The sequence below is a fragment of the Dendrobates tinctorius genome, unplaced genomic scaffold, assembly GCF_039654945.1.
Source record: "Dendrobates tinctorius isolate UK_male_01 unplaced genomic scaffold, ASM3965494v1 ptg000091l, whole genome shotgun sequence".
Classification (NCBI taxonomy): Eukaryota; Metazoa; Chordata; class Amphibia; order Anura; family Dendrobatidae; genus Dendrobates; species Dendrobates tinctorius.
The window spans coordinates 1,441,906-1,586,084 of NW_027361759.1; the positions used below are offsets into that span (position 1 = coordinate 1,441,906).

Here is a 144,179-nt window from a genome sequence, read left to right on the forward strand (position 1 = left end):
CTTCCTCAGTTAAAACATTAGTTTTGTTCTTTCTAAATGATTATGAACTTGTTTTCTTAGCATTATTTGAGGTCTGCAAGCACTGCATTTTTTTGTTATTTTGACCAGTTCTCATTTTCTGAAAATAAATGCAAAATTTTGTGCTTGGAAATTATACACAGGTAGTGATGCCGTGCATCAAACCCAGGACCCTCCAGCCTGGCCCAAATGGGTTCTGGGCATCAGAATTGGCATCAAAGTGAGCAAACAGCCCATTTTCACGATTTGAATAAGTAACTGATGTTTTTAAGGGGTTAAATGACTTTGGACCACAGATCTCACACTAAAATTACACTTCTGTGTATTCTTAGGGTATGTGCACACGCTGCGGATTCAGCTACGGTTTTGGCCGCTGCGGACCCGCAGCTAAAACTGCTGCGGGTCCGCAGCGGCCAAAACCGCAGCTGAATCCGCAGCGTGTGCACATACCCTAAGAATACACAGAAGTGTAATTTTAGTGTGAGATCTGTGTACAGTACCATTCAAATGAATGGTAAACAAAAACCACTGTGTAGACGGTGCGGATAAATCCGCGCGGATTTCCTGCGGTTTTGAAACAGCAGAAAGAATTGACATGTCAATTCTTTCTGTGGATTGCGCAGTGGTTTCCTATCTCCACCATTGTGGAGCTGGTCAAACCGCAGGCTAAACCACAGATAATCCGCAGGTCTTTTGCCCTGCGGTTTTTGCAAAATCCGTGCGGATTCCGCAGCGTCTGAACACACCCTTAGTGTGAGATCAGTGGCTCAAAGTCATTTAAATCCTTAAAACCATCAGTTACTTATTCAAATCTGTGAAAATTGGCTGTTTGCCCACTTTAATGCCAACTCTGGTGCCCAGTACCCATTTCGGCCAGGCTGGAGGGTCCTTTGATGCAGGGCATCACTATCTATGTATTCTTAGTGTGTGATCAGTGGCCCAAAGTCATTTAACCCCTTCATAACATTTCAAATCTTTTTTGACTGTTTGCCCACTTTGATGTCAATTTTGATGCCCAAAACCCATTTAGGTCAGGCTGGAGGGACCTTGATTTGATGCAGGGCATCATTGTCTGTGTATCCTTTGTGTTTGATCAGTGGCCAAAATCATTTAACCTGTTAAAAACATCAGTTACTTATTCAAAGCTGTGAAAATGGGCTGTTTGCCCACTTTGATGCCAATTCTGATGCCCAGAACCCATTTCTTATCCACAGCATTACAGAATGCAGCTTATAGGCCAAAAATGAGGTGACAGATTCCCTTTAAGTGTATTAACATCAAGGCACCTTGCTACATTATGTTATTATTGTGATACTTATTTGTGTTGTTAAACCTGTAAAAAAACAGAAAAGAAGAAAATGCAGAAGAAACTGAACGAAGAAGAAACCATCTTCAGCCGCGTTGACCGTAGCCTTAATCCGTCTTTGCTGCAAGGTTGGGCTCTTGGACATTGATTCTTGGGCTGGGTGGAAGGTGGACCGCTGCTTGTGGTACACAAAGCCTCACTATAAACGGAGCAGGGAAGAGGGGCGTCATTACTACTGTGAGAGATTCCCGCCATCCAATGCTACACACTTCTGTCAGCCATACAGGGAAGATTCATCAAATGTCAACGTAGAAGACAGAAACATTCCCTCAGGAATAGTAGCCTTCACACTACAAGTGGGGAGGAGGCCACATACATGGCTGGTTCCTCACACACTGCTCCATGGCACTGCTGTCAGAAAGGCGGGAGATGGAGGAGGACGCCGGCCCTGCACCGGAGCCAAGCAGAAGGAGGCCGGCCTTACACGATAGCAGGCGGGAGATACAAGAAGAGGCCGGCCCTGCACCGGAGTAGGCGGGAGAATGAGCAGGAAGCCGCCGGCACTGCTAGAGAGCAGGCGGGAAAAGAGCAAGAGGAGGCCGGCCGTGCAGGCGGGAGAGGAGCAGGAGGCCGGCCCTGCACTGGAGCATGCTCCACCATCACTTCCTCTCGAGCTCCCCTCCCCCTGCTTCCACAGTAGCCACATGACACCACCGAGCCCTGCACCCTGGTAGCAGAAGGGGAGAGCGGACCCTCCGTGGCAGTGCGAGCCTCGCGTTCAGCCGCGTCCCTTCTGCTCTGGGCTCTGCATTCACCTTGCAGTGTCCCTGCACACCAGGACCATGCCGAATATCGTGCTGTTCAGCGGCAGCTCTCACCAGGATCTCTCCCAGAAAGTAGCAGACCGGCTGGGGCTGGAGCTGGGCAAGGTGGTCACCAAGAAGTTCAGCAACCAGGAGACCAGGTGAGCCGGGCTGGGAGGGCATGTCCACAGCCGTGATAGCCGGGGTAATGTGAGCATGGCCGTGCCGAGCCCGGGAGTCACATTGTCCGGCTCATTCATTGCACAGTCTGAGCCGGATCTGCTCCACAGGCGATCTCCTCACTACATGATCACCCTGATCTGCCGATCCATTGCCAGTCTGATCAGTTATCATTGGCCATCTGAGTGTTGGTTGTAAGGTGCATCCATGTGTATGATCGCACCATGCGTTCAATGTTTGGTTCCTGATAAGAGCTGGCTACTGCTGGAATTCGGTCACCACCCCCCAAGGGGATCTAGAGGAAAGAGGCTGCACTATTGAGTTACTGCTGGTCAACTCAGGCAACCTGTCCAGCCACAATTGTACACCTCATAATGTGTGTATGTATATATATATTTCTGTGCTGTATGCATTATAGACCAAATGGAGGGTGCCAGTCAGCTGGCAAAATCAGCACAAGTATGTAAGTAGAAGGAATTTTGGCACATCCATCTGTTGATAAAAAAAAAAAATCTTTTACTTTAGTGGTTGATCAAATTTGGAAGAAAAATTAAGCAGTGAACAGTTTTTGTCGATGAACCGCCCTCACTCATAGTCTAATGAGAATGGCAATAGCAGAATGTTTAAATAGAAACATAAGAGCAATCGAGAACATAATTACATAAAGTTCTTAACAACAAAGATCTGAGCCATCAAAAATATTGAATGTATACAAATCTCATGAACATGGAGTAGATCAACGGATAGATGTACCGAAATTCCTTGTACTTACCTATGAAGAGGGAGTTATTGCCTGCACTGTAAAATAACTTGTCACCCACACAGATATAGTGAAGCCCGTTAGTGTTTTTTCAATGTAATTCCTCTGAGTGTTATTTGCCTCTCTCTATACAGCATGATGCTCACTCGGTTCTCCCTTACACATACGGTGTGATGGTGGCATGGTGCCCTTACTGTGCACCCTCCCCCACTAGCCCCAGGCAAACTAAAAAAAAAAAAAAAAAAAAATCTAGCCCCTTTCCTTCTATGAGGGGAGCAGACATGATCTGTGCGGTGTCTGTTCCCGGTGAAGCGGGTGCAATATAGTCACATCAGCGCGGACCCTCAGACGGCGCAGGTGAATGGTGGAGTAGCGCTAATGTTCCCTGTTCTACCATTATATTCAATTGTATTGGCATCCTAAGGCCATGTGCACACATTGCGGATTGTCCTGCGGATTTGGATAAATCCGCAGGTCAAAAGACTCGGCATAAACTGCTGCGGATCCGCAGGGCCAAAAACATTGCGGATCTGCAGCAGATTCCGCAACGTGTGCGTATGGCCTTAGGGTGTGTGCATTTGTCAAAAACCACAGGTAAATCCACAGGTCAAAAGACCTGCAGTTTATCTGAGTTTTTCTGCGGTTTAGCCTGCGGTTTTCCCCTGCTGTTTGACACCTGCCATGGAGCAGGTGCCAAACCGCAGCGGAATCCGCACAAAGAATTGACATGCTGCAGTTTTGAAACCGCAGCAAATCCGCGCAGAAAAATCAGCACTGTATGCACAGTGGTTTTCATTTTGCATTAATTTTAATGGTACTGTACACCCCGCAGGACCAAAACCACTGCGGATCCGCAGCAGAATCTGCAGCGTGTTCACACACCCTTAGGCTATGTGCACACACTGCGGATTCACCAGCGGATTTTTCCGTGCAGATCTGCCGGTAAAACCGCAGGTAAATTGGCCTGTGGTTTGACACCTGGACAATGGAATAGGTGGCAAACCGCAGCGGAATCTGCAGAAAGAATTGACATGTCATTTCTTTCTGCGGATTTAAAACCGCAGCTTTTCCGCAGTGTAAAAACCGCAGCATGTGCACAGCGGATTGTAAATCCCATAGACTTACATTGTACTGTACACTGTCTGCAGAACTGCTGCGGATCCGCAGAGGCCAAATACACTGCTGATCTGCAGCAGAATCCGCAGCGTGTGCACATACCCTTAAGGTTGCCAACTCCGTATCCTTCACTGATATAACAAAACACTGTAGCACTTCAGGTAAAAAAAGTAGGAGTTTCTTCACCAATGCTAAGTACATGGAAAAGCCTTTACATTCAAGAAGCCCCCCTCCCGATAAAAATGTTATATTTCACAGCCCTTTCCTACTTCTTTTTCTTGGGTGATAATAGTAACCAGAGACATTGAAAGAAACCAGTGAAAACACAGGAGAACACAGACTCGTGGTTGATGTAGTCTTGAGTTGAATTAGAACATAGCAACCCCAGTGCTACACAACGTCGCTAACCCTCTGGCAGGCTATATATGGTATTTGTGGTTTAAATAAAATCTGTCATTTCGGTTATGTTGTACTGTCTGAGGCCAGCATGGAGTAGTGACGCACACCCTGACTTTAAATCTTTCATCAGTCATCAAAATCTGATTGTAGCAGTGATACCCCCTGCGATCAGTTGTTCTTTTCTCAGTGTCCATTCCTGTGTATTTTAATTTAATGCCCATTCACTTCCATGAGACTAGTCAGACAGTGTACAGATCTGTGCTGTTCAGCTCTGTGCACTATTTACATGTGGCCACCAGATTCAGTATAATTCCTTTGCAAGCCCTTTAAAGCGAACCTGTCACCTATTTTGGACACTATAAGATGCAGCCACTGCCATTCAGGGCTTATCTACAGCATTCTATAATGCTGTAGATAAGCCCCCAATCCGACCTGTAAGATGAGGAAAAAATAAGTTATTATACTCACCTGGGGGGTGGTCCGGTCCAATGAATGTTCCGGGTCCGGCGCCTCCCAATTTTGAGATGCCACCCTCCTGCTTGCATCGTCGCTCCCCGGCATCGTGCTCCTGCGCAGGCGTACTTCTCTTCCCTGTTGAGGGCAGAGCAAAGTCCTTCAGTGCGCAGGCGCTGGGAAAGGTCAGAGAGGCCCAGCACCTGCGCACTGCAGTACTTTACTCTGCCCTCAACAGGCAGATAAGTACGCCTTGCCAGGAGCGAGATGCCGGGGAGCCATGAAGCAAGCAGGAGGGTGGCATCGCAAGAAGATGGGAGGTACCGGACCTTTGACACCCATCGGATCGGACTGCCCCGTAGGTGACTATAATAAAACTAAGAATGTAGATAAACCCTGAAAGGGCAGTGGCCGCATCTTATAGTGGCAAAAAGAGGTGACAGGTTCCCTTTAATATTTGTGTGGCTATCAATGGAGACTGCAGTGAAGGCAGGTATTATATTCATGACCCCCCATGTCTTCCCTCTTGCTACAGCTGCTGATTTGCAGCTCTTTCTCTCCCTCCCTTTTTCTGTGCATAGTGTGAGCTGACAGGTTCTCTTTTAGGCTATGTGCCCACGTATGCAGAAAATTTCTGCTTCAAAACCGGACTCCTTCCCAGAAAATGTGTTTTATTTCCGCGCGTTTTTTTTTTTTTTTTGCTGCGCATCTTCTGACTCATAGGAAACGGCTAAAAATGCAGACTTTTCCACAAAATTAATGAATATGCTGCGTTTTTTACCGTGAAGCGTTTTTTCGCGGAAAAAAAGCCGCATCAATGTGCACAAAAAGTGCGGCTTTCATTTAAAATGAATGGGATTTTTCTTGTATGCGTTTTTAAAGCGTTTTGACCGGGACAAATGCTTCAAAAACGCGAAAAAAAACGCTTGCGTGGGCACAGAGCCTAAAGGTGAACCTGTCATTAGGATTGTGCACAGTAACCTACAGACAGTGTCTGGTCGGTGCCATTATACAGAATAAAATGATACTTTGGTTGATGAAATCCGTCTTGTGGTTGTTGTGTAATCTTTATTCTCAGTTTTCAGTTAATGATATGCCTGTGTCCGGGGCGGCCTGTGAGGGGTCTTCGTGTGGTGCTCTGTTATGATTGGGTCACCGAGGAGGATAGCAGGCCCAGGCTAAGCCACAGAAAACCAGAGAGGTTGGTAACTAAGTGGATTGCAGACCCCTGATCCTACCCACACAACTAGCAGTAGCCGTGGAGCGTACCTACAATAATCCTAGACGCCTCGACACAGCCGGAGAACTAAAGCCTAAAGCAAGAAAGGGGAAATCTAAACTGCCCCAGAGCAGACCCCAAAGGAATAGATAGCCCCCAAACGTATATTGTCGGTGAGACATGATGAAAACACAGATAGGAAAATAGACTGAGCAAACGATGGGGCCCACACTAACTAGACAGGACAGGAAAGGAAAGACTGTCTGCATTCACGCAAAAAACCTGCAAAAAATGCCCAAAACGTCTGATAGAAAAATACTGAAGTCACTAGACTTCGCCCACTATATCAGCACTCTGGTATATTCTGAAAGCAGAGCAAAAAAGAGTCCAATCTAATAAGGGACAAAAACAAACTGGCACAAGCAGTAACATAAGCATGGAAACTCAGCACAGTCCCAGCCGGAGCTTGCTGAACACACAAAACTGAAATAAACCAGATCAAATGTGAACAAAAGCAAAAGAACACTTAGCTGAGCATGCAGGGACTGAGCTGGAAACTAAGACTTCAGGAGGCAGGAAAAAATCACCAGCAGGGATAGAGGGAGTCAGCTGTCTTAAATCCAGTCAGAAACTCCAGATCTCCAGTCATCCTCCTCATTATCAGGTGGCAGGCCTCTGTTAATTAGATCTTCTCTCTTCTTCATTTTTTTTATATAGCGCTAACATATTCCGCAGTGCTTTACAGTTTTGCACACATTTCCATCACTGTCCCCGATGGGGCTCACAATCTAAATTCCCTATCAGTATGTCTTTGGAGTGTGGGAGGAAACCAGAGTGCCCGGAGGAAACCCATGCAAACACGGGGAGAACATACAAACTCCTTGCAGATGTTGTCCTTGGTGGGATTCGAACCCAGGACCCCAGCGCTGCAAGGCTGCAGCACTAACCACTGAGCCACCGTGCTGCCCTATCAGCTCCATTGCCTCCAGTAACCACCAGAGAGAGCCTGGAAAGAGAACTTGCAAACCCCTCTGTGAATATAACCAGCTCCACTAACTTCACTAGTAACCAGAGGTAGGCCAGAAAGCAAATTCACAACAGTGCTCCGATTAGATATTTGTTATGAATAAGTCACCGTAGGAGGCAAAAGCAGAAATACAAGCCAAATCCAGAAAACCAGAGAAGTTGGCAACTATCAGATTGCAGACCCTTGAACCTATCAACACAACTAGCAGTAGCCGTGGGGGGTTCCTATGATGCCCTAGACCCCTCGATCACAGCCGGAGAAATACATAGGCCTAAAGAAAGGGGAAATCTAAACTGCCCCAGAGCAGACCCCAAAGCAATAGGCAGCCCCCAACATATAATGACGGTGAAGCAAGATGAAAATACTAACACAGACAGAAAGATAGACTGAGCAAAGACGGGGCCCCAAAACTACCTAGATAGGGAACGGACAGGAAGGCTGCTGTCTGCAATCTGCCAAAACCCTATCAAAGACATAAGCCAACCAGCTGATATGAAAAAGGCCTTGAAGCAGCTAGGCTTCAAAAACTGAATCAGCACTCAGGTATTTTCAGAAGACTGAGCTAAATGAATTCAGCACACCCCAGCAGGGAATGGCAGAAATCCAGAAAAACAAAGCAAAAACAAAGTCAAAGCACAAAAGCAAAAGGCCGACCAGCAAACTTAGCTTTGGAGGAGCAGGAATTCAGACTGGTCTCAAAGGATCCCACAGAGAAATCACCCGCAGGGCAGAAGGGCGTCGGCAGCATTATATCCAGTCCGTAACTCCACTCAGCCAGTCATAATCATCAGCCTCAGGTGTTTGACAATCAGGCTCACTACCTTTCTTTACCAGAAGAGGGAGTTCCTCGGGCCTCAGTAATGAAGAGGAAAATGAACTCACAACAGATATTCATGTGTATGGCTTCTGACAAGTCACTGATCCCTCAGTGTCTTGAACCCTATTTTACATACTGCTTTTGCAACAGCCCTGGTATGGGGCCATTCCTTTCACTGTTATCCACCCCCATGCAGTGTCCACAGCTGATTGAATAATCGCAGACAACGGGGTAACAGCTGCTTTACTTTAGCAGAACGGGGAGAAAGATATAGCATGGAGTAATGGAAACAGTTCACGTGGGGGAATCCACGGCGAACACAGTTCAGGATTGGATTCTGACACAGAATTAAGGTTCTGGAGCTTTAAGAACCTTTGTTAGTTAGGAGCAGTACTTGCAGGTAATTATAAGAGAGTTCATTGTCTCTTGGTGGCATAAAGGCAGAAGAAGCAATATTTACAAGCCTGAAATCCCGTATTCATTTTCTCAGCTGGTCACGGTACGTGCAGAAATATACTTGAAGTAAAAAAACCGATAATTTGCGGTGAGGCGGGGAACCCTCAATTTCATCAACACGTGGAGCAATAGGTTCTTCTGTACACATTTAGTGCGACCTAATGCTGGAGAAGCACGCCTTAAACCGGACAGCGGGGACCCAGGGTTAAAAAAAAAAAAAAAAGGGGGTTAAAAGCCTTCAGCCATCTTGGCTGTAGAAGTCAGGGGAAGATCCAAGGCATTAGGCCTGGCTCTAAAGGCCCTGTCTCACCGATTTTGTGACGCAACAGCGATCTCGCCACGTGTGATACATAGCGGCAATCGGGCCCCTGCTGCGATGGTCGCTGATCGTGCTCGAATGTCCTGGGCCATTTTTTTTTATCGCTGGTGTCCAGCTGGCCAGCGCGCATCGCTGTTTGACAGGGACAACGACGAACGACCTCAATACTACAGGTCTGAGAGATAGGGTCCCAACGACCATCGTATCATTCCGTATCGTTGCTGTTGAAATCTGACTGTTTGACATCTCATCCGCGACCTCGTAGCGACGCACCAGCGATCCCTACCAGGTCGCATCGTTGTTGGGATCGCTGGTGCATCGCAAAGTGTGACGGTACCCTTAGTCTTGAAATGAAGAGAAAATGAGCTTGAAGCCTGGAGGGGGGTCAAGAGACCCCTCACATGAGGTCTGCTCTGTCATATCTTGAACCAGACTCCCCAGGGAACTTTCCAGAACCCTGTCTAGTCTAGACAGACACTGGAGGTAGCTCCTCTCATTGAACCTTGGTGACAGGGTCACTGACCAATAGGATAACTCTAAATTCTTGTGTCAGACTTCACATTGTGAGAATAACTTATAAATCATGCATTTCACCAGCATATAATGCTGGAACACACCAAATGACAAGTGCACTGAATAGAACACTGAAACACCTACCTGAGGAATATGTGAGATTAGTGAGTTTTTGATTCATTTAAACCAAATAACAGTAAGAGGATAACTTAGGAGTGAGTTGCAGTGTACAGAAACTACTCACGGTCCAAGGTTACTTAAAGGGACATACACAGTCTAGACCGGGTCACTAAACTTTGAATATTGTTTAAATAAAAAAACATATTCATCAGTCAGGTGCACGCATGATAAAATGTTTAATATGCAAGTATTCATTTTATTTAGATGTATAGTTATGTTGGAAAAATTATTTTTTCATCGTAGTCAAAATGGCAGCCGCTCCTGTGCAGTAGCATCTATCACGTTCTGATAGATGCTACTGCGCAGTCGTCTGTGCCATTTTGCTAGAGAAAAAAACATTTGGGCTCCATCAAGGTGGCGTGAGCGGTGCCTGAGCGGTAGCATCTATCAGAACGCGATAGATGCTACTGCGCAGGTGCCAGTGCCAGCGCCATCTTGATTAAGAAGAAAAAAATACGTATTATACATCGTATCGTGCTACAGTGCAGATGCCGGCGCCTGCCTGATAAAAGTGATTTTTTTTTTTTTTTTTTTAAACAATATTCAAAGCTGTATGTAAAATAGGGGGCAGATCACTGAGGGATCAGTTCAGTGACCTGTCAGAAGCCATACACATGAATACCTAAGCAGAGCGCCACATGAAGACCCCCCCCCCCCCCCCCACAGGCCGCCTCAAAGCACAAGGATCTCATTAACTGAAAACTGCCAATAAAGATTAAAGCACAACCACAAGATGGATTTCATCATCCAAGGTATCATGTTAATCAGTATAACTGCGCCAACCTGACACTCTGTAGGTTACTGTGCACAATCCTGCTGACAGGTTCACTTTAAGGCCAGCGTCACACTTAAGAGAAACTTGCACGAGTCTCGCATATCAATACCCGGCACAGCCGCCGGCACTCGGGTCCGGAGCGCTCAGCTGCATAGAAAGACATGCAGCTGAACGCTCCGATCCAGAGTGCCAGCGGCAGTGCCAAGTATTGACGTGTGAGAATTGTGCGAGTTTCGTACAAGTGTGAGGCTATGTGCACACATAGCGGAAGTTACAGCGAGAATTCCGGAATTCCATTCCGTGGGAAAATCTCATTTTAAATTCCCGCGATTTTCCCGCGGAAAAACTAGCGATTTGCAAGCACAATTAGCTTGCAGAATGCTAGCGTTTTCCAAGCGATCTGGAGCATCGCTTGGAGAACTGATTGACAGGTTGGTCACACTCGTCAAACATAGTGTTTGACGAGTGTGACCAACTTTTTACTACTGAGGCTACCTATGCAGCCTCAGTAGTAAAAGATAAAATGTAAAAAAAAAATAAAAAATATTGTTATTCTCACCTTCCGGCGTCCCGCGCAGCCTTCCCGCCTCTCTCCACGCTCCTGGTCCCAGTAATCCGTTGCGCGAATGACCGCGAGACGTCGCGCTCCCGCGAGATCTCGACGTCATCGCGGTCATTCTCGCAAAGGAATACTGGGACCAGGAGCGTGGAGAGAAGCTGGAAGGCTGCGTGGGACGCCAGAAGGTGAGAATAACAATATTTTTTATTTTAATTCTATTTTTTACAGGGATATGGTACCCAAAGCCCGGAGGACAGTCTCCTCTCCTCCGGACCGTGGGTACCATCCGCTTACTTCTCGCATGGTGGGCACAGCCACATGCGGGAAGTAAGCGAAACAATGCAATCCTATGGGTGCGGGATCGCCGCGATTCCGCTAAATTAATGAGCATGCTGCGTTTTTTACCGCGAAGCAATTCCGCCGCGGAAAAAAGCGCAGCATTAGCACAGCATTGCGGAATGCCATAGGATTGCATGGGATGCTTATTTTTCACGGCAAAATCGTGTGTTTAAAACCGCAGTGACAACGCGGAAAAAACGCGACGTGTGAACTCAGCCTGACTCCAGCTTAAGTCTGTCAAATAGTATATGGGAATAACAGATGGGGATGGAACTTTAATTGATGTAGATGCCATTCATACTGGGAAGTCAGAAAAACTATGCTCCAACACCTATAGTGCTGAAAAAATGCAGTTGGGGACCATCCAACTTAAAAAGGATGGATTCCATGTTATGGAGCATGAGAATTATGACTGTTCCTGGACATACTAGATGAGCTGTGGCGTCAAGCCTCCATTACCTCCAGCCACAACACTACCGATTTTTGGCAAAACCAAATTTTATAACTTTTCCATATTTTTATGCCAGTTTTCTGCCTTAAACTATGGTGCTGATTCATCAAAGCTTTTATCAGTCAATGCCAGATGCCCAGTACGACTGTACAGTACAATTTTCTGAAGAGCCATCGTAAAAAGTCAGCGATTGGAGGAAGTGCCTAGAACAGCTGCTGTTAAAGTCCTTTACTTTGTTACTAAGGGGTTTAGCCTACTAAGTTTTGTGCTTACGAACCTCTAGCCAGGGCTGTGGAGTCGGTAAGCCAAACCTCCGACTCAGACTCCTCAATTTCCCTTACACCGACTCCACGACTCCGACTCCGACTCCCACACATATTGCTTATATTTAAGTGAAAAATTTATTGTAGTACAATGTGAACCTCAGACATTTAATCATTTTTATGATCCAATAATCAAGATATTTAGAACAGAATATATATTGGTGTACTACCCGGTTTTCATTCTTTTTGGTACAGATACGATATGGATAGACAGATATGGATAAATGGATAGATGGAGCAGATTTCTAATCTGCTTTTGCTATTGAAAACATTATCTATGAGCTCAAAAACCTTTCAGGTGATGCAGTTTTTTAAAAAGATGATCAGCTTTTGCAGCTGAAAAACGTATCCTCAAAAAACACAGGAAAAACGTTGTGTGTGAATGTAGCCTTAGATCAGGAATATAACAGCCATTTATAGGACATTTCATAACTTTCCCAAACTCCTATGAAAAAATATTCAGCACATCCTGCATTGAATTACTGTACCCAATTTATTATATATTTTAGGAGTCGGAGTCGGTCCATTTTATTCCGACTCCGACTCCACGACTCCGACTCCACAGCCCTGCCTCTAGCATTATAATTTCTCTGGATTTGTACTATGTTACTGGTGGAGTAGAGGGTCCCAGAATTGAGCACAGTGCTATAGATGTCTACATAATGGTAAAATCTTTCTCATACTGGTGCGGTCTATACAGCAAATTCTACCAGTTGAGCAGCTCAGCTTCTTGGTTTATGAGGGGTCCTGACTGTGAGTTCCATGTGTCCATCAGGGTTGTTGTCTTTAGGAGACAATGCACTTCTAAAAGTTACTCTGATCTTAAACGTTTGGCATGCCGTATTATACGCCATAAATATGTCTGGTAGATGTGGGTCGCACCTCTGGGAACATTATCCTTGACTTCTGTCATGGACGGTGAGGTGGAGAGTGGCTTTTGCATCCAGGAGAAGAATAAATGGGAGAGGGCTGAAGAGTGCTCAACTGTTCCTTTGGTTCTGGTGGAAGTGAATGGGACAGATGTACCACCACATTTGTATTCTCTGCCTAGATGCAGCAGCCAGTGTTTGCCTCATCAGGCATGGTGGGTTCACTTTCTGGATCTCCACTGTGTATATATTGGAGGTCTCTTCTCTCAGAATAGCATTTTAAATGCTTTTGTGGTTTTTACATGAGATGTTTACTTTATTTTTATTTTTTCCAGTAGAAAGTCAATAAGTACTTCCTTGGGTTTGTCCTCTTTCAGCCATAGGCCACAAATCTGTGTTTATTGCAGTTGGAGGAAGTGGATGAAAACACATCCAAAACACCATTGTACATCTGTTCCTAGGAAATGAATTTTTTCCCCTCCAAATGTCTGAGGTCAGTTTTGTACATGATGTCCAGAATCTCAGCCGCGGCACCACAAGCATTGCTAATGCCATAGTAAACCATGTGACCAGAGTGATCTGATCTTTCCTAATTGATTCTCATGAGCCAAAGTAACTATGAATGGTAGATGTGTGACTAGAAGATGTCTGTCTGTAGCCTGATTTCAGTGATATCTGCTAGCTGACCGAGTCTCTTAATGCTTTTAATGTGGATTTGAAATCTACAGCATGTTCTGAAATCTGCGCATCATCTACAACTTCGCCAAATCTGAACATAAACTTATTTTTTACGGTATAGAGTTATCACTGTGATGATAATGCTGGAGAAAATATTGTAGCTTGAACCCTACAACTACATTTGCACATGTGACCATCATGATACATAAATAAAACATACATACTGAAGTAACGTTGTTCGAACCTGCTGATTCTGTTGGGACCTACCATCCTGTGCATGGGGTTCTCTTGACTCCATCCTTTGTTCACAAGGACATGGAATTGTACCAAGGGTATCTGGCAGGGGCTTATTCTCCTCTTCTCATTGAGAACACATTCATTATCGCTCAAAGCAGGTGTGAGGGGTCAACAAATGTTCAGCGGCAGCTAGAAACATTTCTTGTCATCCAATAGTTAATGAATAAAGCAATGTAAATGTCCCTATAACTGAAGTTAATCGCAGTTTATCTGTAAAGGTAAAGAAGCACTGCCATCAACATTTTTATCCTAATACATTTCAATCATCGTATTATATGACACCGTGCACTTACAATTGCTCATTTTACCTTTCTACCAAGCTAATTGTCTCTTCCATTAGGCTTATGACATCACATGGTTAAAAACTGACTAGCTGAAACCTTCTGAGTTCTATACACCATGTTCCAAATTATTATGCAAATTATATTTTTCTCTGATTTTCCTAAGTGGTCGGTACAAATGACAGTCAGTCTAATAAGTCATCACCCGTTAGAGTATGCATCGAATTTTATTGAATAAACCTCCCAATGATAACAGTATAATCTCCAAAATGAATAAAAACTCAAATTGCACTGTTCCAAATTATTAGGCACAGTAGAATTTCTAAACATTTGATATGTTTTAAAGAACTGAAAATGCTCATTTGTGGAATGTGCAGCATTAGAAGGTCACATTCACTGAACAAAAAAAGCTATTTAACTCCAAAACATCATAACAGGCCAAGTTACATGTTAACATAGGAACCCTTCTTTGATATCACCTTCACAATTCTTGCATCCATTGAACTTGTGAGTTTTTGGAGAGTTTCTGCTTGTATTTCTTTGCATGAAGTCAGAATAGCCTCCCAGAGCTGCTGTTTTGATGTGAACTGCCTCCCACCCTCATAGATCTTTTGCTTGATGATACTCCAAAGGTTCTCTATAGGGTTGAGGTCAGGGGAAGATGGTGGCCACACCATGAGTTTATCTCCTTTTATGACCATAGCAGCCAATGACTCAGAGGTATTCTTTGCAGCATATGATGGTGCATTGTCATGCATGAAGATGACTCTGCTCCTGAAGGCACGTTTCTGCTTTTTATACCATGGAAGAAAGTTGTCAGTCAGAAACTCTATATACTTTGCATAGGTCATTTTCACACCTTCAGGAACCTTAAAGGGCCCTACCAGCTGTTTCCCCATGATTCCAGACCAAAACATGACTCCACCGCCTTCCTGACGTCGCAGCCTTGTTGGGACATGGTGACCATCCACTACTCCATCCATCTGGACCGTCCAGGGTTGCTCAACACTCACCACTAAACAAGACTGAAAATTAGTCTTCAGGTATGTCTAGGCCCACTACAACCTTTTCTGCTTGTGAGCACTGTTTAGGGGTGGCCGAATAGTAGGTTTATGCACCACAGCAAGCCTTTGAGGCTATGTACCAACGTATGCAGAAAATTGCTGACTAAAAACCAGACTCCTTCCCAGGGCTGTGGAGTCGGTAAGCCAAACCTGCGACTCCGACTCCTCAATTTCCCTTACACCGAATCCGACTCCATGACTCAGACTCCGACTCCCGCACATATTGCTTATATTTAAGTGAAAAATTTATTGTAGTACAATGTGAACCTCAGACATTTAATCATTTTTATGATCCAATAATCAAGATATTTAGATAGAACAGAATATATATTGGTGTACTACCCGGTTTTCATTCTTTTTGGTACAGATACAATATGGATAGACAGATATGGATAAATGGATAGAGCAGATTTCTAATCTGCTTTTGCTATTGAGTAACATTATCTATGAGCTCAAAAACCTTTCAGGTGATGCAGTTTTTTAAAAAGATGATCAGCTTTTGCAGCTGAAAAACGTATCCTCAAAAAACACAGGAAAAACGCTGTGTGTGAATGTAGCCTTAGATCAGGAATATAACAGCCATTTATAGGACTTTTCATAACTTTCCCAAACTCCTATGAAAAAATATTCAGCACATCCTGCATTGAATTACTGTACCCAATTTATTATATATTTTAGGAGTCGGTCCATTTTATACCGACTCCAACTCCGACTCCACCAAAATGAGCACCGACTCCACGACTCCGACTCCACAGCCCTGCTCCTTCCCAGGAACTGCACGTTTTTTTTCTGCGTGTTTTTTTTTTTCTTCGATTTTAATGCGTTTTTCCGGAGCATCCCCAGTCTCATAGAATATAGTTATAAATGAGGATTTTTCCACGAAATTAATGAGCATGCTGCGTTTTTTACCGCGATGCGTTTTTTCCACGGGAAAAGAACGCATCAATATGCACAAAAAGTGCAGAATTCATTAAAATAAATGGGATGCTTCTTGTAAGCGTTTATGCCGGTAAAAACGCTTAAATGTGAAAAACCGCTTACGTGTGCACACACCCTGAAGGTGCCTACACCTTGAGGTTCGAGGGACTCCAGAGGCACCAGCAGCTTCAAATATCTGTTTGCTGGTTTGTAATGGCTTTTTAGCAGCTGCTCTCTTAATCCGATGAACTTGCCTGGCAGAAACCTTCCTCATTTTGCCTTTATCAGCACAAACATGTCTGTGCTCAGAATCGGCCACAAATCTCTTAACAGTACGATGATCATGCATAAGTTTTCAGGAAATATCTAATGTTTTCATCCCTTGACCAAGGCATTGCACTATTTGATGATTTTCGGCAGCAGAGAGATCCTTTTTCTTTCCCATGTTACTTGAAAACTCTGGCCTGCTTAATAGTGTGGAACATCCAGTTTTCCTTTTTATTGGGCTCACATGGCAAACTAATGATCACAGGTATCTGAGATTGATTTCAGTGATCCAAAGAACCTTGAGACACAATACCATCAATGGGTTTCATTGAAAAAAAAACAAAAAACGCTATGACACTTAAAATCAATTTGCATAATAATTTGGAACATGGTGTATAGGAAAAGGAAGTCCTTTTTCCCTGTATGAATAATAAGTCCTCGCAAAAGTCCCTGGCTCGTGCTAATGGAAAAGTATTAACTAGGTAGAAAAGAAAAATGAGCGATTGTAAGTATACAGTGCAATATAATATGATTGCAATATATTAAGAGGATGAAAACTTTGATGGGAAGAGTGTTTATTTCTCATCTAAGTTGTCCCATTATGGAGCTAGTTTCTAATCATTTTTCCGGCAATACTTTTCCCTGTCATATATTCGCTTTTTAAATTGTAAACCACAGCTATTCCAGAGCGTTATACATGCATCCTCTATTAGTATTAAAATTATTAGCAGGGGTATATACCAAAGATAGGATGTATATTTTGTAGCAGATTGGTACGAACCAGTTTTAAATAAAACTTAACTTTTAATGTAGCTTTAAAAACATATAACAACAAAAAGTGCCATACAAAGTGCTCGTGCTGAAGTGATTATAAAATGATTCAATGCCGCCTGAAATCACCCATATGGAACAATGGGGCACTCATTATATCATTATAAATTAGGAAGAGTGGTCTATGGCCCCACATATAAATTGTCCTTATATGGTTAATACTATTCTCTAGGCTCTATAACAGTCCATATAGGACATGAATATAAACAAAAAAGTGAGCCACTATACATACATCAGACACCCTCAGAGAGGAAATGTATAGAGTCTCCTTTAGATTACTGATCACAAATCACCTCTCTAGAGTGTGAATAGATCATAATGTACTTATCTCAGATAACGTTGTTTTCAATGACGGTACCCAAATACTGCTCACAGCTAGGGGGCTCCACATATCAGCGCATCGCTGGGAAGCTCGATTCCCTCTATATGTCTCCCAACGCGTTTCATCTACCACAAATTCATCAGGGGAGTAGTGGCATATAGTCCAGTGGCATTGCGCGCCATATCGCGCTCTCGTTATCTTTTAAATACTTGCAGAAGTCCCGCGGTCTATCCCCACTTCCGGACGCCGGGGTTGGCACTTCCGGTTTCCATCTTGTTTAGGCCCCTAGACTCCTCTCCTGCCCCACTTCCTGGGCATGTCTAAGGGACGAAACGTCACATCCGGTGATGCGTATTGACCAGATCATATGCCCCACTTCCTGGGTTCGTCTGGACGTCAATAGCGTCATATCCGGTAAAAACAGCGATGTAAACACATCGCGTTCATGTGACTCGCCCGTGCCCATAGCAACCAGCCGCTATTGTACATGTCTATCTAGCGTTAGGCATCTCCTTCTAGAGAGTAGGGCTCGGGCTAAAAAAGAAAATTATACAACTATTCCCATTTAGATAACACTAGTATCAATACATTAGAGACGTGTATAATAACAAGAGATCAGCAAAAACCATTTTTTATTTTTTGCTGATAACCCAAACAAGGGACATTTTCAGTGCATTCCTAAGTCCAAAAAACAATTTTTACACCATATTCAGGATACAAAACGTATGATTAAAATTTCAGAAAAAATAGTCAGTTGATCAATAGATGTTGCATGGTAAATACTGGACACCACGGAACTTTTTAGGGAAGGATAGAGAAGGGTGCTCACTAGAACTTACCCTATTATACCCTCTCTATATGTCACCTACCTAGCGCGGAGGTTGGCACCCTAATTCCTGCGCAAATGGCGCCCCCACTCGACGGCGGCTCTCCCTATACTTTGATGGCCCTATTAAAGTACTCCCTACAAGAAGGAAGAATAGGTAAGGAGTTCATTAAGTCCCTTGGGATGTACTGTTCGTAGTGAGAAAATCCAGAAGGTTTCTCTCTGGAGGATTCGCTTATCCCAATCACCTCCTCTTTGATTTTTTGGGACTTTTTCAATGCCTATGAAACTGACAGCCTTAACATCCCCATTGTGGGCCTGGTTGATGTGATTCGCCACTGGTGTATCTCGTTTGTTTATGATATCCCTATGATGCTCTCCCACTCTCACTCTGAACTCTCTCTTGGTTTTGCCAACGTATTCTAAACTACATCTACAGGTAATCTTGTACACAACTCCAACCGATCTACAATTAATAAACTGTTGTATGGGAAAAGTTCTTCTTGTGACACTACTGCGAAAATTAGTGTCCTGTGTGATTGATGCACAGTATTTGCAGTTGCCACACTTGAAACACCCTTTGGGTTGGGTACCCAGCCAAGTAGATCTAATGTTAGTGTTTAAGGAAAAATGGCTACGGACTAGTCTATCCTTGATAGAACGACCTTTTCTGAACGTAATTTGTGGGGTACCAGGTAAAATTCCTAGAAGGTCTTGATCCATGAGGAGAATTGGCCAATGCCGTTTCATAATTTCCCTCAAGTCTTTGGATCCATTAGAATATTTTGTTATAAATCTGATCGTTCCTTCATCTGTGTTTTTCTGTTTTGGAATTAATAGCTCTTTTAAGTCATCGGCTTGTTCTCTGAAATCTCTGTGATTAGAGCAGTTTCTTTTCATTCGTAGGTATTGTCCCTTTGGAATGCCTCTTCTAAGGGGGGCTGGGTGACTAGAATCCCATCTCAGCAGAGAATTTGAGGAGGTGGGTTTTCTGTAGGTTTTAGTTATCAACCGACCATTCTCTCCTCTTTCAATGCTGATGTCTAGGAATGATAGTTTATGTCTATCCGCCTCAAAGGTAAATTGAAGGCCCAGATCGTTCTTGTTCAAACTTTTTACAAAATTACCAAACCCCTCCTTATCTCCTTTCCAAATTATGAACACATCGTCGATGTAGCGGAGCCAGAGCACAATACTCTCCTCCGCCACATCCATGTGCTCTCCAAATACAATGTTTTCCTCCCACCAACCCAGGAGCAAATTTGCATACGATGGCGCACATGGGCTACCCATCGCAGTGCCCCTGAGCTGGTGGAAGTACTCTCCATTGAATAGGAAAAAATTCCTAGTGAGGCAAAATTCAAGGGCCTTAATGACAAACTGATTGTGTTCAGAGAACTGGATACCCCTGGTTTTTAGATAGTAGTCCGCAGCCATTAGACCTTTGATATGGGGGATGGATGTTTTTTGGACTTAGGAATGCACTGAAAATGTCCCTTGTTTGGGTTATCAGCAAAAAATAAAAAATGGTTTTTGCTGATCTCTTGTTATTATACACGTCTCTAATGTATTGATACTAGTGTTATCTAAATGGGAATAGTTGTATAATTTTCTTTTTTAGCCCGAGCCCTACTCTCTAGAAGGAGATGCCTAACGCTAGATAGACATGTACAATAGCGGCTGGTTGCTATGGGCACGGGCGAGTCACATGAACGCGATGTGTTTACATCGCTGTTTTTACCGGATATGACGCTATTGACGTCCAGAAGAACCCAGGAAGTGGGGCATATGATCTGGTCAATACGCATCACCGGATGTGACGTTTCGTCCCTTAGACATGCCCAGGAAGTGGGGCAGGAGAGGAGTCTAGGGGCCTGAACAAGATGGAAACCGGAAGTGCCAACCTCGGCGTCCGGAAGTGGGGATAGACCGCGGGACTTCTGCAAGTATTTAAAAGATAACGAGAGCGCGATATGGCGCGCAATGCCACTGGACTATATGCCACTACTCCCCTGATGAATTTGTGGTAGATGAAACGCGTTGGGAGACATATAGAGGGAATCGAGCTTCCCAGCGATGCGCTGATATGTGGAGCCCCCTAGCTGTGAGCAGTATTTGGGTACCGTCATTGAAAACAACGTTATCTGAGATAAGTACATTATGATCTATTCACACTCTAGAGAGGTGATTTGTGGTCAGTAATCTAAAGGAGACTCTATACATTTCCTCTCTGAGGGTGTCTGATGTATGTATAGTGGCTCACTTTTCTGTTTATATTCATGTCCTATATGGACTGTTATAGAGCCTAGAGAATAGTATTAACCATATAAGGACAATTTATATGTGGGGCCATAGACCACTCTTCCTAATTTATAATGATATAATGAGTGCCCCATTGTTCCATATGGGTGATTTCAGGCGGCATTGAATCATTTTATAATCACTTCAGCACGAGCACTTTGTATGGCACTTTTTGTTGTTATATGTTTTTAAAGCTACATTAAAAGTTAAGTTTTATTTAAAACTGGTTCGTACCAATCTGCTACAAAATATACATCCTCTATTAGTAGCATAGTTTCATAACTACTGATCTTTAGGGTCTGTGCACACATTGCAGATTTTTTTGCGGATCTGCACTGTTTGTACTGCGCGGAATTGCTCTAAGTCCACAAAGTATAGCTCAAGCAATGTTAATCAATGGGAATCCAGAATTGGTGTGCACATGCTGCGGAAAATTCCTCACTGATTTGCATTGTTTTATTTTCCGGAGCATGTCAATTCTGTTGCGAATCCTCAGCATTTCTGCACCCATTGACTTCCATTGAGTCAGTCAAATCTGCAGCAAAACCGCAGGTGTAAAAAAGGTTTGCGGATGTGCTTGCAAAAATGCTGCAGAAAAGGAAGTGATGTCAAAAGGAGGAAGTGTGGGCAGAGACTATATGTGAGCGGAGAATATGTATGTGTGTGGGTGTGAGCGGTTGTGTGTGGTAACGCTACCGCCGATACTGTCGGGCAAAGCGCTGCGGGATCATGCTGGCAGATGTCAGCATGATCCCGCAGCAGTGACTTGCGGTAAAAAAGCAGGCATGGACCGATGAGACTACTGCTCTCATCCGGCTATGTCTGCGGTCACTGATGGCACAGTAGTATCATCTGTTGGTGCCTGTGCCACTGTTTAAAAAAAACTGCATACATATTCACATATAAAAACAAAACATTATACTCTCCTCACACCAAATCCTCGACGCCCTCGTCTCCTAGAAATAATATAAAGTAATAAACCATGTCTACAATCCCCACCCCACAAACTTTCACACCCTCGCAGAAATCTTAAACACCTTGACCTACACTCATTCTCTGAATCCCTCCTCCCTCTCACAGATATAAGTTCCTTACACAATGCGGATGACGCTGCTGCTCTATATAACACCACAATAGCTGTAGCTTTGGAATCTGTTGCCCCACTTACACATACCAAAGCTCGCAAAATCAACATACAGCCCTGGCACACCAGCCTGACCAAAGAACTGAGGCGAGCTTCCAGGGCTGCTGAGCGCAGATGGAAAAGATCCCACTCCAACGAGCACTTCATCGCATTCAAACAGTCTCACTACTTTCAAGACCACACTCGCCACAGCTAAACAAACCTACTTCTCATCGCTCATATCCACCCTGTCTCACAACCCTAAACAGTTATTCAACACCTTCAATTCTCTCCTCCGTCCCCCAGCACCTCCTCCCTCCCCACTCATCTCAGCTGAAGACTTTGCCTCATTTTTCAAGCAGACGATTGATAACATCAGAGACAGTTTTGGTCATCAACCCCCAGAGCCCCTCCTCCCGACTTCCCAGCCCTCCACCTCCAAAACCAACTTCTCCACCATTACAGAAGATCGACTCTCCACTCTACTCTCAAGATCACATCTCACCACTTGTGCACTTGACCCGATCCCTTCCCACTTCATCCCAAACCTCACCACAGTCTTCATCCCAACCCTAACCCATCTCTTCAACCTATCACTAACTGGTGTTTTCCCCTCAAGCTTTAAACATGCCTCAATCACACCTATCCTCAAAAAGCCCTCTCTTGACCCATCCTCTGTATCTAGCTATCGCCCTATATCACTTCTCCCCTATGCCTCCAAGCTACTGGAACAACACGTCTACCTTGAACTGTCCTCCCATCTCTCTTCTTGCTCCCTCTTCGACCGCTTACAATCTGGCTTCCGGTCACACCACTCCACTGAAACTGCCCTAACTAAGGTCACCAATGACCTCTTAACCGCCAAGAGCAAGCGACACTACTCTGTCGTCCTCCTCCTGGACCTGTCGGCTGCCTTTGACACAGTGGACCATTCCCTACTATTACAGACCCTCTCATCCCTTGGCATCACAGACTTGGCCATGTCCTGGATCTCATCATACCTAACAGACTGGACATTCAGCATCTCCCACTCGCACACCACCTCCTCACCTCGCCCCCTATCTGTCAGAGTCCCACAAGGTTCAGTCCTAGGACCCCTGCTCTTCTCCATTTACACCTTTGGCCTGGGACAGCTTATAGAATCTCATGGCTTTCAGTATCATCTCTATGCTGATGACACACAGATCTACATCTCTGGGCCAGATATCACCTCCCTGCTAACCAGAATACCTCAATGTCTGTCCACTATTTCATCCTTCTCTACCAGATTTCTGAAACTTAACATGGACAAAACAGAATTCATCATCTTTCCCCCATCTCACGTGACCCCCCCCCCCCCCCCCCAACGAACCTATCCATTACAGTAAATGGCTGCCCACTCTCCCCAGTCCCCAAAGCTCGCTGCCTCGTGGTAATCCTTGATGCTGATCTCTCCTTCAAACCACATATCCAAGCCCTTTCCACTTCCTGCCGACTTCAACTCAAAAATATTTCACGAATCCGTTCATTCCTCAACCAAGAATCTGCAAAAACCCTAGTCCATGCCCTCATTATCTCTCGCCTTGACTACTGCAACCTCCTGCTCAGTGGCCTCCCCTCGAACACTCTCGCACCCCTCCAATCTATTCTAAACTCTGCTGCCCGACTAATACACCTGTCCCCCCGCTATTCCCCAGCTTCTCCCCTCTGTCAATCCCTTCACTGGCTCCCCATTTCCCAGAGACTCCAGTTCAAAACCCTAATCGTGACATACAAAGCCATCCACAACCTGTCTCCTTACATCTGTGACCTCGTCTCCCGGTACTTTCCTGCACGCAACCTCCGATCCTCACAAGATCTCCTTCTCTACTCCCATCTTATCTCCTCTTCCCACAATCGCATACAAGATTTCTCTCGCGCATCACCCCTACTCTGGAACTCTCTACCACAACATATCACACTCTCACCTACCATCGATACCTTCAAAAAGAGCCTGAAGACCCACCTCTTCCGACAAGCCTATAACTTGCAGTAACCACCGATAGACCAAACTGCTGCATGACCAGCTCTACCCTCGCATACTGTATTTTCACCCATCCCTTGTAGATTGTGAGCCTTCGCGGGCAGGGTCCTCTCTCCTCCTGTACCAGTTATGACTTGTATTGTTTAACATTATTGTACTTGTTTTTATGTATACCCCTCCCTACATGTAAAGCGCCATGGAATAAATGGCGCTATAACAATAAATAATAATAAAAAACCAACATATACTCCCTGTCTGCTGTTGTCCTGGTAATCCAGATTGTCCCACGGCGATCTCACGTGTAGAACAGTCACGTCGGGAGATGTAACTGCTCTAACCGGCCTCCGGCGATACACTGCAGGAGCGATTAGCTCTTGTCAATGTATCAGTTTATCAGCTCCGTGCTGACACTTATGGCACCGCTGCGTGGGAAAGTTCTCACACAGCGGTAGTGCCATAAGTGAAAGCGGAGTGATGAACTCATGACAGCGCAGTGATACTGACAGGAGGTAATATGTCCCGCAGTGTATCATCGGAGGCGGGGTAGAGCAGTCACCTCTTCCGATGTGACTGTTCTACACGTGAGAGTGTCGTGGGACACTTGGTAGATGGATTACGTTGGACAAGGAGTATTACATGTTGGTTTATTTTATTTTTTGTTGCAGAAGATGAGGGAGTCGGCGATTAGGTGTTCGGTAAGCATGGTTGTCTTATAGATTCTTCTCCTTTACAAAGCCGTGAGCTTGATGTCACAGGACAATGCAAAGGTGAAATCAACACCAAAAATATTACCACACTTGCCACCGCTACAGGGCAAGTTGAAAGAGCAAGGCTAAGTGCCAGAATTGGCGCATCTATAAGATGTGCTATTTCTGGGGTGGATGAGAGCTGATGTTTTTAGCCTGGGGGGTGCCAATATACATGGCTCCTTCCCAGGCTATTAACATGAGCCCGCAGCTGTCTGCCTAGCCTTTGCTGGTTCGATTTTATAGGGGGACCCCAATTTTTTTCTGGGGTTCCTATGTAAACTGGCCAGTAAAGGCTAAGCAAACATCTGTGAGCTGATATTAATAGCACGCAGATTTCATGTGTGTGTCTTTATTGAACTCTTTATGTACTGTTTTATTAATGAGGGTATTTGGCTGACACCTTTTCATTACTAAATCTTGGGCTTGGTGCAACAGCCCTGTTACAGGGCCATTCCGTTCACTGTTATCCACCCCCACGCAGTGTCCACAGCCTATTGAATAACCATAGACAACAGGTCTCGGGGATAACAGCTGCTTTGCTTCAGCAGAACGGGGAGAAATAACATGGAGTAATGGTAACACTTCACGTGGGGAATCCAAGGCCAATACAGTTCAGGATTGGATTCTGACACAGAATTGAGGTTCTGGAGCTTTAAGAACCTGTATTAGTTAGAAGCAGTACTTGCATTATAAGAGAGTTCAAAGTCTCTTGGTGGCATAAAGGCAGAAGAGGGAATATATGGCAATATTTACAGACCTGAAATCCCGTATTCATTTCCTCAGCTGATCACAGTACTTGCAGAAATATACTTGAAGTAAATAACGGATAATTTGCGGTGAGGCGGGAGACCCTCTATTTCCTCAACACGCAGAGCAATAGGTTCTTCTGTACACATTTAGTGCGACCTAATGCTGTAGAAACACACCTTAAATCGGACAGCGGGGATCCAGGGTTAAAAAAAAAATAAAGTTAAAAGTCTTCAGCCGTGTTGGCTGCAGAAGTCAGGGGAAGATCCAAGGCAATAGTCCTGGCTGTAAGTCTTGAGATGAAGAGAAAGATGAACCTCCAGGCTTGGAGCCTGGAGGGTGTCAGGAGACCCCTCAGATGAGGTCTACTCTGGGTCACATCTTGAACTAGACTCCTTGGGGAACTTTCCAGAACCCTGTCTTGTCTCAACTGAGACTGGAGGTAGCTCCTCCCATTGAGCATTGGTGACAGGTTCACAGACCAATAGGATAACTCTCAGTTCTTGTGTCAGACTTCACATTGTGAGATTAATATATAAATCATGAATATATGAGATTAGTGAGTAATGGATTCATTTAAACCATATAACAGTATAAGGATAACTTAGGGGTGAATTGAGGCGTACAAAAGCTACTACGGTCCAGGGTTACTTAAAGGGACATACCCAGTCTGGACCGGGTAACTACATAGGTAGGAGAGAGATATATAGATAGATCTACACATACATACATACATACATACATACATACACTGCTCAAAAAATAAAGGGAACACCAAAATACCACATCCTAGATGTCACTGAATGAAATATTCCAGTTTCAAATCTTTATGCATTACATAGTGGAATGCGTTGAGAACAATAAATCATAGAAATGATCAATGTAAATCCAAATTAATATCCCATGATGGTCTGGATTTGGAATGATACTCAAAATCAAAGTGGAAAATCAAATTACAGATTGATCCAACTTCAGTGGAAATGCCTCAAGACAAGGAAATTATGCTCAATAGTTTGTGTGTGGCCTCTACACGTGCCTTTATGACCTCCCTACAATGCCTGAGCATGCTCCGGATGAGGCAGCGGATGGTCTCCTGAGGGATCTCCTCCCAGACCTGGAATAAAGCATCCACCTGGACAGTCTGTGGTGCAACGTGATGTTGGTGGATGGAGCGAGACATGATGTCCCAGTTGTGCTCAGTCAGATTCAGATCTGGGGAATGGGCGGGCCAGTCCATAGCTTCAATGCCTTCATCATCCAGGAACTGCTGACACACTCCAGCCACATGAGGTCTGGCATTGTCCTGCATTAGGAGGAACCCACGGCCAACCGCACCAGCATATGATCTCACAAAGTGTGTGAGGCTCTCATCTTGGTACCTAATGGCAGTCAGGCTACCTTTGGTGAGCACATGGAGGGCTATGCGGCCCTCCAAAGAAATGCCACCCCACACCATGACTGACCCACTGACAAACCAGTCATGCTGAAGGATGTTGTAGGCAGCATATCGCCCTCCACGGCATCTCCAGACTCTCACGTCTGTCACATGTGCTCAGTGTGAACCTGTTTTCATCTGTGAAGAGCACAGGGCGCCAGTGGCGAATTTGCCAATCCTGGTGTTCTGTGGCAAATGCCAAGCATCCTGCACAGTGTTGGGCTGTGAGCCCAACCCCCCCATCTGTGGATCTCGGGCACTCAGACCATCCTCATGGAGTCGGTTTCTAATCGTTTGTGCAGACACATGCGCATTTGTGGCCTGCTGGAGGTTATTTTGCAGGGCTCTGGCCGTGCTCCTCCTGTTCCTCTTTGCACAAAGGCTGAGGTAGCGGTCCTGCTGCTGGGTTGTTGCCCTCCTATGGCCCCCTCCACATCTCCTGGTGTACTGGCCTGTCTCCTGGTATCCCCTCCAGCCTCTGGACACTACGCTGACAGACACAGCAAACCTTCTTGCCACAGCTCACATTGATGTGCTATCCTGGATGAGCTGCACTACCTGAGCCACTTGTGTGGGTTGTAGAGTCCGTCTCATGCTACCATGAATGTGAAAGCACAACCAACATTCAAAAGTGATCAAAACATCAGCCAGAAAGCATTGGTACTGAGATGTGGTCTGTGATCCCCCACCTGTAGAACCACTGATTGCCTATGATTTCCATCTATTGTCTGACAATTTCACATGCTGTTGTGCAAATGGAATAATCAGTGTTGCTTCCTAATTGAGCAGTTTGATTTCACAGAAGTTTGATTTACATATCAGTATGTGTGTGTGTGTGTGTGTGTATATATGTATGTATATGTGTGTGTATATATATATATATATATATATATATATATATATATATATATATATATATATATATATATTATACATACACACACACACACACCGTATATACTCGCGTATAAGTCGAACCCCCCCCCCCAATTTTGCCTCAAAAACCTGGGAAAACTTATTGACTCGAGTATAAGTCTAGGGTGGGAAATGCTCCATAGATTATTCCCCCATATGCTGCCCCCACAAGAAGCTCCATAGATTGTTCCCCCATATGCTGCCCCTATGCTGCTGCTGCATGTAAAAATAAAAAAAATGACATACTCACCTCTCCGTCGCTGGGTGTCAGATTCTCACCTGTCCTGCGTCCATGACTGCTCACCGCTCTCTGCCACGTCATCAGTCAGTGACGTTCAGACTGCAGGGGCCGCGGCGCGCTCTAACCACGTCACCGCACCCTCTGCTGTGTGAAGTCACTGACCGATGACAGACAGCAGCAAGCAGCCATGGACGCAAGACAGGTGAGTATCGCTATACTTACCCGTCCTGATGCTGTGTCTTGAGCCCCCAGCTTCTCCGCGCTCTCTTCCTGCCTTCAGCGGTCATGTGGTACCGCTCATTAAAACTCATGAAGAGAGAGCACGGGGAGAAGCTGGGGGCTCAAGACACAGCGTCAGGACGGGTAAGTATGACCTGACACATCCGCCCCCTCCGACTCCCTTTGTATATGACTCGAATATAAGACGAGAGGGGGACTTTCAGCCCAATTTTTTGGGCTGAAAATCTCGACTTATATTCGAGTATATACGGTATATATATTTTTATACATTTATATGGATACACCTAAATAAAATGGGATTGGTGAAAGTTTTCTTGCGTAGGGTGTCTTGCATTGAAATCTGCTGCAGTGACCTGGGTACTGCACTCACCTGACATCAACACGATTTCTATCCGCTCACGTGTTAACCTCTGCGACATGCCGACGGCAGTAAGCAAAGAGAAACTTGTAAATAACTCATGAAAGAATAAAATTAAGTTAACACCGAGCACACCATTGTTTTTCTTGTGAAATTCTCAAGTTTGTTTCACATGACCCTCTAACCATTGGAAAAACTAAAGTTGGATTCAAAATGGTCACCACCCATTTTGAAAAGTTTCCCCCTACCATATACTAATGTGCCACAAACAGGGAGTTGATATCACCGACCATTCCCATTTTATTTAGGTGTATCCATATAAATGGCCCACCTAGGTGTATCAATAAAAATGGCCCACCCAGTAGATACGCACTGTGCGCTGCAGGAATTCGTCGGTTTCTGACCCTGCAAGGAGGGTATGTATGCGTTTAACATACTCCAGGCCAGTGGGTGCGGCCTTGCTTCCATACAGTTGTACAGAGCGAGACCACGTCTACTGGTCAGCCGCGTCACTGGACTGGGCGTGGCCTCGCTCTATACAAGAGTGGAAGTGAGGCCGCGCCCACTGGCCTGGAGTATGTATAACACATACATACCCTCCGATCCTAGGTTATAAACCAGCGAAACTCCACAGTGCATGCATCGGGGGGCATTCAAGTCTGCAGTCAGACTTATCGATTTGGACCCGACAACCCCTTTTAATTTCTGCTTTGAAAAGCGCGTTTTCTCCAAGATTTTGAAGACATCTATTCTAATGAACTGATGATTTCAAAACAAAACTAAGTTTCCAGCGAAAACTTTTAAAAGTAGCGGCTGTAACCGTGCCCCGGCACTGACAGCCGGCTCATCATGAGAGTGGTGTGCCGGTGTCGTAACGCTATTGGCTTGAAGATTGACCGCATAGCTGTAGATTAATAGCGTTATTTTGCTTGGCAGGTTTCCTTTAAACTGTCAGCAGGGTTCTCTGATATAGCAGTTAAAGGCATGTGTCTGCTAAAACAGCTATGTTATGGCTTTTGGAAGGCGGGAAGATTAAAAACAAAAGCTTTCAATCATGTATTAAGTTAATTTCACAAATCCGTGTTTTGTAGTGTGTTCTTGGACTGCGATGCTCAAATTGGCCGCAGGTCTCTAGATATGCACTCAGTAGCCTCATACCGTCCTCGACGGTGTGGTCACAAAGCCAAGAAGTCATGGAATTATGGACATCACAGGATCAATAGACATGGTAATGATATGCAAATTATTTCTGTGAATGTTGCTCATACTTTATAATGAATCGAGAGCTTTTGAAAACCTTTTTTCCATTTTCTATTTTTTTTTTAATTTGCATATCACTAACATGTCTATCCATCCTGTGATTTTCATAATTCAATTGATTTTCCATTTTGATGCTGCATTTTCAATGCTGAGGAGTGTATATGCCCAAGAGGCTGTAGAGTTTGGGGTCAGGAGAACCTCGGCCGATCTGTGCTTTGTGGTATGGGCTTTGAAACAAAAGTCAAACGTGAACCCAACTGTACTCTGCTTTTCTAGTATACGGTTTGCAATCTTCTCGTTGTATTGTCATAACCGCTGAACAAGATGCACATTTTCTTAGTGTCAGCTCTATGGTATGGGCATAATACATGCTCATGTGTTTCCTAAAGATTGTCAAAGCCACCCAAATATAAAATAAGCTGCAAAGTTATACAGGGCTAAGCTACCGTATATTGCAGCCTTTCTTTGAAGCAAATGAATGGTATATGGGAACAAGCATGTTACACTATGAGGAAATGAATCTCTGTGGCCTCCACCACAAAAAATGCATTATGATGCAAGAAAAACGATGAAGCAAATCAGATACCGTGGAGAAAAAAAAAGTATTAAGGCTATGTACCCACGTATACAGAAAATTTCTGCTTCAGAAACGGACTCCTTCCCAGAAAACGCGCGTGTTTTCCACGCGTTTTTGCTCAAACGTGGGTTTTTGATGAGTTTTTTTCGCGTGTCTTCTGAACCATAGAAAATAGCTAAAAATGCGGACTTTGACGCAAAATTAATGAGCATGCTGCATTTTTAACCGCTAAGCGTTTCCTATGCGGAAAAAAACGCATCCATTGGCACAAAAAGGCCAAAATGCATATAAATGAATGGGATGCTTGTTTTAAGAGTTTTTGAAGTGGTATGACCCCGAAAAACGCTTCACAAACGCTTATGTGGGCACACCGCCTTAGTCAGCCACCAATTGTGCAAGTCCTCCCACTTAAAAAGATTAGAGAGCCCTGTAATTGACATCATAGGTCAACCACAACTAGTCAAAATGAGAAAACAAATCCAGAAAATCACCTTGTCTGATTTGGCAAGATTTATTTTTCAAATTATGGTGGAAAATAAATATTTGGTCACCTAAAAAACATGCTAGATTTCTGGCTCTCACAGACTTGTAACTTCAAGAGGCTCCTCTGTCCTCCACTCATTACCTGAAGTAATGGCACCTGTTTGAACTTGTTATCCTTATAAAAGCCACCAGTCCACAAGCTCCAACAGTCACACTCCAAACTCCACTATGGTGAAGACCAAAGAGCTGTCGAAGGACACCAGAAACAAAATTTAGCCCTGCACCAGGCTGGGAAGAATGAATATGTAATAGGTAAGCAGCTTGGTGTGATGAAATCAACTGTGGGAGCAATAATAAGAAAATGGAAGACATACAACACTGATAATCTCCCTTGATCTGGGGCTCCACTCAACATCTCACCCCGTGAGGTCAAAATGATCACAAGATCGGTGAGCAAAAATTCCAGAACCACAAGGGGGACCTAGTGAATGACTTGCATAGAGCTGGGACCACCATAACAAAGTCTACTAACAGTAGCACACTATGCTGCCAGGGACTCAGAACCTGCAGTGCTAGACGTGTCCCCTTGCTTAAGCCAGTACATGTTTGGGGCCATCTGAAGTTTGCTGGAGAGCATTTGGATTATCCAGAAGAATATTGGGAGAATGTCATGTGGTCTGATAAGCCAGAGTAGAACTGTTTGTTAGAAACAAAACTCATTGTGTTTGGAGGAGACAGAATGCTGAATTGCATCCAAAGAACACCTTACCTACTGTGAAGCATAGGGAGGCAACATCATGCTTTGAGGATGTTCTGCCCTCTGGCTATAGGGCAGTCTGTGTTATGTGCTCTGAATAAATCAATCTGTATTATTGCTGGGTTAATTATAGCACCATCTAGTGGTGGCTGAATTTATAGCTGCGTCTTAAACAGCATTCACAGCCTGTGCCTTTAACAGAAGCCATGCACTTTGGGATTGAAGCAATGCATTGTGGGAACTAAGCAGTGTATTCTGGGATGAGGGAGACTCCATCTTCTTTTTGTGTATCTCATAGGATGCACCTGTGATTTTTGTCGTCCTGTTTCTTTGTTTTCCTGTGACTTCTCTACTTGAGTCGTTATGTGGGTAAAGCATATCTGGTAAGAATCAGTGTTTTCTTACAATGCAGTGATTTACAGAGTTGTTGTTTACTGTCTAGTAGCTAGGAGATGTCATTAACTGTTTGTCTACCAGTTCACAGTGAATGTAATCAGGGACTCATGTATTCTCATGTAATGTTTGCATCACTATAAATGTATTAGCTGTGTTATCGTCTGGCGAGTACTTACCTATGTCATTTGTATTCTTTGTAGTTTTACCTCGCATGTTCTATATTGTTCACCAATAAAAAGTTAGACTACAGAGAACAGTCTGCTTATTTGGAACACAGAGCTGTGGTTTATGCTGGATGCTGAATTGCACACCGTGACAACGTGTATGAAGGCAGAACAGAGGATGTTTCTCTGCAAAGGGACCAGGACGACTGATCTATGTACATGAAAGAATGAATGGGGCCATGTATCGTGAGATTTTGAGTGCAAACCTCCTTCCATCAGCAAGGACATTGATGGTGAAACGTGGATGGGTCTTTCAGCATGATAATGATCCCAAGCACATCACCAGGGCAACGAAGGAGTGGCTTTGTAAGTAGGATATGTAGGTCCTGGAGTGGCCTAGCCAGTCTTCAGACTTCAACCTCATAGAAAACCTTTGGAGGGATTTGAAAATTCTGTGTTGCCCAGCGACAGGCCCAAAACATCACTGCTCTAGAGGAGATCTGCATGGAGGAATGGGCCAACATACCACTAACAGTGTGTGCCACCCTTATGAAGACTTACAGAAAACGTTTGACTTCGGTCATTGCCAACAAAGGATATATAACAAAATATTAAGATGAACTTTTGTTAATGACTAAATGCTTATTTTCCACCATAATTTGCAAAATAAATCTTGCCAAATCGGACAAAGTGATTTTATGGATTTGTTTTCCCATTTTGACTCTCATAGTTGTGGTCTACCTATGATGTCAATTACAGGCCTCTCTCATCTTTAAGTGGGAAAACTTGCACAATTGGTGGCTGACTAAATACTTTTTATCCCCACTGTATATTTTGACTGTTTTGGTATGTGCAGGTAATCCGAAACTGGCAGAGTTTTGGAAGCAGCACATTTTTGCTGCATCCAAAGTGGTGCTGTCTTTTGAACGCAGGTGATTCCCGCCATCTGTTCACTAAATCGTTCATATTAACAGCGTCCAATACATTCTATGGGTGAAATTTCTCTTGCGGCTTCATGTTTTGCTCTGCTTAGTCATTCATTCTGATGGCTTATGACAGGTCACTGATTACTCAGTGACCTGCCCCCAATTTTACATACTGAATATAATATGTACTTAAAAAAATAAATAAAAAAACACATTCAGCAGGCAGTCACCGGTGCCTGCGGCTTCAGCATGATCGCATGCATAATATGCATTTAATTATTTTACTGGCTGATATAAATTTATTCAGGAAAAAAATTCTCTCAAAATGGCGGCGTCTGCTCAGTTGCATTTATCGGCGAATCAATAGATGCTACTGCGCAGGCGCTGCCGGCTCCATCTTGCTAGAGAATAAAAGTCTCCACCAAGATGGCGGCGTCTGCTCAGTAGCATCTGTTGGATTAGTGATTTTCTTTAGCAAAGTGGCGTCTGACTTTCAACCTTTGTAGCGAAGAATGCTACAGTAATACCATGCTGTACTGAGCACTATATGGAGGCACAAAAAGTGCCCACCGCTCTGTAGTGAGGAGCTGCCGGGGACCGTGTGCCTTAGTACATGCGTCATGCACTCGTCTCGGCTCTCTTTCAATCTGTAAAATAATTGACGTACCCTCATCTTCAGTTTGGAGTCTGCACACTGATCACTTATTACATCTTTCAGCTACAACTACTCTGCAAATAATGATTTCGGCTAACTTGGGTTTAAAATCTTCATTCCGTTCTTTCACTGGTTATTTTTAGGGCATAAAACAGTGAGAAACTGCAGTTCTGGGCAAGTACACGCTTGCTCATCCAAAATTAAAATAAACCAAAATGAGTGCTTACAAATGCATTGGTAATGAAAGTGCGAAAGAATAATTAACATCACAAAAAGTGAAGTAATGTGCAATCCCTGATTATTGTGGGTCCAGCTGCTAGGTAATCCTACTGAGCTTGCAAATAAAAGGGCTTCAACTCTGTTCATTCCTTACTGGTTATTTTGCCCAGTTGTGCCCCTTGCTACCCACTGTGCAAGAAAATGCAGCATTGATTGTGTGCTACAGTGCAGGAGATTAAGGCTGGAGTCACACTAACCTGCGCAAAATGCGGTCAGTATTTTACATGCGTAATACGGATGACAGACCCCTAAACAGTGCTCCGTATGTCATCCGTAATCAAGGTGTGGTCGCGTATTTTGCGCATGTCAGCATCCGTATGTAATCCGTATGGCATCCGTATGGTGAGATTTTCTCGCAGGCTTGCAAACAAAATAGACATATAATGGAGCCCTATGACAGTTTTAATAAAGAAATGAAAGAATAGATATACACACATAGAATGCATATATATATGCATATATATACTGAATTGCCGGCTTTGCTAAAAGACACCTGGTGCGTATTTCTCGCAAGTCACACGTGTGGTCCGTGTGTAATCCGTATTTTTTGCGCACCCATAGACTTGCATTGGCGTATTACGGGCGTAGTACGCTGACAATCGCAGCATGCTGCGAGTGGCACGGAGCGTAGGATACTGAGGAGAAATATATGGCTGGTGCGAGTGACCCCATAGAAAATCATTGGTCCGTGTCTAATGCGGGCTTTTTGCGCCTCTCACTCTCCCGTATTCCTCGCCAGTGTGACCCCGGCCTAACTGGGGTTATAGCAGTAAACTGCTGTGGATTGGCGGAATCGGTCAGAGCAAGTATTGGGTGGAGTCGGAATAAATATGCTTTAAAAAATGAATTTATATGATGAGTTACTTATTCCTTTCTCGTATTTGGACATGTAAACTCCCGACGAAGACATTTATTCAGTTGCGCAGCCTTGCAGCGCTGGGGTCCTGGATTGATATCCCACATCTGCAGAGAGTTTGCATAGTCTCCCCTTGTTTGCATCATTTTTTTTCGGCTACTCCGGTCCTCCCCACCTCCATACTTTTTTTTTTTTTTTCTTTACAAAGACAGACTGAGAAGGAATTTTACATTGTAAGCCCTAATGGGACAATGAAGATGATATCTGTAAAATGTGGTGGAAATAATGTAGCCATATAAGCGGGTAAAATAAATTGGCTAGTATTTGTCTTCATAAGCCTTTGCTGGACATGAGCTCCGACCTTGGCTCATTTTGCCACATTTTGTGGAGCAAAGTGGATCGTGTCATTCAGATGTACAACTTGAAAAGAAAAAAAAAAAACATGCCCTCGTACATCTTTGCTGACGGAAGAATAAAACGACAATTGTGCCTTGCAAGAAGGCGAGCCATAAGAACGAATAATTCCTTAGTCATGAAACGAGTAATATTGTATAACTTAACAACGTTCATAGGAATTTTAAAAAGCTTCAAATATGAATGTATTATCATTTTTTTATATTGTTTAAAAAAAAGACCTCTAAAATGGGAATAAACTGAATATTCAAATGGTGATACAAAATCCGTTGTCACTTTTATATGTTTATTTTATTTACTTATATAGCACCATTAATTCCAAAGCACTTAACAGAAATCCCTTATATATTGAGTATCTACTCTAAGCTCCTTGGATCAAAATGTCTTGAAGTAACATTAGTTATTACTAATTGCTAGCCATTTATGAAGCAGTCGGTGTGGAAATATAACTCCACAATGCTGGAAGCAAAGCAGATCTATTGCCACTTTTATCGTTGAATTGTGGGAATCTTGATGAATGGAGCTTGAGTATCTTAAGTGTCTTGCAGCATCTTCAAGGGCATAGTCAGAAGGCCGATAAAATCAGACAGGAGTGCATGGAGTGGCTGGCGGCTCTTCCCGCCTGAGCGTAGTAGCTGCATAAAAGATATAAAGCTGTCACGCTCAGGTGAGGAAACCCACAGCCAGTCCATGCATTGTGGTCCGATTTATGACCATCTGCCTGCGCCCTAATCCTTGGTGAATGAGCTAAGTACGGTATCTACCATACAACTAGAACGTGATCTTTTTGATCTGTGTATTGGATTACTAGCTGTTCTTTCCTTAGTAACTGAATGCAAATGTTGGGTTGCTAAGTTTGGCATTATTTGTTTGCTGTCCTAATTTGAAAGTGAAATTGTATTCATCAAGGTGATCGTGTACCACTGCGCTGCAATCTACCTCCAGACGTTTGGCACTTTATATTGGAAACACAGACAGCATCAAGTCTGCTAGCAAATGAAAAACAAAGATGAAAAAAAAGCTGGCTATTAGTGATAAGCAAATGTGCTCGTGTAAGGTGTTATCAGAGCATGCTCATGAGCTATCCGAATGTCTTTGGCGTGCTCGAAACATATGTTCAAGTCCCCTGTTTGTTAGACAATCCTCATGTGTTGTGGCTGTCTAAAGCCACAAGACGTGCTGCCGTGGGGACTCGAACAGCACCCGAGCATGGTCGGATAACACCTTATGCCCGCATGTTCGCTCATCACTACTGGCCATACAAGTCTTCTAAACATATCTCACTCCATTTATGCCAATTTGCAATGGAGGGTGGAAAATAAGCCACCCGGCAATGAATTGTATCCCAGAGAAACAAAGGATTCTGCTGCCTTTGAACAGTCGTAAAGCCCCATGCATCTGCATTTTTACATTTTTAATAGTCTGCTGACTTAACCTCTACACAGTGGCTCATCTCTGAAATCAGACTTTCTACTGACAGATTCCCTTTAAAGAGCTTGTCCACTACTTGATCATTGATGTCCTATCCTTAGGATAGGTCATCAATGTCTGATCAGTAGTGGTCCGATACTCGGCACACTCCCTGATCAGCTGTGTCAGTGGCCACAAGTGCTCAATTGCGGAGCTGCCCCATATTCTGATAGTGGCTCCCACAGGGTACTACACATTTGCCTCCTTTTCAAATCAATAGGAGGCGGATGTGCATTACCCAGCCGTGGTCACTATCTGGATATGGAGCAGCTCCACATTTGGGTACTTGTGGCCGCTGACACAGCTGATCAGGGGGTATGCAGAGTATCTGACCACTACTGATCAGACATTGATGACCCATCGTAAGGACAGGTCATCAATGATATAGTAATGGACAACCTAATAAAACCCATGTATTTTAATAGGATTTTATGCGTCTTCATAACTGGTATGTTTGTGCAGACAGTTGTTCCTGATTCTCTCGAACAATGTACAAGCTCTTAACTGATGACCGTACATCAAGGTCGTACCAACTGCATCCAGAAAGTTGCTGGAGAAAGTCTAGACTCGTTTTACAACAAAGCAACCTGTGACTTTATTGCATTGTGAGTTTACAATAGCACTGCTTTATATAGTGGAAAGTTTATATTTGTGACTTTTCTATGCTTTGTAAATAAACTGTATTTCATGTGTTGTCTTCACATTTATGGTTTACTTTTTCCAATTGGTTTACTTAATGATTATATACTGTATATAAAAATAGAAAAAGCAATGTTACATTTGTAGTATTTTAATAGTGTGCTGTTTTGGTTAACAAGGAGCGGTCTTCTCTCCTTAGGCTGTGTTCACACACAGCATTTTTTTTAGCGGGTTTCCCTATAAAACCGCTAAAAATAAGCTTCCCATTCATTTCTATGCATTTTGCACTTTTTGTGCATATTGATGCGTTTTTTACCGCGAAAAAACACTTTGCGGTAAACGCAGCATGCTCATTAATTTTGCGGATTTTTCCGCGTTTCTGGCTTTCTGTGTCTTGAAAACGCGCGGAAAAAATGCATAACTGTGCATTTTTTGCGTAGAAAACGAGCAGAAAAAACGCGCGGTTTCTTGGAAGGGAGTCAGGTTTTCCAGCAGAAATTTTCTGCTACGTGTGCACTTAGCCTTATTATTTCGTGAAAACTTGTATTTCCTATGAAATCACGATGCTGAAGGATCTAAAATTAAATTTTGCAATGTGTAAAGACGGTGTCTGAAACGAGTCTCTGGTTTTTCTAGGTGTTGGATTACATTTTGTGTGGCTTGTCCATAAATACTATTTTGTAAGTATCCATTTTGCTGGATTATATTCCTTTTGCACTGTTGGACTTGGCATGCTACAAGGTCTCCATGCAATGTGGATCTTTTTGTCTTCTTGTGAGCTGAGTTTGTCTCATCACTACAAATAAATTATTCCTGTGAATGAATGATTAAATAACTATTGGGTGCTGCCTCTCCTTGTTGGAGGTATGTTCCTCCCTACACAATGTGAAAATTGGCAGCAATGATTACAATGTCTTTGTGAAGGGTTATTTCGCCATGGCTTCTTTTACACGTTGCAACCATCATGTAGCATTTTCCTGCTATTGTGGTATATCCACAACATTTGTGCAGCGATTTTGGTTAATTGCCACAATAAAAGATGTGGTTGCATTGCAATTTCAGCCATGACACGTGAATGAACACATAGGCTGGCCATACACATTTGATGGCTGTCTGCTGAATGATTCTTTGGCCGATTGTTCAGTCAACACCCATCTCAGCCATTGCCCCCATACACAGGAGTGCTGCTGTTAACTATTTAAGTGCTTTTGTCACTCTTCACATGGAATGGATGCACTGTGAATCTAAGCCATTGGCTGTGATGTAGGCTGTTGTCAGTAGGGAGAAAGTAATTGAAAAGGAATGCCTCCCTCACTAGTCAGATAGTATTCCAATCTACACGAAGATTTCATCCATTATAAGTTTATGCTTCGAACATACAACACTGCCCTTCACCTCTTCAAACAAACCTATTTCAACACCCTCATCACCTCACTGTCTAATAACCCGAAACGTCTCTTTGACACTTTTCATTCTCTACTCAACCCAAGAGTACAGGCCCCAACCACAGAGCTCCGAGCTGACGATCTGGCCAATTGCTTTAAAGAAAAAATTGACCAGATTCGTCAGGAAATTATCTCCCAATCACCTCATACCATGCACTGTACTCCCTCCCCCACTGCATCTAGCTCACGCTCTGATTTTGAACCAGTCACAGAAGAAGAAGTAAGCGGGCTCCTTGCATCTTCTCGCCCAACCACTTGCACCAGTGACCCATTTCGGTCACATCTCCTCCAGTCCCTTTCCCCTGCTGTCACCCCTCACCTAACTAAAATATTTAACCTCTCTCTCTCTTCTGGTATCTTTCCCTCCTCATTTAAGCATGCCATCATACATCCGCTACTTAAAAAACCATCCCTCGACCAAAACTGTACCGCTAACTATAGACCTGTCTCTAATCTTCCCTTCATCTCTAAACTCCTGGAACACCTGGTCCACTCCCGTCTTACCCGCTATCTCTTTGATAACTCTCTTCTCGACCCTCTCCAATCCGGTTTCCGCTCTTTACACTCTACTGAAACTTCTCTCACTAAAGTCTCTAATGATCTACTAACAGCTAAATCAAATGGTCATTACTCCATGCTAATTCTCTTGGATCTCTCTGCAGCATTCGACACTGGATCATCAGCTCCTCCTCACTATGCTCCGTTCCATTGGCCTCAAGGACACCGTTCTCCTGGTTCTCATCCTGTCTCTCTGACCGCTCCTTTACTGTATCTTTTGCTGTCTCCTCCTCCTCTCACCTTCCCCTTATTGTTGGGGTTCCTCAAGGATTAGTCCTAGGCCCCCTCCTCTTCTCCTTGTACACTGCCCCTATTGGTCAAACAATCAGTAGATTTGGTTTCCAGTACCATCTCTATGCTGATGACACCCAATTATACGCTTCTTCTCCTGACATCACGCCAGCCTTTCTAGAAAACACCGGCAATTGTCTAAACGCTGTGTCCAACATCATGTCCTCACTATATCTGATACTGAACCTGTCAAAGACTGAACTTTTGTTTTCTCCCTCTACAAATGTACCTATACCTGACATTGCCAGATCTGTGTGTGGTTCCACTATTACTCCCCAGCAACATGCCCACTGTCTTGGGGTCATACTTGACTCCGAGTTTTCCTTTGCCCCCCACATTCGATCACTGGCTCGCTCTTGTCATCTGCACCTCAAAAACATCTCTAGAATTCGACCTTTTCTTACTTTTGACTCTGCAAAAACTTACTGTTTATCTTATTCATTCTTGTCTCGACTATTGTAACTCTCTTCTAATCGGTCTCCCTCTTACCAAACTCTCCCCTCTCTAATCTGTCTTGAATGCTGCAGCCAGGATCATATTCCTCACCAATCGTTACACCGATGCCTCTACCTCGTGCCAGTCATTACACTGGCTATCCATCCGCTCCAGAATTCAGTATAAACTTATTACCCTCACCCACAAAGCCCTCCATGGCTCAGCACCACCCTACATCTCCTCCCTTGTTTCAGTATACCACCCTACCCACGCCATTCGCTCTGCTGATGACCTGAGGTTAGCATCCTCAATAATCAGAACCTCCCACTCCCGTCTCCAAGACTTTACACGTGCTGTGCCAATTCTTTGGAATGCACTTCCCAGGTCAATACGATTAGTCCCCAATCTCCACAATTTTAAGCGTGCCCCGAAAACGCATTTATTCAGACTGGCCTACCGCCTCAACACATTAACCTAATCTATCCCTGTGTAGCACAGCCAAAAGTTTTACCATAACCAGGTTCCCCGCATCATGTTCCCACATGCTTTATGCATCCATTAGCCCTCTGTGTCTGTACTGTTACACACTTAACATTATGGCTGGTCCATACAATCAGGGCAACTGTTACCACCCACCTTTCGTGTCTACCTCTTTCCTCATAGACTGTAAGCTTGCGAGCAGGACCCTCATTCCTCTTGGTATTTGTTATAATCTGTGATTATTGTTATGCTGTAATGTATATTGTCTGTACAAATCCCCTCTGAAATGTAAAGTGCTGCGGAATATGTCGGTGATATAGAAATAAAATTTATTATTATTTGCTTATGTGATTGAGGGCAATAGTAATTTCTGCCAAGTTGGGAAGAAGATGGTACATCAAGGGCATAATTGTATTGTAGGTTTATGGTTCTACCAATATGGGGGTAGCTTGGAGGCCTGAGCAATCTGACTGGTTCACTTTCATTATGAGTAAATCTTGGTTTGACTGATTCCTGTAGAATGCAAATTGTTTACTGCAGTGTTTAGTACTAGACAGACTTTGTCCAGCATTATTGCCTAACCTCACAAATGTCTTCTGGCCTGAGAAGCTGCAATTTCCCACATACTTGCTCAGAAAATCTTGTAGAAAGCAGTCCAAGAGGAGAGTTACAGCGTGGATTTGATACTGATGTTTTTGCAATTTCTCACCTATAAAGACTTACAGTCTAACTTTTATCGAAGGTACACTTCAACTGTAGTGACAGAATCTATAAAAAATAAAAATCCAGAAGATCACATTGTATGATTTTTTTTTTTTACATAATTTGCATTTTATTGCATGAAATAAGTATTTGATGAAATAGAAAAACAGAACTTAATATTTGGTACAGAAACCTTTGTTTTGCAATTAGAGGTACGTTTCCTGCAGTTCTTGACCAAGTTTGCACACACTGCAGCAGTGATTTTGGCCCACTCCTCCATACATAGTGTAGGGAAGTTGGACGGACTGACTGACAGATCTGCCTGTAGTGAGAGGCAGAGGGGTAGCACAGTGTAGGTGTGAAAGCGCTGAGATAAAGAGAAAGGGTGTTGTATTATAGTTTGACCATTAGAGGGCAGTAGAGCGTGTAAGAGTGGGACTGAATAACTGCCATTGGTCAGAGAAACTTGTCAGGTGATAGTGGGCGGAGCTACCAGGACTGGGAGTATAAAAGACTGAGGGAAGGTTCTGGAAGGTCCTGTCAGTGAGGGGAGCACACTAGAGAGGAAGTTCTTCTGCGGAAAGAGACAGTAGAAAGGCTCCAGAGAGGACTGACAGTTGAGGCGGTCACGGGGGGTGGCCCAGAGGACGGTAGCCGAAGACGAAGACTGTCTGTGGGTATTGAATGGACGGTGGACTCAGATTGGTGAAGCGCAGTGGTGGATGTGCCTAGGGCAGCCACAGTGAAAAGAGCCACAGAGGACACCACGATTATAGTGACAAAGGAAGTGAAGGTACCCAGGCCTGCACACAAGTGTGAAACTGCTATGATGAGCTGTGGTGGTCGTCAAAAGGACGGCCAATAAAAACGGACCTGTTGAATACAGTCTCAGTCTCGTGTCTGTCTGCGGCAAGAAGTGGGTCACTCCCCATCCCTGTTGGTTACACTCTCACCTATCCTACAATATCTTATCCAGATCTTTCAGGTTTCGGGGATGCGGCTAGGCAACATTGAGTTTCAGCTCCCTCCAAAGATTTTCTATTGGGTTCAGGTCTGGAGACTGGCTATGCCACTACAGGACCTTGAAATGCTTCTTTCGGAGCCACCCCTTAGGCTGTGTGCACACATTGCGGATTGTCCTGCGGGTTTGTCAAAAACCGCAGGTAAATCCGCAGGTCAAAAGACCTGCGGTTTATCTGCAGTTTTCCTGCGGTTTGACACTTGCCATGGAGCAGGTGTCAAACCGCAGCGTAATCCGCACAAAGAATTGACATGCTGTGGTTTTGAAACCGCAGCAATCCGCACGGAAAAATCCACACTGTCTGCACAGCGGTTTTCATTTTGCATTGATTTTAATGGTACCAAAACCGCTGCGGATCCGCAGCAGAATCCGCAGCGTGTGCACACACCCTTAGTTGCCCTGGCTGTGTGTTTTTGTTTGTCAAGCTGGAAAACTCAGCCACAACCCATCACCAATGCTGTTACTGATGGAAGGAGGTTGGTAGCCAAAATCTGGTGATACATTACCTCATTTATCCTCCCTTCAGTACGGCGCAGTGGTCTTGTCCCCTTTGCAGGAAAGCACCCCCAAAGTATGAGGTTTCCGCCACCATGCTTCACGGTTTTGACTGTGTTCTTGGGGTTTGACTAATGCTTCTTCCTCCAAATACAGTGAGTGGAGTTGATACCAAAAAAGTTCTATTTTGGTATCCTCTGACCACATAACCTTCTCTCTTGCCTCCTCTGGATCTTACAGACGGACATTGGCGAACTTCAGAACTGTCCTGGACATCTGCTGGCTTGAGCAATGGAATCTTGCATGCCCTGCAGGATTCTAATCCATGATGGCTAAGTGTGTTACGATTCGACTGGTAATTTTTGAGACTGTGGTCCCAGATCTCTTCAGGACATTGACCAGGTCCTCTCGTGTAGTTCTGGGCTGATTCCTGACCTTTCTCAGAATTATCCTTATCCCACGAGGCTGGATTCTGCATGAAGTCCCAGACCGAGAAAGATTGACAGTCATCTTGTGTTTCTTCCATGGTCTAATCATTGTGCCAACTAGTTCTTTCCTTCTCACGAAACTGCTTGGCTATTGTCCTGTAGCCCATGCCAGCCTTGTGCAGGTCTATAATTTTGTCCCTGGTGTCTTTAGACAGCTTTTTGGCCTTGGCCATGGTGGAGAGGTTGGAATGTGGATGAGTGTGTGGATGTCCTTTTTTACAGGTAACTACTTCAAACAGGTGCAATTAATACATGTAATGAGTGCAGAGTAGGATGCTTCTTAAAGGGAACCTGTCACCAAAATAACGCTGTTAATCTGCAGGTTATTAGCATTATTATGCTGTCCAGTTCCCTTTTAAAGCTAAACTAACAGGTCTGTGAGAGCCAGAAATGTTGCTGGTTGGTAGATGGTTAAATACGTTACTGATTTCATGCAATTTAATTATTCAAAAATCTTACAAACTGATTTTTCTGGATTTTTTTTATAAATTCTCTCTGACGTGTACCTTCCATAAAAAATTACAGACCTCTCCATCCTTTGTAGGTGGGAAAACTTGTAAAATCGTCAGTGTATCCAATGCTTCTTTTCCCCACTGCATGTTTTGTCCTGTGAAATTTGCATGCAGCCATTATAACTAGGCTCCGTGCTCCACGGACTTGTATTGCCTGTTTTGGTACTCCACATTATAAGATCTGTGTGTGTGAACAGATTTTGGGGTCTTTTGTAGAACCTGTTTGGCCATATTTTCGTCGGCATGAAACAGCAGCTTCTCTACAATAGGCTGTATGTAATGCTCTGTTAGTAAGATGGAATAGATAACGTGCTTTACTGCGTGAATGAGGGTAATTATTGTTAGCTTGCAATGTTCTTTACACGTATTTGTCCAGGCATAGTTCTGTAACATGGAGAGTCCATAAGATCAGACCTGGAACATATTGTACTGATGCAATTCAGAGCTGTTGTGCCAGGGCCTATTCTATAGTATCAGAAGGTTTTTCCCTTTGGCAAAATAGTACATCTGCAATTATTCTAAACTGCAAAAAATATCCCAAGCTAATAAAATAGATCCCTACCATTTCTCATAAGAGTGCTTTCTGTTATATCACCTGTTTATTCTCCATATTGGCAATCGCAACAATTGGACCTGAGATGAAAATGAAATGTGGGTCTGAGTGTAAGGGGATCACATAAGGACATCAGGCTGGACTGCAATGCAACATTTTCAATCAGGTTATAGTTAGCTTTCCTGATTGATTGCTTGTACTTTTTTCACAGGGAAAACTATTAAATTTCCTTCTGTTAACAAAAATATAACTTTTAGAATAGGTATACGGTATGTGTGTATTTGCAGCAAATGTTTCTTCACGAAAAACCCGGAGTTGGCCGGATAAATGCTCTGAATAATACATTGGGTAGGTGATAAATGTACATGGCAGGAATACTGAAATACCTGTAAATATTGACATATTTGTAAAGAAGTTGCAAGATATTTTATTTGGGGTATTATGATATCGTTATTACCAAAACCATTGTGGTCCAGTATTTCTTCTTTATTTTTCTGACAGTGAGCACTGGTTGGGGTGCCCACTGTGTATAATACTGGTGCTTTAATCCCGTTGGATCACCGCTCTTTCCCTAGTATAAACTAAAGACTAATCCACTTGGGCCAGTGAACAGTTTTAGAATGTTTTTTCACACATAAGCATTTCCTTTTGAAAAGGGAATTAGAACATCACAGTTGCACTGAATGGGTTGATGGAATGCTGGCTGCAGCTCATACATGAGTAACTTTTGCTGTGCCATCCCCAGGATGGGCTGTTTGCCTGGCAATGCATGCTGCTGGAAAGTAATGCAAGCTTAAATGGGAAGTATTTCTGACAAGCAGAATTCTGGCATTCCTTTCCCGTAACGGTGCTTTTCATCTGTTACTATACAAACGATGTTCCCTGCTGTGTTTATATTCCCTACTGCAGCACTTGTACTTTTATATGGCCTGTGTATGTTACACCTTCCAGTTGTTTGGTAATTATCTATTGTTTTGTGACTTTGCTTTTGGAGTACACCATACTCTTACCAATAAAGGTAGCTAAAATAAATTGGAGCAAATTGTAAGGCTTTGTCCCATCCAATATGTGTAGGTTGTTGCTTCACGTTAAAGGGATGAGTGCTTAAGAGGAAATAAATATATACTGTATAAATTTTTTTAATTTAATGTTCCAAATCCTTGCTTCAGAAAAAAACAACTTTGGGGGAACCAGATGCCAAGAATTGGGAATGGAACACTACATTCTTTATATAAAATTTTGGAGACGTAGTTAGTAATCTCGTCTTATGGAGGAACCAGCCAGTATGTACCAGAAGTTTACAATTGAGCAATCTGTTCAGTCTTTCATGTTTTAAACCTGTTGGGTTTGGATGTATCAGGTGTGTGCCATACAATGGCAAGTGACAGCCGTACAGTGGGTACGGAAAGTATTCAGACCACTTTTCACTCTGTTTCATTGCAGCCATTTTGGTAAATACAAAAAAAAGTTCATTTTTTCTTATTAATGTACACTCTGCACCCCATCTTGACTGAAGAAAACAGAAATGTAGAAATGTTTGTTATTAAAGAAAAACTTTAGTGTGATTGTGTTTTAGATTCATACATAAGTGTAAAAAAAATAAAATTATCTCTTCTAGTAAACATTTCAGTTCAAGCCAAGTGCCTTTACTGATGCATATTATTTTTTCTCAATTACCGTGAACTGCTAGACACATGGCAAGTACATTTTACTAGCAACTCTTAATAATCTTGTGATTTCATTTACACACACCCCTTGTAGCCATCACTTTGACCACACACACACCCGTCAATATTTCCTTAATAATAAATCTAAATGTGAGACAGCTGGTGTAAGACCTTTCCAATAGGATGTGAGCATTGTTATTGTACAATTAATCGTTGAGGCCAGATTATTTACTGTATACAACAGCTTGTTTTCTACACATCTCCTGCTGTCTCACTTAAGTAGAGGCATTTGTCCTAACCTAAAATAAGCTTGATCATGATTAAGATGTACAATTGTAGAGAATAAGGTTTGTTCACTCCTAGTTTTTCTCATAGGTTATGGTTTCTTTAGGGGTATGTTCACATCACATTTTTTGTGGATTTTTAAGCAGATTTTGCTAAAAAAAAAATCACTTAAAGCCACTTTAAATATTCTTTGAATAAGCTTCCTGTGTATGATTTGATTTCTATGGCACCAATATATTCCACAGCAACTTACAATTCAGAGGGGATATATGCAGACAATAAAGACATAACAGTGACCCATAATTCAACACCTACTAAGAGGAGTGAGCAGGGTGGATTTGATTTAAATCTAACTGATTTAAATCACGATTTAAATCACTAGTCAGTAAGGCTTGATTTAAATCAGTGATTTAAATCAAAGTTTCTACCTAAACTAGTTCTTGCTACTTTAACATGCAAGTAGATGAAGATTTTTAGAATCACTTTTTATATTACTTTTTTCTCCCCAGTTTAATGGGTTAATCATTTATATTTGGACACCACTGTTCTGTTGTACTTAGGATGGAGAAAAATAATCCTGACCTTAATAACAATTTAAATAGATTTATTCAACTGAAACAATAACATTACAGCGCAAGTTATTTGCTTAAACAAACATCCATGTTTGTTAACTAATTTGGCTTAACAAAATATATATATATATATATATATTTTAAGAAACTTAGACTGTCAGCCCAGCCGACAAATGAAAAACTTAAATACTACTGTCCCTGCTGTCCTCTGTAGCTCACTTGTCGTCATCTTCATCATCATCATCTTCTTCTTTGTTCCTATTCATAATCTGGAAAAGAAAAACAAGCTTTCCTGCTTTATTGGGTCCCAACCGATTTCTCAATTTAGAATGAATGAGTCCAAAGGAAGAGAATATTCTTTCAATGCCTGCAGAAGAAGCTACTGCTGTTAAAAGTGAAATCATTACTTGAACAGTCTCTAAATCCAAGCGCTTAAGTGACTTCCACCAGTTTAGTGGTGTGACCTTCCTTAAAATATCTTCAGCAAACATATATTTCTTGAATGGTTCCCCCTTAGCTCTGAAGTTTATTATAGTTGGCATTAAAGATGGATGATTGCTGGATACCCATGTCATAGCTAACTCCTCTTCCTCAGCACTTAGGTTTTGACCCTGATATTGGATATTGACAATATTTGCCAAAAAATGAGCTGGAGTCAGTGCTTGTCCCATTCGTTTGTTTACTGCTTGTAATTTAATTCTGTCCATGTGTAGTTCTGTTTTTAAGTGTTCACTCAGTTCCTTCCAAATTTCAACAGCATCCGCAATAAAACAGCTATTTTTCTGTATTTTGTTTAAAGCTTGAGAGATGGGTTTCAGGAAGCTCAGCATATGTTCAACATTTCTCTTAAGCCCAATGTTGAGGATTTTGGCCGTGACAGTGCCATCTATTTTATCTCGATTTTCTTCACAAAGTGTCATCAGAATAGGCCAGTTTTTGATATACTGCTCAAAACAGTCCACCACAGAGTTCCATCTAACATCTTGTGGGAGCGTTAGCTTGGTTCCACCCATCCTTTTCAGAGCTGCTGCAGCAAAATGATTATTACGGAAGTATTTAGCAATTTCAACAACATTAGCCTTTATTTCTGGAACACTTAAGTCTTTGGCTAAGAGGTGCAGCAAATGAGCACTGCAACCAAATGTTATTAGCAGCTTTGTATTCCCACCCTGCTCTTCTAAATCTCTTCTCATCTTGGATACGTTTGCAGCATTGTCAGTGACCAAACTGCGTACTAGACATTTGAATTTTTGTTCACATGTCGTTATAGCTTTTACTGCCACTTCTTGTAAGTATTCTGCTGTGTGTGCATTTCCTGACGTATCAGTTGTTTGTGCAAGGAAGACTTTACCTTCTTCTGTTGTTATACAAGCACATACAATAGGATCATTGTGGACATTACTCCACCCATCAATACTTAGGTTAACAATTTTACCCTCCAGAGCTGTTGCACATTGCTCCATTTCTCTGTCATACACTTGATCCAGCAGTTTCCCTGCAACATCAGCTCTGCTGGGTGGACTGTATCCTGGTCTCATTGACTGAACCATATTAATGAAATGTGGGTTCTCAGTCAGACGGAAAGAAGAGTTCGTTGCATAAATAAACTGGGCAATTTTTTCATCAATCAACTCTTTTTCTAATCTGCTAGTTCTTATTACATACCTATCTATGGTGGTTCCAGGAGGTAAAGGTTTTTTCTTCCTTTTGGGTGATGGTGATATGTGGCTGTGGGTGTCTGATGATGATGCTGCTGCTAATGAAGCACTATCCTTGATGGATAACTCTGAAACTGTAGAACAGGATGATGGTGATCTTGGAGGTGGATAGTTTCCAGAATCCATGAATTCCCCTAAACAAAAGTCAATGCTGTTATTTTATTGTTTATACAATTTCTGCTTATTGTACACAACACATCACTGCCCCTACCCCAAAAGGAATATTTGTTTTTCTTCATAACTGTACCAAATGACAGTAACATGCAGTAATAATAAGAAATATAATTTTTCTCACACATGACAGTTCAGTCTTTAGAAATAGGATTCAATAAAAATGTTTACCAACCTGAAGATCCTGCCTGTTCAGAAGTGTTTCTTTGGTCATCTTCATCACCGCACTTCTCATAATGTTGCCTCATTCGCGCCACCAGGCCTTGCATCTCTTTGTTGCATCGTTTCCATTTTGCACGCATGCCTGCCTTACCGATAGGCGAAGGAGCTTAATTAAAATATTCCCAAACTGGGTCTCTTTTACGGCCTGCTGCCATTATAAGGAAAGAATGTAATAAACCTCAGATCGTACACACAAACAGATCCAGACTTGTCTGTCTGTGGCTATGCTGCAGTATTGTGCTCAAAGTTTCACTTTCATTTTCTTGTCTGCTTGCCCTTCCTCCTCCTCACACTTAAGGTACTGTCACACTTAGCGATGTACCAGCGATCCCGACCAGCGATATGACGCGGTCAGGATCGCTGGTACATCGCTAAGTGGTCGCTAGTGAGCTGCCACACAGGCAGATCTCACCAGCGACATCGCTGGGGACGGGGGTCGCTACTTACCTGTCACACTAGGCGATCCTGCGTCCTCCCGCCTGGCTCCACGGGTCGCTCGTCCTCACAGCAGGAAGCGCCGCAGGAAGCTGACGACGAGAAACAGTCCAGCCTGTTCTCGCGCGATCAGCGATAACCAGCGGGGGAGCGTTCGTAGGTAAGTATCAGACACAGCGATATCGCTAGCAATATCGCTATAACGTCACTAGTTATAGCGATATTGCTAGCGATATCTCTTAGTGTGACAGGCCCTTTAGATTCACATTATTCTTGTGTTGTGCAGATCTATTCCACTCCAAACAATCAGAAACATATTGTCTAACTTCTTGGACTTGGCACTAAAGGGGTCGATTCTGTATTCATAGGTTTGTAGAACAATAGGATTAAGGTCTTTTTCTCAACTCTGTTCATGTTGTAACATTTTTGCCGTGAAGAAGAGGCTGGGACCTCTGCGGAGTCAAATTCAGTTTTGAGAACTGCGTAAGTAAAGCGAGCGTCTGTGATAATATAGGAGAGAAACTTCCCACTAATCCTACAGAAACCTCTGGAAGAGCATGGCATTGTGAATGTTACACATATACAGCCTTTATTCTACTGAGTTAAACAAATCAGCTTTATCTCATGATGGAAGAACCTTTGGATGGTAAAATATTTTCCTCAAAAAGCAGTTTATTGAAAAAAAATCCGATTTAAATCAAAAAAATCCGATTTAAATAAAAAAAACAAAACGATTTAAATAAAAAAAAATCCGATTTAAATAAAACCCGATTTAAATAAAAAAAATCCGATATATATATATATATATATATATATATATATATATATATATATTTTTTTTTTTTTTTTTTTTTTTTTTTTTTTTTTAAAAACATTGATTTTTATCCACCCAGGGAGTGAGGGCCCTGCTTGCAATTTGAGGAGTGGGGTGGGGCATACAATGTAGAAGTCAAGTGCTGATCATGTAAAGCTCATCTGTCAGTGTTTGTAAATGAAGGCATTCCAATAACGCATGAACCAATCACTGTGTGCATAGAAGAGAGAACAGGGGGTTGTTAGGTGAGGTCATAGGCCAGTCTAAAGAAATTTGTTTTTAAGGCACACCTGAAATTATGGATACTGGGTATTCACCAGGTTATCTGGGGTAATGCATTCCAGAAAACAGGGACAGCATAAAGTCCTGGAGATGAGGAGAGTGGGAGGGTTGGATTATATCTGAAACCCCCCCCCCCCCACTGTCGTCTTGGGTTATTAGTGGGAGGGAGGAACAGTAGGGTAGTAGATACAAATGAGGGAGGAAATGTAGGACATCGCAGAACTGTGGACAGCTTTGTGTAAGAGTGATAAGTCTTTACTTAGAGATGGACGGACACCTGGATGTTCGGGTCCGGCGTGTTTGGCCGAACAGTACCCGAACCCGGGTTGATGTTGCCCATGGCTTAGTAATGGAGAGGAGTCTATAAGGCACCCATCCATTACTAATCCTATAGTTGTATTGTAAATAAAGACACAAGCAGAATAAAGTCCTTTATTTCAAATAAGACTAAACACTGTCTTCCATTTTTATTTAACCCCTTTCTGCCATCCGACGTACTATCCCGTCCATGGGACCTGGGCCCCTATGCCCATGGACGGGATAGTACGTCTAGCGCGATCAGCGGCGCCCACGTGGTGAGCGCCGCTGATCGCGGCCGGGTGTCAGCTGATTATCACAGCTGACACCCGGGACTATGTGTCACGGACCGCCCCCGACACGTTTAACCCCTTGCACACCGCGATCAAACATGATCGCGGTGTACCGGGGGTTAAAGGGAAGCATCGGCAGGGAGGGGGCTCCCTCCGTGCTTCCCTGAGCCCCCCACGGCAGCGCAATGTGCAGCGCTGCTGCGGGGGGCTCCTTTCCTCCAGGCCCCCGAATCCAAGATGGCGACGGGGGCCTTCGGGGGCCTGAGGAAGCTGGCTTCCTCAGTGCCTGCAAAGCGCAGGCATGAGGAAGCCTTCTGCAGTGCCTGTGTCAGATCGCTGATCTGTCACAGTGATCTGTGATGTGACAGATCAGCGATCTGTCACAGGACAGTGATGTCCCACCTGGGACTATTTAATAAAGTAAAAAAAAAAAATAAAAAAAACTGTTAAAATTAAAAAAAAATCGCCAAATTAGAAAAAAAAAAAAAATTCCCCCAATAAATCCATTTTTTGGAAATAAAAAAAAAACAATAAAAGTACACATATTAGGTATCGCCGTGTCCGTAATGACCCGCCCTATAAAACTGTCCCATTAGTTAACCCCTTTAGCGAACCCCTTAAAAAATAAAAATAAAAAACGAAGCAAAAAATGATTTATCATACCGCCAAACAAAAAGTGTAATAACGCGCGATCAAAAAGACGCATATAAATATCCATGGTACCGCTGAAAACGTCATCTTTTCCCGCAAAAAACGAGCTGCCACACAGCATCATCAGCGAAAAAATAAAAAAGTTATAGCTCGCAGAATAAAGCGATGCAAAAATAATTATTTTTTATATAAAATAGTTTTCATTGCATAAAACCGACAAAAACATAAAAAAACGACCTAAATGAGGTATCGCTGTAACCGTACTGACCCGAAGAATAAAACCGCTTTATCAATTTTACCACACGCGGACCGGTGTAAACGCACCCCCCCAAAAGAAATTCATGAAACGCTGGTTTTTGTTCATTCTGCGTCCCAAAAATAGGAATAAAAAGCGATCAAAAAATGTCACGTGCCCGAAAATGGTACCAATAAAAACGTCAACTCGTCCCGCAAAAAATAAGACCTCACATGACTCGGTGGGTCAAAATACGGAAAAATTATAGCTCTCAATATGTGGTGATGCAAAAACTATTTTTACAATAAAAAGCGTCTTTTAGCGTGCGACAGCTGCCAAAAATAAAAACCGCCATAAATAGTAAATCAAACCCCCCGTTATCACCCCCTTAGTTAGGGAAAAATAATAAAATTAAAAAAAAGTATTTATCTCCATTTTCCCTTTTGGTTAGGGCTAGGGTTAGGGCTCAGATTAGGGTTAGGGGTGTGTTGGGGTTAGGGTTGGAGTTAGAATTGGGGGTTTCCACTGTTTGGGCACATCAGGGGCTCTCCAAATGCAACATGGCGTCTGATCTCAATTCCAGCCAATTCTGAGTTGAAAAAGTCAAATGGTGCTCCTTCCCTTCCAAGCTCTGCCATGCGCCCAAACAGTGTTTTACCCCCACATGTAGGGTATCAGCCTACTCAGGACAAATTGCAAAACAATTTTTGGGGTCCAATTTCTCCTGTTACCCTTAGGAAAATAAAAAATTGGGGTAAAAAATATCATTTTTGTGGAAAAAAATGATTTTTTTATTTTCACGTCCGAGTGTTATAAACTTCTGTGAAGCACTTGGGGGTTCAAAGTGCTCACCACACATCTAGATAAGTTCCGTGGGGGGTCTAGTGTCCAAAATGGGGTCACTTGTGGGGAGTTTAAATAGTTTACGTACATCAGGGGCTCTCCAAACGCACATGACACCCGCAGACCATTCCATCAAAGTCTGAATTCCAAAACGTCACTTCTTCCCTTCCGAGCCCCGACGTGTGCCCATACAGTAGTTTTCTCCCACATATGGGGTATCAGCATACTCCGGACAAATTGGACAACAACTTTTGGGGTCCAATTTCTCCTGGTACCCTTGGGAAAATAAAAAAATGGTGACTAAAAGATCATGTTTGTGGAAAAAATACGAATTTTTTATTTTCACGCCCGGGCGTTATAAACTTCTGTGAAGCACTGGGGGGTTCAAAGTGCTCACCACACATCTAGATAAGTTCCTTGGGGGGTCTAGTTTCCAAAATGGTGTCATTTGTGGGGGGTTTCCACTGTTTTGGTACATCAGGGGTTTTCCAAACGCGACATGGTGTCCGATCTCAATTCCAGCCAAAAACGTCAAATGGCGCTGCTTCCCTTCCGAGCTCTGCCATGCGCCCAAATAGTGGTTTACCCCCACATGTGGGGTATCAGCGTACTCAGGACAAATTGCACAATAACTTTTAGGGTCCTGTTACCCTTGGGAAAATAAAAATTGGGGTGAAAAGATCATTTTTGTGGAAAAAATATGATTTTTTAATTGTACCGCTGTACGTTATAAACGTCTGTAAAGCCCTTGTGGGTTCAAAGTTCTCACCACATATCTAGATAAGTTCCTTGGGGGGTCTAGTTTCCAAAATGGGGTCACTTGTAGGGGGTTTCCACTGTTTAGGTACATCAGGGACTCTCCAAACGTGACATGGCGTCCAATCTGAATTCCAGCCAATTTTGCATTGAAAAAGTCAAACGGCGCTCCTTCCATTCTGACCTCTGCCATGCACCGAAATAGTGGTTCCCCCCAACATATCAGGTATCTGCGTACTCAGGACAAATTACACAATAACTTTTGCAGTCCAATTTCTCCTGTTACCCTTGGTAAAATAAAAAAAATTGAACCTGAAGTGTTTTTTTTTTTATGAAAAAAAAGTTAGATGTTCATTTTTTTTTTTTAAATATTCAAAAAAATTCCTGTGACGCACCTAAAGGGTTAATAAACTTCTTGAATGTGGTTTTGAGCACTTTAAGGGGTGCAGTTTTTAGAATGGTGTCACTTTTGGGTATTTTCTATCATATAGACCCCTCAAAGTGGCTTCAAATGTGATGTGGTCCTAAAAATAAAATGGTGTTGTAAAAATGAGAAATCGCTAGTCAACTTTTAACCCTTAACTTCCTAACAAAAAAAAATTTTGGTTCCAAAATTGTGCTGATGTAAAGTAAACATGTGGGAAATGTTAGTTATCAAGTTTTTTGTGTGCCGTATCTCTGTGATTTAAGGGCATAAAAATTCAAAGTTGGAAAATTGCAAAATTTTCGCCAAATTTCCGTTTTTCACACAAATAAACGCAAGTTATTTGAATGAAATTTTACCACTAACATGAAGTACAATATGTCACGAGAAAACAATGTCAGAATCACCGGGATCCATGGAAGCGTTCCAGAGTTATGACCTCATAAAGGTACAGTGGTCAGAATTGTAAAAATTGGCCCGGTCATGAACGTGCAAACCACCCTTGGGGGTGAAGGGGTTAAACACCTAATCCCAGCGAAGCCATCAATCTCCTGTAATAAAAGTAAAGTACTCTTATCAGCTGGAGAATACTAGCCCCAGCTGTCTGATTTAGCAAGGTTGGTTGTCAATGAAATACTAATGAATACTCCCATACGCCGCTCCTGCTCTCGCTGTAATTGGCGGTAGCAGGTGTCAGATAATGGGAACTGTAGTCCCATCAGCTGACACCAGTGACCGAAGGTAAACTTTATACCTCCGATCATAGCTGAGCGCTCCTGCTGTCTTTTGACAGCATGGGAACCGTGGCTCTCTGACCGGTGATGATTTTCCCACCGATCAGAAGTGGTGTTTGCCGCATTGCCATGCACATTACAGCGCAGCAAACACTGGATGTTTGGGCAGCTGAACCAGAACAGAAACACAAACTTCCTGGGGAATTCCGTATTCAGTGTCCGTGCCGGTAGGTATCCGGTACGGACGCTGAACTTTACGGTTTGTATTCGCCCATCGCTATTTATATTTCATTGTATAGCAGATGAACAACCAGTGCAAAGACTGGCAAATGGCGGCATCAGTGTAGTGGTTGGACAAAAAAAAGAATTCTGGCTGGCTGCCGCATTCATGATAGATTGGAGAGGGGGAGAGTTTAATAAGATGGAGACCAATGAGTACAGTTTCAGTAGTCCAGGCGAGAATGAATCTGAGCAGCGGTATGTGTTTTTGCAGAGTCAAAGCTAAGAAATTCTAGAGTTTGAGGTGACCTGAACAAGCAAATGACCGGATATAGGGAGTGCAAGAAAGATTGGAGTCAAATACAACGCCAAGCAGAATGATAGAACCATATGCTAGAACCATACACGGAGATGACACTTTCTGCTTTAGGAAGGTTAATAGAGGGAAAATGGAAAAAATGAAGTTTTTGACAGTTTTTGTTTTAGATAAAGGAAGAACATGTTGGAGACAGTGGACAAAAAATTATTATTTTTTTATTTTTTATTTTTTTTAGTAATGTGGGAGTGATGTCTGGAGAAGTGTATTATTGGGGGTCATCAGCATAGAGTTTATACTGAAAACCAAATTTGCTAATAGTTTGTCCAATGGGGGGTAATGTATAGAGCGAGGAGGAAGGGTCCTAGGACTGACTCCTGATGAACTCCCACAGTAAGGGGAAGAAGATAGTGATGGAATGGTCAAAGAGGTAGGAAGAGAATTGGGTCCTTTAGGCCGATAGAGTTCAGAATGCTAAGGCCTGTTTCACACTTCAGTTTTGTGTCAGTTAAAATCCGCCAAAATGGCGGAAAGCGGATCCGTTGCAAAACTGATGTGAACGGATGCCACCGGACCGTTTTTTTTAACGGATCCAATGAATGAAGAATTTTAAAGGAAACGTAGCCCGGGGAGGGGGGGGAGAGAGAGAGAGAGAGAGAGAGATTTTTTTCTGTCCGCCAGAAATGATTTCAGGGTTAAATTTCCAGCTGACTTCATTCCTCCGGGCATGTGCACTATAAAATGCAGGAAAAACGGATCCAACAGATGGCCATCCGTCAAGATCCGCCGGTAATGCAAATCAATGGGGAAAACGGATCCGCCAAAAAAAATGGCGGATCCGTTTTTTTTTGCAAAACGGCGGATTTTGACTTATGGTCAAAAACGGAAGTGGGAAACAGGCCTAAGGAGCAGCTGGTGATCCAGAGTGTCAAATGCTGCGGAGAGATCCAGGATAATCACCAGGGATTAGTAACCTTTAGATTTAGCTTAGATCATCATTAGTGTAAGGAGCGGAAACTGGATTGTAAAGAGTCGGCAAGAGAGATAAAATAGGATTAGAAAAGTGGGTTAAAAGTTCTATAGGTTTAGGGAGAGGTCTCTAGTTGGCATTGAGGTTCTGGTGGAGGAATGGATGGGTTTATGACAGCCTGTTTCAGGGAGGAGGGAAAGAAAGGGTCATATATTTGTTAGGTATTTAGTGACTGGGTCAAGAGGACTGGTGGAGCTCAATTAAAAACACACTTTTAGTGCAGATACTGCAATATTTTTATTATTTTCCATTACATTCAATAAAGAGCTAATTGAAAGATTTTTTGATATGTTTTCGAGTGATGATTTTGAAGCAGAGTCTGTTTCAAAATCCACATTGAATAAACTGTGTATTTGTGCTTAGTGCAGTTTGACTATGTAATTATGCTCATATCTAAGTTATTAGGAGAGAAAAGGAATTTTGTTGCTTACATACCGTTGGGAAAATAAGTATTTGATACACTGCCAATTTTGCAAGTTTTCCCATCTACAAAGAATGGATAGGTCTTATTTTTATTGTAGATACACTTCAACTGTGAGAGACAGAACCTAAAAATAAAAATCAAAAAATCACATTGTATGATTCTCACATTTGCATTTTATTGCATGATATTAGTATTTGATTAAATAGAAAAACATAACTTAATATTTTGTACAGAAACCTTTGTTTTCAATTAGAGGTCAGCAGTTTCCTGTAGTTCTTTACAAAGTTTGCATACACGGCAGCAGGGATTTTGGCCCACTCCTCCATACAGCGTCTGACTGGAGTAGTCTGGACCCACCAGAGAAAATCATTCTTGGGACCCACCATGCCTATGGGGTACTAGCTGCAGAGTCTTACCTTAACTTCCATCTTGTCAAGCTGATAATAGGGAATTTTTTCCAACTATATTCCTGTCCAAACAATCACTTGACAAACCAGCAAAATATTCATTTGTTGGGTGCAATTATTTTTATGCTCGATCTAAAAACAAACTTATTGGCAGCAGATAATTTTGTGTAAACAAGTCAAGTACTGCCAAGAACAAATATTTTTTTTTTATAAGCACAGAAAGATTGTATTAATTAGACATGTGCCACATACACACCAAACACATGACACATACACACCAGTTACATGCTAGACACAGGACACATACATACCAGTACTAAGAAAATATAAAAGCTGCACTTTGGATTGTTTAGAATGGTAAATCTAGAAAATTGGAACTGCATTACTGCCATAGAAAATGGGTAAGTGCTAGATTATGTACATATGGAATTTTGAAAAATTGGAAAAGCAATATTGCTATAGGAAAATATACACACCAGTCACATGCTAGATACAGGACACATGCACACCAGTCACACGCTAGACACAGGATTAGAGAGGGGCAGACCTCTGAATATTCAAGTCCGGCCAATAGTTAAAAAAAAAAAAAAAAAAAAGCTTTGGTTCGGGTACCAGAACAGTATCTGGACTCTATTCACCTGAATGGGGTGCCCAAACATCCAGTGTTTGCCATGCTGTCATGTGCATGACAGCAAAGTGAACACTTCTTCTGATTGTCAGTAAAATCATTACCGCAGGTCAGACAGCCGCGATTCCCATACTGTCAAATGACAGCGTGAGCCCACAGCAGTGATCATAGGTATAAAATTTACCTCAAGTCACTGGTGTCGGTTGATGGGACTACTGCTTCTATCAGCTTACGCTTGCTGCTGCTAGTAACTGCGAGAGCAGGAGCGGCTGATGGGAGTATTCATCAACCTGCACTCTAAATAAACAATTAGAAAAAAATAAGACATGGGTTGCTCTGTATTTTTGATAACCAGCCTGGCAAAACTGACAGCTGGGGGCTGCAACCCTCAGCTGTCAGCATTAGCTAGGCTGGTTATCAAGAATAGAGGGGTCCCTACGCTGTTTTTTTCAAAATTATTTCTGGTTTGGCTTTTATCCTAAGTCATGTAACTAGGCTCGTTAAAGGGTCAACATTGACTTTTAGGATTGCTACCTCCAATAGGTGGCACTAGAGTTCTAGTCCTCTTCCTCTCTGAAGAGACAATTTGCATAATTTTCAGGTTATTGTCATGCTGGAAGACCCAGCTATGATCCTTCTCGGAGCAGTGACTGAACCAGCGGTACCCCCGCCTCCATGACTGAAACCAAATGCTGGCAGGGAGAATTAAGTTCACTTTCTCCCAACTGCATTCAACTGTATGCTGGCGCCAGACAGCAAAATAACGCTATTAACCACATATCTGCTGGTTATTTCTGGTGACTGGTTCCCTTAAACTAAAAAAACTAACACGTCCGTGAGAGCCAGACTTCTTGCTGATTGATCGGTGGTCAAATACTTGTTTCATGTAATAAAATGCAATTTAATTTAAAATTCATACAATCTGATTTCTCTGGATTTTTGTTTTTTCTAAGATTGTCTCTCATAGTTGAAGTGTACCTACGATAAAAAATTAGACCTATCCATTCTTTGTAGGCGGGAAACTTACAAATTTGGCAGGTATCAAATACTTATTTTCCCCACTGTACTTTGAGATTTGTCACTAAACATCTGTAAATTTGTGTTTCTAATGTTTTTTATTCTTGTAGTGTAGAGATCGGGGAGAGTGTGCGAGGCGAGGATGTCTATATCATACAGAGTGGCTGCGGTGAGATCAATGACAACCTTATGGAACTGCTCATCATGATTAATGCCTGCAAGATTGCATCTTCATCGCGAGTTACAGCTGTCATTCCATGTTTCCCATATGCTCGACAGGACAAAAAAGACAAGGTATTTGACTTTTTTTTTGTTTTTTTCCACATAGTCTCTGCTCCATACGCTTTAGACTAAAGTTGGTTTGATGTGTACGGAGGCCTCTCAACTGTCCCCCGACATGTCTGGAGAGAAGGCACTTTTCATACTCCTTGAAGATAAGCAGTTGTCAGAGGAGTTACCGTATGTCCGTATATACTCGAGTATAAGCCGAGGCACCTAATTTTTCCACGGAAAACTGGGTAAGGCTAGTTTCACACTAGCGTTTCCTGGAGCTGCGGAGGCATGCGCACGGCAGATGTGAAGCTCCGCCCACGGCCGCACCTCCTCTGGGCAGCTCCGCCTATGGCATTTGGTACGCAGGCCGTGCGCAGTTATGCGTTTGCTGGCGCATGCATCCTTTTGACAGTGCGCCGACCTGCGCCAAGTGCACCGTGTTGCATTTTGGTGCGATCGGCGCACCGTCAAAAGGACTCATGCGCCGGCAAACGCATACCAGCGCACGGCCTGTGTACCCAATGCTAAAGATGGGGTATGCAGGTCGCATGCAGCGTCATGCGCCCATAGGCGGAGCTGATCGGAGGAGGTGCGGCTGTGGGCGGAGCTTCACGGCAGCCGTGCGCATCCCTCCGCAGCTCCAGGAAACACTAGTGGGAAACTAGCCTTAGCTTGAGTATAAGCCGGGTATACATGGCTCCCCGTTCTTTCATTGTATGCATGGCTCCCAGTTCTCTGTCATTGTATGCATGGCTCCGCGATCCCTGTCATTGTTATGCATTGCTCCCCGATCCCTGTCATTGTGTGCATGGCTCCCCGATCTCTGTCGTTGCTCCCCTATCCCTGTCATTGTATGAATGGCTCCGCGATCCCTGTCCTGCTGTGCATGGCTCCCCCGGTCCCTGTCATTGTATGCATGGCTCCCCCATCCCGTCCTGGTATGCATGGCTCCTTATCCCCTATCCTACTCGCCCTCCAGCGTTTTCCTCATAGCATCTCCATGGTTCCGGCTTCCAGTAGCACTTTCGAGGCGATCACGTGGCGCTGTTCATTAAAGTGAATCTTGTCACCTCATTTTTGCCCTATGAGATGCGGCCACTGCCATCAGGGGCTTATCTGCAGCATTCTGTAATGCTGTAGATAAGCCCCCGATGTAGCCTGAAAGATAAGAATAACGAGTTAGATTTTACTCACCCGGGGGTCCGGTCTGGTCCGATGGGAGGCACCGGACCGCAACACCCATCTTCTAGCGATGACGTCGTCCTCCTTCTGCCGCGGCTCCTGCGCAGGTGTACTTTATCTTCCCTGTTGAGGGCAGGATAAAGTACTGCAATGCGCAGGCACCGGACCTCTCTGACCTTTCCCGGCATCTGCGCACTGCAGTACTCTGCTCTGCCCTCAACAGGGCAGATATAGTACGCCTGCACAGGAGCTGCAGCAGAAGTAAGGAGGAGGACGTCATCGTTAGAAGATGAGAGGCGCCGGACCGGACTCCCGGGTGAGTATAATTAACTCGTTTTTCATATCTTTCAGGTTACATCCGGGGCTTATCTACAGCATTACAGAATGCTGTAGATAAGCCCCTGAAGGCGGTGGCCGCAGCTTATAGGGCAAAAAAGAGGTGACAGATTCCCTTTAAGGTAATAAATATGCGCTCCACGCCTATGGGAGTGGAGACGCATGCATATTCATTACGTTAATGAGTGGTGCCACGTGATTGCGCCGGAAGTGCTACTGGAAGCCGGAACCATGGAGATGCTGCGAAGGCGCCGGGACCACCGAGATGCTACAAGGGCACGCTGGTGGGTGAGTAGGATGTCTACTGGAAGCCGGCGGCTGTCACTGTGCGCTGCTACAAGGCCGGGATCACACAAGCGAGAAACTCAGACGAGTCTTGCATCTTAATACCCAGCACTTGGGAGCGGAGCGGGCCGCTGCATAGTGCCAGCGGCAGTGTCGGGTATTAGTATGTGAGACTCGTCCCGAGTTTCTTGCATGTGTGATCCTGGCAATAGAGAGATTAATATTCATTTATCTTTAGCAGCGGGCACAGTTGCAGCCGCTGGCTCCTGCCTCCTGTGATCCGCTGCTCCGCCGCTCCCCATCCCCGACTCGTGTATAAGCCAAGGGGGTCGTTTTCAGCACGAAAAAAGTGCTGAAAAACTTAGCTTATACATGAGTATATATGGTATCTAATGTGTGTAGGGGCCCTCACTTATACACACGTGCCCTTAACTTAATATTTTGTTGCACAACTTTTTGAGGCAATCGCTGCAATCAAACGATTCCTGTAACTGTCAATGAGATTTCTGCACCTTTCGACAGGTATTTTGGCCCACTCCTCAAAAGCAAACTGCTCCAGTTGTCTCGTGTTTGAAGGTTGCCTTTTCCAGACGGCATCTTTCAGCTCTTTCCAAAGATGCTCAATCGGATTTAGATCAGGGCTCGTATAAGGCCACTTCAGAATAGTCCAATGTTTTCCTCTTAGCCATTCTTGGGTGTTTTTAGGTGTGTGTTTTGGGTCATTATCCTGTTGCAAGACCCATGACCTGTGACTGAGACGAAGCTTTCTGACACTGGGCATCACATTTCTGTCTGGAATCCCTTGATAGTCTTGAGATTTCATTGTACCCAGCACAGATTCTAGACACCCTGTGTCAGATGCAGCAAAGCAGCCCCAAAACATAACAGAGCCTCCTCCATGTTTCACAGTAGGGACAGTGTTCTTTTCTTGATGTGCTTCATTTTTCTTTCTGTGAACATAGAACTGATGTGCCTTGCCAAAAAGTTCAATTTTTGTCTCATCTGTCCATAGGACATTCTCCCAGAAGCTTTGGGGTTTGTCAACATGTAGTTTGGCAAATATCACTCTGCCTTTTTTATGATTTTTTTTTTTTTTTTTCCAATAGTGATCTCCTTGGTAGTCTCCCATGAAGTTCAGTTTGGCTCATACAAGGAAGGATGGTGCGATCTGACACTAATGTTCTTGAGCTTGAAATTGACCTTTAATTTGCCTAGAAGTTTTTCTGGGCTCTTTTTTTACAATTCGTATTTATCCCTCTCTTTGATTTGTCATCAATTTTCCTCCTGCGGCCACATCCAGGGAGGTTGGCTACAGTCCGATGGAGCTTAAATTTCTGAATAATAAGTGCAACTGTAGTCACAGGAACATCAAACTGCTTGGAGAGATGGTCTTATAACTTTTACCTTTTAACATGTTTGTCTATAATTTTCTTTCTAATCTCCTGAGACGCTTTACTTCGCTTCCTCTGGTCCATGTTGAGTGTGATACACACCATGTCACCAAACAGCACAGTGAGTGTCTGTAGCCCTCTATAAAGGCCCACTCACTGATTCCAAGATTGTAGACACCTGTGATGCTAATTGGTGGACACACCTTGATTTAACACGTCCCGTTTGTCACATTATTTTCAGGGGTAACCATCATTTCTGTCCAGGCCTATTTCACAAGTTTTTATTTTATTTTTTTTAAATTCTGTGGCAGCATGGTTGAAAAGCAATGTCTGACTTTCATTTGTTCATTTTCATAGATTTTTGATTTATTGCTTTTGTCAGATTCAAGTTATTTCTGTGACCATTGTGGGTTTTTCTGTCATTAAACGAGGGGTACCAACAATTTTGACCACGTATGTGTGTATATATTATGTTGGACATTATTCAACAAATGCATTGCAGAAAAACGGAAAGATTGTTGTTTTATTTTGATACTTTTTCTCCTGCATATTCATTTATGCTCTTTTGGAGAATGCTTCCATATGACTGCTTATTAGTGGTCCAGTCCAGCATGCTACATTAACCCCTTAACGACCGCCGATACGCCTTTTAACGGCGGTAATTAAGGGTACTTAAACCACAGCGCCGTTAATTCACGGCGCTGTGATTTAAGTGAATAGCGCCCCCCAGTGTCGGATTTTCTCCGGGGTCTCGGCTGCCAGGGGTAGCCGAGACCCCAGAGAACATGAATCGGTCGGTTTTTACCGACCCCCGCTTTTGCGATCGCCGTTATTAACCCTATAACAGCGACCGCAAAAAAAAAAGCCGCGATTTTACATTTAATTTCTCTTTCCTCTGATGTGATCGCACATCAGAGGATAGAGAAATAGGGTCCCCGATCCCCCCGGTCCCCTCCCGGTACCTCTCCCTTGTCCTCCGTCCCCTCCCGGTGGTCCCGCGCCCGCCGGCGTCATCCGATGGGCGCCGCCATCTTGAAAATGGCGGGCGCATGCGCAGTGCGCCCGCCGGGAATCTGCTGGCTCCGGCTGGCAGATTCCATTCATTATTTTGATCACTATGATAAACGATCATAGTGATCAAAATAATAAAAATAGTACATAACCCCCCCTTTTATCACCCCCTTATTCTGGCACACATAATGAAATAAAAAAAATATATTTTTTTTCAGTTTTCCATAAGGGTTAGGGTTAGGCTAGGGTTAGGGTTAGGCTAGGGTTAGGTTAGGGTTAGGCTAGGGTTAGGCTAGGGTTAGGGTTGGGTTAGGGTTGGGTTAGGCTAGGGTTAGGGTTTAGGCTAGGGTTAGGGTTTAGGTTAGGGTTTAGGCTAGGGATAGGGTTTAGGCTAGGGTTAGGGTTAGGCTAGGGTTAGGGGTTAGGGTTGGGCTAGGGTTAAGGGTTAGGGTTGGGCTAGGGTTAAGGGTTAGGGTTAGGGCGAACTAGGATTAGGGTTAGGATTAGGGTTGGGATTAGGGTTAGGGGTGTGTTGGGGTTAGGGTTGGAGCAAGAATTGAGGGGTTTCCACTATTTACCAACTTTGGGGGTCTAAAAATTGGGGTCTAAAAAAAATCACTTTTGTGGAAATAAAAGACTTTTTATTTTCAGGGCTCTGCGTTTATAAACTTCTGTGACGCGCTTGGGGGTTCAAAGTGCTCACCACACATCTAGATAAGTTCCTTAGGGGGTCTAATTTCCAAAATGGGGTCACTTGTGGGGGGTTTCCACTGTTTAGGCCCATCAGGGGCTCTGCAAACGCAACATGATGCCCGCAGACCATTCCATCAAAGTCTGCATTCCAAAATGGCACTCCTTCCCTTCCGAGCTCTCCCATGCGCCCAAACAGTGGTTCCCCCCCACATATGGGGTATCAGTGTACTCAGGACAAATTGCATAATAACTGTGGGGGTATGATTTCTCCTGTTACCCTTGTAAAAATAAAAATTTGGGCACGAAAAGATCATTTTTGTGGAAAAAAAATGGATTTCTTATTTTCACGGCTCTGCGTTTATAAACTTCTGTGAAGCACTTGAAGGTTCAAAGTGCTCACCACACATCTAGATAAGTTCCTTCATGGGTCTAGTTTCCAAAATGGAGTCACTTGTTGGGAGTTTCCACTGTTTAGGCCCATCAGGGGCTCTGCAAACGCAACATGATGCCCGCAGACCATTCCATCAAAGTCTGCATTCCAAAATGGCACTCCTTCCCTTCCAAGCTCTCCCATGCACCCAAACAGTGGTTCCCCCCCACATATGGGGTATCAGCGTACTCAGGACAAATCGCATAATAACTGTGGGGGTATGATTTCTCCTGTTACCCTTGTAAAAATAAAAATTTGGGGGTGAAAAGATCATTTTTGTGGAAAAAAAAATGGATTTCTTATTTTCACGGCTCTACGTTATAAACTTCTGTGAAGCACTTGAAGGTTGAAAGTGCTCACCACACATCTAGATACGTTCCTTAATGGGTCTAGTTTCCAAAATGGGGTCACTTGTTGGAGTTTTCCACTGTTTAGGCACATTAAGGGCTCTCCGAACGCAACATGGCATCCGATCTTAATTCCAGCCAATTCTGCGTTGAAAAAGTCAAACGGTGCTCCATCCCTTGCGAGCTCTGCCGTGTGCTGAAAAAGGGGTTTACCCCCACATTTGGGGTATCGGCGTATTCAGGAGAAATTGTACAACAAATTTTGTGGTTGATTTTCTCTTTTAACACTTGTGAAAATAAAAAAAATTGGTTCTGAAGTAATTTTTTTCCAAAAAAAAAGTTAAATGTTAATTTTTCCATCCACATTGCTTTCGTTCCTGTGAAGCACTTAAAGGGTTAATAAACTTCTTGAATGTGGTTTTGAGCACCTTGAGGGGTCTAGTTTTTAGAATGGTGCCACTTCTGGGTATTTTCTGTCATGTACACCCCTCAAAATGACTTTAAATATGATGTGGTCCCTAAAAAAAAAATGGCTTTGTAAATTTTGTTGTAAAAATGAGAAATCGCTCGTCAACTTTTAACCCTTATAACTTCCTAAGGCTGTGTGCACACGCTGCGGATTTTGCTGCGGTTCCGCAGCGGTTTTGGCCGCTGCGGACCCGCAGCAGTTTCTGCTGCGGTGTACAGTACCATGATTCCCTATGGGAATCAAAAACCGCAGTGCAGACGGTGCGGAATTTTCCGCGCGGATTATCTGCGGTTTTCAATCCGCAGAAAGAATTGACATGTCAATTCTTTCTGCGGATTCCCCTGCGGTTTGCCATCTCCTCTATTGAGGAGATGAAAAACCGCAGGGCAAAACCGCAGAGCAATCCGCAGGTAAAACCGCAGGTCTTTTGACCTGCGGTTTCACCTGCGGATTTTACAAAATCTGTGCGGATGAATCCGCACATAATCCGCAGCGTGTGCACACAGCCTAACCAAAAAAAATAAAATTTTGCATCCAAAATTGTGCTGATGTAAAGTAGACATGTGGGAAATGTTATTTATTAAGAAATTTATGTGACACATCTCTCTGATTTAAGGGCATAAAAATTTAAAGTTTTAAAATTGCAAAATTTTAAATTTTTTTTGCCATATTTCTGTTTTTTTCATAAATAAACACAAGACTTATCGAAGAAATTTTACCACTAACATGAAGTACAATATGTCACGAAAAGCAATCTCAGAATCAGCAGGATCCATTAAAGCGTTCCAGAGTTATAACCTCATAAAGGGACAGTGGTCAGAATTGTAAAAATTGGCCTGGTCATTAAGCTGCAAACTGGCTCTGTCGCTAAGGGGTTAAATCACAGATGTAGAATCTATCGTTGAAACATTGTATTGTGTAGAGTGCTATGTATTGCTTATTAATCTGTGTGCCAGGAGTGCTGTATATATGCGAATAAATGGTTAGCTCACCAATTTTCAATAACCCAGGGATGACCTCAAAGGTACCGGTAATCTGTCAGTATGATCAACTCTAATCAGTCTGCATGAGCATGCAGATCATAGGAAATAGAAAATAATGCCTTGTATCTTTGATCCAGTGTTTTATTCCAGAGAGAGCCATATTTTCTTATATGTAAATGAGCAGTTTAGGACTATGGGTCTGACATGGATTTCCCTGAGAATCCGCCTCCAAAGATTCTTTTACATGAAAGGGGAAGTTACCATTGTGATGTATAATGACTGTGCTTCTAATCTCACTGCAGAGCTGTGTGTGATTATACCCGACACATCTGCAGGTTCATCTCGGTGATTTAGCCTCCATCTCTCAGGCAGCGATGCAGTAAAGCAGAGCTTCAGCTGTTAACATGGTTGTAATGAGACAAACTACAGTACTGTGATCGTTACATGTTTGACACTATTAGTGCCCCCATTCATTTACAATAAGCTCTAAAGACAGATTTTCAGGGAGATCTATGTCTGGCCCATAGTCCTGAACAGTAAGAGGATAAAAGTTACAACAGTGTCTTATCTGGGTATTATGGGTAGATATTTAACTGAAATCTGCTCACCTGTGTGGGTTGTGTGACACAACCAATATCATAACCTAGTTGTCAGCCACTGCAACGTCCCTAAAGTTGTATATAATAGAGAGCCAGAATAAGTGTACTTTGTGTGCGCTGCTGATTCAGGAACGAATCCTATATAGTTTGCAGGTGATTTGTCAACATGTTTCAGAGTTTAATCCGACTCCTTCCATGGTTTATCCACATGTGAAAAGTCAGTGGGTGTCCTGAGGAAGGAGTCGGATTTAAGTCTGAAACACGTTGACAAATAAACCACTTTCAGCCATCGGCAGCTCACTTGAAGTCTACTTATTCTGGCTCTCTATTGTAGTCCTGAACAGCTCATTTACATATAAGAAAAATGTTGATTTCTCTGGAATAAGACACCTTGATATCTGCGATCTGATATAATTGTATTCAGCTTCCTATGACCTGTATGTCCATATAGCCGGATTAGGAGGGTTGATCCTACAGACAGATTCTCATCAAGTCCTTACCAACATATGTCGTACTGGATGTCAAGTGCCGACTCCTTAATTTTGATGCGGGCTCAGAAGTTTGCTGGCAGCTGATGGCTGTGATATTCAGCAGTCTGCTTTTTCTGCTTTTGACAGCTGCTTGTGGAACTGGGACTGCATCATTCTATGCACCCATCAGCACCCCTACAATGAAAACCTCTCTACCTGTCATGATGGTACTTCGGCCTGGCGTTCAAAATAATGATTTTTGCTTTTGTACTATTATTGCTGCATTGCTTTTTTTTTTAATTTATTTTACTCATTTAACACCAATAATTCCACAGCACTTTACACACATTATCGGCACTATCCCCGATGGGGCTCACAATCTAAATTTCCTATTAGTATGTCTTTGGAATTAGGAAGGAAACCGGAGAACCAGGAGGAAACCCACGCAAACAAGGGGAGAACGTACAAACTCCTTGCAGATGTTGTCCTTGGTGGGATTCTAACCCAGAACACAGCGATACAAAGCAACAGTGCAAACCACTGAGCCACCGTGCTGCCCTGGCACAAACGTTCTGTTGATCACAGGTTCTAGTTCCCCAAGGGTATGTGCACACGCTGCGGATTTGCTGCGGTTTCAAAACTGCAGCATGTCAATTCTTTGTGCAGAATCGGCAGTGGTTTCACACCTTCTCCATTGTAGAGGTGTGAAACCGCAAGGCTAAACCGCAGGCTAATCCGCAAACCAATCCGCAACGTGTGCACATAGCCTAAGGGAACTAACAAGTACTGGTAAAAAAAAATTGAAAGAGGTTTTTAAAAATATGAAAAAAATAAAAATTCATATCACCCTTCCATTTTGATAAAAAAAAATACACATGTGGTCTCGCTATAACCGTAAAAGTCCTATCAATGTGTAACAATAATAAATCTGGTCAGTAAACTGCGTAATGAAGAAAATCTGAACGCCGCTTCAACACTGTTTAACAATCTCTCTCTCATTGTGTGTGTGTATCACCAACCAATCACGATGCATCTTTCATTTCACCAGAGCTGTTCAAAAGAAGCTAAGCTGTGATTGGTTGCTATGACTAACAGTTTTCCTTGCAACCAATCACTAAGCATCTCATTCCACCAGAGCAGGTTAAAAATAGCTGAGCTGTGATTGGTTGCTATGCGCAAGTTTTCCCACTTGACAACACCTCAGCAGACACTGACATGGTGGGAGAAATCTAGCATCTCCAGGAACATAAGCTCCAGTGTTGTGAGTTCATTTTCCCCTTCACCGTTGAGGTCTGATGAACTCCCTCCTCTGGTGAAGGAAGGTAGTGAGGCTGATTACCAAACACCTGGGCAGCTAGATGATGACTGGGTGGCTGGAATTGAGGACTGGATATAAGGCAGCCGACGCCCTTCTGCCTTGCTGGTGATCCTGCTGGATTCTTGGAGACCAGTCTGATTCCTGCGTCTCAAAGCTAAGTTTTTCTGCTCTGCTTTGTACTCTTCAGTTTTGTTTTTGTTTTGCCTTGTTTTTTGGGAGTTCTGCCATCCCTGGCCGGGGGTGAGCTGAATTCCATTTTTGTCTCTGATCTGTTGATCAGAATATACCTGAGTGCTGATATAGTCTTTTGAAGCCTAGCGACTTCAGGGCCTGTTTTTCCTATCAGTCGGTTGGCACATTTTAGATAGGGTTTTTGCGGATGGCAGACAGCGGCTTTCCTATCCTGTCCTATTTAGTTAGCTTTGGCCCCATCATTTGCTCAACCTATCTTTCTATCTGTGTTAGTGTTTTCATCTTGCTTCACTGTCATTATATGTTGGGGGCTGCCTATTGCTTTGGGGTCTGCTCTGGGGCAGTTTAGTTTTTCCCCTTTCTGTCTTTAGGCTATGTAGTTCTCCGGCTGTGATCGAGGGGTCTAGGGCACCGTAGGAACCCCCCACGGCTACTGCTAGTTGTGGATAGGTTCAGGGGTCTGCAATTCGATAGCTGCCAACCTCTCTGGTTTTTCTGGACTTGGCTAGTATTTTGATTTTTCCTCCTTCGGTGACTTATCATAACACTCCAGCCATCCTCTGTCCCCCAGAAAAGAGCAGTGAGTGCATGACAGAAATGAATCCCCCCCCCCTCCCGTTTGGTATCAAGTGACACCCATGAATGTAGGAAAGTGCACATATTAAATGTCATGTGGATTTACAGTATTATTGTCTGACAGACACTTTTATGCATTATTGATGTGTTACTGTGCTCTGATGCTGTGAGTTTTTTTAAAGTGCTACTTTCCCCACAATTCACCGGAATATACCCATATAACACGTAATTCTTTTCCCATAACAACCCATTAAATATGATACTATACTGCATACAGATGCTGTACATCCATGACCAACTCAGCCCGACAAATTACAAGTTGACGATGCATGAAAATGTGTGTGACGGTTTCTCTACTGTACTAATGTATAAGGTTTGTGCCTGTCCATTGGTGAAAAGCATGACTGATATTTATGGTGGCAGATAAGTGAGAATATCAGCCTGATCAGTAGAAAACCTGGGATCTTGGTGAACCATGTTTCTGTGCAATTTCACTATTCTACTTTTACTGGCTCTGACGGGATGATGTGGGATATTAGGGGTAGTAGTCCTGTGGCTCTGGCTGACGGGATGATGTGGGATTTTAGGGGTAGTAGTCCGGTGGCTCTGGCTGACGGAATGATGTGGGATATTTATAGTGAATGTGGCTATGCGGAGTGGGCGGGGCTATACACTCAGAGATAGAGATAGATAGATATATATTTTTTCATTATAATTTTTTATAACTTACCGTAGTTAGTTACTATGCCCGGGTAGCGCCGGGCTTCAGTGTGTGTGTGTGTGTATATGTATATATATACACACACACACAGTAGTTTGGAATTTTCTTGCTCTCCCCGCCCGGATCCAGTACCACATCTCCGCTGTTGCACTGGTCTCTGTTAATCGGTTGCGAAATTACAGTGATGTTGATAGTCCTGTAGTTAAATCGCTGAGCAGTTTTGCCTATGTAGACAGTTAACACCTGAGAGCTCATTGGCTGCTTTGCTGTTGACATGGCTTAATGGTAGTAGCTGATCTGCAGAGACTGGGGCAGACTCAGTGCTGTGCCTTGGGACAGGTAGTAAAATCTCAGTTTGTTTTTTAACACACAGATAAGCCTTTGGTTAAGTTTGGGGACTGTCGTCAGTTTAAATTTGTAACATGTCGGACAATATGTATGTCTGGCAATCCCCGCGTGTTGTGGCGGTTTAACAAAACATGTGGGCGCGTGGGCGCAAACATGTCACTGGAGCACCCGTTATTCTCTGTGCATACCCGAGCACCATAGGCAAACTCGAGTAATAACTAACGAGCACTTGCATTCATCACGAATCGTGATTATTTCTGCTAATTGATGGCAAATTTACTGTGCTCTTTCCACTTAATGTTGAAAAGGGAAGTCCAAAATCGGCACCAAAAACCCCCTTGATTGCTCTCTTCTGTACCCTACAATGTGATATGTCTGAGTTCTCAACTTAAAGGGGTTATACTCTTTCAGACAATGTTCTGCAGCTGCTGCACTTCATTAAAATTCATCAAGTTATGCTACTCTCGCTGTGTTTTTTTTCTGTGTTTCAGTCTTTGGGTGGTGTGAACACTGTCATACCGACTTCACTTTTGTGCATGTCTCATGTGTTTTTAATCTATTACTTTCTTGCTTATGCAAGTTTTGGGAGATTCCTGCTCCTCTCTTGTGAGACATGCACATAAAAAGCCGTCTTGCACAGCGTGTCCACATCGGGCAGCACCTTACTGAATCCTGCTCATATAGGTACTGTTCACATGATCATATTTTAAATACGTTCGATAGGACTGCTCCGAGATGGCTATACCGTGACGTTGGTGGAGTGGCTTAGTATACATATAAATTTTTTGCAAAAAAACATATCAACTAAATACCCTGTTTTTGTTATCTTTTTATACTAGCACTTGCTGTTTACTGTTATATATATTTTTTACAACAGAGTATTTTTGCACGTTTGTTATACTGTGTTTGTTCCGTATTTCAGTCTTTGGGTGGTGTGAACACTGTCCTACCGACTTGTTCACTTTTGTGCATGTCTCATGTGTTTTTAATCCTGGGTGGTGGTAGGACATGGGCTAGAACGCCTTCCGCCTCTGTACCAGCCACCACTTAATTTACTCAGTGTGCAGTTAGCTTACTGGTCCATGTATTGGTGGTAATGTGGACCTTGCCACTGATGGTGTTGTGCAGTACACTCCTGATTTGATCCGCAAAGTGTGTGAAGGGCAGGGATGGCACACCTGGAAAAGAAATGGTGACTGGGAACAACACACTGCTGGACAGATGTGGCACCCCAGAGTCCAGTTGCCACAGTGACATTGCCTCCCTCTAAGGGGTGATGTCATGCCTGGAGGCAGGAGGGGGGTCCCCATGCCAGGTAACCCAGTGTGCAAGACGGTTCCTGCTGCAGGCCAGAAAGGGGAACTTCCTTATAAATTCTGGCCAGCAGGTGGGGTTAGTGAGTCAGTAAGAAGACAGCTGAGAGAGTAAACGAGAGTTGTCATGGAAACGAGAGCAGTTGGAGCTCATGACAAGACAGACAATGGGAGTTGGTCTGTGGAGCGGGCAGGGACAGAAGCAGAGACAAGGGGCTCTGGGGGAACTAAAATTGTGTATAGCTGACCCCAGAGCGAAGTGCTGATAAAAGGGGCGCCAGAGTCCTAGGCTGGGCAGTAGCTTACGCCCTGACAGCCGAATCTGGAGTGCAGGGGACTGCAAGTTCCTTGGCCACACTAAAAACCTGAAGGCACTGCAGCAAACCAAGAGCCCGGGGCTGACAGTGAAAAGGACAGTGCCTGTGATATAGGCTCACGATGTCAGACATACAGGTTAGCAATCATCACGCAGGAGAGGGCCGCAGCTTAGCTACAAGCAGCAGGGACCCGAAAACAGAGCGCAGAAGGAAGGTCCCCAACCCCACCTGGCAGGGTGGGTCCCCTGTATGCCTCCAGGCAAGCCGGACTCAATTCATCCGCCACCAGATTGCATTTATGTTCAAGTAAAAGGTAAAGAAAACCGCACCTCTCTGTGTCCTTCATTTTTCTTCTGCACCCCAACGTTCACCACCATCTGAGCAATCAAACATATTTGCCCTGGGGCCCCGTTCCACCCGTAGGGAGCTGTACCATCCTTGCTGCGCCACCCCTCAGCCCCAGTGGACCAAAACCGCAGCGTCGGCCACCCATTGCCGAACACCACGGGTGGTGTCACGACCAAACACCACATAATTATCCTCTATTTTAATTACTGGACGCCCAGGGCCACTGACCGGGTCACTGCCACCGGGACACATCCCCTTGAAAGAACCTGACCGGCCCGGTACCGAGTAACCGAAGGCCCTGTGGGGCGCTCCACAGACACCACGATCAGTTTTTTAAAACTGTCCCCACCAGCCAGATGGCAGCATTTCAAAGGCCTGGAATTTGGATATGATGTAATTTGGGGCCATGGCTTGTTAATGGATATGGGGGTATTTTTCCTTTTTTTTTCTAGGTTTTGGAGGATGGAGAGCTGAACACTTCAGTGTGACAGTGTGGAGATGCTCAGTGACACTGTCACATCCTCTTTGCAGGGAGACAGGTGGCCCCCATTGATCGTGAGTGCGAGGAAGCAGGTGGAGGCTTATATCTGTCATGCTTTTTAAGGTGTGCAGTCGACTGCACCTCGTGCTTGGAATTCAGATGCCTCGTCATGCAGGTGGTGCTCACGTTCAGATGACTTATGCCTCACTACAGGCTTTGACGGCACAATCGGTTGAGGTGGAAGTTGGATGGCCATGACCCTCAGGTGCTAACTCTGCGCTTTCTTTAGAGTGGAAGACAATGCAAAGTAACTGGTGACACTCTCGGCCATGCAATCCAACGCTGCCTCACCATTTGGCCAGCAGTACATGGGCTTCTGAAATGACAGCGAACATCTTGTTGACTGTGTGCACCTGAAGCAGGTGTTGCACTTGGACACATAACAGAAACAGAGCGACCATGTCCTCTTCCTGCAGCAGCTACAACATCACCAGCACCACAACCATATATCCTGTTTAATGCTCTCCTCAGATTTTGCCCCCTAAAATAACTTCACAGTAGAGAAGAGGCTGGATTAGGGCATGCTGCACCAGGAGGCTGTACCTTGTGCCAGTCATTGCACTAGTTTCACATTCACTACAGAATATAATACAAACTTCTTTCTCGTCCACAAAGATCTCCACAGTTCTCCACCACTTTAGATCTCCTCCCTCCTCTTTCTCTCCCTTTCTGTGCTTTCTGTTCTGCAACTGATTGAAGACCAACATCCTCATTAATCCAAACCTTGTACCTCTGTCTCCAAGACTTCTCCTGTGCGGTGTCGGACAATACGATTAATACCTACACCCCCACACCTCTTTAGACAGGCTTATCTCCCTTCACTATTCAAACTTTTTGCTGTGTCCTTTTTCTAAATCTTCCTCAGACTCTTGAACTTCCTACTCGTCTTTTTCCACATCCTTCATGCACCCAATAGCACTTAAGAGAACATGGACAGATACTGGCTGGTAATCGGCTCTTGCAGCTAATTTGAAATGCCCAATTTCTTCTAATGATGGCTGGAACCATACATGACCTGCACGTTCTACCTATTGTGTCCTTCCATCTTCCTTACAGATTGTAACCTTTGTAGCAGGGCCCTCATTCCTCCTGTAGCGTGTTGAACTGTGTTTGTATTGTTTGTACGTGTCCACGCGAAATAGTAAAGTGCTGCGGAATTTGTTGGCAGTATATAAATAAAAATTATTTATGATTATGGTGTTATTTCCTATCAAGGACAGCATCTGCGGTGAGGTTGTATGTCTTTTCTTGTTTGGGGGGTTTCCTATCACCCTCCAAAAACATACTTATAGGGAAATTTAGATTCTGAGCCCCAATAGGGGCAGTTCTGAAGATGTCTGTAAGGCGCTGTGGAAATTAATGTTGCCATATAAGCGGATAAGGGTACTAAAACGCAGTGTGAGACGACCTAAACTTACGGTAATCCTTTTATTTCAAGCCTGTTTAAAATTCTATATGGTCTTCATGCAGTGCTGACCTCAACAATTTATGTAATCTTTCTCACTTCATAATTTTGCATTAAAAAAATGCGTGAAATGAACAGCTGAATGTCGAATAAGCTTCAGCGAGTTAACGATTAATTTTGTTTCCTGCCAAATGACGAGAGCTTGTGTAGGGGGACCTTGACAGTAAATGCTCAAATTAAGAGCTATAACCGCTTTTCACTGCATAAATTGGCATGCTGTGCTGTGTCTGGGTACACAGTGTTTTGGTCATAAGTCAATGCATGATTATAATCCATTTCTTTTCTTTTAACCCCAGCTATTCAGTCTGTAGCATCAAGGACAAAGCAAAACTACTTGGTTGATTTTTACTAGTATTGCTATGGAGGGAGTAAATCAATAAAAGCAGATAAATACCTGGATAAATTAAAGGGAAGGTCATCAGAAAACTTCTTAAAGAAGGTGCTGCAGTTTTTATTTTTGTATAGATATGAATTATATAATCAGTTATTTTTAATATGAAATTAAATGTACTACTTTTTAATAGCTTTTTGTTTATTAATTCTTCAGCCACTAGGGGCTGCCATTTGCATTTGGGGGTGTGTAAGTGTCTGAATGCGACACCTCAAATACAGCAGCCCCTGGGCATAAGGGCCTGCGACCGCCCACCGACTGCATCTCTAGCCTTGATGCCACTTCTCCTGCCTCTAGCTGTGACCCTGGGCTGTCCAGTTCACAGCTATGGGAGTAGATCGCTGCCATTTTGTTGAAGCTCGCAGCGTATGCTGTGGGTTTCAATTTCCGCCTGTCATCGCACACACTGCTCAGTGTGATGACAGGAGTTGCTGGGGTGATTATCTGCAGCGGTGATCGCAGCCTGTCACTGGTATTGCAGTACAGGATGCGTATACCTCTGATCTGTTCAGAGCACAGCAGGGAAATCATCACGCTGCTGTGCCTGAACACAATGAATACAGTGCAGTGCTGCGTGTGACCAAAGGGAATGTGAGTACAAGTGTTGAATGGATGGGGGCCATGTACCAGAATGCACTATGCTATTATACTGTAAAGCACATTATACTGTAGGACACATTATATTATGGAGTACTATATGGGACAGTTTTTATGGCGTTTTTTACTCATGGAGTGCAGCGGTACCCAGAGTGGTTGCTGCTATAGCTTATGGAGGGAGCTTCATTCTCTCAACAAGGCTCCGTAGCCTTTGGACATCAGATTTGGGGCCATTGGGGGAACTACGTCGGACCTGCAGTGAACTTTTTATTTTTTAATGGAGAACGAGGGACAGTGTCTTGGCTTTATTTCTCTGTTTGTTTTTCACCTTTCCATTTGTGTGCTTTGGCGGATACCCTTTACTGCAGAGGACCTGCCTGTGGTTTTTTTTTTTGTTTTTTTTTGTCGGTTTGTTTTTTTTTAATAAAAAAATTGGTCATCCGGGGAAAGTGTCAGGGAGTATTTTTTTTTTTTTTCAAATCGAATAATGTTGTTTTTTTTTTTTTCCATTAGTTGAGTTCGTGATGGGGTATCTGATGGACATTACGAACACCAGGGCTTGTTGCCAGATATGATTTTTGACAATTTACAGCTGTCATTAACCCTGATTGCCACCACACCAGGTCAATTAGGAAGAGCCAGCCAAATCGCCAGAACTGGCGCATCTAATGTGATGTGCCAATTTGGGGGCACCTGTGGGCTGCTATTTTCAGTCTGGGAAGGGCTCAATAACCAAGGACCTTTCCAGCCTTATAATATAAGCCCCCAGCTGTCTGCTTTACCTTGGCTGTTTACCAAGAGTAGGGGGGGCACACAGATTTTTTTTTTTTCCATTTATGTATTAAACACCCTTTAGTGCCACAGGAAAGGCACTATAGGCTGCAAGTTTATTATATGTAGGGTGCTTGTTAAATTATATCTACAGGACATTTATCTGTTCTATTATTCCATTGCTCCAATAGAAGTGGACAGAGCAGAGTTACACATTTATAAGGGAGCTGTGGTGTAATCTGTGAACTGGCTCCGTCCACTTCTGTGGGAGTTGCAGTGTAATGTGTGACCCCACTCCGTCCACGTCTATGGGAGTAGTAATATAGTGGAATGTGCGAGGTTACATTACACTACTGCTCCCATAGAAATGGACGGTACAGTGTCGCGCATTACACCAGTGATCCCTTAGAATTGGACAGAGCGGTGTCACATTTCGCTACTACTCCCATAGAAGTCGTGAACAGAGCAGGGTCACATTTCTAAGGGAGCAGTGGTGTAATGTGTGATACAGCTTCATCCACTTCTATGTGAGCAGTAGTGCAATGCATGACCCTTATCTTATCCAGTTGCAAGTGATATTCAAGCCCTTTCAGTACAACCTCCTTATACTCAGAAGTATGATTATAGGCTGGATCAGGTCTTAACACAATTCTATCTCCTCAAGGTAGCAGTAAGGTTCTATAGAAGTCAGGAGATCATCCTACCTTCCTTTTTGTAATAACCCTATGAAGCCAAGAGAGGAAAACATTTCATGGTCTCTGTCAGAAGATCATTAATAGAATACATTCTGTAACCAGTCAGTGGAAAAAGAGACCGTCCTTGTTTGTAGCCTTTCATGGCAGCACGAAAGGGTGTAAGGTATCAGAATTTACCATAGCAAGGTGGATCAGGGAGGCTATTAGTTTAGCCTATTCTGCTAGTGAGGTGCCGGTTACAGAGAGCATCAAAGCTCATTCCACCAGAGCCATCGCATCCTCCTGGGCAGAAAAGGCGGAGGTATCTGTTGACCAAATTTGACTAGATCCATCTTCTGCGTACTAACCTTTCCTAGAAGGGTGCTGCAAGCGGTGATCCCTCCCGGTGTTGGTGGTGTTTACTATAGAGTTTGGCGAAATAATACTTTGCAGGTTGTGTACATAATTATTTGGAGTTCCTCTCATGCTCTTTAACGCAACTGATGTGGGGGAGAGGTACCACTCTTTTTTTTATTTCAGTAGGTTTCCTGTCCTTGATGGGCGAATACCTCTAAATTGTGCGGTCATGGGTTCTGGAAACATGGCTACCGGTAAATAACCTTGGTGCAGGATCCTCTCTTCCCCCAGCCTCCTGCAATGATCACTTACCGTATTTACCCGAGTATAAGCCGAGGCCCCTAATTTCGCCACGGACAACTGGGTATGCTTAATGACTCAAGTATAAGCCGGGTGTTCATTGTCCCCTCATTCCTGTCCTGCTCTGTGGCTCAACCCACACCCCCCCTCCCAGTACGCGTGGCTCAGCTCCCCCTTCTATGTATGACTCAGGGGCCCCGTACTCCTCCGTGCTGCCCCCGTCCTCCTCCATGCTTCCCCTGTACTGCCCCCGTCCTCCTTCATACTCACCCTGCTGTGCCGTCGCTGAACGTCCCCTGCATCCTCCGTTGTCCAGCGCTGACAGCTTCTTCCTGCCTTCAGCGGTCACATGGTACCGCTCATTTAGCAGTACCATGTGACCGCTGAAGGCAGGAAGAAGCGGTCAGCGCTGGGACAAGGAGGATGCAAGGGACGTTCAGTGAGTATGACTTCACTGGCACCGTCTCCTGCCGCCGCTCCCCCTCCTCCGCTGGTTTCTGCTGAATGACTCGTGTATAAGTCGAGGGGGCATTTTCAGCACAAAAAAATGTGCTGAAAATCTCGGCTTATACACGAGTATATATGCTACTTTAAATTCAAGAGTAAAATCAGTTTGAGGGATGATGAAGAGTGGTTATAAGTCTAGTGACCATTCATGTCACAGACTGCTAAAGTAGTTTGAGAAGGGGCAGCTAGATAGATGTAACAAGGGAACATTTGTGGATTGCTCTGCGCTGCTGAAGGAATGAAGAGAATGTGGTACTAAGAGCTGTCCTAATTCATTTTTTATTCTACACATTATAACACCCTTCTTCCTCAAGAACCAACCACATATGGACAGGTTGACACAAGCTTCTTGGTACCAGATTCTCTTCATTCCTTCAGCAGCGCGGAACAATCCACAAATTTTTTTCTTATTGCTAATTGGTCTGGTGACCCGTGGATCTGCTGCAGCTGACTGACAACTAAATGTATACTACATCAGGTATTGGCATATCCTGTATTTAAATTAATTATTGTTGGATAAGACCCTATTTTACACTATTTGCTCTAGAAAGAGAGGCTGACACTTCTACTGAGTGTTATCCTCTCCAGGATCCCATCATTGTGTGCGGTGTATTGTAGACATCACAATAGCCTGTCTTCATCTTCTCTAGAACTGACCCCTGTAAAGTATGGTACCCAGAGAGGGGAAAAGTGTGACAGAGACAAGTCATATGAAGGCCAGAGTGAAAGGGGTATTTTGGTAAAAGAACTTCTCTAACCACAGGCTAGGCGTTGCTGGTCTGACTGCTGAGATCTATGGTGTGCTCTTTCTGGCAGTCCTATAGACGATGAACAGAGCAGAGGTTGAGGGTGAACTGCTGCTCAATTCAGATGTGTCAAAATTACCCCATTATGGAGATCGGTACAGGAAGCTGTCTACTGCAGAGTGTTACTTCTTTCCTTTCTGTTAATCATTTAGCTTTTTTTTTTTTTTTCCTTACCAAAACAGTTGTTGGCGTACATATTTGTCCACAACTCACATTTTCTACCTTTGTGATGTAAAGTAAGGTACATTATTATCGTGAGGTATTTTTTAAACTATTTCAGTTCCTTGGCCAGTTAGTCATTCGTAAATGAGCTCTTGAGAAATGGATTCGACAAGCTTTCCATGACACTACTAACCTGTCGTTAAGGATTGCGTATTCCCATACCTCACTCTGGTTTCCACTGGGATCTATGACCATTTTCTGAAGTGAAATCTACTACTTGAATGCCTAGTCTATGTTGTCTCCTGGGTTGATATTGCGTCCAATGCTGCTGTTTTTGTTGAGGTTTTTTATGTTGAAAATTACGCACTGTCTTAAAGGGAATGTGTCCCCAGGTTTTGCTACCACATCAGGGAGCAGCGTAATACTCTGTCAGAGACAGACAGTGATGTACCACTTACTGGTTTTCACAGAAAGCTGTTAATTGTTGTTGGGTCAGGGTTATACGGAGATCATTAATATAGAGGGTTAAATGGCAGCAGGGTTACTAGTCCTATAGTGATGAAATCACTGTTTTATCAACGAGACGTCACCAAAACTACAGCTAGACACCGCTAGAATTGGGGTCTCTGCCCCTTCATTACACTGCTATCTGATTAATGGCAAATCCTGGTGGTAGATTCCCTTTAACACAGAGTTTTAGTAAATGGCAATGGAAACTATAAATTCACCTTCTAGTAAATCTGGAGTCTTTGAAAAAAAAACGCATAAGCCACTGGAAGAGATTTATCGATCCATGATTTCATAATATGGAGAAAAGGGTGCACCAATTGCTCCATAGTGGCGCATGCAGAGCGATAAATGTGGGGCAATTAGCTACACTTGTTAGTTTCTTCTTCCTTTTGTCATCCTTTTTACTAGCACATTTTAAATCAATACCGTATTTTGGTTAACCCCTTCACAATGTGGCCAATTTCCTTTTTTGTAGTTTTTCCTCTTCTTGCCAGAGCCATAACTTCTTATTTTTCGGTCCACATAGACATGAGGGGCTTGTTATACTTTTGAATGACACCATTCATATTAACTCACAGATACTGTAACTGGAAAACATGGGGAAAAAAATTCCAAGTGGGGTGAAATTGTGAAAGAAACACAATTCTGTTTTTACTGCGTACATTTTTTGGCAAAAATGACCTGGCAATGTGATTTTGTTGATCAGTATGATTATGACTCTACCAGATATGTCCCTTTTTTATTTTAGAGGTGGGGAAAAAAAATTATTAGTTTCAAAAAAATCAAAAACGTTGGTTTGTATTGCCATTTTGAGACCCTTAACTGTTCCCTTTTTCAGTCAATGGAACTGTGTGAGGGCTTCTTTTTTGCAGAGCGAAATATTGTTTTTATTGATAACATTTTGGAATAGATGTCACAATTTGATCTTATTGCAGCAACCAAATAAGCATAAGTGTGACGTTCTTGAATTTTTCTGTTTACAGTGTTTACTTATTGGGTTATTTTTATGTTTTGACCAGACTTTACTGTACGTGGCAATTTTTTACATTTTTTTTATTTTTAATGGGGTAAAAGGAAGTGAGATTTGAACATTTGCTTTGATATACGGTAAATATATAAACTAATAAGTACAATGAAAAGTAAAAATAAACACACGACTGATCGCTTGTGCTATATACTGCAGTGCCATCCTAATGCTGCATTTAGTAAAAATCTGTCTTTCGATGCACAGCCACAGTTGGGGTACGTGCACACGCTGCGGAATCTGCTGTGGATTCATCCGCGCGGATTTTGTAAAATCCGCGGGTCAAAAGACCTGCGGTTTATCTGTGGATTATCCTGCGGTCTGGCCCTGCGGTTTCACCGTCTCCACAATGGAGGAGATAGGAAACCGCTGCGGAATCCACAGAAAGAATTGACATATCAATTCTTTCTGCGGTTTAGAAACCGCAGGAAATCCGCGCGGAAAATTCCGCAGCGTCTGCACAGCGGTTTCCATTTCCCATAGGGAATAATGGTACTGTACACCGCAGCAGTGCTGCGGATCCGCAGCGGCCAAATCCGCTGCAGATCCGCAGCAAAATCCGCAGTGTGTGCACACACCCTCAGGGTTCGGAAGGAGCAGTGTATTAAAAAGCACCAAGGTAGATTGGTTCCGAGAAACCAGAGAGTTGAACCTATTGCTTTTATGATGCATTTTGGATGAATAAAAGGAACATTTCGGGCCAGCAAGAGACCTTTTTCAAGCATATAAGCAAAATGACAAAAAGCATCATGCATTTTTGCATGCGTTTGCATTTTTTATGTGCATTGGTTCTCTAGGTGTTAAACCAGTGTCTACACATGTTTACTCATAAAACACATGCGTACGCAGACGAACGCATGTCCATGCACACGCCCACGTTCCCATAGACTGTAATGCGTTGTTATGACGCATTCCGTGCGCAAGCGTCTTTTGACGCCTTTGGACGGACCCAAAAATGCAACATGTTGTGTCTGGCGCGTCTAGACGCACACCTTGAAAAAACGCATGCGCATGAAAACGCTGACGAACGCATGCAAACTCAAGACCATGTGTACGCTATGTTAAACATAGGGACGCATGCGCACGATGTGTTGCACAAAAAACCGCTAATGTGAAACCAGCCTAACAAAGTTAAATATAATACAATAATTAGAGCAAAATAATGATGACCATACTCGTAAGCTTAGTCTAAAATGAGATCAGGGAAAATTCAAAATACAGTGGCTTGTTTACAATGAGGGAATGGGGGATAAAGGCTGCATGAGGTAGCCACCAGCCATTATTTGTGATACTTTTGGGTGCGGTGGAGTTTGATGGAGTTATTTTCAGATAAATAATGAATAGGCTATATATAAAAAGACTTCGACTGGTGAACAAACGTGATGGGCAGCTCTATATAGTTGTGTTTTTAGGGAGTGCCTAAAGCTGTGTAAGTTGTAGTTAGTCCTAATTTCTTGGGGTAGAGCATTCCAGAGTATTGGCACAACTCGGGAGAAGTCTTGGAACTTGGAGTGGGAGGTACGGCTTAGTGCGGATGTTAGTCGAAAGTCTCTTGCGGAGCGTAATGAGCTGGTAGACCCATAAACAGAAATGAGGAAGGAGCTGTAGGGGGTGCTATACTGTGGAGAGCTTTGTGGGTGAGAACAAGCTGTTTAAATTGGGTCCTATAATGAAACGGCAGCCAGTGCAATGACTGGCACAGAGCGGAGGCTTCAGAGTACCGATTAGCCAGATGGACAATCCTGGCTGCTGCATTAAGGATAGACTGGAGAGGGGAACGTTGAGTGAGAGGGAGGCCAATTAATTGAGAATTAAAGTAGTCCAGGCGGGAGTGCAACAGTGAGGGTTTTTGTTTAATGGCGAGAAAGGGGTGGATTTTAGAGATGTTCTTTAAGTGAAAGCGGCAAGAGATTGTATATGGGAAGTGAAGGAAATGTTGGTTTCCAACATGACAGCCTTGCAGTGATGCCACACACTGAGAGGGAGATGTCTGAGTTAGGGAGGTCAGTAGATGGTGAGAGCAGAAGTAGTCCAGTTTTGGAAAGGTTGCGTTTCAGATATAGAGCTGATATGATGTTGGAAACTGCGGACAGTCACTGGTGTAGTACAGTTGAGGGTAAGGTCGGGATGACATGTATAGTTGTGTGTCATCAGCATAAAGATGGTACTGAAAGAAAAATCTGCTGATGGTCTGTCCATTTGGGGCCATGCAAAGAGAAGAGGGCAAGGACTGAGCCCTGAGGGACCTCAACAGTGAAAGGAAGAGAAGTGGAGCCAGCGAATGATAGAAGAGGCAGGTCCTGGCTTTAACACATAACCATGACCTGCCGGGTGTGAGGTGGGCTCACTACGTGAGCCTGCTTCATATACTTGCTTCTGATTTGCATTGAACATGAACAATGCATGCCGTGAACGGGTAAAAGTGGTGCGGTATATAATCAAATATAAGCCGACCCCCCCCCCACTTATTGACTCTAGTATAAGCCTAGGGTGGAAAATGCAGCAGCTACTGGTACATTTCAAAAATAAATACCAATAAAAGTAAAATTAATTGCGACATCAGTAGGATAAATGTTTTTGAATAGCCATATTTAATCAGGAGCCCCATATAATGCTCCATACAGTTCATGATGGCTCTATAAGATGCTCCATACAAAATACACGCTATATAATGCTGCACAAAGGTTAATAATGGTCCCATAAGATGCTCCCTAGAATAATATGCCCCATATAATGCTCCATAAAGGTTATGGCCCCATAAGATGCTCCATAGATTATGCCCCCATATGCTGCTCTATGGATTATGCCCCCATATGCTGCTCCATGGATTATGCCCCCATATGCTGCTCCATATATCATGCCCCCATATATTATGCCCCCATAAGATGTTCCATATATCATGCCCCCATATGCTGCTGCTGCAAATAAAAAAATGACATACTCACCTCTCAGTCGCTGGGTGTCAGGTGCCGTTGTCGCTGCTGGCTCAGGACCCAGCACCTGAGATATTCACCTGTCCTGCGTCCATCGCTGCTCACCGCTATCTACGATGTCATCTGTCCGTGACGTTCAGGCAGCAGAGGGCACCGCGCCCTCTGCTGTCTGAATGTCACTGACAGGACACATCAAACAGCAGCAAGCAGTGATGGAGCGGGGACTTGTGAATATAGCCTATACTTAACCCGTCCTGGCGTGATCTCTGCAGCTCCGTTCTCCCACTGTCTCCCTTTCTGCCTTCAGCGGTCACGTCGTACCGCTCATTAAACTCATGAATATGCGCATATTCATGAGTCTGAGCTGTACCATGTGACCGCTGAAGGAAGGAAGGGTGACCGTGGGACCAGCAGGGAGGCTGCAGAGACCGCGCCAGGAGGGGTAAGTATGACCTGACACCCCCGCTCCCCCTCCCTCTCTGACCCCTTGACGTATGACTCGAATATAAGCCGAGGGGGGGACTTTCATGAATTTAGCACATTGTGCGTTGACTTTGCTCGTCCTTTCTAAACCCTAGTTACACATTTTTATATGAGATGCAAAAAATAGACAAGTAAAACATGTAAATCCAGGGTACATTTGATACAATATTTTAAGATATCTTTAATGTCAGCTTTTTTTTTTTTTTGTTTCTGGCATGTTTACTGACAATAGTAGTATTTGCCCAAGTCTTTTACTGCTGGTTAAAGAAACCAGATAGTCATTTTCAAGGTCTTTGTTATAAAAAAAAAAAAAATATTGTTTCTATACTCTTATTCCAGAAATGTTTAAACAACCCTAAGCGTAGAGAAAACTGTCTACAGCTCACTTCTCAGGCTGCGGGATTGTTTTATAGCAGTCTGCAGCTGTAGAATTTCCAGGAAACTCGCCCGCTCCTCACACCATTGCCATTTTCACAGGTGTTTGCAGTGATGCAGGCATCTGTAGGAGACTTTGGTTCACATACAATGTGATAAAGCTGAAATTTGTGTAAACTTTCCCATGCATGTCAGTCAGGCTAGTTGTGTATTGTCAATAACTTCCTCCAATGGCAAGAATGTTTGTATGTGATAAATATCCGTAGGGAAATTCTTTCTGAAGCTGAATTTGATGTTCGAAATCAAAATATTAACACGTAATTATTGTGGCTTCTAATGTATTTGGTAATCTGATACTGGAACAAAAATATCATATTTTAAAGAGGATCAATCTTTTAGGCTGGTTTCACAATAGCGTCTTATCATGCGCGTCCATGCGCATGCGTCATGCGTACCTATGTTTAACATGGCATGCACATGGTCTTGCGTTTGCACACATTCGTATGCGTTTTCGTGCGCATGCGTTTTTTCAAGGTGTGCGCCTAGGCGCGCCAGATGCAACCTGTTGCATTTTTGGGTCCTTTGAAAGGCGTCAAAAAAGTATGCGCACGCTTGCGCACAGAATGCAACAAATAACGCATTACAGTCTATGGGAACGCAGGCGTGCACATGGACATGCGTTCTGCTGCGTTTTCGTGCACATACGTTTTTGGCTTAAAAATATGTAGACACTGGTTTTAACCCCTAGAGAACGAATGCTCATAAACGCAAAAATGCATGATGCGTTTCTATTGCGCACAATGCGTTGCGCAAAAAAAACGCTATTGTGAAATTAGCCTTATAAAATGGTTTGCCGTATGATTGCAGGGCTCTGGAGTCGGTAAGCCAAACCTCCAGCCCCACAGCGCCGCCTCACTACTGACATGTACATAAAGTGCAGCACAGATTCATCTCCGCTAATAGCCGGGATCCTTAGATCAGGAATAGGACAGACATTTATAGGACATCTCATAACTTTCCCAAATTCTTGTGAAAACATTTACAGCACATCTGCTATGTACTACTGTACCCAATTATATATTGTCCATTTTATACCGACCACCAAAATGGTCAGACTCCACAGCCCTGTATGATTGTAGGGTTTATGATGAGGCAAGAGCATTTCTCCTGCATATTTGGAGCCCTGGCCGCTCACCAGGTAGGGAAATGCTGCCCAGCTCCCCATTCACCATTTATAAAGAGTCCCTGGGATCTGTGCTGTCCAAGAAGGGGAGGAACCTTTTTAAGCTGATCCTTTTTAAGTGGTCCATTAATGCACGCCGTGAGCAGCCGATTGTGCTTTTCTTATTGTAACTAACGTCAGGATATTGCAGCCATTCCCTGCCATGTATAGCTGTATTCTGTAAGCGCCCTCTGATTGTGGATGCAGACAGTTGGAAGGTTATTAAATTTTGATTGTATTTTTTCATTTGCACGTGTAAGAACTTCACATTCCATCAGTGTTTTCAGTACAGCTATTGTAGAAAGAATAGCTGGCAAAAATTGGGATTCAATTACAAAATTGTGCACTGTTTGCCCAGCAGATGGCAGTGTATGACAACAAAACTGCTTATTTCATGTATGATAGAGTTGACACAATTAAAGGTGTAGCCCGGACAAAATAAAAATTTTACCACTAACTTAGTCTATTTAAAAAAAGAAGTGAAGTATCCCTTTTATCTGCATGTGTCTCTATCCAGCACAAGACAGCTGCAGCCTGCGATTGGTCGTGCCTGGTGAGACATGCCGATATAGTAACCGGACCGTGGCTGCCAATCACAATCCACAGTGGTCCTGCTGCTTTAGCCTGTGTTGTTTCCCTTCTGGTGTAAACCCTGACCACCTAGGTAGTGGCTTGCGCTGGATAATTATTTTTAAATATACCAAGCCACTGGTCAAATTTTTCTTTTGCCCAGACAAACCCTTTAATAAGTTAATTCCAGCTTTCTCCATGATGTTTAATGGTTGTGTGTGCGGCCATGTTACAGGACCTGTTGCACTACTTATGCTGTCGTTTCTTGAGCACGGATAATGTTGCACGTACAAATTTTTCCTGTTCTCATGTTACACTGCTGTATAGTTGTGACATCTGCTCTGTTTTTGTCCAGCGTGGTCCGGTTACCAGCATGTGCAACCCTCACTATAAGAATGTCCATTAACGTTTCGCTTTAGGCTAAGTTAACACCTCCACCCACCATCACATCACCACATGAGAAGAGATCTGCCATGAAGGACCGGAACCTACAGAATAAACTACTTCCACTTTAGTCTCAGTTGTAGAGGTCCAGATAGGAGAAAAGGCCTCTTCTGTAAGAGACACTTCAAAAACTGTGTTAGGGGATTCCTAAAGTATTGGCACAACAGTCGTTTTATGTATAGGGTTAATCGCATGTATTTTGTTTGTGTATAACTGTTAATTATGTTAACTGTTCCTGTGTATACTGTTAGTCGGTATTAGAGTAAAGCCCTCGTTACACACTGCGATATCGCTAGCAATATCGCTGTAAAGTCACCAATTTTGTGACGTTATAGCAATATTGCTAGCGATATCGCTGCATGTGATACTTACCTCCGACCCGCTCCCCCGCTGCTCATCGCTGGTCGCGCAAGAACTCCCTGGACCATTCCTTGTCAGCCACTTCCTGCTGGGCTTCCTGTGGAGCCGGGCGGGAGGACGCAGGATCGCCACGTCTGACAGGTAAGTAGCGACCCCCGACCCCTGCGATGTCGCTGGTGAGATCTGCTGTGTGGCAGCTCACTAGCGACCACTTAGGCCTCTTTCACACATCAGGTTTTCGCCGTCAGGCGCAATCCGGCGCTTTTGACAGAAACCGGATCCGGCGAAATGCAATGCCGGATCCGGTTTCCCCCCCATTGACTTGCATTTGCGCCGGATCGCGCCGGATGGCCATGCGTTTCATCCGGTTTTCGCCGGATCCGGCAATGTGTCGCGATCCGGCGTCTGGAAAAAACGGCTACTGTAACGTTTTTTGTCTCCGGCGAAAAAGCCGGACACGCCGGATCCGGCGCGTCCGGCTTTTTCACACAATGAAAGCCTATGAGCGCTGCAATGCGCCTGATCCGGCGAAAGCCGGATCCGGTTTTTTTGGTCTGAGCATGCTCAGTAGCTCTGCCCACAAGACATATATAAAAGCAAGACAGTGGGACCCACAGCCACACCCAACATGCCACCCAAGAAAGCAAACAAGCGCAGCAGGAGAAGGCAGGAGACCACTGCAGCACCATCAGCACCACCACCACCCCAAATGGAGCAGCAAATGGAACATGCTGAGGAGGGGAGTCCAGCAGCAGATGAGAGACGGTAATTATCAAATCCCCCATTCCTCCAAACTAGGGCCATGGAATATCAAGATATTCATTGGCCCTTTGTTTCTCTTTATTCAACAGCCGCCAAAGAGATGCAGCAGCAGCAGAAATGGCATCACTGGCAGCAGCAACAGCAGCAGCAATACCCACAGCCATGGAGTCTGGCCATCAACAGGATAGCACATCTTCTTCTGGGAGCCCTCCCTCGCATCGTCAGCGTTTGACGGTAAGTTTTTATTTCCAAAATCCATCATCTCTGTAATATATGTCTATTCATTGCCTTTTATTTCAAAACAGGAATCACAAGATGAAGAGGAGCTCCCAGAAGAAGAAGGAAGGGGTGGACAGACACCTGGAGTGGGCTCACAATTGGTAAGTTTTTTGCATCAAACGGAGAAACACAACATCACACTACACACAACACATAGAAAACAATGTTCTGCAGACCACACACAGCAAACAAATGCCTACATCCAAAGACATAACATTTTTTGTTTTCTTCTCTAGTCTTCCCAATCTGGTGCTCGGCCAAGAGGTCCTCGCAGTGCCTCCCAGGGTCGTCGGCGACAGCAACGCGGCGGTCACCAGCGTGTAAGTATAAATATTTTTGCTTTGTTTTTTTGCACTTTTTATTTCATTTCTTTTGTGGAGGCTAATTATGTTATTTTTGTCTTTTTCTTTAACAGCCTTCACAGCGTGCTCCCGACTCTGACGGTGAGGATGGAGGACTCGATGTGGACCACCTCATCGATCTCGTCAGAGAAAGGGAGCCGCTCTGGAATATGGCTGACCGCCGCCACGCTGACCTTATCGTTACCCGACGACTCTGGGAGGAAATCTGTTCACTCCTTGTGGGCCGCTGGGAGGACCTCGATGTTAGGGCCCAGATTAAAGAGCGTAAGTATATACAGTACCGGTTGCTTGATGTAAACCAGTGTTTCCCGAACTCCAGTCCTCGTGGTCCCCACGGATCATGTGTTCAGGATTTCTATTTACTATGGAAATCCTGAAAACATGACCCCTGGGGACCATGAGGACTGGAGTTTGTGAAACACTGATGTTGTATACTAACCACTCCTTTCTCGTTTCAGGGAACAGAATTGTGAATCGGTGGCGGTCTGTGAGGGATCGTTTCAAGAAGGAGTTCAATAAAGAGATGCGGGCCCGAGTGGATCTGGAGGACGCAGGAGCAAGTACAAGTACGCACAAGCCCTGTCGTTCCTCCGGGAGACAATGCTCACAAGAAGGTAAATATTACACACCACATGTGACAAAAAAATGTTTAGATGTAACTTTTTTTTTTTCAGCCAGGGCCATACCATGTCACTATTTTAATTGTTTTTTTTTCTCTTTATTCCACAGCACGGTGAGCAGCACTCGGGAGCCTGCACGATTGGACCCTTCTGAGGCGATCCCTGAGGAGACCGGCACCGAGGGACACTTCGACCGCCCCGGTACATCTGCACCTTCCCAGCCTTCCCACACATTCGACCCATCTGTCCCATCCACCAGCACAGGAGCATCGTGGCCGCCTACATTACATGAAGCTGCTGGTGAGGAGATCGCTTTCCCTTTACCCCACCCTTCTGCCCCTGCCACCTCAAATACACCTGCGGGTACTGGGCGACAGCGGCAGAGGGGTCAGGAAAAGAGTTATGCGCCAGAGTTCTTGCATCTGAATGCATCTTTCCAGAACTGTCTAAAAGTCTTGTCAGAGCAAATCTCCGCAGGCTTTCAGCAGATCAACTCCAGCATTCTGGAGGTGAAGACACTTCTGCAAACCATGCATTCAGAAGCAAGATCTTCGCCAAACCACACCTTTTTCAGGTCTGTTGTGGAGCGCATGGCAACACTATCTCCAACCCAGCAGATGCATGTAATGCATTCGAGCCACGGTGCTCTACAGCAGGTTACCTCCCAACCTCCACCTACCACCACTGTAGTTCCTCCACCTGCACCCCCTCCAGCCACTTTCCATCCTCCCCCTCCTATTACATCTGCACCCCCTCCAGCCACTTACCATCCTCCCCCTCCTATTACATCTGCACCCCCTCCAGCCACTTTCCATCCTCCCCCTCCTATTACATCTGCACCCCCTCCAGCCACTTTCCATCCTCCCCCTCCTATTACATACCAGCAACCTCCCCAGTAGCAGACATCTCCCCACTTCCAGCAACCTTCCCCCGTCCCAAACTCCTTCCCCCGTCCCAAACTCCTTCCCCCGTCCCAAACTCCTTCCCCCGTCCCAAACTCCTTCCCCCGTCCCAAACTCCTTCCCCCGTCCCAAACTCCTTCCCCCGTCCCAAACTCCTTCCCCCGTCCCAAACTCCTTCCCCCGTCCCAAACTCCTTCCCCCGTCCCAAACTCCTTCCCCCGTCCCAAACTCCTTCCCCCGTCCCAAACTCCTTCCCCCGTCCCAAACTCCTTCCCCCGTCCCAAACTCCTTCCCCCGTCCCAAACTCCTTCCCCCGTCCCAAACTCCTTCCCCCGTCCCAAACTCCTTCCCCCGTCCCAAACTCCTTCCCCCGTCCCAAACTCCTTCCCCCGTCCCAAACTCCTTCCCCCGTCCCAAACTCCTTCCCCCGTCCCAAACTCCTTCCCCCGTCCCAAACTCCTTCCCCCGTCCCAAACTCCTTCCCCCGTCCCGCCCCGTCCCAAACTCCTTCCCCCGTCCCGTCCCGTCCCAAACTCCTTCCCCCGTCCCGTCCCGTCCCAAACTCCTTTCCCCCCGTCCCGTCCCGTCCCAAACTCCTTTCCCCCCGTCCCGTCCCGTCCCAAACTCCTTTCCCCCCGTCCCGTCCCGTCCCAAACTCCTTTCCCCCCGTCCCGTCCCGTCCCAAACTCCTTTCCCCCCGTCCCGTCCCGTCCCAAACTCCTTTCCCCCCGTCCCGTCCCGTCCCACATGTCCACCCATTCTGTAGCTTTTTCCACACCTTCACCTCTAACTGTTCCTTCCCCACCACGATCACAGTCCTCTCTCCACACACCCAGTGTCGAAGTGTCCCGCAGCCCCTCCAGCAGTATTTCCACCACACACTACACAGATTTGTAATGTGTGTTTTTTAATAAAAATGCCCATTGGGTTTAAAACCTTTATTAAAAAAGTTTTTTGCACTTTAAAAACATTTTACAAAAAAAAAAAAATTTTAAATAAAAGTTAAATTATCGTTTCACAATGGTTGTCTGTCATTTCTTTCTGCGGCGAACTATGTTTAAAAAAAAAAGGTTAAATACAGGGTATTTCAAAGGTAAAAAGGTATTCAAAACCAGGTATATAACTGTGGGTAAATTTTAGCTTTTTGCCACAGTTGTGTTCCTGGTTGTGTTTGAAGCAAAGTATTTCACCTAAAAAGTTGTGTTTATTGTTGGTGATTTCCTAACAATGTACACAACTTTTGTTAAAAGGTGAAATACTTTGCATAAAACACAACCAGGTACACACCTGTGGCCTAAAGCTAAAAATAGTAAGACCATGACAAGATAGCCAACTTTGGTTGGCAAAGGTATATACTGTTGGTCCAGAAGGTACACAAGTTTGGTTAGGGCACAAATCTTTCACACTCTGTCATCCTGCCAGTGTACTCTGCCTTGAGGTGACATAAAGTATAGTGCAAAATTGTCCCTCAGTACTGAAACCGTCACAGAATTTCTAGTGGTAATGTCATGGTAATCTTGCAAGGTGGTTTCTTCAGAGGTGTCCTCAATGGAAATGGGTTCCTTGCAGATAACAAAATTGTGGAGTACCACGCACGCTTTGATCACCTCGTCCACAGTTTCTGTCTTGAGGTTGATCGCAGTCAATAGGACCCGCCATTTGTCTGTCAGAATACCAAAGGTACATTCAACCATTCTTCTTGCTCTTGTGAGGCGGTAATTAAAAATGCGTTTTGGTCTTGTCAATCCTCTGCTAGCGTACGGTTTCAAAAGGTGTTCTGACAGCTGGAAGGCTTCATCCCCTACACAGACAAATGCCATAGGTGGACCAGATGTTTGCGGCAGCGGTCTAGGTGGTGGGAACTGGAAGGTGTTTCCATACAGTTTACGCCCCATGGCAGACAGTTTGAAAACTTGAGAGTCATTGGAGCGGCCATAGGCCCCAATATCAACCGCAATAAATTTGTATTCTGCGTCAGCGATGGCCATGAGGACAATTGAAAAATATTTCTTGTAATTGAAATATTCCGATCCCGATCCAGCTGGCTTTACAATGCGGATATGTTTCCCGTCCACAGCGCCCAAGCAGTTTGGAAACTGACATATCTGTTGAAACTTGTCAGCAATTTCAATCCACCTCTCTGTTGTGGGCTCTGGTAAAAACTCTTCAGCTAAGGAGTCCCACAGTGCACGGCATGTGTACTTCACAATTCCAGATATGGTGGAAATCCCGAGTCTGTACTGGAAATGCAGTGACGAAAGGGATTCTCCAGTTGCAAGAAATCTGTGGGGAATTAAAAAACAATAAATTAGTTTTAAATCACAGCATTATATACCAAAACTGAGCTATAACACTTGGAGATACAAACTACCACCAACAAGATTGCAGTGAAAGTGTGCTCTGATGCGATCACATCCAATAAATGTGGCTTGCCTTAAAGTCACCATCAGACGCTCTGCGGTGAAACAGAGAAGCGGCAATAGGTGTCCGCTTTTCTTATGAGGTGTGCAATGCGCTCCACCAAGTAATCAAAATTCTCCATTTTCATCCGAACATATCCAAAAAATTTATCAGGGTTTCGTCGAAGGTCCATGCAGAGTGTAGAATAGACCCCACGCGTCATTCTCTTGGCTGTGATGGGGTGGATCCACAAACGTCGTCTACGATGCCTGATGCGCTGCTGTCTCGCTCTCTCCTTCTCCAGAACAATCACCCTCAAACGATTCGCCTCCGCTATAAAATCCGCCAAATTCTTCAAAATATTTCCAATGACAACATCCATCTTCACCAGTAACTTGCTCTTCTCTCCAACCTGCACTTTCTCCTCTACAACCTGTCAAAGAAGGGCTGTAGGAACATGCTATATATAGTTTTCCAGTAGCCAATCCCGTTCGGAAGGCCACAAGGGTCAATTTTAAAAACCGGATCCGGCGTAATCCATCGAAAAACGGATAGAAAAACGGATGTACCGGATGAGACGGATCCGGTTTTGTCTGTCAAGAAAAAGACGGATCCGGCAGAAAACCGGATCCGTCACATCTGGTTTTACGAAACATTTGCCGGATCCGGTGTTCCGGCACGACGCCGGATCGCGCCTGACGCCGAAAACCTGATGTGTGAAAGTAGCCTTAGCGATGCACCAGCGATCCATATCATTGTCGGAATCACTGGTGCATCGCTACGTGTAACTGTACCCTTACTGCTGTCTTCGTATTTTAATGATACACTGTTTACCTACCTTACTTTCCTTTTTGTTTTTATAAACTTGTTAGTAAATATTTGTATTTTATTATCTAATCTTTGTCCATGTTTGCTGCTGTACCTCTCGTTATTCCTTGTCCACATTACAAGCGACGCCACTCCTCTGGTAAGGCCTCTTTGACACATCAGTTTTTTGCCAACAGTCACAATTCGTCTTTTTAAAAAAAAAAAAAAAAACGGATCCAGTCAATGATGCCACTGGATCAGTTTTTGTTTTTTTTTCTCATAGACTTGTATAGGCGACGGATGGCCATCCGTTTCATCCGTCATTTGACGGGTCCGTCATAAATTCTTTGTCCGTCGGCCGGAGACAACGGACAAAGTAACTTTTTTTGTGTACAAAGTCAGACAGCGAAGGATCCAGCACCGTTCGTCGTTGGCTATAATGGAAGCCTATGGGCGCAGGATCCGTCGCTGTCCGTCAAAAGACAGAATCCAGCGACGGATTCCGTTTTTTAAAACTGAGCATTCCCGGAACAATTTCTCTTCCTTTAACCCCCACTGCTGCTTCTTTTTTTTTTTTTTTCTCTCTACCTTGAAAATCCCTACAGCTGCTGCTTCAACGGATCTGTCAAAAAAAGCGAATAAAGTATTTTTTACAATCTGCACTTGATCAGTGTTTTCCACACTTTGACCGATTTGTGACTGATTATAAAAAACTGATGTGTGAAAGAGGCCTTAGTCCTGTTTCACACTTCCGTTTTCAGGCATCAGTCACAATCCTTCCAAGTGTTAATAATAATAATAATAATCTTTATTTATATAGCGCCAACATATTCCGCAGCGCTTTACAGTTGAACAGTTTCAAACACAACAGTCATAAGTAACAACGTTAACAATACAAGTGTTGAAAAAACGGATCTGTTGCAGATTGCAAACAACTGATGCACCGGATCTGTTGAAGCAGTAGTTGGTGGAATTTTAAAGGTGCAGATGAGAGAGAGAGATTTTTGTGCCAGAACAGGTTTTGGGGTTAAATTTCATGAAAGGAAATTCTTCCGGGCATGCTCAGTTTAAAGAAACTGAATCCGTCAACTGATTCCGTCATGTGATGGACGGGGACGGATCCGTCGCCCATAGACGTCCATTCTACCAGACACCGATGGATCCGTCACGTCCCCCTTTTTGACGCAGACAAAAAAACGTCCTATGGACATTTTTTCCAGACGGAACCCAATTTTATGATGGATCCGCCGCACAACGGATGCAACGGAAGGCCATCCGTCACAATCCGTCGTTAATACAAGTCTATGGGGAAAAAAACGGATCCGCCAGGCAAATCCATCAGATCGTTTTTTTCACCAAACTGCGGATTGTGACTGACGCCTGCAAACGGAAGTGTGAAACAGGCCTTAGAGGAAGACTTTCCCTCTTTTTTTTTTCCTGTGCCCAGGCAAGAATTTCATCCAGTAGCTGGATATTAAGCATAGTAGAGTCCGATCTGAGGTTAGAATTTTGGGCTGTTCCACCGCAGACATTTGTAGTAACATCCTGGAAGGAACAGTTAGCCCTGGAAACATAAATTCTGGATCTGGTTCAGAAACAAGTTCTCATAGAAGTACCAGTGGAGGATGGAAAAAAAGGGGATTCTGTTCCCCTCTTGATAAAGAAGCCAGATGACACCTTCAAAGCCATCATCAATTTGAAGTATCTGAACAAATTCCTGGTATTTTGACCTTTCAGTAAGGAGTCAGTAAAATCTGCTATAAAACTTCTGTTTCCAAACTGTTGCATGAGTGTGCCACACCTGAAATTTGCCCACTACCATGTTTCTATCCACGCAAGAGACATGGCCTTATCCAAGTGGATGGGGAAGCACATAACTTCTGCCAGTGAAGGATTTTCTCTGATTTCTCCAAAGCCGTTATGTCTGTATCTTGTCAGACAATCGAACAATAGTGGTTTACATTAACCATGGGGGGCGGGGCAAGATCTTGCTCCCTGATGGTGGCAACAGAGGAAATTTTCCAGATGGCAGAAAAGCATCTCTTACAACTAATAGCACTGCACATAAAAGGGAAAGCGAACGACAGGGCAGACTTCCTAAGCCACAGCCGTCCATCATGCCCTTGTCTTGCATCTGGGCGCCGCCTCCAAGCCGTCCATCATGCCCCTGTCTTGCGTCTGGGCGCCACCTTCCAGCCCTCCATCATGCCCCTGTCTTGTGTCTGGGTGACGCCTCCCATCCGTCCATCATGCCCCTGTGTTAATACTTCATAACACACTGCGGGGCTGGGAATTGGGGGACTCTAAAACACTTAGGCTTGATGGCCTGATGTCAGTTCCTGGGCAGCGTGCATTGCGCATGCCCGAGAACTGTTGTCACATCGCAGGCACTGGCATACAACACAGGAGGAGGCGGGGGCTCACGGGCATGATGGACAGATGGGAGGCGGCGCCCAGACGCAAGACGGACATGATGGACGGATGGGAGGCGGCACCCAGATGCAAGACAGAGGCATGATGGACGGCTTGGAGGCTGATACAGGGGGGCACACCATACCTATGGGATGCATTACTACCTTCACAGAATGCAGCCTTAGTGCTGCTGAAGGTGGCTCTTTTACTTAAAAACGCCCTGGGGGGTGACTTTAAAACTGATGGAACAGGAAGGTAAAAAAGTTGTTAAATTCCAGGGAAGAGCCTGATTTAGTAGATGCCTTCCCAATTGCATGGGTATTTTACCCCTTAATGACCGCTGATGCGCCTTTTAATGGCGGCAGTTAAGGGTACTTATGCCTCAGCGCCGCTGTTTAATGGCGCTGAGAAATAAGTGTATAGTGTCCCCAAGCGCCGCCCCCCCCCCCCCCCCCCCCCCCGAGTCAGAATTGGTCTCGGCCATGGGGGTAGCTGAGAGAGACCCCAGAGAGCACGTCAGAGGAGAGGGAAATGTGGTGTCCCCCCAATTCTCCCCCCCCCCCCCCCCAGTAAATCCCGATGTCCCTGGATCCTCCTTCTGGGAAGAAAATGGCGGGTGCATGCACAGTGTGCTGTTGAGATCTGCAGACCGGCACCCGGCAACAATAGGAAATTTTTCCTACTGGTTTATTTTGATCACTGTGATAGACCCTATCACAGTGATCAAAATAAAAAAAAAATGGTAAATCAAACCCTCTTTTATCACCCCCTTAGTTGGGTAAAAATAAAATAAAAAAATGTATTTCCATTTCTCAATTAGGGTTATAGTTGGATAATGTCAATATCATCCAAACTGCAAACATCATATGGCAACACTAAAGTATCTCAACCATATATCAGTGAAAGAGAAATAAATATACTGTATATACTCGTGTATAAGCTGATATGTGTATAAGCCGACCCCCACCCTAAATTTGCCACAAAAAACTGTGAAAACTTATTGACTCGCGTATAGGCCTAAGGTGGAAAATGCAGCAGCTACTGGTAAATTTCAAAAGTAAAAATAGATACCAATAAAAGTAAAATTAATTGAGACATCAGTAGGTTAAATGTTTTTGAATATCCATATTGAATCAGGAGCCCCATATAATGCTTCATGCATTTCATGATGGCCCCATAAGATGCTCCATACAAAATACACCCCATATAATGCTGCACAAAGGTTAATGATGCTCCATACAAAATACACCCCATATAATGATGCAAAAAGGTTAATAATGGCCCCATAAGATGCTCCATAGAACAATATGCCCCATCTGCTGCCCCCATAAGATGCTCCATAGATTATGCCCCCATAAGATGCTGCATAGATGCTGCCCTCATAAGATGCTCCAATAGGTTATGCCCCCCCATATGCTGCTCCATAGATTATGCCCCCATATGCTGTCCCATATGCTGCTCCATAGATAATGCCCCGTATGCTGCTCCATATATTATGTCCATATATGCTGCTGCAAAAAAAAAAAATGGCATACCCACCTCTCGTCACTGGGGGCCAGGTGTCGCAGCTGGCTCAGGACCCGGCATCTGAGATATTCGCCTGTCCCGGGTCCATCGCTGCTCGCCGCTGTCTGCGCGTCCTGTCAGTGACGTTCAGGCAGCAGAGGGCACGGCGCACACGAACCACATCACCGCGCCCCCTGCTGGCTGAATGTAACAGACCGGATTCTACAGACAGCGGCAAGCAGCGATGGACCCTGGACAGGTGAATACAGCATATACTTACCCCCTCCTGGTGTGGTATCTGCAGCCCTGTTTTCCCACGGTCTCCGTTCCTTCCTTCTGCAGTCACGTGGTACCGCTCATTAAACTCATGAATATATGCATATTCATGAGTTTAATGAGCAGTACCACGTGACCGCTGAACGAAGGGAGACCGTGGGACAAACTGGTGGGCTGCAGAGGTGCGTTGGGGGGTGTCAGTATGATCTGACACCCCCACTCCCCCGCCGACCCCCTGGCTATGTCTCGCATATAAGCCGAGGGGGGTGGGGGGGGGGGGCGGCTTTGGCACTTTCAGCCCCCAAAAATGGGCTGAAAATCTAGGCTTATATGTGAATATATACAGTATGTATAAATAAATATGTATATACCCTATAAGAAAGTCCTGAGTATGAAAGCCAGAGTATCATAAAAAGGCAAAAGTTTGATAGTACAATATAAAGACCAAATGAAAAAAACACATGGAAAAAAGGATTTTAAAAGACAGTGGCACACGGTGTAAAAAAATTGCACAGATATGGGAATTGAAACCTCGTAAATGAGAAAAGGTGGTGAGTAATAGCATATACCCCTGATGACTAGCAAAGTAATATATACAATCATATGTTAAAGTTTGGGCACCCCTATTAATGTTAACCTTCTTTCTTTATAACAATGTTGGTTTTTGCAACAGCTATGGATCATACAGATGAACGGCACTCATATGTCCGGATTCTTTTCATGGACTTTAGCTCAGCGTTCAATACCATTGATCCGAATTTACTTCATAAGAAAATGGTAGCTCTTGGAGTCCCTCTCAACTTATGCTTGTGGATTTATAACTTCCTGACAGCCAGGATACAGAGTGTAAAAGTTGGACCATTCACTTCGGACACCTTGGTCACAAACATCGGGGCACCTCAGGGGTGTGTTTTGTCCCCGTTACTGTTTTCTCTCTATACGAATGATTGCATCTCTTCAGCAGACTCAGTAATAATCTTGAAATTTGCCGATGATATGACACTGATTGGTCTCATCAGGGGAAATGCTGAAGACTTGTATCGGAGTGAGGTGAAAAGAATATGTGACTGGTGTAAAGCCAATAATCTTGTACTCAACACTAAAAAAACTGCTGAGATGGTTGTGGATTTTAGGAAAGATCAACATGAGATACTTCCAATCTACATCCATGACGAAGTGGTTTTTAGGGTCACAGAGACCAAATTCCTTGGTGTTATCATCTCTCATGATCTTAAATGTGGGAAAAACGTGAATGCTGTTATAAGAAAAGCACAACAGAGGATGTTCTTCCTGCCTCAGCTGAAAATATATGGTTTGTCTAAGAATCTGCTGATCTTATTCTTTAATGCTGTCATCAGATCTGTGATTTGTTCCTCTCTGATAGTCTGGTATGGGGGAGCCACTGCGCATGACAAACTCCGCTTACAAAGGACTTTCAGAACAGCAGAGAGAATTATAGGTTCCCCCTGCCTAAAATCCAGGATCTTTATGATAAGAGTATTCGATCCCACGCATTGAAAATTTCATCCAATCCCTCTCACCCGGGACACTCCTCATTCCAACTACTCCCTTCAGGACGTCGCTTCAGAGTCCCCAAATGCACCACCAACCGCCATATGAACAGCTTCTATCCACTCTCTGTTCAACAATTAAATCGTCATGTGTAGACTATATACTGTATCTGTCTTGTTAGATGTTACTTGTTGTATCTGTTGTTATATATTATGTTGCCTCTTTGCCACAAAGAATTCCTTGTATATATGTAATATGTACTTGGCGATAATAAATTTGATTGATTGATATATCTAATAACTGATGGACTCAGTTATATTTCTGGATTCAAATGAGGTTTATTGTACTAACAAAATGTGCAATCTGCATTTAAACAAAATTTGACCGGTGCAAAAGTATGGGCACCCTTTTCATTTTCTTGATTTGAACACTCCTAACTACTTTTTACTGACTTCCTGAAGCACTAAATTGGTTTTGTAACCTCATAGAGCTTTGAACTTCATAGCCAGGTGTATCAAATCATGAGAAAAGGTATTTAAGGTGGCCACTTGCAAGTATGAAGAGTGGCATCATGGGCTCCTCAAAACAACTCTCAAATGATCTGAAAACAAAGATTATTCAACATAGCTTTTCAGGGGAGGATACAAAAAGTTGCCTCGGAGATTTAACCTGTCAGTTTCCACTGTGAGGAACATAGTAAGGAAATGGAAGAACACAGGTACAGTTCTTGTTAAGCCCAGAAGTGGCAGGCCAAGAAAAATATCAGAAAGGCAGAGAAGAAGAATGGTGAGAACAGTCATGGACAATCCACAGACCACCTCCAAAGACCTGCAGCATCATCTTGCTGCAGATGGTGTCACTGTGCATCGGTCAACAATACAGCGCACTTTGCACAAGGAGAAGCTGTATGGGAGAGTGAGGCGAAAGAAGCAGTTTCTGCAAGCACGCCACAAACAGTCGCCTGAGGTATGCAAAAGCACATTTGGACAAGCCAGTTACATTTTGGAAGAAGGTCCTGTGGACTGATGAAACAAAGATTGAGTTGTTTGGTCATACAAAAAGGCGTTATGCATGGAGGCTAAAAAACACAGCATTCCAAGAAAAACACTTGCTACCCACAGTAAAATTTGGTGGAGGTTCCATCTTGCTTTGGGGCTGTGTGGCCAATGCTGGCACCGGGAATCTTGTTAAAGTTGAGGGTCACATGGATTCAACTCAGTATCAGCAGATTCTTGACAATAATGTGCAAGAATCAGTGACGAAGTTGAAGTTACGCAGGGGATGGATATTTCAGCAAGACAATGATCCAAAACACTGCTCCAAATCTACTCAGACATTCATGCAGAGGAACAATTACAATGTTCTGGAATGGCCATCCCAGTCCCCAGACCTGAATATCATTGAACATCTGTGGGATGATTTGAAGCGGGCTGTCCATGCTCGGCGACCATCAAACTTATCTGAACTGGAATTGTTTTGTGAACAGGAATGGTCACAAATACCTTCATCCAGGATCCAGGAACTCATTAATAGCTACAGGAAGCGACTAGAGGCTGTTATTTTTGCAAAAGGAGGATCTACGAAATATTAATGTCACTTTTATGTTGAGGTGCCCATACTTTTGCACCGGTCAAATTTTGTTAAAATGCAGATTGCACATTTTCTGTTAGTACAATAAACCTCATTTGAATCCAGAAATATAACTGAGTCCATCAGTTATTAGATATATGAAACTGAAATAGCTGTTGCAAAAAACAAAATTGTTATAAAGAAAAAAGGTTAACATTAATAGGGGTGCCCAAACTTTAACATATGACTGTACTAGTAATATATATAAAATGTCAAAGTTATTTCCAGAGGGAAAATGCCACCTATAAAACAAAAATAATTCCTACATGATCATGTGTAGTTATACCAAGCGTAGTAAAAATAACTATAATAAACCTTTCAAGGTAAATCACATCCAAATGTATGTAATGTTAGAAGAAACAGTCCACATGGTGACAAAGTGAAAGTCTCACCCATAGTAGCCTGTATGTAAATGTGCAGTGCAACAGCCCCCATGTGTGTTTTGCGCCCCCCCCCCGAGGAAGCCCATGCAAAACCCACGTTGGGAGCTGTTGCGCTGCACATTTACATACAGGCTACTGTGTGTGAGACTTTCACTTTTTTTCTGTGACCATGTGGACTTTTGTTTTCTTTTTCATAAATGCAAGTTATAGCGAAAAAATGTTACCACTAACATGAAATACAATATGTCACGAATAAACAGTCTCAGAATCAGTGGGATACGTTAAAGCGTTCCAGAGCTATAACCTCGTAAAGTGACAGTGGTCAGAATTGTAAAACTTGGCTTGGTCATTAAGTACCAAATTGGCTCTGTCACTAAGGGGTTAATCTAGCCTGTGCCTTTCCACCAGTAATGCAGTTCCCAGCAGTACTAAGGATGATCGGGCGATAATAATCGTGATAGCCCCATTTTGGCCCAAAAGACCTTCATTTTCATGGATGAGGCTGATGTCCATCTTACCATAGATCCTGGATCTCTTCATCCAAGGTCCAGTCTGCCATCCACAAATAGCTGGGCTTAAATGGACAGCCTGGAATTTGAAGTGTCACTTAATTCAGAGAGGGTTTTCTCCAAGTTTAGTATCCACTCTACTTAACAGATATATGGTAGAACCACCTTGAAGACTGTTTTTGGTAGTGCTGTCTTAAACCAGCATAGTCCGTGATATCCAGGTCTTATCAGTTGGTACACCCTTTACACAGGTTGCGGAAGGTAGTTATTCAGAGACTAAATCCAGCCTACTTTCCATATGTAGCCATGACATCCCATAGGTGTCAGGAGATTATTCTTTCCTCCTTTTGCACTAATACTAGCAACCCGATAATTGTTTCCTTCCTTCACCCTAGGAAAGGCCTTGAAGTCTCTAGAGGTTCTCTAGCTATATGGTTTAGGGACGCCATTAAGTTAGCCTACTCCTTTAGTGGTAGTTCAGTCATTAAAAGCTTGTTCTGTCGCAACTTTCTTTGGCAGAGAAGGCAGAAGTGCCTATCAATCAGTCATGTAAGGCGGCAACATGGTCCTCTCCTTCAACTTTCTATAAACACTATTCGCTGATCTGACCTCTTCTGCTGTTCTATCTTTTGGGTGAAGGGTTCTGTAAGCGGTGGTCCTTCCCAAAGGTGGATTTGTTTTCTCTGTAAATCTCTTTTGTGGTGCTATCATGGGGTAAAAGGAAAAGACAAAATCAATGGCACCCTTATGTTCCACTCTCCCCCTCCCCCAGCACTGGTTTGGGTATGCACTAATCGAATTCTAGGTGTGTATTTCAGATGGTGTTTGCTTATGATCTGATAATGGTATGTGCATATAACTGTAAGAGGTCCTCTCATGCTCTGTAACCCAAGTGATGCAGGGTAATAGGGTCCACCCTTTTAGTTCAGTAGGTTCCTGTCCTTGATGGGTGGATCCACCTCTGTTGTGTGGTGCCGTCATGGGCTCTGGAAAATCCCATTACTGGTTACTATTTGCTTCTTAATGCAGCGGATAGCTATACCTGTGTAGTGAATGGGATTTGTAAGTATCTACTTTTTGTAGTGTCATGTGTTCATTTCTGTAAAGCTTTTTTTTTTTTTTTTTTTGGAAAAGGAAAAACGTTCAGTGTTCATCTAGCAGTTTTTCCTTAACTGAAAAGAACCTGCCACTTACCATAAATTGTCATTGTAAAGGGGTCTTCTGTGCTGTAATACCTCTTTACATTACCATCCCGTTTCTCAGGAGGTCCACTCTGCTTTTCCTCACTTCTGAATGAAGGGCGCTGGCTCGAAAGGCTTTGTAACATGGGAACATATAAAAGATCACGGCTTCACGTATTTCCAGTGTGACAACATTTTACTCATCGGTCTCAGAATATATATACATACAGAGGGCAGGACAATCAATATGTGTTGGACCAGTAGATAACGGGCTCCAATTAAGACGCCAGTCGTACATTACAATAGCCGTGGGATTTCCAAAGGTGGGGGGAGTTCAGAAGTGGGATATCTCGTTTACTTCTGCCTAGGGGTCGCAGCCGGTCGGTTGCTGCATTAAGGGCATACATCTCACATTACAACTATCATACATGCATCTCCTATTCGGGGTGCTGGGGGGTTCTGTAATACGGCTCCCCCTTTTCAGCGACCCGCTCGGCATACACAGTCTGATCCTTAACGGATCGGCTTGGGGATGACCGAAGTCTATGGGGTTGGTACAAGTTCCGTTTGTCGGCTTAGTCCATCAGCTTTACCATTTTGTTGCCGGGTCTGTAGTGGATGGTGAAGTCTAGAGGTTGTAGGGCTAAACTCCACCGCAGTAATCTGGCATTGTCTCCAGAGACTCGATTAAGCCACACTAGGGGATAATGGTCCGTTAGGAGGGAAAACTGTCGTCCAAACAAATATGGTTGAATGTAACTTCTTGAGTGCCCATACTACTGCCAGGCACTCCTTCTCGATGGCCGCATAGCTTACTTCGCGGGGCAGTAGTTTCCGACTCGGGTAAGCTATCGGGTGGTCTTGACCGTTCGGCCCGACTTGGCTCAGCACTGCCCCCAATCCAAACATAGAAGCGTCTGTGTGAACCAAGAAACGTTTAGTTGGATCAGGTGCGGCCAATACCGGGGTACTTGTGAGGGCGTCCTTTAGCTGGCGGGAGGCTTTCTCACACTCGGGGGTCCAGGTTACCTGGCGGGGGAGGTTCTTACAGGTCAGATCAGTGAGGGGCTTGGCTACGCTGCTGTAATTGGGGACAAATTTCCTAAAATACCCGGCTGTCCCTAGAAACGCCATGACCTGGATTTTAGTGCGTGGGGTGGGCCATTTGGCTATGGCCTCAATCTTGGCTGGTTCTGGTTGCTGTTTCCCACTTCCCACCCAATGTCCTAAATACTGAACCTCTGCTTTGCCCACGTGACACTTGTTGGGTTTCAAGGTGATTCCGGCCTTGTGGATCCTGTCCAATACTGTCTCTAGGTGATTTAGATGCTCATCCTATGTCGCGCTGTAGATGGCGATGTCATCCAGGTAGGCACAAGCATAGTCCTTAAGACCATCCAGAAGCCGGTCAGCCAGCCTCTGGAAGGTTGCAGGGGCATTCTTCATCCCGAATGGCATAACTCGAAACTGGAATAAGCTGAACGGGGTGACAAATGCAGACTTGGAAATAGCGTCAGGACTTAGGGGGATCTTCCAATAGCCTTTGCATAGATCGATGGTGGTCAAATACTTTGCCCCCGCCAGCCGGTCTAACAACTCATCAACACTCGGCATGGGATACGCATCCGTCACCGTTTTCTCATTTAGCTTGCGATAGTCTACACAAAACCGGGTAGTCCCATCCTTCTTGGGCACTAACACTACTGGGGATGCCCAGGGACTATCTGACTCTTCAATGACCCCCTAAACGCAGCATCTCTTGTATCTCCTATCGCATCCCTTCTCGTACAGACTCAGGGACGCGGAAGGGGGGTTGTCTCAGGGGGGTCTGATCCTGGGTCTCAACCTTGTGTTGTGCCAGGCGGGTGTACCCCGGTCTCTCTGAAAACCATCCTCCGTCGCTGCCTCAACGCCTCCGCATGCTGTCTCTCCCGGGGCCCTAGGTTTTCTCCCAAGTGTACCTGGTCCCATGTTTTAGACTGAGTCCTCTCCCCTTAAACATCAGGCAAGGGGAGTCCTGCTAAATCCTCTGCTTCGGGTGCACAGATGGCCACTACCTCTTCAGGGCGTTCCCGGCAGGGCTTCATCATGTTCACGTGGAACATGCGGATAACCCTGGGGTCGTCACAATCGGCGACATTGTAGGTGGTGTCGGCTATTTTCCCCACTACCTGGTAGGGCCCCTGCCATGCAGCTTAGAACCAACTAGGCAGAACAAGTTCAAACACCAGGACCTTCTGTCCTATCTCAAAGGTGCGTTCTCTGGCCCTCCGATCGTACCATACGCGCTGGCGCCGTTGGGCCGCCTTCATGTTCCCACGTACAGCCGGAGTCAGCTCCTGTAGGCGGTCCCGGAATTCCACCCCTTCCCAGTGTTCTCGCACTAAGTCTAGGGGTCCCCTTACCCGCCTCCTGTATAACAGTTTGAACGGGGAGAAGCCCGTGGATTCTTGGGGCACCTCCCGATAGGCAAACAAGAGGTGTGGCAAGAATTTTTCTCAGTCCCTGTAGGTCCTTGTAAAAGTCCCAATGAGTTGTTTTAATGTTCTGTTAAAACGTTCACATAACCCATTGGTTTGCGGGTGGTACAGGGTGCTTCTAATGGACTTTATGCCGCACAGCTTCCACAGTTGGTTGGTCACCTCTGCTGTATACTGGGTACCCTGGTCCGAGATAACCTCCTGGCGAAATCCAACCCGTGAGAAAACCTGGAGCAGGGCAGCCGCCACTGTCTCTGCCAGTATGTTAGGTAATGCAACCGCCTCTGGATACTGTGTGGCATAATCTACCACTGTCAATATATACTTTTTCCCTGACGGACTGGGTTTGGCTAACGGCGCTATCAGATCGACCGCTCCTCGGCTAAATGGCTCCTCCACAATGGGGAGGGTGTGTAGTTTGGCCTTGCAGTGATCTCCCCTCTTGCCAATGCGCTGGCAACTATCACAGGTCTGGCAGTACTGACGAACATCATAAGTTACCCCCGGTCAAAAGAAGTTTTGTGTCAGACGATGCCTGGTGCGACTGACGCCGAGGTGCCCGGCCAAGGGTATGTCATGAGAGATTCGCAGTAGCTCCTGCCTATATTTCTTGGGAACTACCATCTGTCGTTTTATAGTGGGTCTCGTCCCTGTGTGGCGCTGCTCTGTAACCCGGTAGAGGAGTCCCTGATGCCATACAAACTGTTCCCCTTCCAGTACTCTCCCCTCCTGTGCCTTCCCACAATACACCTGTAATGAGGGATCCTCAAGTACCTCCCTTTTAAACTCAGCTGGGGTGGCCCAAGAAATGTCTGGCTATGGGAATACGTGTAGGGCTGGGGTGTCTTACCTGGGCCTCCTCTAAGTGTGATTCCGCCTCCGCAGCTCGAGCTTGTCTCCGGGTGGTCACAGGATAGGTCTCAGCCAGAGGGGCAACCGAGAATGCAGACAACATGGGCCCCAAGTCATTTCCCAGCAAGACGTCTGCAGGCAAATCCTCCATCAGGCCGACCTCAACAAGGCCATCCCCAACTCCCCAGTTCAGGTGAATCCTGGCAGTGGGCAGTCTATGTATGGCTCCCCCTGCTATACAGACGACCACTGTCCGGTCCGTCTTCTCTTGGTCCCGGACGAAATGAGGCTTCACAAGGGTCAAAGTTGCTCTGGAATCTCTTAGTTCCTGCATACATTTCCCATTAACCCACACAGCCTGTCGATGCTGTTGTTTATTAACTGCCCGGGATGCCTGCACAGGGTCTACTTCATGCAGCACTTCCTCCATCTCTTTCATCCTCGGATTAGTCATAGCCCCCAATGCCGGGTCAGCTTCACCCTGGTAGTAGTGTACAGCGTCTTGGTTGACGGTAGCCATCTCCCCCCCCCCCCCCCCCTTTGGCCACTGGGTACGCTGAGTCCGGTTGGGACATTGTCTTTGCAGGTGGCCCAGCTGATGGCAGGTGTGGCATCGCACCCCAGGGGGACCCTGTTAAGCGGGGTCTTAGCTGGTCCCCCAACAATCTTCTGTGGATTAGGGGCCTCCAGACCCATAGGAGGGCCCCTAGTGACAGTCTTTGATCCTGACAACTGAGACCTCCTGGCATCATGATGTTCATCGGCCAGACGAGCGACCTCCTCAAGAGTCATTGGCCTTCTGTCCCGAAGCCATTCTTGTGTCTCGGGGTTTAGTCCAGTAAAGAATTGTTCTAACAAGAAGAGCTGGAGGACGTCCTCCTTAGTTGTTTCTTGGCTCCCTTGAACCCATTGTAGCAGTGACCGCTGTAGTTTACAGGCCAATTCAGCATGGGTATCTGTTACCTGTTTTATAAGTCCGCGGAACTTTTGGTGGTATGCCTCTGATGTCAGCGCATACCAGGCCAAGATCACTTCTTTGACCCGCTCATAGTCCATGCAGTTCTCATCAGGTAGCATGCGATAGGCGTCCGCTGCCCGGCCTGTCAGCTTGCTGGCCAGAACCTGAACCCAATTCTCCGGCTTCACTTGATGAAGGGCACACTGCCACTCAAAGTCCTGCAGAAAGCCATCAATGTCTTCCTCTGCCTCCCCCAACTGTTGGAAGGCATTATACTGGATTTTTTGTGGCTTACTGCTGATGGTACCTGGGCGGAGGCCAGAGCTCCCCCTGCTCGCTGACTCTCCTCTCTCCGCTCTGCCTTCTCCATCTTGGCTAGCTCTATCCAGGTCCGCTCTGCCATCTTTTCCTTCAGATCAGTACGCACATCAGCCATCAACTCTCGTACGATCTCTACTGCAGGGTTTGGGCCATAGAACGCCAGACTGCTCTTTACCTCCATCTGGAATTCAGTCTCTTCCACGTTCACATTGGGAGGCGCTGCACTGTCGTGTTCCATGATGGCTGCTATCAAATCCGCTTTTATTTTGTTGCTGGCGATTAACCCTCGAGCTTCCACCAGGTCTTTTAATGTATTCCTCTTTAACTTCTGGTAGTTTTCCATTCAGTCCTTTACTCCTATAGACGGGGTATCATATCCCGCTGCTGCCACCAGTGTAACGGGGTCTTCTGTGCTGTAATACCGCTTTACATTACCACCCCGTTTCTCAGGAGGTCCACTCTGCTTTTTCTCACTTCTGAATGAAGGGCGCTTGCTCGAAAGGCTTTGTAACATGGGAACATATAAAAGATAACTGCTTCTCCACATATTTCCAGTGTGACAACATTTTACTCATCGGTCTCAGAATATATATACATACAGAGGGCAGGACAATCAATATGTGTCAGGCCAGTAGATAACAGGCTCCAATTAACCCTGCTGTTATGTTCAGTCAAAAACGACCGATTTTGAACTTTAATATTTTTCACAATATTCAAGATGCGGTTCTGAAACTTGTGGTTGATTGACTTTTCCTCATTTGAGGGGTTCTTACTATGGGTACTTTTTTTTTTTTTCTTTGTGCTGCACAATTTTTTATACACTTGTACTGTTCGGTCAAAAATGACCGATAGCCTTTTATAGTGATCTCCAGCCATTTTATGAGTAAAATAAGGGAGACATAATCTCATTTTGGACTATATATTACATCTACTACTATTTATCAATTTATTTAGGTCCTTTTGGTCCATGCAGATTTACACATACATACATTTTCTCATTACAATACTGCTGATGGATTACCTTCCAGTATAGTTATGTGCCAAATATTTTTATCCTGCTGTTCATGTAAAATAGTTCAATTCAGTTCTCAACATTTCATATTGTAAATGAACATATTCTCTTTTTTTACTTGTGTTCCCTGATCTAATTTCTGTGAAATGCTGACCTGAAAGAGTACTAATAAATTCTGTCTGAAAAGTGTTTGCGCTTTACTCTGAGCTCTTATCCTAAAGGGTGGGGGGTGTTTTATTTTATCTTATCAGTAGACAATTGCCATAGTAGTCTATCCAGTTTCATTTTCAGTCCAGCTGGAGAGAGCAGAGAGGACATATACAGACAACAGAGTTCTGAAGGATCATCGTTAAATATGCAATATGCATAAATATTCCAATAAAGCCATGTTAAATGTGTTGACACAAAAAAAATAAAAAGTAGTTTTTTTTCCCATTTTTCATTTGTTTATAAACAACCAGGTCCACATACAATATAATGCTGCAAAAATTATTCAATTAAAACACTTAGCTAAAAATCAAGACTTTATTAGGTCCGGTCAAAAATGACCGGAACATAAGGCTGGTTTCACACTTGCGTTTTTTTGCGCTGTATTTTAGCGCTAAAAAACGCATGCGCTTTTTTTTCCTATTTTTTGCATGGGGTGCGCTTATGTGCGCATACACATGCTTTTGTATGCGTTGTTACGCGCATGCGTTTTTTTGTGGTGTGCGCTCGGGCGCACAAAATGCATCCTGTTGCATTTTTTGGGCGTCCGACTTGCCTCAAAAAAAACGCATGCGTGCAATGTGTTTTTTTACAGCAAGACACCCATTATAAGTCTATGGGTGTGCATATGTGCGCATTGGCATGCTCATGTATGCTTTTTTTGCGCATGCGTTTTTTTTGTTGACCATTGGTTAGACAATGGAAATTAGGGGTTTGGGTTAGAGTTAGTGTTAGTTAAGGGGGGTTAGGGTTGGTATGGTTTGGTTAAGGGTTAGGGTTTAGGGTTAGTTAGGGTTTGGGTTAGTAGAGTTTGGTTAAGGGTTAGGGTTAGGTTTAGTATGGTTTGGTTAAGGGTTAGGGTTAGTATGGTTTGGTTAAGGGTTAGGGTATGGTTTGGTTAAGGGTTAGTAAAGTCATGGTTTGGGTTAGTGTGAGGGGCCAACTAATGTTGGGAAAAACGCAAATGCGGTAAAAACGCATAAAAACGCTGTTTTTTTTCATGCATGCGCATAAAAATGCTTGAAAAAAACGCAGCATTTGTATGCATTTTTTGCGTGAAAAACGCGCTGCAAAAAAAGCAAGTGTGAAAGTAGCCCAACAAGTGTATAGTGGTAACGAACAGAATAGCAGGGTTAAGACGCCAGACGTACATTACAATAGCCGTGGGATTTACAAAGGTGGGGGGAGGTCAAAAGTGGGATATCTCGTTTACTTCTGCCTAGAGGTCGCAGCCAGTCGGTTGCTGCATTAAGGGCATACATCTCACATTACAACTATCATACATGCATCTCCTATTCAGGGTGCTGGGGGGGTTCTGTAACAGTCATTTTTTCTTAGCTAGTGTAACTACGCCATCTGTCCTTTTTCTTCAGTTCACGTGGGATTCAGTAACTCTTCTCCACAGAAGTAATCTGAAAGTTTTTGCATAGTCTGATAATAAGACTAAATTTACATGCAGAAGAGAGGTGGCCATATCTCAGAAATGGCGAGGTGCATGAACAAAAAAATTGTCATATTCAGTAGAGCATCAGCTTTTACATCAGGAAAAGACACATTTATGGCAAGTGATGGGTCCTGGTTAAGTCAGGAGTCCATTTATGTAGCACTGTGGCACCCTTTACCATATGAAGGTTTTCATACTGCGGATTGAACATTGCATTTTCAGTATCCATGTAGATTAGAATGGCTATCTAAAGCCACGATGGCATGGGCACCCTGATGTAAGTATTAGTTATTTTGTCGCATTGTTCATCACCTATATTTTTATTCCTACAGAGCCGTGCACCTATATCTGCCAAGCTGGTGGCAAACATGCTTTCTGTTGCTGGAGCGGATCACATCATCACCATGGATCTCCATGCCTCTCAGATACAGGTATATAATATAGAATAAAGGTAGCAGTTCCACTACTTCTTGCTCCAGATCTGTGAGCAGTGTAATAAGGGCCTGTAAGTTTCAGTTGCTGCTGCATTGATTATTTGAACCTAAAAGAAAATGTACAGTAGTTGGTCAACTATTGGAAACCTAAATCGTGTGCCGTCCCCACCATGTGTGGTTCCCTGAGATGGCAGATGGTGTGATGTGTATCTAAATGAAGACACTTCCTGCTTGTGCCCACCAGAGCAAGCAGAAGTGGCAGGGACATGTGACGAGTCATAGATATAAAACCTCTTATGTAAGGCAAGTTGTAAAGCCCCCTTTCTAGCTCCCTTATGCCTGCATGTCACACTATGTAGTAATGCCTAAATGTAGAATCTTCACATTTCATTCATTTTAAAGCCAGCTTTTACATTATCTGTTCAGGTGAAATGAGCTCACATATGAGAATTTTCTCATAATGAGCGGAAGCTGTTTGGACATCACAAGTTTCTTAGCTTCGCAGCGCACATCTCCCAGTATAAATTGGGAAAAAGTCTCCAATTTCCATTATGGTGGAGGAGAATTTTTCAGTCTTAAGTCTTTTTTAGATCTTTGCTTTGAACAAGATGACATCCATATTATCTACAGTAAAAACTTCACTTGAATTGCTCTGTAAAGCACTGCATAACTCTCCTTATACTATCCTAGCAAAGGGTGTGTACACACATCAGATTTCACATGAATTTTGGTAAAGATTTAGTTCCTAAATCCAGAGGTCATATGCTGCAGTCTTTTCACTGGGTGTAGTAATATATAGATTATGAGATCACAGCAAGTACGACATGCATCAGTTATGTTGTATAGTGCAGCGGTGTTCACACCGTGCAGTAATGAGGCAGTGACCCAGGAAAGTTCAAAGCAAACGTATTTAATGTCCAAAAACTCACAAAATGAAAAGCGCACTGTATCCTCCGGATCGCAGCCGAGGCGTCAAAACAGTCTGTATCTGAGACCTGTTGCTGTGGGCGACTGCACCACCATGTCATGCTGAGGGGTGCCAGGCATTTGCTTCTTTTGGCTCTGTGTTACCTCACACAAGCCGGCTGCTGCAGAGCCACCTGCTCTGCCGGTTACAAACAAACACCGACACACCCAACCCTTTTCTGCGGGGTTTTTAAATGGAAACTGTGGCCATGGGCCACTTGTAAGACCCGGGCTGGAGGGAGCAAACTGCCCCACTACCATCCTGTAGTTCGCTCCAAAAATAAAAGCCCATGCCGGTTTTTCTTAAATCTGCCTTGGGCAAATAGCTTGTCCAAGTTCACACTTTTATTCTGCATTGCAACCACAGCTATATCTGTGACTGCAATGCACTCCAGTGGCCTTAATACGCTTCTATGCACATCTTGGGGGATACATAGCGTCCCTCGCATATAACACCCGTCACTGCCTCACGGTGTTGAGAGGTCAGGACACTAAAGGAGCTGTGTTTAATTTTAGTTTGGACTTCCACTACAGATGATGAGGCCCATTCATTATTACCTTCTACTGCCTTGGCTCCAATCCCTGATGTAAAGTATTTTTTTTTAAATCAGATTATTTTTATTAAACCGTTTTAACTTCCAAAATTGAGACAAGGCACACACAGTTTTAACATACAGATTTGAGACATACCTCTTATACACAACCCAACTCTCCCCCCCCCCCCCCCAATTATTAAATTATAACTAATATAACCATGGGTCCCTTAGAATGTGACCTATAAATGTATAGTAGAAAAAGGAGAAATACACAAAAAAAACACCTATTTTTTAAGGGGGACATTATGAAACAAGATAAGACTTGTACAGCATAGAACTATGAACAGTCAGGCACATAGTAGAAAATGAGCAATAGACATATTCATGAAACCTATTCATAAAGCAAGAGATCATATGGAACCAAGAGGGAGTAAGGGGTACCATAATTAACGAAACATAGGGAACAGATTCTCCAGCAGAAAAATTTGGGATGGCAAACCCGAGGTGTTAAGCCAGGGGCTCCAGATTTTATCAAGTTTTCCGATAGCTTTTCTTTTAATATACACTCCTTTTTCCAGCCTTATTGAACTATTGACTCTATTAATAAACTCCTCCACCGTCGGGGGTGCAGATTGCTTCCAGTTCAAGGCAATAGTTTTCCATGCTATATATAGAATTCTAGCCATACCAATCGCCAGCGGGTCTTCCACAGGAACATCCGGTATAATACCCAGCACACAGACCTTTGGATCAGGGAGAAATCTTGTACCATAAACTCTTGCCAACGTATTCAGAACATTATTCCGGAACCGTCCAAGCTGAGGACACTCCCAGAACATATGCATAAGGTGTGCATCAGGTGGGTTACATCGGGGGCAGCACGATTCACTCCTTATCGTGATTTTGTGCAAGAACGCAGGCGTTTTATATTTCCTATGTATTAGATACACCTGCGATAATCTCTGGGCCTCCGATAGCGAAAGACAGGGCACTGTCCCACATTCCCATTGATCATCTGAGAGCTGGCCAACAACCTCCTCCCATCTAGCTTTGGTGCAAAGGGGGTACTTATCGTGGAATGCATTGAGAAGTATTCTGTAGATGGAGGAAATCAGTCCTCTTCTGGAGCCCAAGCCTCCCCACCAACATTATCAAGGGATTAGGGTCTATACTAAGAGTACTGTCACACTTAGCGATGTACCAGCGATCCCGACCAGTGATATGACGCGGTCAGGATCGCTGGTGCATCGCTAAGTGGTCGCTAGTGAGCTGCCACACAGGCAGATCTCACTAGCGACATCGCTGGGGACGGGGGTCGCTACTTACCTGTCACACCAGGCGATCCTGCGTCCTCCCGCCTGGCTCCACGCGTCGCTCGTCGTCACAGCAGGAAGCGCCGCAGGAAGCAGACGACGAGAAACGGTCCAGGACGTTCTTGCGCGATCAGCGATAACCAGCGGGGGAGCGGGTCGGAGGTAAGTATCAGACACAGCGATATCGCTAGCAATATCGCTATAACGTCACTAGTTATAGCGATATTGCTAGCGATATCTCTTAGTGTCACATGCCCTTTAGATCTCTCTAGTTTTGATTTGAGCTGCATACGCATGCAGGAGCTGTAAAAATCTGTAGAAAAACCTATGGGGAATGTTAAATTCAGTGCGCAGTTGTTCAAACTGTTTTAATGTATTAGACTGAATGTGTGCCACTGTCATCACCCCCTTCGCCTCCCAATCAGAGTACCCTTCTAAAGTTTGAAATTCCAGAAGACTAGGATTATGCCACAATGGTGTAAACAAAGAGCCACCCAACAGCTGCTTTCCTCTATCCCAAACCTTACAGATCATGGCCAGAGTTGGAGCTTGAGATAATTTGTTTCCCTCTCCCCGGGCATCTACCATATACATTGGTACTCTCCATGGACTATTCTGAATTGCCAGTCGCCTATTTTTCTCCAGTGCACCACACTGATCCCAACCCTTCAGTTGCTGAATCTGAGTCGCCAGGTAGTAGATCCAAGCATTCGGGATAGCCAGCCCCCCATTTGCTTTTTCTCTTTGTAGGTACTCCAGACGGATTCGAGCCTGCTTTTTTTTTCCAAAATAATTGTCTGAATAACCTATGAGCCCTCTGAAAGCACCATGCCGGGATCAACACCGGGGAGTTGTGAAGTATATAGAGCAGTTGGGGCATTAAAACCATTTTGATGAGATTTCCTCTCAACTGATAGGGGAAGTCTACACCATGCATCAATTTTAGTTACAAATCTAACAGGGGTGTCAGATTAAGAGACACATAGTCAACAGGTTTAGCTGTAACATTGATCCCCAGATACTTAAATTCTGTTACCAGTTTAATATTGGTTTCCTCTAACCTATGTATGACTACACACGGGTCTATAGGCATAAGTACCGATTTGTTCCAGTTTATAAGGAGGCCCGACCACTTACCAAATTCCTCAAGGATAGCCATAACTGGTCTAATAGAGGAAGAGGCATCGCCCAGATACAGAAGCATGTCATCCGCATAGAGCGAGATGCGTTCCTCCAGGTCCCCCACCCTAAATCCCCACACTTCCTTAGAGGCCCTAATAATACATGCTAAGGGTTCAATAGCGATGGCAAATAGGAGGGGCGACAGAGGACATCTGTCTTGTTCCCCTCCCCATCGCCACCACCCCAGACAACTCACCATTAACCCTAATCCTAGCTGCCGGACTATTATAGAGTAGCTTAATGAGGGCCCAGAACTTAGGGCCAAACCCCATTCTTTCTAAAATCTTCCAAAGATAACTCCACTCAACCGTATCAAAGGCTTTAGCTGCGTCGAGCGATAGCACTGCCCTGGCCCCCGCCTCAGGAGAACTTAACTGCATATTGAGGAACAACCGACACAAATTAATGGCAGTCGACTTCCCCGGCACAAACCCCCGACTGATCCTGAATGAGCCCAGCAATAACCTTAGCCAGTCTGACCGAGAGAACTTTGGCAAGAATTTTAACATCCGTCTGGAGTAGAGAAATGGGCCTGTAAGATTCAGGATGGAGGGGACCTTACCAGGGCTGTGGAGTCGGAATAAAATAGACCGACTCCGACTTCTAAAATATATAATAAATTGGGTACAATAGTTCAATGCACAATGTGCTGAATAATTTTTCATAGGAATTTGGGAAAGTTATGAAATGTCCTATAAATGGCTGTTCTATTCCTGATCTAAGGGTACATTCACACAAGAACAGGTTCTTGCTATTGTAACGGACAATGCTTCAAACATCATAAGTACAATTAAACTGATGAATGAGAGTAATGAACAACAGCTAGAAGAAAATGTAGGATTCAGTATGTTTAAGATGGAAGGCCACAGTGCTGTTCATGTAACTGAGGAACAAACAGATATTACAACAAAAGAACAGCAAAATTATACTGTAGAAATAGATGATCTTGTTGAAGGTGCTTCAAAACACTTTCATATTCATCACATGCGCTGTGTTGTGCACACTCTGCAGCTGGCAATAAGAGAGTCTGCAAGTGGGACATGCTGGAAATCTGATTGGAAAAGTGAGGAAATTGGTTATTGCCGCCAGAACCCCTAAAATTGATTCCATCTTGAAGAGACGTGCTGGGAAAGGGGCAATTGTCGATCAAGCCACTCGGTGGGGCAGCACTTATTTAATGATTGAGCGATTGCTTGAACGAAAACCGTTCCTTATAGATATGACGAACACTCAGGTCATCCTAAATGAAGGTCAATGGACACAGGTGGCTGAATTGAAGGAATTGCTTAATCACCCATTTACAGTGACTAAAAAAATTACAAGCTGAGGATTTAACTCCTGGCATTTTCATAAGGGAGTGGAAGAACTTGCTATTTTGCCTGTCCCAAAGAGGAGGTTTAATCGCAGATGGTATTTCTGCTTCAATGAAACGGAGAGAGACAGCTATTGGAAAATAAAAAATTTTCTGGCAGCTGTTTATGTGGACCCAAGTCATCGTATACTGCTTGAAGATCAACCGCTTACTAAAGGAAAAGAAGCTCTGACTGAGGTAGCAGTTAGGATGAGTGGCCTACAGGAGGACTGCCAGACGCAAGAGGACTTGGATCCTGACAGTGATACTGCTGCCATATCTTCATCCCCATCAGATGAGGTGTTTGACTGACAAGTATTTGGATGACATGGAGTAGGCAAAGCGTTGCCGCAAGGAAAAAGATTTCACTCCGTCTCCTATAGCAAGCAGATTGACCATATTTCAACAAAATGTTTCACTTGCTCTCAAAGAAATAGAAAAATTCAACCGTTCATCAAAACTGTCTGTGCATGGGCAAATAATTTTTACCTGGAAATTGTTAGAGATGTTGCCCATGTGGTTACGGCTTTGCCTCCAACCCAAGTTAGTGTAGAGAGGTTGTTCCCTGGCCTTTAAAATTATTAGGTCAGATTTGAGGTCATCTATGAAGGAGGATCTGATGGAGGCAATTCTATTTCTTAGAACAAATCCATAGACTGCACAAATGTTATTTAGTATGTTTTTGTTGAAAACTGTGTTTTGCCACTTACATAGTATATTACAATTTGTGTGTGTATATGTGTGTGTGTGTGTGTGTGTGTGTGTGTATACACACACACACACACACACACACACACACACACAGTATATGTAAACGTTATTACATATTTACAATTTATTAGTTTTGTTTTCTAAAGTTGTATTCCAATAAATTTATATTATGTTCTATCTAAATACCTTGATTATTGTATCATAAAAATGGTTAAATGTCTGATGTTCACATCGTTCTACAATAAATTTTTCACTTAAATATAAGCAATATATGTGAGTCGTGGAGTCTGAGTCGGTGTAAGGGAAATTGAGGAGTCGGAGTCGCAGGTTTGACTTACCGACTCCACAGCCCTGATCCCTGCTTAGGGATGACCACTATAATAGCCTCTAGCATGGACGGAGGGAGCTGTCCCGTATCACTTGCAGATTGAAAGACTTTTAGCAGCAGAGGCAGTAAAACACTACTGAAGCGTTTGTAAAATTCACCAGGGATATCGTCCGACCCTGGGGACTTCTCATTTGGAAACCCTGAAAGCGCATACTCCAGCTCCTCAATCATCAGGGGCCTATCCAACTCCTCAACTGCCTGCTTAGAAAGTTTAGGAAGTTTTAGACAGATATGTGACCATTTCTCTCTCGCAAGGCGGGGCCCCTAGAAGCATACAGTTCCGAATAGTACTTTTTAAACTCTAAGATGTCCTTATTATCTGTGATAGTTACCCCCACTGTATTATGTAAACTCGATATATGGGCCAAGCCCTCCTGTGCCTTAATAATAGCCAATATAAGCCAATAGGTGTCCCGTACTTTCTCCCGCCTCAAAGAACTTCTGCTTATAGAAAAAACGTTTATGCTCAGTTTTGTCAAGAAAATGGTCCGAGTATACTTCCTGAGCCTCCTCCCACTGCCTCCTACCTGATGTAAAGTATTTACGGTATGCTGTAACTTGGGACTAGCGCATCATGGTCTAAAACATGCCTGCGCCCCTTACCAGAGCAGATGAGTGTAGGCAAAGTCAGAATGGCCAACGTGGACATGAAAACACAAGCCATGTATCATTAATTTTACAATGCTGACTGTGGACATTGTTTGCAAAGAGGACAAAATTCTAAAGGGATTATAGTTTGGTGTGTTTTTTTTTTAATTGGAGCAAAAGAACCCAAAGAACCTTCTTTGACTGCAAAGTATGAAACACACTGATCACTTTATGCCATTTCAACCCCAATTTATTAAGACCAGCGTTTAGGCCAGACACTCTTGATTCATGAAAAGTTGCAGTGGTGGAATATTGCGATTTTTTTTTTTTTTATACAAAGCAGGTGGAATTGTGCATCATAATGCGCTGTCCAAGGTGTTCGCTCTTACTCTTGTTATCTAGTCTAAAATAGGTTCTCTTCTATTGATGGATGATTGTGTAAGGGGGGGGGGTTTCTTTTTTGTCTAGTTTTTCTAGTGTGTTTTTTTTTTTGTGTGTGGCAGAATGTGAACTAAATATGTTCTCTATTGTAGTAACATTATCCAGCTTCATCAGATTTGAAAAGAAATGTCCCAGATTGAGTTCTATGGTGACAATAACCTAGGAAGGAATTCTGGCGAAATGTTTTATTTTCCAATATATGCTTTTCTAATTTGGTATTTATTTTTTAGGGTTTCTTTGACATTCCTGTAGATAACCTGTACGCTGAACCTGCAGTACTCCAGTGGGTTAGAGAGAATATCCCTGAATGGAAGAATAGTATTATTGTGTCCCCTGACGCTGGGGGTGCCAAGAGGTAAGTACTGTGATTAAAGCATTTACTAGTATGTTGTAAGGTAAAACACATGGTTGATGAACCTTATAACAAGCACAGATCTTAGTGCAAGATCATTTGTTTCCTATATTTTACGCAGATTATGCATTTATTGCTGTGCAGGGTAACTTCAATTGCTGACCGACTTAATGTTGAATTTGCACTAATCCACAAAGAGCGGAAGAAAGCCAATGAGGTAGACAGGATGGTGTTGGTTGGAGATGTAAAAGACCGGATTGCTATTCTAGTGGATGATATGGCGGACACATGTGGCACGATATGCCATGCTGCTGACAAGTGAGTCTTGGTATATTTATAAAGGAAACCATGTTTTAATCCAGAATGTAAGAGAAGCTTGCCCAATTCACTATGTAATATTACTCTTGGTGCCAGCCATTTAGAAGTAGCAAGTGTGTTGTTAACCTAGAGTTTATCAAGAATAATGCAAGTAATGAACAAAATTGACAAATAAATACAGTATTTCATCTTGTTAACACAATGGATGTTGCATGTCAGGTATGGTTAATTTTTATATTCTTAAAGGGAATCTTTCACCCCTTTTTTTGAGATATCATATATCATCATTCAATTGTGTGTCACATAAGGATTCTCTTCGTACTTTTGCTTCCCCCTGACCCCGCACCTTTCATGCATAAATACCTTTTTTATATCGGTTCAGATGTATGTAAACTGCCGCTGTCCGGTCCGATGGGCGGGGCTTATTCAACTGCTCCCCCCCCATCTTGCTGTACACAAGAAGAAATGCATAGCGCAAGACAGGGAGGGGGGAGCAGGTGAATAAGCCCCGCCCAGCGGACCTGACAGCGGCAGTTTACATACATCTGAACCGATATAAAAAGGTATTGATGCATGAAAGGTGCGGGGTCGGGGAAGCAAAAGTACGAAGAGAATCCTTATGTGACACACAATTGAATGATCTCATTATATGATATCTCAAAAAAGGGGTTACAGATTCCCTTTAAATACCCTATGTTTCTGACAACAAAGGTAGGAGACAACATATATATTCGTATGTAATATTTTTTTCCCCCTCACTTCCTGGACCTACATCATTTTCCTTGAAAAGCGCAGCTTCATCCAATGTGTAGTGGCTACTGAAGAGCGACTCCAGTTTAATGCAACTAGTATTAAAACAAATGCGTGCTAGTCTGCAGTACCTGGGCACTACATAGTGATTGGAGCTGTGCTTTGCAGATCAATTTAAAGGGTATATATGGAGTTTTATGGAATTTGAGCCTCTTAACAGTTTTGCTATTCGGATGTGAAATTTATATTGATTTTATTTATTGTGAAATAGCTTGTAACAGGTGATAAGCGAATGTGCTAGGTGTCGGCCACCTCCAAACCAATATGGGATAAGGCATGGATATAGTGTGACCGGTCAACCCCTTTAAAACACTGTAAATGAATTGCACATATAGTAGCACTTTAGTTTCTGTACCCTGTTCTGACAGTGCAGCCATGGCAGGGACATTGAGGTTGTGCTAGATCAGCGGTGGTTCTTGGAGACCTCCTCTTCCACAACTTTAATTTCAGCCGTTTAATGTAATTGACCAAGACACTAAATAAACTTATAACTTAAAGGTTTGTTGATTTATTGTGATACATTTATAAAAAAAAAAAAATAATCATTTTCTTTTAAACCCAACCCCTTCTAAGCTGCAGTAATTTTTTCAGCCACCTCTCTTTTCATGAGAACATGTGTAATATATTTAGTAACTTAGCTGTGTTCTTTCCCTTGTAAAAGGTTACTTTCTGCCGGTGCCACAAAAGTTTATGCAATTTTAACGCACGGCATATTCTCTGGACCTGCAATTTCTCGGATCAATAACGCAGCGTTTGAAGCTGTAGTCGTAACCAACACAATCCCACAAGAAGATAAAATGAAGCACTGCTCAAAGATCCAGGTACTGAAACCATCCTTATCCTTTCATTAAAAAGTTTGAATGGAGGAATTTTCTTTTTTCATTATACCACCCGGGTAGTGTGTTATATTTACATAGAAGTGTCCAGGCAGCATGAGTGAGCAAGGTCATTTGTACTGTAGTAATTCAAGTCCTATAGTCTCCACAACCCAATGTTGCAGAGCTACACTAAGAGCGCGGGGGGATCTATATTACATTGTGACCACTTCCCTAATGAAACGACCAAAATGTCTCTGCCAGTAAAAGTCTGAAATGTTAAAAGGAAGTTTATTAACTTTATTTTTTTCCTCTCATTCCTTAGGTTATCGACATATCCATGATTTTAGCAGAGGCGATTAGAAGGACTCATAATGGTGAATCGGTGTCGTACCTCTTCAGCCATGTCCCATTATAAAAGATTTGTTCGTTGCATGCAACAATCCTCCTCTAAAAAAAAATAAAAAAAATTTAAAGCATATTTAACCAAAAGCCAGATAAAATGCCTCTTAGCATTTTAAGCAAACTGTACCCTTCTGCCCCCCCATACTGGGAAGTGTGCAGCTTAGCAAACAGATAGTATTTTGGCCACTTTCTCCATGTGTGCTGAAAGCAGCCCCCGGGTTCTAACTGGTCATCCCTTTTTTTGTTTTCTATTTAATAAAACCTTTTGTGGATGTTTTGGATACATTTATGGCGGTGTACTTGCAGGAGCTGATTTTTGGCGAATATTGCCGACTAGTTTTGACATTTTGAATGTTGACTTTTCCAGTGAACAGCTTTGAGGAATTAGGGTTGTTTGGAAACAGTAGGGAAATATTATAGGGCAATAAATCCCATTTTGTACATTATGCAGTTGTTAATATTAGGAGATATCTAGTTCCAGGATTTGCCTCTGCAAGACTGTGGGGCTTTTTATAGTATTCATGTAAACTTTTAAGTGCTAAGTCCTTTTCATACTAATTAAAAAGAAAAAAAAAGTTGGGGAAATAGAAGCAATTTCTTATAATATTACTTATTCTCAAAATCTTTACGGAAGACAGTTTGGGTAGGCCTGTAGAAACCCATGGCTCCACTGCAAAGATTTTAATGTTTTCTTATGCAGAAAGAAATTGTAAAAAAGCGGTCAAGAAATCTGACTATATTGAAATAAAAATCACCGCAAAAATTGTAGTGGAGCCCAGTCTGACAGCATACACTGGTGGTACCCAACCTGTGGCCCCTAGTTCTCTTTGGCACATATTTAATGACACCTTTCTGTTTAACACTCCAGAGAGAAAGTGATGAGATGGCTAGATAACAATGCAGCTCTCTGTTGTCTTTTAGAAGAAAGTGTATTATAGAAATGCCTTGCTGACCTTGGGATAATCTTACAATGGTGGCACTCAGACCAAAAAAGGGGTTTGTTCCACTAATGTAACTCTTCCCTATTACGCAAATGGCAGCTTATTAAAAATATGCTGCAAAGTTCTTTGTGGGCATCTGAGCCGAAGATCCCAATTGGTGGACCTGTGTACTGTGGTGTTCTTTCACTTTAACCTACACGACAAGGGAAGGATCAGAAAGAAGCTTCCTGTCATCCATCTACATTTTAGGCTGTGTGCCCACGTTGCTTTTTTTAAGCGTTTCCGCTGCGTTTTTACAGCTGTGGAAATGCTTAAAAGCTAACAAAACGCAGTCCCATGTGCCAATGCTGCCGATTTTTCCGCTGCAAAATCGCATAGCGGTAAAATCCGCAGCATCTCCATTAATTCTGTGTTATTGCGGCGATTCCGCCTCCATAGGATTGCATTGAAACGCTTGCTTTACGCATGTGGCTATGGCCCACCATGTGTAAAGTGAGCGCTTCATGTGCGGATGGTACCCAGGGTCTGGAGGAGAAGAGACTCTCCTCCATGCCCTGGGTACCATATTCCTGTAAAAAGTAGAATTAAAATAAAAAATAGGGATATACTTACCCTCTGTCTGCCCCCAGAGTCCTCCCGGCCCTGCCAGCAACTTCCGTTCCCAGGGATGCATTGCGCGAATGACCTCTGATGACGTAGCGGTCTCGCGTGTTGCTGCGTCACCAGAAGTAATTCGCACAATGCATCCCTGAGAACCGAAGTTGCTGGCAGTGCCGCTGAGGTCTGTGAGGACTCTGGGGGCCGACAGAGGGCAAGTACATCATTCTATCTTTTACTATTGATGCTGCATAAGCAGCATCAATAGTAAAAAGTTGGTCACACCTGTCAAGCACTATGCTTGACAAGTGTGACCAACCTGTCAATCACTTTTCCAAGTGATGCTTCAGATCGCTTGGAAGAGCGCTAGCATTCTGCAAGCTAAAAACGCATAAGAATTCCGCATGCGTTTTACCCGCGGCAGAGAGAGAGAATGAGAATTTTTACGCCGCTCCAAGAACGCTATTGAAGGTTAAAATGCTTGTCCAAGCAAATCTGCCGGGCATGCGCACTCGCAAATAGCAGTCCACCGCTACAATTCTAACAGATCCATCCAACAACGGATGCAACAGACGACCGTCAGTCAAAATCCGCCGCTAATGCAAGTCTATGGGGGGGGGGGGGGGGGGACGGATCCACCAAAAAAGGGCGGATCCATTTTTTCTAAAACTGGCGGATTTTGACTGACAAAAAACGGAAGTGTGAAAAATGCCTAAGGAAAACACTTTAGGCCATGTGCACACGTTGCGGATTTTGCTGTGGATCCGGAGCGTTTCAGGCTCTGCGAGAATTTACCTGCGGATTTTTCCAAATCCATGCGGAAAAATCCGCGGGACCTAAAACTACATATGCACATAGCCTTACCTGACACTGCTTGGGTCTAGATGTCTTTGCTTCAGCATTGATGTCATATGACCAGTGCACATTGCCGCTGTAGGCAATCACTATGCTCCAGAGGCTTGTTCATTAGTAGCTACAGTGGTGTTGCGTTCTGTCGATATGACTTTGCCTCTGCAGCCAAAACAGGTGTTCTACAGTGTTGGGGTTTACTTCCGTGAAAGTGGAAAACCCTTTAAACCCTCTCAATTTAATCTAATATTTTAGTTTTTTTTTTTTTGTTTTTTTTTTTTAGGTTTATATATTTATTTATTTTTTTGTATTGACCTTCAAGTCACCTCACTGTACCATAAGACGCACCTCAAATTTTCAGGAGGAAAATGAGGGGAAAAAGTATAATGCGTCAAATGAGTGGAAAGGTGGGTACATCTTGAAATTCCAAATTCAGCTTACCAGCAGGGGAGTTGGGTCACAGGAGGTATTTGGAGGTACTACGCTGCGAGGCCCCATCCTAGGCTAATAAAGAGGCTGTTCAGCAGCATTCGCCATTGTGGGGACTTCTCCAACACTTTGTGAAAGCCTGGAACGCCTGCACTTCCATGATTTCATTGTGGTGGACTCCGGGTAAATGGCCACCGGAGGCAGCACATGTGTAGACTTCAAGCTCTGTGCCGAGATCTCAATCTGTACATTGCTGCCTCCGGCGGCTATTTTCCCTGAGTCCACCGCATTGAAACCATGGGAGTGCAGAGGCTCTGAGCTTTAAAAAAAATGTTGACGGCGGAACCCCTGCACCAACGAGCATCAGCCTGGGACTTACAGCGTCGCACCTCCAATCACCCCCAGTTCAGTGTCCTCCGTGTCGCCCGACTCCTGCTGCCACCTTGGTAAGCTACATTTGGAATGAAAGACGCAACCCCATTTTAGCCAAAACTTTTTTGGGAAAAAAATGCGTTTTATAGTCTGAAAAATACGGTACATACCAGTTAAACGATCTTATTTTCTCAGTGCCGTTGTGATTTTCATGGTCAGTAGTCACACCCAATCTATAGAAGATGGAATCGCCACGTTTTACATGCAATATATTCCTGTGTTCATAATGGTAGTGCAAGTTCCCACAAGGGTCACTGAAAATTACCACAGTGACAAAAAAGGCAGAAATAATTATCTCTACACTGCCTGCAGGAGAAAGGTTTGTTTGGTGTGTAATATTGCAGGAAAGCAGCAGATAATTGTCCTGTGCTGCCTTTGTTCTAGTATATATAACTGCTGTCTACCGCTTGGCTACCGTGTTTTTGAAACACTGACAATAAAATGTTTTCCTTATTGAATCTTCTGCTGCTGAATTTTGCTCATTTATGAAAAGCAATATTTTCCTTAAATAATATGCATTTCTCATCTAAAAGTGACAATTTGATCATATTTCTGTGTATTGACAATGTATTTTATGAGATGGCAAAATCCTTCTGGAGATGAGCTGTAATCTTTTAATTGCTCATTTAGTTGATTAGAACATGTATTGTACCAAAGCGGTATCAAGTCAGAGCTGCACAATGCATTACCTCTGTTTCTTGTGTTTGTAATCCTGTTTTTCTTTTTTTTTTTTTTTTTTCCCAGTTCATTTCAGAATAATATTTTGCTTAAAGATCAATAAATTGTAGGTTTTATGTCAACCAATTTTATCGTTGTACTTTTTTTTTTTTTTTTTTTTTACATTTACCGGTAATTGTGATTTTACTTTTGCATCTTTCTGGGTTTAGTTAATGGCTTATATAGTGTTCAAACGTTTGCAAGAGATTTAAAGGGAATCTGTCGCCCCTTTTTTCGAATATGAACTGCCGTCACAGCCATCAGGGGCTCTGTAATGCTGTAGATAAGCCCCCGATGTAACCTGAAAGAGAAGAAAAAAAGAGATTATATTCACCCCGGCGTTCGGTCCGGTCCGGCTCCTCCCATCTTCATACGATGCCATCCTCTTCTTTCCTTCTTGTCGTGGCTCCTGCGCAGGTGCACTGCTCTGCCCTGATGAGGGCAGAGCAGAGTCCTGCAGTGCACAGGCTTCGGGAGAGGTCCGGCGCCTCAACAGGGCAGAGCAGTGCGCCGGAGCCACGACAGGAAGGAAAGAAGACTGCATCGTATGAAGATGGGAGGTGCCGGACCTGACTGTGACACCCATCGGACCGGACTGAACGCCAGGGTGAGTATAATCTAAGGGTCCCGTTTCACATAGCGACGCACCAGCGATCCCGACAACGATACGACCTGGTAAGAATCGCTGGTGCGTCGCTAGTAATCTGCCAAACAGGCAGATCTCTTCAGCGACGCAGCAGCGATCCATATAACGACCTTGGCGGTCATTGGTACCTTGTCACACATTAGCTATTCTGAACGATTCCAGCCTGCGTCCCTGAGTTCTGCGTCGCCAACGTGGTCGCTCTTCGACGTCAAACACAGCGATGCATGCTGGCCAGCGGGATGCCGACTATGAAAAAATGGCCCAGGACATTCCAGCACGATCAGCAATATCCAGCGGGGGGGGCCGGTCGCCGCTACATGTCACATGTAGCGAGATCGCTGTTGCGTCACAAAATCGGTGACGCTTTAGTGATCTCTCTAGTGATCTCGCTATGTGAGACGGGGGCTTAACTCCTTTTTTTTTTTTTTTTTTTCTCTTCCCTTTCAGGTTACATCGGGGGCTTATCTCCAGCATTAGAGAATGCTGGAGATAAGCCCCTGATGTCAGTGCCGGCAGCTCATATTTGAAAAAAGGGGTGACAGATTCCCTTTAAGCTGCTGTTCATTGCTGAGACAGTAGTTCCATGGAGGTGGGGTTAGGCCTCTTTCACACTTCAGTTTTTTGCATCAGTCAAAATCCGCCAAAAGGACGGATGGCGGATCCGTTTTAGTACTGATGACAACGGATGGCACCCGTCCGGTTTTTTGACGGATCCGACAAATGAAGAATTTTAAAGGAATCGCAGCCGAGAGAGAGAGAATTTTTTTTTTTTTTTTGTCAATGGGGATAAAAACGGATCCTCAAAAGAAAATTGCGGATCCGTTTTTTTTTTCAAAACCTGGCGGATTGTGACTGATTGTAAAAAACTGAAGTGTGAAAGAGGCCTTATGGAAACAGTGGAGAGTGGCCGACTTTAGCTGATTTTGAAGCTCCCTATTAATTTCTATAGACGTTTCAAAAACTGCACTCTTTCTGCTGTTTTCGTTGTCCCATTTCCATTGGTCTCTGCCTGGATGGAGTTGACCTCTAAGCCATGAAAGACACAGCTAGAAATAACCCTTTAATACACCTGGAAGACTATAATGCACTACCACACTTCATACATAAATTTCACCTGCATTATCACTAATATTGTTTTGGAGACTACCTCTAATTGGGGAAATTAGGAAATTCAAATACATCTGAATGCTGTTTTATTAGAACACACAGATTTCTGCAAACGCTGTCCAGGTGCATAGGACAGCTGCAGATTTCTTGTAGAAATGTTTGCGTCATGTGAGGATACCTTATAATTTGACCAACCTTTAGCAGCACAGACACGCACCCCCTTGCTCAAAGTATGAAAATAATACATTGACATAGTGCCCCAAATAATGTCACCAGTGTCCAAAAAACACACATGTATGTATACACACACTGCCCCAAATAATGTCACTAGTGCCCAAAGTACATGTGCACACATGCAAAATGTATTCACATTTGCTATACACATGAATGCACAGATTAATTCATTTTTGGGAATACTATGTTAATTGCAAGCTTAGAAAAGTTGTATAGAGGTACACTTTAATATGTAAATGTACGCAATAGTGATGAACGAACATGCTCGGTGATACTGACTGATATCACTTGAGTATCTGGGTGCTCTGATATGCTCGGCACTCGTCAAGCATTGCCTGGTGCACATTTTACACAACCATTAAACATGCGAGGATTGCCTGCGAGTCACTGAAAGGCCATACCCATGTTAGTAGTGGCATTACTGTGATTGGCTGGCCACATTACCTCATCAGAGGTTATAAAAGGACCCGGCGCTGCCACACTCGGCACACTGACTCCATTGTATAGCTCAGGGACAGTCCTGTTAGGGAGAGTGTAGTTGTCCAGGCCGGTGTGCAGTTTTAGGAATCGGAGTCCTCTAGTGGTGATAGTTTGCTGAACCATCATACTAAAACTTCTTTAAAACAAAGCACAAGATTATCCCTACAGTGGGGGAAATAAGTATTTGATCCCTTGCTGATTTTGTAAGTTTGCACTCTAACAAAGACGTGAACAGTCTATAATTTTAAGGGTAGGTTAATTTTAACATTGAGAGAATATCAGAAATAAAATCCAGAAAATCTCATTGTATAAATTATACAAATTGGCATTTTTGCATTGTCACCTTTTATAAATGAGTCTGTGTACAGGAGTCTATCAGTCAGACTCTGACCTCTGCAGCATGGGCAAGACCAAAGAGCTTTCTAAGGATGTCAGGGACAAGATCATAGACCTGCACAAAACTGAAATGGACTACAAAACCATAAGATACTGTGTAAGAAGGAGACAACTGTATGTCAATCGACCAATCTGCGGTACAATGCAAAATCTTACCGCATGGGGTATCTTTGATCATGAGGAAGGTGAGAGATCTGCCTAAAACTACATGGGGGAACTTTTTAATGATCTCTAGGCAGCTGGAACCACAGTCACCAAGAAAACCATTGGTCACACATTATACTGTAAAGGTTTAATATCCTGCAGTGCCCGCAAAGTCGCCCTGCTGAAGACCCCCCCCCCTTTTTTTTTTTTTAAGACCCTCCCCGTGTGAGACTGTAGGGAGATGGACCAGGCTGGAACCATCAGGGCTGTCGCCATTGTTGCAGAAGTACTTTCTGACTGGAGCAGACCTTTCACCTGACTGGAAGGGGTAGGTTGGGGATAAAAGGGGCTGAGCGCCCGAAATGGAAACTTCTGGCGGGAAGACAGTGCTCGCAAGGAGAAAGTTGACTGAGTCTCCCCTGTTCCATGGCAATTAACAGGCCGACGCCGCAGCTTACCTGCTTCTACACCCCACAACTTGCATCCAGACAAAGCCTAGCTCCCGACAGACTTCCACACCTGAGAGCATTGATTGGACAGCACCCTTCACAGTGCAGTGCCTGACAGTCAAACGGACCACGCGCAACACACAGACTACGAGGTCCCCTCTTCAGCCTCTCCAGAACTTTGTGGCCCATATATTTTTCCATCTTCTACACCCCGTGCAATCCCATGTACTGGGACCGGAACCCCGCATCAGGAAAAGCCAGGAATCGCCGTTTCATTCAAGAGACACTGCTTTCATGTCATCTGGGATTGCTTCCGAGACTTCTGTCAGCTGCGTCGACACCGTGGAATCGTGTAACCCTGACCAACCGGGAGCTACAAACTGATAAGTGTTGATCCATTCCTTTACTGATCATTGTTAGCTTTAGATCTACACTGTTCATCTTTCCTGTATTTGTATTGTGATTTTCCATCCTCCCTGCGTGGAGTACTGACTGTCCATTAACCCCTTTCTGACATCTGACGTACTATCCCGTCCATGGGACCCAGGCCCCTATGCCCATGGATGGGATAGTATGTCTTAGCGATCAGCGGCGCTCACAGGGTGAGCGCCGCTGATCGCGGCCGGGTGTCAGCTGATTATCACAGCTGACAGCCGGCACTGTGTCAGGGGCGGACACGGACCGCCCGCAACACGTTAACCCTTGGCACACTGCGATCAAACGATCGCAGTGTACCGGTGGTTTAGGGAAGCATCGGCAGGGAGGGGTGTTATGATTGAGTCACCGTAGGAGGCAGACACAAAAATAGAAGCTACGTCCAGAAAACCAGAGAAGTTGGCAACGATCAGATTGCAGACTCCTGAACCTATCAACACAACTAGCAGTAGCCGTGGGGGGTTCCTACGATGCCCTAGACCCCTCGATCACAGCCGGAGCGCTAAATAGCCTAAAGACAGAAAAGGAAATCTAAACTGCCCCAGAGCAGACCCCAAAGTAAAAGACAGCCCCCAACATATAATGACGGTGAAGCAAGATGAAAAACACTCACACAGGTAGAAAGATAGCTTGGGCCCCATCATTTGCTCAGCCTAACTAAACAGAACAGGAAAGGAAGGTTGCTGTCTGCAATCTGCCAAAACCCTATCAAAGACATAAGCTAACAAGCTGATATGGAAAAAGACCCTGAAGCAGCTAGGCTTCAAAAACTAAATCAGCACTCAGGTATTTTCAGAGGACAGAGCTAAAGGAATTCAGCACACCCCAGCAGAGAATGGCAGAAATCCAGAAAAGCAAAGCAAAGTCAAAGCACAAATGCAAAAAGCCGATCAGAAAACTTAGCTTTAGAAGAGCAGGAATTCAGACTGGTCTCCAAGGATCCCACAGAGAAATCACCCGCAGGGCAGAAGGGCATCGGCAGCCTTATATCCAGTCAGTAACTCCACTCAGCCAGTCATCATAATCAGGCTCAGGTGTTTGATAATCAGGCTCACTACCTTTCTTTACCAGAAGAGGGAGTTCCTCGGGCCTCAGTAGTGAAGGGGAAAATGAACTCACAACAGTACCTCTCCCTTGAGGAGGGGTCACCGAACCCTCAACCACGCCACCAGGGCGATCAGGGTGAGCCCGATGAAAGGCACGCACCAATCTTTTGGCATGAATATCAGAGGCAGAGACCCAGGAATTATCCTCCTGATCATAACCCTTCCACTTAACCAAATACTGGAGTCTCCGTCTAGCCAGACAGGAATCCAGTACTTTCTCTACCTCATATTCCATGTTACCTTCAACCAATACAGGGTCTGGAGGTGCCACCCCCGGAACAACAGGTTCAACAAACCTCTTCAACAAAGATTTATGGAACACATTATGGATTTTAAATGTGACAGGAAGAGCCAAACGAAAAGAGACCGGATTAATAATCTCAAAAATCTTGTAAGGTCCAATAAATCTAGGCTTAAACTTAGGAGAAGCCACCTTCATAGCGATATTTTTTGATAACCACACCATATCACCAACCTTAAACTGGGGACCAATGGTCCTATGTCGGTTGGAAAACCGCTGGGCCTTTTCCTGGGAGAGAGAGAACTTATCCAGCACTTTGTCCCAGATCTGGTGCATTCTCTCCACCACAGTGTCAACAACTGGGCAGGCAGAAGGCTCCACCTGCCCTGAAGAAAATGGAGGATGAAACCCAAAGTTACAAAAAAGAGGTGACATCAAAGTGGCAGAACTAGCTCTATTTAAAGCAAATTCGGCCAAGGGCAAAAATGAAACCCAATCATCCTGATCAGCAGAAATAAAACATCTCAAATATGACTCTAAGGTCTGGTTTGTTCTCTCTGTCTGCCCATTGGTCTGAGGGTGAAAAGCAGAGGAGAAGGACAACTGAATTCCCAGCTTGGAACAGAAAGTTCTCCAAAATCTAGACACAAACTGGACTCCTCTGTCAGATACAATGTTCTCAGGAATCCCGTGCAAGCGAACCACCTGTTGTAAAAACAGGGGCACCAACTCAGAGGAAGACGGCAACTTAGGGAGTGGTACAAGATGAACCATCTTAGAGAACCTATCACAAATCACCCAAATAACAGTCATCCTTTGAGAGACAGGCATATCGGAGATGAAATCCATTGAAATATGGGTCCATGGCCTCTTGGCGACAGGCAAAGGCATCAACAACCCACTAGAGCGAGAACACGATTTAGACCGGGAGCATGTCCCACAGGACTGCACAAAATTCCTGACATCACCAGACAAGGAGGGCCACCAAAAAGACCGACTCACCAGATCTCTAGTACCAAAAATACCTGGATAACCAGCCAAAGCAGAGCAATGAACTTCAGACATCACTCTCTTCCACTTGTCAGGAACATACAACTTTCCACTGGGACAACGCTCAGGTTTGTCCTCCTGGAACTCTTCCAGAGCACGTCTCAAATCGGGCGAGATGGTAGAAAACTACCCCTTCACCTAAGATGGTAGCAGGCTTGGTCACCACAGGAGAATCAGCAAGAAAGCTCCTAGAGAGGGCATCTGCCTTGACATTCTTAGTTCCAGGAAGAAAAGAAACCACAAAATCAAAACGTGTAAAAAACAAGGCCCACCTAGCCTGTCTAGGGTTCAAGCGCTTAGCCGACTCTAGGTAAATAAAATTATTGTGGTCAGTGAGGACCACGACTTGATGCTTAGCTCCCTCCAACCAATGTGTCCACTCCTCAAATGCCCATTTCATGGCCAACAGTTCCCGATTCCCCACATCATAGTTACGTTCAGATGGAGAGAACTTTCGGGAAAAGAAAGCACAGGGATTCATTTTAGATGTTACAGGATCCTTTTGGGACAAAACAGCTCCTGCACCAATCTCAGAAGCATCCACCTCTACCTGGAACGGAAGTGAGACATCAGGTTGCCGCAAAACCGGGGCGGAGGTGAATCTTCGCTTCAGCTCCTGAAAGGAAGAAACAGCCTCCGGAGACCAATTTAACACATCAGCACCCTTCTTAGTCAAATCAGTCAATGGCTTGGCAATACTAGAAAATTTTGCTATAAATTTCCGATAAAAATTAGCAAAACCCAAAACTTCTGGAGGGCCTTCAAAGAAGTGGGCTGAACCCAATCGTAAATGGCCTGTACCTTGGCCGGGTCCATTTCAATAGTTGACGGGGACAAAATAAATCCCAAAAAAGAAATCCTCTGCACTCCAAAAAGGCATTTAGATCCTTTGACATACAGGGAATTCTCCTTCAAGATCCGGAACACAGTCCGAATATGTTCCACATGAGAATCCCAATCCTTGGAGAAGATCAAAATATCATCCAGATAGATAATCAAAAATTTATCGACTAAATCTCGGAAAATATCGTTCATGAAGCACTGGAAGACAGAAGGGGCATTAGTGAGCCCAAAAGGCATCACCAGGTACTCAAAATGTCCCTCCGGAGTATTAAACGCCGTCTTCCATTCATCCCCATGCTTAATGCGAATAAGATTATATGCCCCCCTGAGGTCAAGCTTGGTAAACCAGCAAGCACCTTTAACTCTGGAGAATAGATCAGAAATCAGGGGTAACGGATACTGATATTTAACAGTTATTTTGTTGAGGGCACGATACTCAATACAAGGTCTTAATGATCCATCCTTTTTGGCTACAAAAAAAACCCGGCACCTAAGGGTGACGAGGATGGTCTAATATGACCCTTCTCCAACGCCTCCTTAATATAGGATCGCATAGCCTCGTGCTCGGGTACAGATAAATTGAAGAGCCGACCCTTGGGAAATTTACACCCCGGGCTCAGTTCAATAGCACAGTCATAACTCCTATGAGGAGGCAGAGACGCAGACTCATTCTCACTAAATACATCATAAAAGTCCGCCAAATAATCAGGAACATCATGCGACTGAGGAGAGGTGGAAAACACCGGAGCCTCACTAAAGGCACACCGACAACCCCAACTCACCACAGACACAGATTTCCAATCCAAAACTGGATTATGAATTTGTAACCAGGGAAACCCCAGAACAATAGTATCATGCAGATTATGTAACACCAAAAATCTGCAATTCTCTTGATGGTCTGGGGCGACCCGCATTACCACCTGGGTCCAAAACTGAGGTTTATTTTTAGCCAAAGGAGTAGCATCAATCCCCCTCAAAGGGATAGGCGTCTGCAGAGGTGTCATTGGAAATCCACAACGTTTAGCAAAATCCAAGTCCATTAGGTTTAGGGCTGCTCCCGAATCCACAAAAGCCTTGGCGGAAAATGTGGACATGGAGCAGATCAGAGTAATAGCCAGAAGAAACTTAGGTTGAACACCACCAACAGAAAACGTGTGTGCAAAGCGTTTCTCTCGTTTAGGACAGACAGAAATAATATGCGAGGCATCTCCACAGAAAAAACACAACTTATTACGCCTTCTGAACTCCTGACGCTGCTCTCTGGAAAAAACTCTATCACATTGCATAGGTTCAGACATTTGTTCAATAGGTGGCAACACCTCTCGTGCAGCTTTGCGCTCGCGCAAACGCCGATCAACCTGAATGGCTAATGACATAGAATCGTCAAGACCAGAGGGAACAGGAAATCCCACCATAGTATCTTTTACGGCTTCTGACAACTCCTTCCGAAAGAGAGCAGCCAAGGCATTATCATTCCAGGTAGTAAGTACTGCCCACTTTCGGAATTTTTGACAGTACAATTCTTCAGAATCTCGACCCTGGTTCAATGCCAGCAGGGTCTTTTCAGCCTGATCAATGGCATTAGGTTCGTCATACAACAACCCCAAGGCCTGAAAAAATGCGTTCACATTAGTCAGAATAGGATCATCTGGTTTCAAAGAAAACGCCCAATCCTGGGGATCGCCACGCAGCAAAGAGATGACAATTTTAACCTGCTGCGCGGAGTTCCCTGACGAGTTAGACTTCAAGGCAAAAAATAATTTGCAATTATTTTTGAAATTCAAAAATTTAGACCGATCCCCAAAAAATACATCAGGTGTAGGAATCTTTGGTTCAGCAGCATGTGAATGAGCAAGGTAGGCGGAAATTCCCCGCACTTCCGCAGCGAGCTGCTCCACACGATCAGACAATTGCTTTATCTCCATTGAGAGAAAAAAAAATTCCCCCTACGGCCTCAGATATAGAGGAAAAAATATACACTTTTTTTTTTTTTTTTACAATTCTTTCCTGCTATTGAGTACCCTAGGATCTGCGGTATGGCGGGTGATTCTGTTATGATTGAGTCACCGTTGGAGGCAGACACAAAAATAGAAGCTACGTCCAGAAAACCAGAGAAGTTGGCAACTATCAGATTGCAGACCCCTGAACCTATCAACACAACTAGCAGTAGCCGTGGGGGGTTCCTACGATGCCCTAGACCCCTCGATCACAGCCGGAGCACTAAATAGCCTAAAGACAGAAAAGGAAATCTAAACTGCCCCAGAGCAGACCCCAAAGTAAAAGACAGCCCCCAACATATAATGACGGTGAAGCAAGATGAAAAACACTCACACAGATAGAAAGATAGGCTGAGCAAACGATGGGGCCCAAGCTAACTAAACAGAACAGGAAAGGAAGGTTGCTGTCTGCAATCTGCCAAAACCCTATCAAAGACATAAGCCAACAAGCTGATATGGAAAAAGACCCTGAAGCAGCTAGGCATCAAAAACTAAATCAGCACTCAGGTATTTTCAGAAGACAGAGCTAAAGGAATTCAGCACACCCAAGCAGGGAATGGCAGAAATCCAGAAAAACAAAGCAAAACAAAGTCAAAGCACAAATGCAAAAAGCCGATCAGAAAACTTAGCTTTAGAAGAGCAGGAATTCAGACTGGTCTCCAAGGATCCCACAGAGAAATCACCCGCAGGGCAGAAGGGCGTCGGCAGCCTTATATCCAGTCAGTAACTCCACTCAGCCAGTCATCATAATCAGGCTCAGGTGTTTGATAATCAGGCTCACTACCTTTCTTTACCAGAAGAGGGAGTTCCTCGGGCCTCAGTAGTGAAGGGGAAAATGAACTCACAACAGAGGGGGCTCCCTCCGTGCTTCCCTGAGCCCCCCGGTGCAGTGTGATGTGCTGCGCTGCTCCGGGGACCTCCTTCCCTGCTGATCCCCGGATCCAAAATGGCGGCGGGGACCTTCGGGGGCCTGCAGGGAGCCGGCTTCCACATGCCTGCAAAGCGCTGGCATCAGGAAGCCTCCAGCACTGCCTGTGACAGATCGCTGATCTGTGATGTGACTGATCACAGCGATCTGTGATGTGACTGATCAGCGGTCTGTCACATGACAGTTATGTCCCCCCTGGGACAGTATAATAAAGTAAAAAAAAAAAAAAAAAAAGTAAAAATAATTTTAAAATCGCTAAATAAAAAAAAAAATTCCCTAATAAATTCATTTTTTGGAAATTAAAAACCCCCAAACAATAAAAGAACACACATTTAGCATCGTCGCCTCCGTAACGACCCGTCCTGTAAAACTGTCCCATTAGTTAACCCCTTTAGCGAACCCCTTAAAAATAAAAAACAAAGCAAAAAATAATGCTTTATCATACCGACAACAAATAGACCAAATGAGTTCCACAAAGCCCAAAACGTTAATAATACATTGCTACAAAGTTAAACACACAAAGACATTGTCTTGTGCAAAAAATTAACATTTTATTTGAAAATAACATCATAAAATATCAGTAGACACAAAATATGAGTCACATATGGTGGAGAATGCTAAGGCCAGGACGCCCGACAACATGAAATAAAATGACCGAATGGAAAAGGTGGCATTCAGGCAAAATAAGGGGATGAGCGAGATAAATGCCTAAATCCAGCCAAGATACTTATTGGGTTAAATTACCCATTCAACATAAGTGTTGTAACTAGTAAAGTGGAGTATTATTCCTATAAGTAAGGTGAGCCCCGCCCCCCCCCCCCCCCCCCCGAGGAAGCCCTTGTGTGCGAAACGCGTATGGGCATAGGCTAGACCTCCCGACCCCCACTATGGGTAAGAAGATGTTTGTTGTCACTTTTATACCAGTGGTTTAGTGATTGGACTCAGGATGTACTAGTAGGGAATGCTGTGATCGGCAATTGAGCCATATGTTTGCCTCATCTTACTTATAGGAATAATACTCTTTATTAGTTACAGCACTTATTTAAATGGGTAATTTTACCCAATAAGTATCTTGGCTGGATTTAGGCATTTATCTCACTCATCCTCTTATTTTCCCTGAATGCCACCTTTTCCATTCGGTCATTTTATTTCATGTTGTCAGGCGTCCTGGTCTTAGCATTCTCCACCATATATGACTCATATTTTGTATGTATTGATATTTTATGATGTTATTTTCAAATAAAATGTCTACAATTTTTTGCACAAGACAATGTCTTTGTGTGTTTAACTTTGTAGCAATGTATTAACGTTTTGGGCTTTGTGGAACTCATTTGGTCTATTTGTTGTCTGTTTAATTATCGATTTGCCCTGTTTTCAGATTGGAGTCAATATAAAGTGATCATTTATAGGTATGATTCTCTGTTAAATTTATTATCATACCGCCGAACAGAAAGTGCAATAATGCGCGATCAAAAAGACGGATATAAATTACCATGGTACCGCTGAAAATGTCATCTTGTCCCGCAAAAAACGAGCCGCCATACACAGCGTTATCAGTGAAAAAATAAAGTTATAGCTCGCAGAATAAAGCGATGCAAAAATAATTACTTTTTATATAAAATTGTTTTCATTACATAAAAGCACCAAAACATTAAAAAAAGACATAAATGAGGTATCGCTGTAATCGCACTGACCCGAAGAATAAAACTGCCTTATCAATTTTACCGCACGCGGAATGGTGTAAACGCACCCCCCAAAAGAAATTCTTGAAATGCTAGTTTTTGTTCATTCTGCGTCCCAAAAATCGGAATAAAAAGCGATCAAAAAATGTCACTTGCCCGAAAATGGTTCCAATAAAAATGTCAACTTGTCCCGCAAAAAATAAGACCTCACATGACTAGGTGGGTCATCCACTCAATGCCGACTTTTATTCCCCATTGACTTACATTGGGGTTGGGTTTCGGACGAAGCTGACTTTTTTTTGCCCTAGTCGGACCAGTTTCATCCGACTCAAATTTTGTTTCATGAAACCCGATCCGACCAAAGTCGCACAACTCTACTCACCACACAACTAGATAAGTTCCTTGGGGAGTCTAGTTTCCAAAATGGTGTCATTTGTGGGGGGTTTCCACTGTTTTGGTTCATCAGGGGCTTTCCAAACACGACATTGTGTCCGATCTCAATTCCCAGCCAAAAAGTCAAATGGCGCTACTTCTCTTCTGAGCTCTGCCATGCGCCCAAATAGTCGTTTACACCCACATATGGGGTATCAGCGTACTCAGGACAAAATGCACAATAACTTTTAGGGTCCTGTTACCCTTGGGAAAATAAAAATTGAGGGTGAAAAGATCATTTTTAAAAATGATTTTTTAATTGTACGGCTGTACGTTATAAACTTCTGTGAAGCCGTTGTGGGTTCAAAGTTCTCACCACTTATCTAGATAAGTTCCTTGGGGGGTCTAGTTTCCAAAATGGGGTCACTTGTAGGGGTTTTCCACTGTTTAGGCACATCAGGGTCTCTCCAAACGTGATATGGCTTTCGATCTGAATTCCAGCCAATTTTGCATTGAAAAAATCAAACGGCACTCCTTCCCTTCTGAGCTCTGCCATGCGCCGAAACAGTGGTTCCCCCCCACATATCAGGTATCCGCGTACTCAGGAGAAATTGCACAATAACTTTTGCAGTCCAATTTCTCCTGTTACCCTTGGTAGGATAAAAAAAATTGGACCTGAATTAATTTTTTGGTGAAAAAAAGTTAAATGTTCATTTTTTTTTTTTTTTAAACATTCAAAAAATTCCTGTGAAGCACCTGAAGGGTAAATAATCTTCTGGAATGTGGTTTTGAGCACCTTGAGGGTGTATTTTTTATAATGGTGTCACTTTTTGGTATTTTCTGGGTATTTTCTATCATATAGACCCCTCAAAGTGACTTCAAATGTGATGTGGTCCGTAAAAATAAAATGGTGTTGTAAAAATGAGAAATCGCTGGTCAACTTTTAACCCTTAAAACTTCCTAACAAAAAAAAAATTTTGGTTCCAAAATTGTGCTGATGTAAAGTAAACATATGTGAAATGTTATTTATTACGTTTTTTGTGTGCCATATCTCTGTGATTTAAGGGCATAAAAATTCAAAGTTGGAAAATTGCAAAATTTTCACCAAATTTCCGTTTTTTTCACAAACGCAAGTTATTTGAATGAAATTTTACCACTAACATGAAGTAAAATATGTCAAGAGAAAACAGTGTCAGAATCAGTGGGATCCATGGAAGCGTTTCAGAGTTATTACTTCATAAAGGGACAGTGGTCAGAATTGTAAAAATTGGCCCGGTCATGAACGTGCAAACCACCCTTGGGGGTAAAGGGGTTAATCTGCAAAAAATACCCGTTAACTTGTTCTGCCTCCTGCTCGTCACTGCATCCCGTGTTCCTGCTTTATCCATACAAGATCCCCTCTCCCCGTGTGTGAGACCCCCATCTGAGACCTCCACCGCGTGTGAGGCCCCCGCATGAGAACCCCACTGTGAGACACCACGGTGTGCGAGACTCCCCCGGCTGAGACCTCCGTGTGTAAGACCCCCGTATGACGCTCCTCCCGTATGTGAGGCCCCCCAATGCGTCGGATCCACTTGTGTGAAACCACCCCTTTTGTATGTGACCCCCCCATATGAGACCTCCCCAAGATCCCCCGTGTGTGAGACCTCCCAAGACCCCCTCGAGTGTAAGATCCCTGTGTGAGACCTAAGACCCCCTCGTGTGTGAGACCCCCTAAGATATCCCCTGTGTGTGAGATTCCCCTGTGTGAGACCCCCCCTACCGTGTGTGAGACCCCCTACCATGTTTGAGACCCCTCTACCGTGTGTGAGACCCTCCTCGAGCTTCCCCCCGAGACTCGCCTAGCGTTGTTGACCTCCGATACCCCACTGCCGTATGTGAGACCCCCCAAGGCCCCTTTACCATGTTAGACCCTTCGAGACCCCTACCGTGTGTGCGACCCCCCCTGAGACCACCCTATCATTTGAGACACACCTACCGTGTGTGATACCCCCCTACACCCCCCTCAAGAACCCCTACTGTGTGTGAGACCCCCCCCGAGACCGCCCTGCTATGTGAGACCCCCCTACCGTGTGAGACCCCCCCAAGTCCCTTTTACCGTGTGAGACCCCCCCGAGACCCCTTTACCGTGTGTGACCCCTTTAACGTATGTGAGACCTCCCTGCTGTGTGACCACCCCTACACCCCCCTCGAGAACCCCCTGCCATGTGAGACACCCCACCCGAGACCCCCACCGTGAGTGAGACCCCAGAGACCCCTCTACCATGTGAGACCCCTTTACACCCCCCTTGAGACCCCCCTACCGTGTGTGAGGACCCCCCTTGAAACCCCCTTACCATGAGTGAGCCCCCCTACGGTGTGTGAGACCCCCACTACCGTGTGTGACTCCCCAAATGTATGAGACCACCCGAGACCCCCCTACTGTGTGTGAGACCCCCCCAAGACTCCCATACTATGTATGAGACCCCCTACCGTGTGTGAGACCCCCCTACCATTTGAGACCCCCTTTAAGACCCTCCTACTGTGTGTGACACCCCCCTACCGTATGTGAGACCCTCCTTGAGACCCTCCTACTGTGTGTGAGACCCCCCTACAGTGAGTGAGACCCCCAAGACCCCCCTACCGTGTGTGAGACCCCATTGAGACTCCTACCGTGTGAGACCCCCTTACCGTGTGTGAGACCCTCCATGAGACCTCACTACCGTTTGAGACCCCCTTCCGTTTGAGACCACAAGGAGACCCCCCTACTGTGTGAGACCCCCGAGACCCCCCTACCATGAGTGAGACCTACCCGAGACCCCCCTACCGTGAGACCCCCTACCATGTGTGAGACCCCACGTGAGACCCACCTGCCATGTGAGAACCCCCTTAAGACCCCCTACCATGTGAGACCCTCCTTGAGACCCCCCTACCATTTGAGACCCCCCTACCTAGTGTGAGACCCCCCAAAACCCCCTTACCATTTGAGACCCCCCTACCATGAGAGACCCCTGCTGAGACCTCCCTACCATGTCCAAGACCCACCTACCACGTGAGACCCCCCGAGACACTCTTACCGTGTGACACCATCGAAACCCCCCTACCGTGTGTGAGACCCCCCTTAGATAACCCTACCGTGTGTGAGACCCCCCGGAAACCCCCCTATCGTGTGTGAGACCCCCTACCATGTGTGACCCCCGAGACTCCCCTACCGTGTGTGAGACCCCCCAAAACCCCCTTACCATTTGAGACCTCCCTACCATGTGAGACCCCCCTACCATGTGAGACCCCCCGAGACACCCTTACCATGTGTGACACCACCGAAACCCCCTACCGTGTGTGAGACCCCCCTTAGATAACCCTACCGTGTGTGAGACCCCCCCAACAGTGCGTGCGAGGTCACCCCTACCTTGCGTGAGACTCCCCTACTGTGTGTGAGACCCCCCGAAACCCCCCTACTATGAGCGAGACCCCCTACCGTGTGTGAGACCCGCCTGCCATGTGAGAACCCCCTTGGGACCCCTATCATGTGAGACCCTCCTTGAGACCCCCTTACCGTGTGAGACCCCCCAAAACCCCCTTACCGTTTATGAGATCCCCCTACCGAGACCCCCCCTGACACCACCCACCATGTGAGACCCCCCTACCATGTGTGAGACCCCCAACCATGTGTGAGACCACCCCGAGATCCGCCTACCATGTGTGAGACTCTCCTTGAGACCCCCTACCGTTTGAGACCCCCCTACCTAGTGTGAGACCCCCCAAAACCCCTTACCATTTGAGACCCCCCTACCGTGTGTGAGACCGCCCTGAATCCCCCCTACCGTGTGTGAGACCCCCTACCATGTGAGACTCCCCTGTAATCTTTAAGTAAGATACATTTTGCAGAACATTCTAGAACAGGGGTCTCAAACTCGGCAGAGTGAATGGGCCGCACATAAAAAAAAATTTAAGTTGGTGGGCCGCATTCCTTTCAAACTTAATACAGTACAAAATTATTGTTAAACAATTGTTTATTTGAACTAGTATAATAATTCTATATTACTGTACTATAATATAATACTGCTAGGTTTAAACTTAACGGAAATTTGCAGGCTAAAGGCCCTGTCACACATAGCAATCTTGCTAGCGAGATCGCTGCTGAGTCACAACTTTTGTGACACAACTGCGATCTCACCAGTGAGATCGCTGTGTGTGACAGCGATCAGTGACCGGCCCCCCCTGCCGGTTTCGCTAATCGCTGCAAGAAACCTCGACATTTTTTTCATCGCTGATCTCCCGCTGGCCAGCACGCATCGCTGCGTGTGACAGGCGGGAGACCAGAGATCAGCTGTAAAATAATTTAAAAAATATTGTTATTCTCACCTTCCGGCGTCCCGCGCAGTCTTCCCGCCTCTCTCCACGCTCCCGGTCCCAGTAATCCTTTGCAAGAATGACCGCGAGACTTCGCGATCCCGCAAGAACGGACGTCATCGTGGTAATTCTCGCAAAGTATTACTGGGACCGGAGCGTGGAGAGAGTCGGGAATGCTGCGCGGGACGTCGGAAGGTGAGAATAACAATATTTTTTATTTTAATTCTATTTTAGACATTATGGCACCAGCGATCACAAAGCGACTTACCAGCGATCCTGACATATTGATATCGTTGTCGGGATCGCTGGTAATTTGCTATGTGTGACTCCAGCTTTACTCCACATGCTTAATTTAACAATCCAGTTTTCCAGTTCAAGTGTCGCAAAATTCAGTCTGGCTGCTCAGTTGGCAGCGTTTACCAGATACGAGAATGTCAAGATTGGGCTTGAGATTATGAGCAGATGAATGTCGGCTCTATATGAGGCTGGATGTCGGCTCTATATCAGGCTGGATATTGGCCCTATATCAGGCTGGATGTCGGCTCTATATCAGGCTGAATATTGGCCCTATATCAGGCTGGATGTCTGCTCTATATCAGGCTGGATATTGGCCCTATATCAGGCTGGATGTCGGCTCTATATCAGGCTGGATATTAGCCCTATATCAAGCTGGATGTCGGCTCTATATCAGGCTGGATATTGGCCCTATATCAGGCTGGATATTGGCCCTATATCAGGCTGGATATTGGCCCTATATCAGGCTGGATATTGGCCCTATATCAGGCTGAATATTGGCCCTATATCAGGCTGGATGTCGGCTCTATATCAGGCTGGATATTAGCCCTATATCAAGCTGGATGTCGGCTCTATATCAGGCTGGATATTGGCCCTATATCAGGCTGCATATTGGCCCTATATCAGGCTGGATTTCGGCTCTATATCAGGCTGGATTTCGGCTCTATATCAGGCTGGATGTCGGCTCTATATGAGGGTGGATGTCGGCCCTATATCAGGCTGGATGTCGGCCCTATATCAGGCTGGATGTCGGCCCTATATCAGGCTGGATGTCGGCTCTATATCAGGCTGGATATTGGCCCTATATCAGGCTGGATGTCGGCCCTATATCAGGCTGGATATCTGCTCTATATCAGGCTGGATGTCGGCCCTATATCAGGCTGGATGTCGGCTCTATATCAGGCTGGATATTGGCCCTATATCAAGCTGGATGTCGGCTCTATATATGAGGGTGGATATTGGCCCTATATCAGGCTGGATATTGGCCCTATATTAGGCTGAATGTCAGCCCTATATCAGGCTGGATGTCTGCTCTATATCAGGCTGGATATTGGCCCTATATCAGGCTGGATATTGGCCCTATATCAGGCTGGATGTCGGCTCTATATCAGGCTGGATATTGGCCCTATATCAGGCTGGATGTCGGCTCTATATCAGGCTGGATATTAGCCCTATATCAAGCTGGATGTCGGCTCTATATCAGGCTGGATATTGGCCCTATATCAGGCTGGATGTCGGCTCTATATCAGGCTGGATATTGGCCCTATAGCAAGCTGGATGTCGGCTCTATATCGGGCTGGATATTGGCCCTATAGCAAGCTGGATGTCGGCTCTATATCGGGCTGGATATTGGCCCTATATCAAGCTGGATGTCGGCTCTATATCAGGCTGGATATTGGCCCTATATCAGGCTGGATGTCGGCTCTATATCGGGCTGGATATTGGCTCTATAGCCGGCTGGATGTCGGCTCTATAGCCGGCTGGATGTCGGCTCTATAGCCGGCTGGATGTCGGCTCTATAGCCGGCTGGATGTCTGCTCTATATGAGGATGAATGTCGGCTCTATATCAGGCTGGATATTGGCCCTATATCAGGCTCGATGTCGGCTCTATATCAGACTGGATATTGGCCCTATATCAGGCTGGATGTCGGCTCTATATCAGGCTGGATATTGGCCCTATATCAGGCTGGTTGTCGGCTCTATATCAGGCTGGATATTGGCCCTATATCAGGCTGGATATTGGCCCTATATCAGGCTGGATGTCGGCTCTATATCAGGCTGGATTTCGGCTCTGTTTGAGGATGGATGTCGGTTCTATGTCTGTAAGGGCAGTTTCATCACAGGTATTGGGGCTCTGTACCTTTATGACCACAGCACACATACACAATGCTGACAGACCCCACTGATTGGATAGTCGTCGCCTATAGAGCGGTGTGACAAACCCTGCAGGTGGCAGTCAGCAGTGAGCCCGCTGTGATGAGAGGCTGACTTGCTCTTGCTCAGTCCACAGCCAGAACTTTACACCCAGTCAGTAGTCACTAATCCCCACAGCGAGCGGCAGTACAGCTTTGCAGGAGCAGCCCACGTGACAGTGAAGCGCGGTTAACACAAACCTGCACTTATTAACCCCTCCATAGCCACCCCCGCTGTATAACATGGAGCAGTCCACAGCCGGCTCCAGCAAAGTGACAGTGAAGTGTTAACAAGCGCGCAGTTATTACCCCCTCCATAGCCGCCCCCCCGCTGTATAACATGGAGCAGTCCACGGCCGGCACCAGCACACAGCGCTGTATAAAATGTACCTGGAGTCCTCTCACATGCGCTGGGAGAAAGCTGCAAAGTACTGATCCCACAGGACCTGCGGTGATGACACAGTCATGTGATCAGTCACATGGGAGGGAGGAGTTACGGGCATGTTTTTGTTGTGAAGAGCCAAAGAGGTTGTTCTAGTCTTGTCAATACGGAGCAGCCCACTCCTCTAGCATGAAACGTGGGGGACCGTGGGCCGCAGATGCCTGCCTCAGGGGCCGCATGCTTGAGACCCCTGTTCTAGAATCTCCCATTGCTACTCTACTGATGAGAAAATATGCCTGTCACAGCTGAAAACCCCCCTTATTCACCTACAGCCCTGTGTCTGCTTTGGCAATAGGACACCGGACATTTCCTCTGCAAGCATTTGTCCCCCCCCCCCGCAAGGAATGTTGATTAGCTAAGTGAAAGACTGTCTTTGTTTGAAACCATGTGCTTGAATTCAGCTATGGGAAGTATTAAAGGAAGTGATGTCGCAAGAACCATATGCGACAGAGATATAAAAACCACATCTCTGCGTAGGGAACGAACCCAGTATTCTGATCTCTAATTTTCACAGTTCTAACACCCCCAGAAACTGAGATATGGATTACTCCCAAATGGTGTGTCATAACTACTGCATGTTTGGCTTTGTTTTATTGTATTCAATAAACTGGGAAAAATGATACCATGTACGTGTCGATACAAGGTCCCCCCGGCTCGATATAGTCATTATAAGTTGCTGTTAAATGATAACTTCAAGAGTAGGGGGCTAAACCTCCCCAGCCGGCCCCTTCTGTGATGTCACACAGCAGAGGCCATTAGGCATTCCATTGAACAAACCAGTCAGTTCTGCCAGAGACTTCATGCCAAGAGGTTCGCAGATGAACGGGGATG

The 144,179-nt window shown here is 44.3% G+C and overlaps 1 protein-coding gene across 1 annotated transcript; it reads left to right on the plus strand.

Moving 5' to 3' along the window:
* Positions 1–1,861: 1,861 nt before the first annotated feature.
* PRPS2 (phosphoribosyl pyrophosphate synthetase 2) lies at positions 1,862–120,881 on the plus strand. The gene is made up of 7 exons (XM_073586158.1): positions 1,862–2,288; positions 58,884–59,067; positions 110,014–110,112; positions 117,822–117,946; positions 118,088–118,261; positions 119,733–119,892; positions 120,212–120,881. The coding sequence occupies exons 1-7, from the start codon at positions 2,167–2,169 to the stop codon at positions 120,302–120,304; spliced, it is 957 nt and encodes a 318-aa protein (XP_073442259.1). The 5' UTR covers positions 1,862–2,166; the 3' UTR covers positions 120,305–120,881.
* Positions 120,882–144,179: the final 23,298 nt, after the last annotated feature.

What these genes read in the sequence shown, in the direction of transcription:
- PRPS2 (XM_073586158.1), top strand. Translation starts at nt 2,167, where the DNA reads ATGCCGAATATCGTGCTGTTCAGCGGCAGCTCTCACCAGGATCTCTCC. An exon ending in TTCAGCAACCAGGAGACCAG is followed by an intron (nt 2,289 to 58,883) that starts GTGAGCCGGGCT and finishes TTATTCTTGTAG; the next exon opens with TGTAGAGATCGGGGAGAGTG. An exon ending in ATATGCCATGCTGCTGACAA is followed by an intron (nt 118,262 to 119,732) that starts GTGAGTCTTGGT and finishes CCCTTGTAAAAG; the next exon opens with GTTACTTTCTGCCGGTGCCA.